This window comes from Crinia signifera, chromosome 2 (genome assembly GCF_055691185.1).
Source record: "Crinia signifera chromosome 2, ASM5569118v1, whole genome shotgun sequence".
NCBI classification, from domain to species: Eukaryota; Metazoa; Chordata; class Amphibia; order Anura; family Myobatrachidae; genus Crinia; species Crinia signifera.
In genome coordinates this window covers 17,567,477-17,681,842 of record NC_139218.1, presented here as the reverse complement: position 1 = coordinate 17,681,842, position 114,366 = coordinate 17,567,477, and the positions used below count along the sequence as shown (strand labels likewise).

Here is a 114,366-nt window from a genome sequence, read left to right as displayed (position 1 = left end):
AAACACATGCAGATGTGAGCGTTTATAATGTAGTGTGCTCAAAAAAGTATCAGTGCCAGAGACAGCAATAAGCTGTGTGGCCACTGCAATACCAGGATGGTGCTTAAGTGAGCTGTAATTTCAGTGCTCTGAGTCCGGTCTGTGAGCCGGGACAGCAGGATTCACAGCGTGTAATTGAGAAGCGCTGCGCCCGCTCTCGTCACTTCGGCTGAGAATGACACAGCCGGCTCGCACTGTACTGCACGTAGGGATCTGAGTCAGTCTGTGGGACTGTCAGCCGGTGTGCTGGGCATCAGAACTGCGGTGCGCACCGCGTCTGCCTGCCGTGTAAGTGCTTGGATGCACGCCGCTGTGGATACCGCTAAATGGAGAGAAACAGATCAAAATGCATTCATGGGGGGAGAGGGAAGTGGGAGCACACTGCGGAGTGTACGGTCGGCGTACGCTTCGCCAGTAAGCTTCGTCAGGACCACCTGAGTGTTTGTCTGGAAGCCCTTTAAATACCTGCCCTATCATGCATATTCATGAGCCTCATTATCGTTAATTCTGTCACCTGGGAGTCAATTGAATAGGTGTGAGTACTATCGCTTTTACAGCTGATCAGTGTTGTAGTATGGAGCTTATGTATTATCTTATTAAATTTATTTAAAATTCATTTTAAAGGGAGCAGGCTTTTTTTCCTGTCCTCTTTTTAAGAGAGTTTGTATATATTTGTATACATTTTCAGTAATCAAAGGTTATGTTTATGTAATTTGATTACGTGGTACTTGGGTTCAAGGTGTGGTTTATATTTGGTCTAGTGCTTCAATGTTTGTTTCAACCACAATTCAAGTGGCAGAGAGTATGATGATTCCAACATAATCGTACTGTGTCGTAATAAGACACCGTGTCGACTGTGGTTTGACAGTGATACATTATTAAGTTTTTGGATTTCAGTAGCAGAGGTTGTTGGGATAATACTGTGTGCGCTATATAAGAAACTGTTAATAAATAAATAAATAATACACATAATAGTTCCTGAAATAGATCATTTCAAACAGTTAGCGCTTTGTTCATTACAGTAAGTATTATGGGATATAGTATTTTATATTATATATGCAGAAAGGTCTACATATTTTATTTTATATGCTTATCAAGTATTCCAAAGGACTGCACTTATGATGCCAGTATTGTATTGTAGCAACTTCATAGTAACCTGTCCACTGGCTCCGTGTCTTTACTAGTCGACATGTCGACTTGTGAAGGTTTAATTACGACACCTGGACCAGGTGGGTCTGATGATGTTAGAGCATTTGCTTCTTTCGTCCATAATTCAAGTTGCAAAGAGCATGGTAATTCCGACGTGGTTGTCCTGTGTCGTAAGCATGCACCGTGTCGACTGTGATTTGACAGTGATGCGTTTTAAGTTTATAGGGTTCAGTAACAGAGGTGGTTGGGATAATATGGATAATAGTTCATGAAATGGATCATTTCAAACAGTTACCGCTTCATTCATTACAGTAAGAGTTATGGGATATAATATTTAATATTCTATATGCAGAAAGGTCTACATATTTTATATACGCTTATCAGGTATTTCAAAGGATTGCACTTATGATGCCAGTGGTGTAATGTGGCAACTTCATAGTATCCTGTCCATTGGTCCCGCGTCTTAACTGGTCGACGTGTCGACTTGTGGAGGTTTGGTTACAAAATAAGAACCAGGTAGGTCTAGTGATGTTGGATCTGGCTTTGACATGATTTTAATTTTAGGTTTGGGTTAGAAACTCGTGTTTCACATTTATCGTATTGGTTCCAACGGCATTTGTGGATGCCCACTTTTCATCTATTGCTAGGGAAGAGGAGTGGTTGTAATTGGCTGACATAAAAATAGCTTTAGATACGAATTCATGTAGCTTTAAGATAGGTCAAATTTAAGTGTAAATTAATATATGCCGCGGTTTTATTGTTACCCTGTCAGATGGTGAAGGCCATTCCTTGATAACGTAATAAATCTATGCGTATGCATCTTCTTAATGTGGTATCACATGTGGGTGTTATTGGGTGGTCCCTGTGTGAAGTTATATGAACTAGATATAGTCTATATAGGGTGGCGACATTCTTGGTGAAATACAGTTAAAATTCATAAAGTAAAATTTTTTTATAATGATAGTAATGTGCAAAAGATATTATCTTGCAAATGTGTGGTATGAGAAATTAGGTGTTAGTAAGAAATTTCAATGTGTATTGCTGTTTGAGAAAGACATAGTCTGCCCACACTAGAGTGCATCTCGGGGCATGTGTGATATATTTAGACACACATCCCTTTGATGTGACACAGTGGGGGCGGACCATGCGTGGCTCTAAACCTTGTATTGATGTGTGCATTACGGGAGGCTGTGTTCACAGCCAGTTATGTTTCAAATGTGACTTGTCTAATTTAAGAGTGTCATAAGAATGAGTGTGGAAGTGGAACTGGGTTTTATGTGGGAGGGGACAAGTTCCCACAATGAAAAGCATGTTAATTGTGAATTTTTTTTTTTTTAAATATAATAGGACGGTGTCTTGAATGGATATCCACATATGTGTGTGGAGTGAAAAGAGTGATAATAAATGTGAAAAAAACGTTTTAAAAAAAGAAAAGAAATGTGAAAAAATAGTGAAAACAGAATCAATTGGAAGAAATCATTTCACACTTTCTATAAGTGCTAGATGGTGTGTCCCTGAGGGGGACACTATTTCAAAGGTCATAATCAGAATGAAGTGTAAGTAATGATGAATCACGGATGTCACAGAAAGACAGTGTAGTTGTTCTCTTCATTAAGGCCTGCTGGGGACATTGATCCCATCAGGAAGATTAATCTGGTTTCATGTCTCAGGAGCTCCCTATCCCAGTCTCCCTTACGGATGTTCATCACGATTTTTTCCATCCCATAGATTTTGAGGCCAATTGGGCTGCCATGGTGGTAATTCAGGAAATGTTTGGCTACTGGGGTCAAGGTTTTGAATTGCTGTTTATCCCTTTCTGCATTTTTGATACTGAGTAGATGCTCATATATCCTCTTTTTAAGTGGCCTTCGCGTTTTGCCAATGTAATGTTTACCACAAGGGCACTCCAGATTATATATCACACCTGCCGTGTTGCAGGTGATGTATTCCTGTATTTTCCAGAGCTTACCGAATTTATCAGTGTACATCTCATGTGGTACCATGTAAGCGCAGACTCTACAAGTACCACATTTGAATGAGCCCTTTTTGTTGATCTTGGGTGTGACGGTTTTTTTCAAGGTGGCTGTGGACCAAAATGTCCCTTAAGTTGTTACTACGCCTCCAGCTAATATCTGTCCGGTCTCCCAAGATTTCCTTCAGGTCATCATCGGTCTTAAGGATGTCAAGATGTTTGTTGAGTGCTCCTTGTATTTCACGCCACTCTTTGCAAAAGGTACCTATGAAGCGTATCTTCTCTGTCTGCTCTGATGGTTTGTCTCTGGGAATGAGAAGTTGTTCTCTCTTAAGCTTTTCTGCTTCTTTTCTGGCTTTGTTAACCGATCTTTTACTGTACCCCCTGTTGATGAGTCTGGTGTCCAGTTCGTCTGCTCTTTCATTATATGTTCGGTCTAGAGAGCAGTTGCGTCTGGTTCGCAGATATTCCCCTTTAGGGAGTCCCTTAATGACAGGTGGAAAATGGGCACTTTCTTTGTGTAGAAGAGAGTTGGTCGAGGTTTTCTTACGGAACATATCTGTTATGATTGATCCGTCCGGTGCAATGATGATGCGGAGATCCAGATACTCCACCTCCTTCTGGCTCATATGGTAGGTGAGGGTAAGATTTAAATCATTCTTATTAAGCATGTCTATAAATTTCTGAAATAGACAGATGTCGCCCTCCCAAATAATGAGTAAATCGTCTGGGTTTATCTTTCTCCATGCTGACTATATCTAGTTCATATAACTTCAAACAGGGACCACCCAATAACACCCACATGTGATACCACATTAAGAAGATGCATACGCATAGATTTATTCCCTTATCAAGGAATGGCCTTCACCATCTGACAGGGTAACAAATAAAACCGCGGCATATATTAATTTACACTTAAATTTGACCTATCTTAAAGCTACATGAATTCGTATCTAAAGCTATTTTTATGTCAGCCAATTACAACCACTCCTCTTCCCTAGCAATAGATGAAAAGTGGGCATCCACAAATGCCGTTGGAACCAATACGATAAATGTGAAACACGAGTTTCTAACCCAAACCTAAAATTAAAATCATGTCAAAGCCAGATCCAACATCACTAGACCTACCTGGTTCTTATTTTGTAACCAAACCTCCACAAGTCGACACGTCGACCAGTTAAGACGCGGGACCAATGGACAGGATACTATGAAGTTGCCACATTACACCACTGGCATCATAAGTGCAATCCTTTGAAATACCTGATAAGCGTATATAAAATATGTAGACCTTTCTGCATATAGAATATTAAATATTATATCCCATAACTCTTACTGTAATGAACGAAGCGGTAACTGTTTGAAATGATCCATTTCATGAACTATTATGAATATTATCCCAACCACCTCTGTTACTGAACCCTATAAACTTAAAATGCATCACTGTCAAATCACAGTCGACACGGTGCATGCTTACGACACAGGACGACCACGTCGGAATTACCATGCTCTTTGCAACTTGAATTATGGACGAAAGAAGCAAATGCTCTAACATCATCAGACCCACCTGGTCCAGGTGTCGTAATTAAACCTTCACAAGTCGACATGTCGACTAGTAAAGACACGGAGCCAGTGGACAGGTTACTATGAAGTTGCTACAATACAATACTGGCATCATAAGTGCAGTCCTTTGGAATACTTGATAAGCATATAAAATAAAATATGTAGACCTTTCTGCATATATAATATAAAATACTATATCCCATAATACTTACTGTAATGAACAAAGCGCTAACTGTTTGAAATGATCTATTTCAGGAACTATTATGTGTATTATTTATTTATTTATTAACAGTTTCTTATATAGCGCACACAGTATTATCCCAACAACCTCTGCTACTGAAATCCAAAAACTTAATAATGTATCACTGTCAAACCACAGTCGACACGGTGTCTTATTACGACACAGTACGATTATGTTGGAATCATCATACTCTCTGCCACTTGAATTGTGGTTGAAACAAACATTGAAGCACTAGACCAAATATAAACCACACCTTGAACCCAAGTACCACGTAATCAAATTACATAAACATAACCTTTGATTACTGAAAATGTATACAAATATATACAAACTCTCTTAAAAAGAGGACAGGAAAAAAAGCCTGCTCCCTTTAAAATGAATTTTAAATAAATTTAATAAGATAATACATAAGCTCCATACTACAACACTGATCAGCTGTAAAAGCGATAGTACTCACACCTATTCAATTGACTCCCAGGTGACAGAATTAACGATAATGAGGCTCATGAATATGCATGATAGGGCAGGTATTTAAAGGGCTTCCAGACAAACACTCAGGTGGTCCTGACGAAGCTTACTGGCGAAGCGTACGCCGACCGTACACTCCGCAGTGTGCTCCCACTTCCCTCTCCCCCCATGAATGCATTTTGATCTGTTTCTCTCCATTTAGCGGTATCCACAGCGGCGTGCATCCAAGCACTTACACGGCAGGCAGACGCGGTGCGCACCGCAGTTCTGATGCCCAGCACACCGGCTGACAGTCCCACAGACTGACTCAGATCCCTACGTGCAGTACAGTGCGAGCCGGCTGTGTCATTCTCAGCCGAAGTGACGAGAGCGGGCGCAGCGCTTCTCAATTACACGCTGTGAATCCTGCTGTCCCGGCTCACAGACCGGACTCAGAGCACTGAAATTACAGCTCACTTAAGCACCATCCTGGTATTGCAGTGGCCACACAGCTTATTGCTGTCTCTGGCACTGATACTTTTTTGAGCACACTACATTATAAACGCTCACATCTGCATGTGTTTTAATTATACCAGCCTGCTGGGTGAGACCATAAATCTTTGGTTACCCTTACACCACCGACAAAATTGGTATACAGGCACTCCTGAACCTAATAGGTGCTTAAAGTGATACCGCTATTTAGTACTTGAAAACTGGGAAAATATATATCAACCAGTTCCTATTCTGGAAACAGTGAATGCACTAAACACATATTAAAGTGTTGACATTTATACGTATAAAAACATTGTGAAGTGGGACCCCACGGAGTCAAGGATATCTTCATCCTTTTTTACTTGTCTATGTTTAATGTGTGTATTGTGTCTTTTATATTTTTGCCAAAAGTTTTTAAAAAATTATAAATAAAGGTTACTTATTAAATTTTCTCTCTCTCGGTGCATCACAAAGTGACATCCTTTTCTTTTCTTGCTTTACAAGAATTTGTCTTTTGTGTGTGTGGTTAGTGTTATAGGCTGCAGGATGTGTGTGTGGTTAGTGTTATAGGCTGCAGGATGTGTGTGTGGTTAGTGTTATAGGCTGCAGGGGGGTGTGGTTAGTGTTATAGGCTGTGTGTGTGTGTATGGTGTTTAGTGTTATAGGCTGCAGGGGGGGTTAGTGTTATAGGGAGCACAGGCGCCGCTATGGCGCTGACGCGGCATAAGGGGGAGGGGCAGGCCGTGCGGCCGGCGACCCGGCACAACAGGGGGGGGGGTCGGGCTGGTGTCCCCGTCCCCTTTTTCACACCTGGGGAACAAAGGGCAGCCAGTAGGGCACCTGAGGGGAGGTGCGGCCAGGAGGGGGTTAAAAGACCAGGCAGGGGAGCAGGCCGGGCACACAGCGTCCCGGAGCACGATAGGAGAGGAGATCCACAAGCACCCAGCATACTCCAGCACAGCAGCAGCAGCACGTGGGAGCACGCAACCTCCTACCTTGTGGAGCAGTAATCGGGTCCCCCTCCAGGCAGCAGCGATCATCATCAACATCGTGGGTACATCCAGCCGAAGCAGCACATCGCAGGGCAGCTGGTATGGCCAGTCCTGGAGGCCAACCAACAATGCAGGTCGGCGGGGAAGTCCTAACCTCCCGCCCCCGCAGGCTGAGAACGGTGCCCAGGAGATTGGTGGAGGAGGAGGGGGGCGGCAAGGAGCGTGGAGCCAGAAGAAGCAGGAAGCAGCAGCAGCACGTGGGAGCTCGGCCGGAGGGCGCTCCCCCTGGTGGCCGGACAGCAGCATTGCGGCCACTGGGGAACAAAAGGGGAAATAAAAAACTGGCAGCATATAACCGGTTAAAAAAGCAACAGCGGAGCAAGGACCAGCCCCAGACAGCATGCGAGGCCACACCAGCAGCCACCAATGTGGAGGCCCAGGAGCACGGGGCAGAGGACCATGGGCCGCACGGGGTCACAGGTGCAGTGGCAGCCAGGGGACCACAAGTCCCACAAGCTACCCAGGAGCCGGGGGCAGCAGTCGACCAGAGCTCGCCAGCGGAGGTTCCGCTGGCATGGGCGCAGCTGATGGCGACACAATTGTTCAAGGAGCTAACGCAGCTGCAAGCATCAGCATCACGGGAGAGCGAGAAGAGGGAGGCAGCATATCGCAGGAGGGATGAGAGTCGTCACGGAAGGAATACAGCAAGGGGGCCCAGCAGGCAGCATCGGTCCCCACGGGACACATCTGCACGAAGAGGGAGCAGCAGTTATGCAAGCTCACGCAGGGAGCGTACCAGCGACCACCAGGCCTCACCAGGGAGGTCATACCGCAGGGAGCAGCGTGACGCCAGGGGCCCCAGTCGGAGTGGGCGGTCAAGGAGTCGGGAGCGGGCTGGCTCCAGGGAAGCTCAAGCGCATCGCAGAGAGTACCCAGACGCAGGGGGTCAACCCCGTAGTCCGCTGAGGCATGAGGGCAGTCGGCAGCGCATTACGCCAAGCAGGACACCACAGAGGAGCAGCGTCAGCTGCAATCGGCAGTACAGCACACCAGCAAGGGATCAGGCATGTGCCGGGGATCTCAGGCAAAGAGACAGGAGCAGTACGGGCTACGCTATGTACGGCGATGCCTCACCAGCGTCATCATTCAGGGCTGATTGCAGCCGGGCACCAGGGACACATCCTTGCGCTATGAACGGCACAGGAGCAGCTCTACCTGGGCAGTTCGCTGCAGAGGTCGGCACAAGCATCGACAGGGCGACACATGGGATGGGTAAGAACAATGTAATAAGTGAGGGGGTGCAGGATGCATTGAATGTTAGCAATGATGTTTGCAATACGGGCGAAATGTTAGAGAATAACGTGCCTAGCATTGTGGGAGGGCCAGATATTGCACAAGAGGTGCGCAACGGGGTGAGGGCAGGGGAAGTATCAGCGATAGCACCTAGTCCAGGGGACGGTGGGCAGCAGCGGTCAGAGTTAGGGTTAGGCCCAATAGAGTCGGATGAGGATGATGCATGCAGGGTGCTCAGGGAACAGTGGCTAGCAGCAGTAGCGAAATGGAGAAATAAGAAGGGTAGTATTCCGGGAGCGGATGCGTCCAGGAACCAGATGGGGGTGGTACGACAGGACAAAGTAGCAGCATTCGGCCCAGCGAGCAGCGCAGGGGGGCAGCCTTTTAGTTCCGTGGCAGCCCGCTTGCCAACATTAACAAGGAAGGAGATTGAAAAAGGGGCGTTTATAGATATATGCTCCCTAACGGAGGCAGGGCTGAGGGACAAGGAAAAGGCCAAACCTAAAGGGGAGAGGCAGTCGGATAGCTATAAGACAATAGAGCACTGGATGAGCGGGATGTTCGCTTATACGGCGTGCTACACTGAGGCCTACCCTGAGGCAGCCGCAGGCCTGCTCAGATACACGGATTTCATTTACTCAGCGTATAAAGAACAGGGGGGAAGTGTATGGAGGAAATACGATGAGGATTTTAGGACGAAAGCGGCGGGCGGAATGCCCATCGATTTCGGTGTTAGGGACGTTGACCTGTGGCTCAACGCACAGTCAGCCGGGATAGTGGAGAGGATCTCTGCACAGCAAAAGTACATGGGGGCAGGGAGGCCCAGCACTGCGGGTGCAGGGAGGCCTGGCACGCAGAAGGCAGAACAGAAATGCTGGGCGTTTAATGACTCCTTGTGCAATCGGGCCCAGTGCAAGTTCAAGCACGCATGCTCGAACTGCGGTGCCAACCATGCCGCCAAGGACTGCACTAGGCAGCGAGGAAATTACCAGAGTAAGGTACCCGCAGCAGCGGGACCTGGGAAAAGCAGTTAGTCCCGTAGATGTAGGCAGGATCCGGGGATGGCTAGCCAGATACCCCAAGAGGCAGGAAGCCAATTTGTTGCTAACAGGGTTCAGGGATGGCTTTAGAATACCTATAACCAGGGACGTGACACCCTTCGGCAGCTCAAAAAACCTGAAATCAGTCGGGGAGCAGCCAGGGGTGGTTAGGGACAAAATCAGCAAAGAGCTGGCATTGGGCAGGATGGCAGGGCCATTCACAACCCCCCCGGTGGCGGGATTGGTTATATCACCATTGGGGCTGGTTCCCAAAAAGGCGCCAGGTAAATTCAGGTTAATTCAGCATTTGTCTTATCCGGAAGGGGCATCGGTAAACGATGCCTTGGACAGGGACGAGTGCTCAGTGCAATACCAATCATTTGACTCGGCCGTCAAGATGGTCCGAGTGCAGGGCAAGGGGGCGCTTATGGCAAAGTTGGACATCGAGTCAGCCTTTAGGCTCCTCCCCCTTCACCCCGAGAGTTTTTATCTCATGGGACTAAGTTTCGACGGGTGCATTTTTATAGACAAATGTCTTCCGATGGGATGCGCCATATCTTGCGCATTTTTTGAAGCATTTAGCTCATTCCTGCAGTGGTGCTGGGAAGAGCGAACTGGGTCGGCAGCAATTGCGCACTACCTGGATGATTTCTTGGTGGCAGGGCCGCCCAATTCGGCACAGTGCAACCTCTTGCTGGGCGAGCTGCAGGGCATGCTGAAGGAGTTCAGCGTGCCCATTGCTCCAGAAAAAACGGAAGGGCCCAAGGCAGTTCTGTCTTACTTGGGGATAGAGATCGATTCTGTGAAGCAGGAATGCAGATTGCCAGAGGATAAAGTGGGAAAGCTGGTTAGGGAGGTCAGACACTGCGCCGGAGCAAAAAAGGTGACGCTGGGGCAGCTCCAATCATTATTGGGCAGCCTCAATTTCGCCTGCAGGGTGATCCCAATGGGCAGGATATTTTAAGCGACGGCTGGAGCAAGCCACAACGGGCATAGCAAAGAAAAATCATTTTCTGCGCATCAACAAGGAATTGCGGGAGGACTTGCTAGTATGGGAGGAATTCCTCCAACACTTCAATGGGGTGCGTATGTGGCCAGAGCCTATGCGGCCCAATCACGCAATGCATTTATTTACGGATGCCGCAGGAGCCACAGGCTTCGGGGCATACTGGCAGGGAGAATGGTGTGCCCATTTGTGGCCGCCGGCGTGGGAAAAGGCGGGTCTCACCAGGAACCTGGCAGCCCTGGAGCTATTCCCGATAGTGGTAGCCGTGACAATCTGGGGAGAGAGGCTAGCCAACAAGCAAATTCAGTTCTGGTGCGACAACCTGGGGGTAGTGCAGGCAGTGAACAGCCAGCGGGCATCGTCGCCGCCAGTGGTCAGGCTGATTAGGAGGTTGGTCGTGGAATGCCTGCGCCACAATATTACATTCAGGGCAAAGCATGTGCCAGGGGTAAAGAACGTGATAAAGGACGCGCTGTCACGGCAGAACTGGGAAGCGTTCAGGGCAGCAGCTCCAAATGCAAGCGCATCAGGCCTAACATGCCCCCCATGTCTCTGGCAGATAGTCAAGCCGAGTTAGCCAGCCTGGTGGAGCGGTCGCTGGCGCCAAGGACATGGAAGGCATACAAGGCGGCATGGAATTGCTGGAAGGATTTCCAGGTCACGGCAGGCACCGAGAGGCTCAGCGCGCAGCAGCAGCTGTTGGCTTTCCTGGCCAAGCTCAGGCGGGAGCAGGCATCAAAAGCCAGGGTAGGCGCTTTGCTGGCAGGCATCTCGTTTTTTGACAAACTCAATGGCAGGGTCGATGAGACGAAGTCTTTCGCAGTACGCACGATCATGAGGGGCTGGGCCAGGATGGAGGCAAAAAAGCCAGACGCGAGGCAACCCATCACAATAGAAAGGTTGCGGATTTTGTTGGACCAGATTCCAACGGTCTGCCGGGATCAGAGGGAGGCAGCCCTGTTCAGGGCGGCATTTGCAATGGCCTTTAGTGGCGCATTCAGAATCAGTGAGTTAGTGGCAGGAAAAAAGTCATCAGCAGAGGAGGGCCTGCAGCACAGCAACGTAGCAGTAACGTAGCATTCAGTGCTGTGCAAGATTCACAGGTCAAAGACAGATCAGGAAGGCAAGGGTAGATGGGTCCAGCTAAACCGCCACGCGGACACTGCAACGTGCCCAGTAGCGGCGGTTAGGGACTTCATGGGCATGGGAACAGCGGGCAAAGGGAACTTCCTGGTGCACGCGGACAGGTCACCGCTAACAAAATACCAGTTCTCAGCTATCCTGAGGAAGGGCGCAGTGGCGAGCGGATGGCCAGCAGGAAGGTTTAGCTCGCATTCATTTAGGATTGGGGCGGCCACTTCAGCGGCTAGCGAGGGCCGCGCAGGCGCTGAAATCAGAGCGCTGGGCAGGTGGAAATCGGATCGTTATAAGATATACGTCAGGCCAGTCACCGACAAGCCAACAGAAAATTAACTCTTCCACCCCCCCCCTCCGCAGGGAATACAAACACAAAACGGATATGGATTGTCGGCCACTCCTACGTTCACTGGGCCGAAGTCAGGGCCGCGGCCAGGCCCTACGGCAGACAGCTAGGGCTGGCAAGGAGCGAAGGGCGAGTGTTTTGGTTTGGGCGGAGGGGGATGAAGTGGAGCGGACTCAGGGAAGCGTTGGTGAGGGGGGAGGGGATGGCCGGCACCCCAGGCACGATAATTATTCACCTGGGAGGTAATGACTTGGGGGATGCCAGATCCCTGGACCTGGTAAGAATGATTGGCGCCGACTTAGAGTGGGTGAAAGCCCGATGGCATGGGGTTAGGGTGCTGTGGTCCAGCATCATCCCCAGGTTGGTATGGCGCGGGGCAAAGAAAGGAGGAGCCATTGAAAGGACCAGGAAAAAAGTAAATGTGGCGGTAGCCAAGCGGGTGTTGGAAATGGGGTGGGGGGTTATCCGCCACGCGGATATCAACCAGAAGATCAATGGCATGTATCGGACAGATGGAGTGCATTTGTCGGACATTGGCATTGACTTGTTCAACAATGCGCTCCAGGAAGCGCTGGGGGCATGAGAGAAGGGGCATTGTGCAGGGTGGGGGTCTTTTCGGTACCCGGCCAATACACCCGGGAACCTCAGTGGCGGGAAGAGGCGGTGCGCAAGGCAGGCGGAGGAGGGGAACCAGCCGAGGTGGCAGATTCACCTTCGGTGCGGGGCCGCACGCCAGGCTCCAGCTTTCGACGGCGGGCCATCGGCTGCGCGCCAAGCGAGAGTGATCTGCAGGGGCTGGCTCCCAGAACGGGAGGGGGCGTTGCCGAGGGCCTACCGCGTAGGTATGTGGCACGCCCCAGCGCGAAATCAATGATCGGCATTGATAGGCTCTTGCACCTTGCCCACCGCTCTCTGTCCTCACCCTGCAAACGCTGGTTAAGGATTTTGAATAAAACTGTGGCCAATGATTTAATCCCAAAACGTGTCTCGGAGTATGATTTCAAGGGGAGGGATAATTGGGACGGTTTAGCAGGAGCACAGCAGGCCGCCCTCTCTCCTTTAAGGGAGCACAGGCGCTGCTATGGCGCTGACGCGGCATAAGGGGGAGGGGCAGGCCGTGCGGCCGGCGACCCGGCACAACAGGGGGGGGGGGTCGGGCTGGTGTCCCCGTCCCCTTTTTCACACCTGGGGAACAAAGGGCAGCCAGTAGGGCACCTGGGGGGAGGTGCGGCCAGGAGGGGGTTAAAAGACCAGGCAGGGGAGCAGGCCGGGCACACAGCGTCCCGGAGCACGATCCCACCCACCCCCTTTTTCGTTATAGCACAAGTGCATGAGGAGGTTATTCAGGGCAAGTCGATGTTGTAACGTTGTTTTGCTTTTGTTTTCTTTGGTGTTTGGCAAGTTATGTGCTATTGTCAAAGATTTACAGGGATGTACGGTAATGATATTTGGTATGTGTTACCTATTTTGTCACAGGATTGCATTGATGTATGTGGCAGGGCGGGAAGAGGCGGTGCGCAAGGCAGGCGGAGGAGGGGAACCAGCCGAGGTGGCAGATTCACCCTCGGTGCGGGGCCGCACGCCAGGCTCCAGCTTTCGACGGCGGGCCATCGGCTGCGCGCCAAGCGAGAGTGATCTGCAGGGGCTGGCTCCCAGAACGGGAGGGGGCGTTGCCGAGGGCCTACCGCGTAGGTATGTGGCACGCCCCAGTGCAAAATCAATGATCGGCATTGATAGGCTCTTGCACCTTGCCCACCGCTCTCTGTCCTCACCCTGCAAACGCTGGTTAAGGATTTTGAATAAAACTGTGGCCAATGATTTAATCCCAAAACGTGTCTCGGAGTATGATTTCAAGGGGAGGGATAATTGGGACGGTTTAGCAGGAGCACAGCAGGCCACCCTCTCTCCTTTAAGGCTAGCTAGAGGATGTGTGTGTAATTAGTGTTATAGGCTGCGGGTGTGTGTGTGTATAGTGGTTAGTGTTATAGGCTGCGGGGGGTGTATGGTTAGTGGTATAGGCCGCAGGGGGGGGGGGGGTGATTAGTGTTATAGGCTGCAGGATGTGTGTGTGGTTAGTGTTATAGGCTGCGGGTGTGTGTGTATGGTGGTTAGTGTTATAGGCTGCGGGGGGGTGTATGGTTAGTGGAATAGGCTGCAGGGGGGTGTGGTTAGTAGTATAGGCTGCAGGATGTGTGTGGTTAGTGTTATAGTCTGGGGGTGGGGGGGAGTATGGTTAATGTTATAGGCTGCAGGGGGGTGTGGTTAGTGTTATAGGCGGCATGGGGTGTGTGGTTAGTGGTATAGGCTGCAGGGGGGGTGTGGTTAGTGTTATAGTCTGGGGGGGGTGTATGGTTAATGTTATAGGCTGCAGGGGGGGTGTGGTTAGTGCTATAGGTTGCAGGATGTGGTGTGTGGTTAGTGTTATAGTCTGCGGGGGGGTGTATGGTTAATGTTATAGGCTGCAGGGGGGGGTGTGGTTAATGTTATAGGCTGCAGGGGGGGTGTATGGTGGTTAGTGGTATAGTCTGCGGGGGGGGGTGTATGGTTAATGTTATAGGCTGCAGGGGGTGTGTGGTTAATGTTATAGGCTGTGGGGGGGGTGTATGGTGGTTAGTGGTATTGGCTGTGGGGGGGGGTGTATGGTTAATGTTGTAGGCTGCAGGGGGGGGGGTTAGTGTTATAGGCTGCGGGTGTGTGTGTGGTTAGTGTCATAGGCTGCGGGTGTGTGTGTATGGTGGTTAGTGGCATAGGCTGCAGGATGTGTGTGTGGTTAGTGTTATAGGCTGCGGGTGTGTGTGTATGGTGGTTAGTGTTATAGGCTGCGGGGGTGTATGGTTAGTGGCATAGGCTGCAGGATGTGTGTGTGGTTAGTGTTATAGGCTGCGGGTGTGTGTGTGTGTATGGTGGTTAGTGTTATAGGCTGCAGGGGGTGTATGGTTAGTGGTATAGGCTGCAGGATGTGTATGGTGGTTAGTGTTATAGGCTGCGGGTGTGTGTGTATGGTGGTTAGTTTTATAGGCTGCGGGGGGTGTATGGTTAGTGGTATAGGCTGCAGGATGTGTGTGTGTGGTTAGTGTTATAGGCTGCGGGTGTGTGTGTATGGTGGTTAGTGTTATAGGCTGTGGGTCTGCTGGAAGATTACACACGGCGGTTGCTTGTACCAGCGCCGCCAGCAGATTTATCTCTACATTGGGAGTTACTGACACGGTATTTGAAAAAGGCACCGCAGCGTGCCGAAACGCGTCATCAAGTGTCTCATTTTTATGAAAAACTCAGCTTGGGGATTTTAATCCTAATATATATCGTGCCATTTCTGTCCATACCCGGGTCACATCCAGTTTGGTATTCGATTTATCTTGGAAATCCCTGTGAGCTGTTGTTCCGTTTTAATAAAGTTGTTTTTATTGGAATTGGAGTATTGTGACATCTTAGTGAAAAGATACCTTTATGGGAGTCCACACAGCCTAATGAATGTAAGCTTAGATGTAAGCATCATTTCATATCCGCACGTTTGAGGTGGTCCATTAGAACCTCGGGGACGTTTGGAACTTTTGTTGGCATGCACCATTTCCATATGCCCTGCACGGTTTAAAGGAGAATTTACCATCATTTATCTTGTGGGATATTAATACATTGTTCTTTCTTCTCCCCTCCATATAATATCGAGTGTGAGAGAAGAATTGGACACATCAAAGGAGCCTTTTGGAACCATCCTTATAGCGCAAGTGGGACTATTCTTGTATTTTTGTGTATGGTTAATGTTATAGGCTGCAGGGGGGGGTGTGGTTAATGTTATAGGCTGCAGGGGGGGTGTATGGTGGTTAGTGGTATAGTCTGCGGGGGGGGGGGGGGTGTATGGTTAATGTTATAGGCTGCAGGGGGTGTGTGGTTAATGTTATAGGCTGTGGGGGTGTGTATGGTGGTTACATAGGCGAATCTAGAATTATGGTAATGGGTGGTCCCAGAACTAGATACATTAGTAGGGGGACCTTTGCGCGGCGCAGCCGCGTGGCCCCATGGAAAGGAGGCGTGGCATCACAAAAAGGGGTGTGGTTTTACACTTTAGACCATACACGGTAATGCCCATTACACATTTTAGCAAACTCCGTAATACCCATTACACATAATGCCACAAGCCGTAATGCCAATTACACATTAGGCCACATACCATAATGCCCATTACACATTGTGCCACACATCATGATGCCCATTACATACTATATAACAAACCGTAATGCCCATTACATATTTGCCACGTAAGTTCTGTTACCTACGTGCTCATTGCTAGGGGGTTCTTGCTTGATGGCACCATAGTACCCATTACACATGATGCCGCACACCATAGTACCCATTACACATGATGCCGCACACCATAGTACCCATTACACATGATTCCGCGCACCATACAACCCATTACACATGATGCCGTGCACCATAGTACCCATTACACATGATGCTGCACACATAATGTCCATTACACATGATGCTGCACACATAATGCCGCTTACACATGATGCTGCACACCGTAATGCCCCTTACACATTAAGCCACACATTATGCGTAATGCCCCCACATACTGCCACTTGTAGCGTCCCTTAAGCAATGCCCCCAAAAGTGCCACTTACTGTAAATTTTTATATGAGCCTTCACTGCTGCTGCAGGGAGAGATGGAGAGCGGTGCAGCTGCTTCTATGGGGAGAGGAGCAGAGCGCAGCGCAGAGCACGATCCCACTCCCCTCCTGGTGTCCCCTCTAGCCGAGTGGACATTTGAAATATTATGCTCGCTGTTGTGCGTGACGTCGGGGGAGCACACCGGGCGCCGGCACCACATGATTAAAGGGGGGCGGGCTAAGGTGAAAGCGGGGATAAGAATTGGAGCGGAAGCTGCAGGGGTGACAGTCATTGACAGCTGGGCAGAGAGCAGGGGGCTGCACGGCTGTATTCAGAGCACTGCAGGTCACGGCTGTTTGAAATAATACCCCTTTCACAACAGAAAATGCAAGGATTTACCCAGGAATGTGGTACCATGATCATGCAGGGACATTCCCAGGCTGACCCCTTATACACCAGCCTCGTCCCTGCATTTTCTGGTGTGAGGGGGAGAGACAAACACTCCCCTCTCCCTACACCCCTTTAAACCAACAAGCTATATCTTCGGAACCAACTGACCCATTTACATGAGACCAGTATCATATTGAAGAACTTTTGAGTTGGCTTCGAATGATTTTTGGTCCCGTGAAACTGGGCTGTTTGGTTCCAGAGAAATCTGCCCTCAAAGAACATAAACAGTCATGAAATTACATTTAAGAAAAAAAAAAAAAAAAACGTTTAACCTCAATATCCCTGGAACCAATTAACCCATATGGATAAAGCCTGGTATCCGATTGAAGGCCCAGCGATTTGGGTTTGACTGACATCCACCTTGAGCTTCAGTGATGCAGAAGGGGGAACTGGCAGCTGTTGAACTGGATGCGGGTCGGAATTAGCGGGTCCCATGTTATCCTATAGGGAAAACGTTCCAGCTTTGCCTGGCAGTATCTTCGGTTCCCAGGGGGCTAGAGACATGGGGCTGGGCTCGTTGGAAAGCCCCATCCCTCAGCTACAAAATGGGCTAATGGGTGGTCCTGTGCACCCCCGGACCACCCCCTAGATTCGCCTATGGGTGGTTAGTGGTATTGGCTGTGGGGGGTGTATGGTTAATGTTGTAGGCTGCAGGGGGGGGGTTAGTGTTATAGGCTGCGGGTGTGTGTGTGGTTAGTGTTATAGGCTGCGGGTGTGTGTGTGGTTAGTGATATAGGCTGCGGGTGTGTGTGTGTGTGTATGGTGGTTAGTGTTATAGGCTGCAGGATGTGTGTGTGGTTAGTGTTATAGGCTGCGGGTGTGTGTATATGGTGGTTAGTGTTATAGGCTGTGGGGGGTGTATGGTTAGTGGTATAGGCTGCAGGATGTGTGTGTGGTTAGTGGTATAGGCTGCGTGTGTGTGTGGTGGTTAGTGTTATAGGCTGCGGGTGTGTGTGTATGGTGGTTAGTGTTTTAGGCTGCGGGGGTGTATGGTTAGTGGCATAGGCTGCAGGATGTGTGTGTGGTTAGTGTTATAGGCTGCGGGTGTGTGTATATGGTGGTTAGTGTTATAGGCTGTGGGGGGTGTATGGTTAGTGGTATAGGCTGCAGGGGGGGGGTGATTAGTGTTATAGGCTGCAGGATGTGTGTGTGGTTAGTGTTATAGGCTGCGGGTGTGTGTGTATGGTGGTTAGTGTTATAGGCTGGGGTGGGGGTGTATGGTTAGTGGAATAGGCTGCAGGGGGGGTGTGGTTAGTGGTATAGTCTGGGGGTGGGGGGGTGTATGGTTAATGCTATAGGCTGCAGGGGGGTGTGTGGTTAGTGGTATAGGCTGCAGGGGGGTATGGTTAGTGTTATAGGCTGCAGGATGTGTGTGGTTAGTGTTATAGTCTGGGGGGGGTGTATGGTTAATGTTATAGGCTGCAGGGGGGGGGTGTGTGGTTAGTGTTACAGATTGCAGGATGTGGTGTGTGGTTAGTGTTATAGTCTGCGGGGGGGTGTATGGTTAATGTTATAGGCTGCAGGGGGTGTGTGGTTAATGTTATAGGCTGTGGGGGTGTGTATGGTGGTTAGTGGTATTGGCTGTGGGGGGTGTATGGTTAATGTTGTAGGCTGCAGGGGGGGGGTTAGTGTTATAGGCTGCGGGTGTGTGTGTGGTTAGTGTTATAGGCTGCGGGTGTGTGTGTGGTTAGTGATATAGGCTGCGGGTGTGTGTGTGTATGGTGGTTAGTGTTATAGGCTGCAGGATGTGTGTGTGGTTAGTGTTATAGGCTGCGGGTGTGTGTATATGGTGGTTAGTGTTATAGGCTGTGGGGGGTGTATGGTTAGTGGTATAGGCTGCAGGATGTGTGTGTGGTTAGTGGTATAGGCTGCGTGTGTGTGTGGTGGTTAGTGTTATAGGCTGCGGGTGTGTGTGTATGGTGGTTAGTGTTTTAGGCTGCGGGGGTGTATGGTTAGTGGCATAGGCTGCAGGATGTGTGTGTGGTTAGTGTTATAGGCTGCGGGTGTGTGTATATGGTGGTTAGTGTTATAGGCTGTGGGGGGTGTATGGTTAGTGGTATAGGCTGCAGGGGGGGGGTGATTAGTGTTATAGGCTGCAGGATGTGTGTGTGGTTAGTGTTATAGGCTGCGGGTGTGTGTGTATGGTGGTTAGTGTTATAGGCTGGGGTGGGGGTGTATGGTTAGTGGAATAGGCTGCAGGGGGGTGTGGTTAGTGGTATAGGCTGCAGGATGTGTGTGGTTAGTGTTATAGTCTGGGGGTGGGGGGGTGTATGGTTAATGCTATAGGCTGCAGGGGGGTGTGTGGTTAGTGGTATAGGCTGCAGGGGGGTATGGTTAGTGTTATAGGCTGCAGGATGTGTGTGGTTAGTGTTATAGTCTGGGGGGGGTGTATGGTTAATGTTATAGGCTGCAGGGGGGGGTGTGTGGTTAGTGTTACAGATTGCAGGATGTGGTGTGTGGTTAGTGTTATAGTCTGCGGGGGGGTGTATGGTTAATGTTATAGGCTGCAGGGGGTGTGTGGTTAATGTTATAGGCTGTGGGGGGGGTGTGGTGGTTAGTGGTATTGGCTGTGGGGGGGGGGTGTATGGTTAATGTTATAGGCTGCAGGGGTTGTGGTTAATGTTATAGGCTGTGGGGGGGGGGTGTATGGTGGTTAGTGGTATAGGCTGGCGGGGGGGGTGTATGGTTAATGTTATAGGCTGCAGGGGGTGTGTGGTTAGTGCTATAGGTTGCAGGATGTGGTGTGTGGTTAGTGTTATAGTCTGCGGGGTGGGTGTATGGTTAATGTTATAGGCTGTGGGGGGGGGGTGTATGGTGGTTAGTGGTATTGGCTGTGGGGGGGTGTATGGTTAATGTTATAGGCTGCAGGGGGGGTGTGGTCAATGTTATAGGCTGTGGGGGGGGTGTATGGTGGTTAGTGTATAGGCTGGCGGGGGGGGTGTATGGTTAATGTTATAGGATGCAGGTGGGTGGCGTTAGGCTGCAGGTGGGTGGTCAATGGTAGGGCTTTGGGGGGGGGGGGGTAGATGTGGTTAGTCTATGGGCAGGGCCGGCGCCACCACTAGGCAAATCTAGGCATTTGCCTAGGGCGCCACTTCGCCCCTCGCATGGAGGCTGCAGGGGTGAGATTCAGCCAATCAGCGTGCGCCAAGTTTTCAAACCCATCAGCACTTCCCACACCGCCGCCCTGCTGCCGGATAGCGAGCATCACTGCAGGGACCCCGCCGCCGGATCACACATTGCCGCAGGTACCCCCCCCCCCCCCGTAGGCACCGGGGTGCCCCCCCCCCCCCCTCGCCTGGGGCGCTCCGGTGCCTTGCACCGACCCTGTCTATGGGGGATGTATAGCTAGGGTTAGCCTACAGTGGGGTGTATAAATAATGTTAGGCTATGGGGGAGGGGGTGTATAGTTAGAATTAAGGTGAATGGGAGGGGGAAGTATATGATTAGTGTAACGTTGGTGGAGGGGGGGGGGGGGGCTTCAGGGGGTGTGAAATAGCTACTGACCTGGAACATTCCCAAGAGGCTGCTTTTGTAGAGGAAGCCGCTGCGTCCCAGACTGCTTCCTGTAGGCCGTCCAGCGCCGGGTCCTGCAGCAGAGGCTGCCACAATGGGCGGTATTCAATGAGCCTGATTCGCCATGTTTTTATAGCGAATTTGTGCTGTTTGGCGAATTTTTTACTAAAACGGTGAATCACCCTATTCAATGACCACATGGCGAATACATTTGAAGGTTTTTTTCGCCATGATTCACTGAGTAGCAATCGCTATCTTTTGATGGAGAAGTGGAATGTGAACTTTTAAAATAAAGTGTTTTGTTTTTTACATTTGATGTCAAAAAATCAGGAATTTTATTCTGAGGAGGGGCATGCTACTTTTATTCATGTGCTGTAAGCACATGAATATATATTTAATTATTTTTTTTTTTTTTACACAGCAGCCAGCAGGGGGCGCCGGAGCCAAGCCGCTCATTAGATATTCATATATTCACTACACCCGATCGTTACGATTGGGTGTAGTGAATATACGCGGTCCCCTGCTGGCACCCCCGGGGAAGCAGCCTGTGCTGCCTGGCACCCAGGGAGACCACCTCCACCCCACATACGCTCTGGGGCAGGCAGAGAGACTTCCATCTCTCTGTCTGCCACCGTCCTCAGGCTCCCTGCGGCGTTCGCCGCAGGAGCTCATATTCGCCAGTCAGGGGCAGCGAGCCCCTGACTCGTTGAATACCGGAGCCGGCGAGGCTCCGGAACGTGGCGAATGTGCAGCGAATCCTAAAAAGGATTCGCTGCACCTCGCAGGTATACACATTGAATACCGCCCAATGTGTCACTGCCGGCTCTAGCAGCAGTAGGGGCGGCAGGGGCACAGCCGGGTATGTCATCAATTATTTCAGGCATCCTCCACGCTGCCCGACTGCAGGTCCCACAAGAGAAGCAGCCTAAGTGACAGGGTGACCCGCGGAGGTAGGGGAGAGGGAAAGTGGATCCATATCATTAGGATCTCCATAGGCCAGAGCCGCGTGTCTGACTGCTCCCTTCTGCCGGCGCCAGGATCTTCCCATTCCAGCGGCTGGCTGCTACTCCATGCTGCTCCCTCCAGGCTCCAGCAGCCCCCCAGCCCCAGTTGACCTGTCTCTCTGACCAGCGGCGGCGTGGGTGTGCGGACCGCGGACGGGAGGTAGCAGCTCTGGCTGACAGGATGCATTATCCCCTGCAGCATCCTGTCACCCAGAGCTGCGTACCTCCCGTCCGCGGTCCGCACACCCACGCCGCCGCTGGTATGCAACCACTTAAAGATTTTTTAAAGAAACGGCAGCGGCTGCGGTCGCCATGATTTCACCGGTGTGCACTGTAGCGGGATAGTGTCACCCCTGCTTGCGATGCTGCCTGTATCCCTGCAACGTATCCCTGCAGCAGCTCATCGTCCTATATATTTGGCTACATGTGTGTATTACAGTATGGGCGGTATTCAATGTGAATACCTGCGAGGTGCAGCGAATCCTTTTTAGGATTCGCTGCACATTCGCCACGTTCCAGAGCCTCGCCGGCTCCGGTATTCAATGAGTCAGGGGCTCGCTGCCCCTGACCGGCGAATATGAGCTCCTGCGGCGAACGCCGCAGGGAGCCTGAGGACGGTGGCAGGCAGAGAGATGGAAGTCTCCCTGCCTGCCCCAGAGCGTATGTGGGGGGGAGGTGGGCTCCCCGGGTGCCAGGCAGCACAGGCTGCCCCCCGGGGGTGCCAGCAGGGGACCGCATATATTCACTACACCCAATCGTAACGATCGGGTGCAGTGAATATATGAATATGTAATGAGCAGCTCGGCTCCGGCCCCCTGCTGGCTGTTGTGTAAAAAAAAAAAAATGTTTAATTTTATATATATTCATGTGCTTACAGCACATGAATAAAAGTAGCATGCCCCTCCTCAGAATAAAATTCCTGATTTTTTTACACCAAATGTAAAAAACAAAACACTTTATTTTAAAAGTTCACATTCCACTTCTCCATCAAAAGATAGCGATTGCTACTCGGTGAATCATGGCGAAAAAAACCTTCAAATGTATTCGCCATGTGGTCATTGAATAGGGTGATTCACCGTTTTAGTCAAAAATTTGCCAAACAGCACAAATTCGCCATAGAAACATGGCGAATCAGGCTCATTGAATACCGCCCTATGTGTCATGGTGTGCGTGTATAAGGCTGGGCGGGGAGTTGAGTTTCATGTGTGTCCCCGCCCATAGCGTTATAGACACACTCTCAGGATGATTGACACATGCAGCCAAATATATAAGAGATTGCACGTCATTGTGGCAATAAAGAACCTTTATGTTCAGGTGCTGAATGCAATTGATAATTAATTGAGCCTTTTTTAAACAAACCTTGGAGAGAGATGACCCCCTAAAAGGTTTATTAGAATAATTAGCCGCTCGGGCAGTGCGGTGTATAGCCCATAGGCTACAATGGGCTATCGCCATCTCAGAATGGCAATAGCCCAGGGGTGCGAAGCCGGGCTGCCGATGTTAATATATTGGGCTGGTTTACATCCCCCATAGAAATCTGTGTGGATGCATCCAGCGGTGGTGAAGGGGGATCGCAGCAGGGATCGGAGATTTCTGCTGCGGTCCCCCTTTGGTACATTCAGGAGATACTTAATATTTGCAGCTAACCCCCGAAAATGGGTGTTTTTTGGGGATTTAGCTGCAAATATTCTTTGATAAATGTGGCCCTATGTATTATCCAGAGGAATGAAGAACAGAGGAACTGTACGAGAGTGGAGTGACTAGGTGGGGGACATGCCCAACCATTGATGTTTTTGAACCAGTGGTAGTTTTTACCATTCAATGGCGGCATGCTGATGTTTCCCATGCCTAAAAAAAAAAAATAAGACGGAATCCATAGCTTTTGCTTCCTTCTTATTAACACAATAACCTCAAATTTTGATATGAGGTTATTAGCTGCCCGGATCCCGGGAGGCTTGCCTGCCTTTCCAGGGGGTTGGGACCCTCCTGGCCATCCCGGGAGGGTAGGCAACCCTACTATACAGTAACACAGTGACAGCGCTGCTAATCCTATTATACAGTATTTATACTGAAGTTTATTTTATGAGAATGAATAGATAAACACTCTGTGCACATTGTAATCTGCATTATGGCAATATCCGATTCCTGGGAATGACGGGCTGAACACCCCGGTTACTATATAAAGTGTCTCTGCTATACTCCTGTGGGAAACAAGACTTTCCACGTAACAAAGTCTATAAGGCGCCCATAACTTATTGTGCCAAACCTGTACATTAACTTTAGCTAGCTTGACTTAAAATAACATCTGTCATTGTAGATTTTGGGTATGTCTGCTGTTTTTAGATGCGGTTAACCATTGGCAGTCGACCAAGTCCCTGTAGATCTGGACATTGTTAAGCCGTCCCCCTCATCCGGCTGTCCATATTTAGCCTCTGGTACACTCCACAGCCAAATACGAAATACAAATGCATTTTACTTGCCGTGCGATTCCATCACGATTCGATCTGGACCGCATCATGATGGAATAGCAAGACAATCGATCCCCTCAAGACTGGACAAAAAATGTTGACGTTTTAAATAATTTACCTCTTAGTGCTTTCACATTCGTTCAATGGTGTACTATTATTATTATTATTATTATTGTTATTGTTTATTTATATGGCGCCACAAGGGTTCCGCAGCGCCTGACAATACAGAGATGAGCAAAAGAACAAAACAAGGAAATAGTGATTTACAGCACAAATGCCAATTAGGACAAGTACATGGTAAATCAAAGGCAGCTGCAGCAGCGGACACTGACGCAATTATAACAGAGGCAGAGAGATATACACAGCTGGGATAGACGTGAGCATTAACAGGGGGATAGGATGAGGGATGGTTGGATTTAATAAAGAAGTGGGGTCTTGAGAGCCCATTTAAAATTTTGTAGGGAGGTGGCGAGTCTGATAGGGAGAGGTAGAGAATTCCAGAGATATGGAGCACAGCGGCCAAATTCCTGGAGGTGGGAATGGGAGGAAGTAACCTGTTTTCAGGAGAGGCGGCATGCAGGGCTGCCGACAGGGGGGTGCCCTGGGTACAGCTGTCCCGGGCCCCGTGCTCTGGAGGGGGGTGCCCTGGGTACAGCTGCCCACAGCCCCCCCCCCCCACACCCGCACACAGCCTCCCCCCGTGCTGGCAGCAGTGCCAGGCACGCACAATACACAGTTCAGCCTGCAGAGCGCCGAGCCTAGAACACAGAGGGGCTTGGCGCTCTGCAGGCTGCACGGTGCATTGTGCGCTCAGGACCGTTGAGGCTGAAGGATCCGGAGGACGTTGCCGCGGGTGATGGTAAGTAATCGTAATGGTTACGGGGTAGGGGGAGGCAGGGTGAGGGAAGGCGGGGGCAGGTGCGGGGGGGAGGGGGTTGGCAGAGATATGGCGCTGTGCTGCTGGGGGCCCGGGCTGTAGGTCAGTCCCAGGCCCCAAAATTTCTAGTGGCGGCCCTGGCGGGATGCATTTTGGAGCGGAGAGGGCGGGTGGGAGTGTAAAGAGAGACAAGGTCAGATATGTAGGTGGGAGAGGAATGGGTGATGTAAACTTGTCGATTCCGATATCAGCGGCCGCAGGGACCTGGCAGAGTTCTAGCATCTGCGACCAATGACAGCGTGGGCCATGAATCATGAATCATGACCTTCATTACAATATAGTAGAAATAGACTGCAAAGTCTATTTCTATAAGCGATACCGACCGCTCGGTGCCACGCAGGGGTATCGCATCAGTATCATATGAGGCTGAACACTGTGTGATGTTGAGTAACTCGCTATGCGATTTTGAATCGCACCGTGTGTACACACCTTTACATTTGCTTGTTTCTACTGTATAGATAGAACATTTACGAATTTGATTATGCTGCCACCTTGTGGTGTTTAATGATATATCTCTATTCTCCAACTATACCTGTGACATGTACTCGTTGTTTTTGCAGTGCTATCGATTGTTTTGTTTTTCTTGTAATACATCCCAGCATTTCTTTCTTAATGTTATAAAACCTTATATTTATCTGTTTAACCCTTAGGGGAGTGCACTTTTTTCTATTCAGGCATGCTCATAACCCAACTGTCCCGCTTTTTGCGGGAATGTCCCGTTTTTTTGTGACGTTCCCCATCCCGCCCAGGGCTAGCAGTGTCACGTGGTGGTGGAGGGGGGGGCAGTTGGGAGTCCCCCGCTGTCCCCCGTGAATAGCAGCCTGATGGGCTCCGGCTTCCCCCGGCCTTGCAAGTTATTAAGTGAATGCACCCCTACAAGCCCTTGCCCTAATCAATATGAAATAAAAGAGCATAAAAGCCCATATATATATATAATATAATATAAAACTGACATTGGCTCAATGGTGCGGCAGCATATTGCAGTGCGCACTGCAGAGCAAGCTGACAGTCGGGGCAAAGATATCGATATACAGGGCCCCTCCCCCTATGAAAGATATCGATATACAGGGCCCCTCCCCCTATGAAAGATATCAATATACAGGGCCCCTCCTCCTATGAAAGATATCGATATACAGGGCCCCTCCCCCTATGAAAGATATCGATATACAGGGCCCCTCCCCTATGAAAGATATCGATATACAGGGCCCCTCCCCTATGAAAGATATCGATATACAGGGCCCCTCCCCTATGAAAGATATCGATATACAGGGCCCCTCCCCTATGAAAGATATCGATATACAGGGCCCCTCCCCTATGAAAGATATCGATATACAGGGCCCCTCCCCTATGAAAGATATCGATATACAGGGCATTCTGTTGCTACCATACAGTCCAGTAACGATTCATTTTAAGCACAAAATTCTCTAAATTCCCTAAATTCTAAATCCTCAGCGCTGCAAAGGTTAGTAACCACTATTTGTATACCTTAATACCAGCACATTTTGAATCCGTGCAGCGCTTACAGATTATCGGAGAACTACCTGTTGTGATAGCGATCCGACACACAAGTGTAATATTGGACGTTACGGCAGCATATGACTGCCAATGTAAGCATAAATATTGCAGCACTTAACAGCAGTTATAACACAATACTACATAATAAAGGTAATGCATATTATTGGACATACTTAGCAGCACAGTGTGCACCATTTGATAGCTCAGCAATATAAAACAGCAATTGTTAATACCTCTAATGCAGTGGTTCCCAAAGCCTAGGCACCCTAGGGTGCCTCAGAACACTTGCAGGGGTGCCCCTGGTTGGTGGGTTAGAACTAATTCCAATTATTTATGGCCAATATAACACACCAAACCAGTGCTGGTGGCTGCCAAGCATAAAATGTGTATAAACAGAAGCAAATTGTGTCTGTCACCAAGGGCCTTATTTTGGTTCATTCTTTCTGACAAAATCCTTCTTAGATGGGCAAAACCATGTGCACTGCAGGTGGGGCAGATGTAACATGTGCAGAGAGAATTAGATTTGGGTGGGGTTTTACTTCAAAGTGAGATCTATATTGCAGTGTAAAAATAAAGCAGTCAGTATTTTTCCTGCACAAAAACAAAATTACTCACCCAAATCTAATTCTATCTGCACATGTTACATCTGCCCCCCCTGCAGTGCACATGGTTTTGTCCATCTAAGAAGGATTTTGCCAGAAAGAATGAACCAAAATAAGGCCCCATATAACTGACCATAAGGATGAAATATAAACACAATTTACTTAATTGAATATTTGTTTCAGAATTTCTTAATAAGAAATGTTCGGCCTAGGGGTGCCTTGACAAAATGTTGATGCTCTATGGTGCCGTGATTGAAAAATGTTTGGGAACCACTGCTCTAATGTATCTAACGGAATCTGCTGCGCTATATAATAAACTGTAAATAAATAAATACAATTGGAAGTAGCTACATTGTATATCAGTGTTATAAAACAGTGTCAACTATCAAGAAATACTGTTTAACTTTGGAGTACATTTAATCTAATACTAGCAAAATTTGAAAAACAGGGTCATTAAGAAAATTCTGTTGTGAACCGACGGTACCCTGTCTCAAAGATAGAAAACTTCCTATCTGGCTATCGAGCAAATTCCATTGAGATTACATAATGTATAAATCGAGGTCAATTGACAGAAAACAAAAACACAGTGCATATAATTTTTACCACCTTTTTTTCACTTCTTTTTAATTTTGCATAATATTTGTTTGTTTATACTTCGCTGGCTTTCAGCAATTTTAAAGGCAACATTAATAAAAGTTACATTTTAAATGAATAATTTTTGGCGGTGGACACTCTCCATAGGATAAATTATACAAATAGTACAGCGAGGGCCCCGAATCAGGAATACCTTTTTCTTCTTTTGAATTTATACTTGTAGTAATATTCCTGGGAGCACCTTCAAAAAACGAATATATGAACTAATTGATAAATATTACGGTAAATTTGGAATGGACTAATATGATATTTAATTAATAATAAAGGTTTGTGCGGATGTATCTAACTCCCGTGTTATAAAATATATACAGTGTCTAGGTAGACAGTGAACAGGTCAACACCACATCATCGCCGTGCATTAGGACAACATGTACAAAATGTTGACAGATAAAGGGTCAACAGAGGTTAAGGTTGACATTGGTATACCACTATGAAGTATCAACCATGGGGGTGTGGATCGAATTGTCGACCAGACTTAGGTCGACACCGTTAGGTCAACAGGCAGCAAGGTCGACAGGGGTCTAGGTCAACATGGGTGAAGGCCGACAGGTGTCTAGGTCGACATGGGACAAGGTCGACATGGGTTTAGGTCAACAAATGCATTAGGGTTAGGTCGACAGGTCGTGAGGTCGACATGGGTTTTTTCAATGTTTTTTTTTACCCGAATGTCGACACTGCGCTTGGCAAACTATTTTATTCTCACAACACGCCCTAGTGGATGGTAGGGCATAAAATACCGCCTGTCGGCACATGTTGGCTCAAAAAACAGTGAAAAAACCTATGTCGGCCTTGCGACCTGTCGACCTAACCCATGTTGACCTAACGCATTTGTCGACCAAAAATACTGTGCCCAGGGGCTCGTCATCATGGTTTTAGATGATGATCTGCCACCAGGCTCATCACACATTAGGCATTGCATCGGCTTATCCCTTGCATGCTGCTAGGGTATGTCCCCTACACACCCCTAACCATAGGGCCATGCCCCTTTATTAATGGGGCATGACTTCACAGGGGGAGAGGGAAGCTTCTGTACTCTCTCGTGTCAGGCCCGGTGGGGCACGTGGCTATAGGGAACCAAGAATTTCTCTCATGCCTCTTGATCTCCATGACAGTTGACACTATTATTATTATTATTATTATTATTATTATTTTTACCAGTTTGTTATATAGTGCAGCAAATTCTGTTGCACTAATAGTGAGTACACATAGTAAGATTTGGCTTCCGATGTTCCCGAAATAATGAACATCGGAAGCCATATCGCATGCAAATCTCATGCTTTATTAGGGCTTCCGAGCCCGATGCGCTGCCGATGCGCGCTCCCGTGTGAGCGCAAATCGGCAGCCAGATAGAGAGGGCAGGCATGACTATATAGTGCAGATCTGCACTATATAGTCTAAATTGTGCCCCTCTAGTATGCTGTGTGATGCGAGTCCCGATGCGATCTGATCGCGGCATCGGGACTCGCATCTCACGGCAGGATCTGCCGTGTGTACACACCTTTACACTCTATAGTGAAATAGGCATTGGTACATAAGGGTAGGTGTACTCTATTGCATAATGGTCCACCAGAGTGCAAAGGTCCTTGGTGTGCTGTATCATACGGTGACCCAGCAATGTTGGCCAGGGGTCAGGAGGACGGGATCAGGAGAGAGAACATAAGTGAGGCTATGTTTGGGCTGTACAGTACAGTGACTAGGAAAGGTGTATGAAGGTGATGTGAGCGGTTCTGGAATCTGATAAGCTGCATGAAGTGCTGAGATTTCAGGGAACGCTGGAAGGATTGGAGACTGGAGAACACTTGTTATTGTGCTTGGGAGGGAATTCCACAGACTGGGTGCAGCCTGAAGAAAGTCCTGCAATTGTGCAGAGCAAAGAGATCAGGATGGGAGATATTTTGAAATAAGAGAACAGATGTATGTTGGTGTAGTTTGGTTTATGATCTTGTGTAATGAATACAGTAGAATATGGTTAAACAATAGAGGAACAGTGAAAGTCTGAGCCGCGGGGCTTAAAGTTGTCCTGGGGAGGTGGTGGAACTTAATTCCCTCTGCCATCTAATTACCCCCACCCTCCTTCATCCCCTTTAGGCAGAGCCAGGGCCAGTGGTAGTGTTATTGGTACCCCCTGCAGACTATAATACTTTTATGTTAGTATTACTGTGCCGGGCTAAGGTGGAGGATGACCTAGTTCTACAGATGGAGTGCCTCTCATTGAGCGCCAGCGCTCGCCAGATCCCCCCCGCTGGCGGATAGGCGCTCGTCGGTGGGGAGCGGAATGCCTGCCTGTCTCCGCTTCATGGAGATGCTCACGGTTGGGGGGGATGCGGGCGGCTGGGGAGTAGCGGGGAGGCGGCGGAGGATAGTGGTGGGCTCCAATGGAATGGGGCACCCGAGCATCTCATGTGAGCACACCCCTTCCGTCTTATGGCGGGTCCTGGCGATTGGCGATAAAATCATCAGGACCCAGCCAACTGAGAGGCGCGCCATCTGTACCTCACAATTAGAGATGGTAGAACTCCGTTCCACCCCTTTCCACCCCACTTTAACTCCTGCTGTTTTCAGGATGGGTTATAGTGGTGAGAGTCTGGTTCCGGGAAGACCAGTCATACCCCTTTCAGACTTGCAAAAATATCCCGGATTTTTGCACATGAACGCGCATCAACCCAGGATTTAGTGCAGTGTGAAAGGGTCTTGGTCAAATATCCCGTGTTCAGTATTCCGGGATCTCTACCCAGGTCCTGATCTGGGTAGAACCCGGAATCGACACAGGATGCGGTCAGTGTGAATGGGCATTCCGGGTCAGCGTGACCCAAATCCCGTTCACTGCAGTGAAAATGCGCCGCTGGGAGGTGCTGACACCTCCCAGCGCCGCCCCGGCCAAGCCTCCAGATGAAGCCACCCGCCCGACTTCATTCCGGGTCGGGTGGCCAGTATGAATTGGTACATTCCCGGGTAGTGTCTCGGGTTGCACCTGGGAACACAGTCCCGGGTATGACCCGGGACTGTGAATGTTAAAGGAGTATCAGAAGATTACTGAGGATCTGACCACAATCACTCTATAGAATAAGGAATCCTGAAAGCAGTAATACACATGCACGCTCTGTATCCTCACTGCCATGATTTTGTAATGATGACATAGAAGTATAATCAAAATCATCTACTGATAAGCAAGTTGCTTTTCTTGTACTGCAAACTGTGGGTATAGAGTCAAGGTCTAGGCAGCCCTTTATACTGCTGGGTGTTGATGGCATTGTGTAACTGTACGTACAAAACACAGATTATTACCAATTAACTATACATTTATTATGTGCTGTAAAGTCAGGACACAAATGAACCCACCCTCAGTTAATGTTTCCTAGACTACATCAACAGCGCAGTCCCTATATATATATATAACAGAACTCTGGGTCCAATCTTATATTTGGAGCAGAGAGTCGAAATGGGGCCCAAAATATTGGTCCTGCTGTCAGTCGTCCTTCTTCTGGGGCAACAGAGCTTGGCGAAGGGTGACAAGAAGGAAAGCAACGGTCCCAGCAGTAGCAACAGTCCCATCAGCAACCGCAACAACAGTCTCATTATCAACCGCAACAACAGTCTCATCAGCCGCATAAGTGAGTATAAATGAGTAGTGTTTCTCTTATACCCAAAAACGTGTATGTTCAGAGGACAGTGCATATGTATCGTGCCCATTTCTCCTAAAGGAGCTCCGGCGCAGGATCATAAAATGTGACAGCAGATATGAACCACTTGGCCCATCTAGTCGGCCCCTTTTATAACCATATGGTTACCTCAACCCTATTTGATCCTTATTTATTTGTAAGGATCCCCATACCTATCACTAATCTCTTAGGGCCAGATGTATCAAGTCTTGAAAAGTGATAAGGCTTGATACATCTGACCCTTAGCCTCTATCACTACTGACGGGAGGCTATTCCACTTGTCCAGTACACTTTTTGTGAAGTAATTTTTCCTTAAATTTCCCCGAAGCCTCCCCCTCCTCCAGTGTTAGTGCATGTCCTTGTGCTCTAATACTTCTCTTCCATTAAGAAATGTTTCCCTCCTGGACCTTGGTAATACCCCTAATATATATGACAGTCTCTATAATTTCCCTTCTCTGCTCCAAACTGTACATATTAAGATTATTTAGTATTTCTGAGTATGTTTTGTGGTCTAGGTTACAACCAAAAAAAGAGACAGTGGAGCTGCGCTTTGCAAATCATGTACAATTTATTAAAAAATAAAACACAATAAATTTCATGCAATTTCAATTTAGTGGCCACTGTGACAGACAAGACAAACACACATATAACAATGCTCTGTTTAGAATTGTTAGTGGAATATTATGAACGGTGTTCAACTTGTTAGTCCATAACATTAGTAAAAAACCGGTTAGTATTACTTTAAAACCTCCCAATTGTTAGGAGTAACTGTCCCCCACTCATGTGCACATGTTAGTGGAATAAACTCACTTATTCTTGAGGATTTTGTCCTTTCAAAAAAGGTGGGGATCCGGCTCTTGGTACTTAGGAGTTGATATGACCAGTTGATTTTAGCAGTTCACTGCGGTCACTGAGTGTATCACTCCCATAAATTGTATCCAGTCTCCACAAAGCTGTCCCGTCGCCCTCTACGCGTTTCTCCGCCTTCTCGTATCAGCGGCTTCCTCAGGAGGTGATTGCAGCTTCCCCCATATTGCTGCCCTTTTATACCGCTCACTTCCGGTCCGCGTCTACGCGCGGTTTACTGGTTCAGGCCTCGTTTCCGCATTGTACATCCGCATTCGTCATGCGTGTCATTTGACAGTCTCGCGTTGTTAGTGAGGGATTGCTTGTGCGCAGTGTACATCCGTACCATTATGCGCGTCACACTTCTGTTGTTACCTCATCTCGCGAGATTTCTAGAGATCTTACTCATAGATGGATGTCAGAATATTGGATTTTTGCGTTCCAAAGAATAGGAAGTTCAATTCGTCCCGATTGTAATGCGTTTTTCTATATGGGTGATACTTAGAGCTGCATATCGAAGTAACTAGTGCTTTCATTGTATGTATATTTTATATTGAGCATATTCAGAGCACTTAGTATACACATATGGGACTGATTAGGTTACAACCATTTAAGTTGGCTTTCTTTGTACCATCTCTTATGTATTTATATACCTTATGGAGATATGACCTATACAGAACTGGGCACAGTATCTAGATGAGGCTGGATTAGTTATCTATACAAAACTGGACACAGTATCTAGATAAGGCTACACTAGTGACCATTACAGAACTGGATACTGTATCTAAATGAGGCGTACTAATGACCTATACAGAACAGGACACAGTATCTAGAAGAGGCCGCACCAGTGACCTATACAGAACTGGACACAGTATCTAGATGAGGCAGTACCAGTGACCTATACAGAACTGGATACAGTTCTAGATGAGGCCGTACCAATGACCTATACAGAACTGGACACAGTATCTAGATGAGGCAGTACCAGTGACCTATACAGAACTGGATACAGTTCTAGATGAGGCCGTACCAATGACCTATACAGAACTGGACACAGTATCTAGATGAGGCCGTACCAGTGACCTATACAGAACTGGATACAGTTCTAGATGAGGCCGTACCAATGACCTATACAGAACTGGACACAGTATCTAGAAGAGGCCGCTCCAGTGACCTATATAGAACTGGACACTGTATTATAGATGAGGCCGTACCAATGTCCTATACAAAACTGGACACAGTATTCTAGAAGTGGCCATACCAATGACCTATACAGAACAGGACACAGTATTCTAGAAGTGGCCATACCAGTGACCTATACAGAACCCCCTCCCCTTGAACTATTTTTTTGTCATGGTGTCAAAAATTTGTTTGACATGATCTCCTACAAGTAAATCTATGTGATTTGGGATCCTGTAAGTAGTTTGATTTAAGATATTCTACAATTTTCTTTCCCTTATTATTATTATTTCCCTAATACTGATGTAAGATTACTGGTCTGTTACGCACTTCTTCCTTGCTTCCACTTTTGTGCAGTGGTACTATGTTTGCACTTTTCCAGTCCACCTGGAAGTACACCTGTATCTAGTGCCTGGCTTAGTAATACTGATAATGGTGCTACCAGCATATCTTTAAGCCAGGGTTGCCTACCTGACCCTTTCCTTCAGGGAGAAAATGCTCTGTTCCTGGACCTCCCTGGTAAGGTCAACATGGGAAAAGGTCGACATGGATCTAGGTCGACATCGGAAAAGGTTGGCATGGTTATAGGGCAAAAGGTCATTAGTTCGATAGGTCGTTAGTTCGACAGGTCATTAGTTCGACAATGTCTAGGTCGACACAGGGCCGTCTTAACATTAGGAAGGGCCCCTGGGCAACCTAGTTCACTGGACCCCCCCCCCCAAATTAGTTTGCCCAGGAGCCAACAGTCACCTCCCCAACCCTCACCTCTCTGGCTCCGTGCGGCAGCCAGTCAGCTTCCGGCGGCCGGGGATCCGATCATCTTCGCTGGGGGATCCGGGCAGCGGGATCAGGGCAGCGGCGGTAGCTAGGAGCCTGCCCTGAAGTGGCAAAGCGCTATTAACTGGCGGGGCGGGAAGCGCTGTTGCATTTGAAAAGACTGGCCAGACGCTGATTGGCTGAATTCAGCCAATCAGCGTTCGGCCAGTCTTTTCAAATGCAGCATCGCTTCCCGCCCCACCGGCAAATAGCGCTAATGGGAAAGATGGTGGCCGGGTGGCGGGGATCCGACCATACTCGCTGGGGAAGGGGATCAGGGCGGCGGTGGCGGTAGCAAGGAGCACGAAGCGGCGAAGCACTATTTGTCGGCGGGGGCGGGAAGCGCTGTTGAATTTGAAAAGACTGGCCGGATGCTGATTGGCTGAATTCAGCCAATCAGCATTCAGCCAGTCATTTTAAATGCAGCAGCGCTTCTCGCCCCCCCTGCCGGCAAATAGCGCTTCGCCGCTTCGGGCTCCTAGCTACCGCCACCGATGCCCTGATCCCCCTGCCGGATCACCCAGTGAGGGTGATCAGAACCCCGGCACACGGACCCCCGAAATTAAATTCACTGCTAGCTAGGAGGTGAAGCGCTATTTGCCGGCGGGGTGGGAAGCGCTGTTGCCTTTTCAAAGACTGGCCGGATGCTGATTTTCTGAATTCAGCCAATCAGCGTCCGGCCAGTCTATTCAAATGCAAGAGCGCTTCCCGCCCCGCCGGCAAATAGAGCTTCGCTTCTAGCTACCGCCACCGCCCTGATCCCCCTGCCCGGATCCCCCAGCGAGGGTGAGCGGATTCCCGGACCCCGGCCACCATCTTTCCCATTGGGCTGGGCCGGGGGCTCCTAGGTCCTAGGGCCCCCGGGCAACTGCCCATCGTGCCCAATGGGAAAGACGGCACTGGGTTGACATTCAAAAGGTCTGAATGGGGTTTTTTACATTTGTTTTACCTGAATGTCCACATGGACACAGTTTAAAGTGCACCGAATCCCCTCGCATAGCTCGCTGCGCTCGCCATGCTTCGTGGACGGTAGGGCATGAAATACTGCCTGTCAGAACATGTTGGCTCAAAACAGTGCAAAACCCCATGTCGACCTTTTGACTGTCGACCTAGACACTGTCGAACTAACGACCTGTTGAACTAATGACTTTTCAACCTAAAACCATGTCGACCTTTTCCCATGTCGACCTAGACCCATGTTGACCGTTTCCCATGTCAGCCTAATGGTGTCGACCTAACGACTGTCGACCATCGTGCTGTAGACCAAATGACCGCATCCCTTTATTATTAGACTGCATATACAATGCGATCAGGGCGGCATTTACAACCCAGGATCGCATGCGATCCTTTCGGATGAATGTATAATCCTGCAAATGCAAGGACAGGGGTTCAGAGAGGACTGCATCCCTGCGCACTGCTTCGCTGGGTGCCGGGGGTCTGCGCAAACTTGTTTAGTTCTGACCCCCAGCTGACCTCGCTGACCGCACTGCCCCGCTGCAGACCCACTGCGATGCTGCCTGATGTTGATACATCGGGCAGAATCGCCGGGCAGCAACGCATCCGCCAGAGTAACCTATGAGGAATGCGGCTGCCACATGAGTAGGAGGGATCGGAGATTCCTGCTGTGGCCCCTCCTAGATAAATTCGGGGGATATTTAATATTTGTGGCAAACCCCTAAAAACGGTTGTTTTCAGGGAAGTGGCCACAATTATGATATGACAAATGGGCCCCTAATCTACATGCATTTTATGAGTGGGTTCCCTAACCAATTTCTTGAGGGATGCTCCCTGTAAGGAATTTTGACCCTCATTCTAGTTGACTCGCAAAGCTTGGATTTCGCAGCTTTTGGTTGCCTAGAGACTCCTGGCTGCAAGGTGGCCAATAGCAGTGTTCGGGAGGAGGAGCCGCAGGATGTAAACAAACACATCCTGCGGCTCTCTTCTCAGTTCGTGGGTGTCGCGTTGGTCGGTTTATTATTTTGCCAAGACTGTGGATGCTACATGGACAGAATAGGATGCAATCTACGCCGGAGGACCCCCATAACTATGGTTTCCTTCCACAGGTACCCTAATTGGATTTCGTTAGGATGGACGGTGATCTACCTACGTGTCAAGATAGGTAAGTATCTGTATGAATGGGCTCTGAATGTAATAAAGTTTAAATTTTCTGGTGTGTGTATTTAACTATTGGTTATGCTGTGGAACTAAGAGTCCCAGAAAGCCCTTTAATGGGCTGCATGCTGGGACTTTTGGTTCTCCAAGTCCCACTATGCGGCCCAGGCTTGCTGGGACTCAAAGTTCCACAGCAGAACCCAATAGTTTATTTCTATTTTTACACATTTATCAACCCGGTGGCCACCGCCCCAGGGCCACCAGGGACAGCCCCAGGCTTCAGCCAGGTAAATTCTGGAGTGAGGGACCCCTTCATAGGGGGGGTCCCCACTTCCCCAGGACCCCTGCCCAAGCTGACCAGTCAGGGGGCAATGCTTTGGCCGTGAGACTTTATATAATGAGTGTCCCCTGGCTGTGGCATTACACTGCTGGCTGGTTGGGCCTGGTGCTGGTTGACAAAATATGGGCGTATTTTGGGAACCAGGACTGGCCCTTGGGCCTGGTGCTGGTTTTAAAAATTACGGGAAACCCCTATTTAAATTGTTCCCTGATTTTATAATCAGGGAACAGCAGTGCCCCCTGGTGGTGGAAGACCCTTTTGTCACTGGCTGAACATGCCCATGTACACAATATTTAATCATGGAGACAAAGAGGCTGAGGCCTTGGCTCACAGAACGTTGGCCTTACCTCTAGGCTCATGCGACAGGGGGGGTCAAAGGGGACAGCTGACCTGGGCCTGGTGATTTAAGGGGCCCCAGAGCCATCCCCCCGCTCATCCCTCCGATAGCTTAGATCCCCGCAGCAGGCCACCGTGGGGGATGGGGGGTTGCCAGGGTGTGCCGGGTAATGCGGCCGCCGGTGCCGCTAAGTGTGCCGGGTGATGCCGCCGCATCATTCCATGGGGAGGGGGGGGGGGCACTAAGTAACTCCAGGGGTGGATCAGGTGATGCCGCCGGTGCCTCTCACCTCCATCTGGGGGGGGGGGGACCTGCTGCAAACTGCCACCCTCCAGTGGCCGGCAAATGCCTAGAGCTGCCTAGTGGTGCCGCCGGCCCTGGGCGTTACTCATAAACTCAGAAGTTCTGTGATCCCAAAGGACAGATCTTATCGGAAGAGCCATCCTTTGTGATTCTAGCTGCAATTCTAGGTACATACCGGGATTATGGCCTCACCGATAAGAAGCTGATATATCCAGCACTTACAGCAGATAAGATAAGAAGCGGATATATATGGTTATGTAGCCACTGTAGATGGGATGTATAATGTGCATCATGCCACATATCACTTGCATAACAGCACTCGTGTGCATGATCACAGCTCCAGGGCCGTAACTAGGGGGGCTGGGGGGTCACACGCCCTGGGCTCTGCATGGATGGGGGGGGGGGCAGTCAGGTCTGTGCAGCGGGGGTCCGGGGACAGGCAGCGGGGGTCCGGGGACGGGCGTAGCAGTAGCTGGAAGCAAGCTATGCTATTTGCTGGGCGGGAAGCAGATTTTGAAAAGACTTGCCGGACGCTGATTGGCTGAATTCTCGCAGCCAATCAGTGTCCGGCAAGTCTTTTCAAAATCAGCAGCGCTTCCCGCCACCAGGCAAATAACGTAGCTTGCTACAAGTGAAAGCCGCTGCGGCACTGCCCGTCCCCCCGCTGCCCGGACCGGAACCCTGCTGCCCTTCCACGAACCCCGCTGCACATAGGTATGTGGGTGCGGGGGGTCGCTCAGCCTCCGGCACCATGGGCAAGGCAGTCATTTGGTCCCCCGACCAAATGACTGCCTTGCTCCGGGCGCCGGAAACCCTAGTTCCGGCCCTGACAGCTCAGACCATAAGTGCTGTCCCATGCAAAGGTATGACTTCCGGGTTTATGGCAGTCAGCCACCAGCACATTCAGGGAAAAGGAAGGATCTGAAGGATCCCTTTCCAGAGATTTTTACAATAAGAAGCTTCTATAGCGAACATTATGTATACCACTTATCTATAGATGACATTGCTTATCAGGCACAACATTGTGGAGCTTTATGGATACAAGAAATGGGGTCAAAACTCTAAAACCAGTAATACCAGCATTGCACAGCGGGGGGGGGGGGGGCAGGGGAGGGGTGGCCAATCACAATGACCACACCATCACTCGCGGCTCCTTTGCTGAGTCCCGCCTCCAATACCGCCCCCTTCAGCCCATCTACCTACCTCCTGGAGCTGGCTGTCTAACAGTCAGCAAGCCTGCAGTTACCTTGATGAGGCAGGGCACGGAGGACATGCTGCCTGGTGTTTGCAGACTAGAGCGGCCAGGGAGAGGGACAGGATCCCATCTGTTGCTGCTCTTACATATCAAAAGCTGGGTACACACTGGCAGATTATGATATATCCATAGTCAAATGCAGGGGGTTTTCGAATTGCCCAGAAACCCCCATGCTCTGGGCCAGTGGTTCAAATTATGACAATAGCAATGGTATGTAATATGATTACTGGAGTTGTCACCACATCATGCCATGTAAGGGATACAGCGGATCTGCTGCACATGCCCAGTGGTAGAAACTTCTTCTGCCAAGCTTGCTGTGTCCTCACTGGACCAGAGAGCAGCTGCCAGTAAGAAGAGACAGGAGCCTTACCATGAGGTGGGAGAATGTGAGCTTTGAAAGTGCAGTACTGGTTCTATTATGTCCTGACAACTTATTTATATTATTCAAAAGTTTGATACATCCTGAACTTGTTTAGACCTATATAGTGTGAAATATTAGTACTGTATTCCATACAGTATCCAGTATAAAACGACATGTGTGTACATGTAATGTCAAGGGTCGTTACTAGGTTCTATTAGCACTCCCCTAGACTCCCGCTCTTGTTCCAATGTTCCAGTGGAAAATGTGTGGACTGCATTTGGAAACACCCTGTAAAAATCCTGCGTTCGCCACTGATATCTGACAATCAATTGATATGCAGACGGATCGGGCAGTGGTGCCCTGCATGCCCAATGTCTGGTCAGTTGTAACGAGGGGTGGTTATCGACCATTGATGATTCATAATCATAATGGTTTAACGTCGTTCCCTCCATCAATAGGCAAACCATCAATGGTCATACACCAACTAGTATGCAAACATCGATAACCGCTTGCACTATCGCCATTGATGGCAACCACAAATGACGGTCACACAGATTGCCATCCCTAGTTGTAACAAACCGACTGGACGGGTATTTAGTTGCACTGTCAGTCACTACCGGCTCGTGCAGTGAGTGTATATGCAGTTGGTGGTTCGATCTGAACTTTTAGCGGCCCCGTATCCCGGTGTCCCAGGAAATGCCCTCAGCACTGGTGGCTTGGCCTGTGCAGGAGATGTGCACCCTCAGCCAAGAAGTTAAAGTCAATTATGAATCATTGATGGTCCATGGCCATCCCTAGGGATGTATTTGCAGTATTGGCAGTTATACATTAGGTACTGACAAGGGTCAGAGTCAGTGGCGTAACTAAAGGGCCGCAGCCCCCGCGGTGGCGGGAAAGCGCCGGGGGTCTGCGGGCGCTGTTGTTTCTTCGCCAGCTCCCCACTGCTTGTGGGTGCAGCGGGGAGCTGGCAAGGGGGTCCGTGCGGCGCGGGGGTACCTGTGGTCAGGGACTCGGGAGAGCCTACGGCGCTGATTATGAGTTGCCGGGGTCCCTGCAGCGAAGTGGAAATACTGCGCTACTGCCGTGCGGCGGCGCGGGAAGCGCTTCTAACTTTGAAAACACTGGCCGCGGCCGCACACTGATTGGCTGAGATTCAGCCAATCAGCATGCGCCCAGTGTTTTCAGAGTCAGAAGTGCTTCCCGCACCGCCGCACGGTGGTAGCGCAGTATTTCCACTTCGCTGCAGGGACCCCTGCAACTCATAATCAGCGCCGCAGGGACCTCCAGGCTCTCCCGAGTCCCTGACCACAGGTACCCCCGCACGGACCCCCCTGCAAGCTCCCGGGGGGGGGGGGGGGGCAACGATATTGTCCCGGCGGGGGGGAGCAAAATTTTCTGTTACGCCACTGGTGAGAGTCCTTACAGTAGATCTCCCACCTGTCCTGTCCTGCACTGTAATATATACAGTTGTCCTGATGCTCTATGCTCTGCTCCATCCAGATAAACAGCAATGTAGTGTGGCCACCACAGAGCGGGAGGACTGCGGCTATCCCGGGATAAGTGCTAAGGAATGCTACTCCAGAGGCTGCTGCTTTAACTCAAGTGTTCCTGAGGTGAAGTGGTGCTTTTACCCCCAAAAACCAGGTATAGTATACAATGCAGTGGTGGGAACCCATATGTAGTGCATAATTGTGAACACATATGAATGAGACCCTTAGCCTTATAGTTATGTTTGTGTATCCCTTATTCTTAGACAATAGCTGATTTTCTCGCATCTCCCTTCTCAGTGATTGGTGGCTGATGTCACAGTGAGGTGGGATTTAACCCCGCAGCAGAGGAAGGTGGAGCTTAATTCCAGTACTAATAGTGATCAGCGTAGCTTAAGGACTGCATCTGCTGCAGCCGGTAGAAGCCAGATAGGACTGACAGTGGTTTCCTATGGAAAGTGCTTTCTCTGCCACACTGGCTCTCAGGCCACACTAGCAATCCCAGATGGAGATAACTCCTCCCCCTGGGGCTCCCTGTCTGGTTGTGATTAGTAGGGAGTGCTTCCAATGGGAAGTCACTGCCACTGCTAGGCAGTTCCAGCAAGTGGCAGATCCAGTGGCGCTGGGGGGGGACTCTTTACATGGACCCAAGTCTGTTATGTGTAACTTGGACTCTCAGCACATAATTCTAAGTGGGGTGTAAAGTAAAAAAGTAACAAGTAACTTTACATCTTAGTAAAAAGATGCTGCACTGCAGGTAGGGCAGACAGAACATGTGCAGAGAGAGTTAGATTTGGGAGGGTTGTGTCCTAACTCACATCTAATTTGCAGTGTAAACCCCTTCATGTGCACTAACCTGTGGGACATTGCTAGGGTCTCCTAGTCACACTAGTGCCAGGAGTGTATTGCTCTGTCGGCTAGAGAGGTGGGCTTAGACCCTTGATGGCTAACATATGACAGGCACTTTGATTGACACACCGGTGTGCGGAGAGTGAAAACCTGGAAGTTCACAAGGATAAGCCAGCACAGCGCGTCGCCTGTCTGCTGGATTGTTTGTACTTGTATTATATGTTCTGAAAGGGACAGGGGGACAGAAAGGACAAGGTGCGATGGAAACAGTGTGGAGCTGTTATAAAGGGGGCACAGTGTGGGGCTGTAGCAATGGGGGGACAGTGTGGGGCTGTTATGATGTTGGGACAGTGTGGGGCTGCTGTGATGGGGGGACAGTGTGGGGCTGTTGTGATGGGGGACAGTGTGGGGCTGTAGTGATGGGGGGACAGTGTGGGGCTGTTATGATGTTGGGACAGTGTGGGGCTGCTGTGATGGGGGGACAGTGTGGGGCTGTTGTGATGGGGGACAGTGTGGGGCTGTAGTGATGGGGGGACAGTGTGGGGCTGTTATGATGTTGGGACAGTGTGGGGCTGCTGTGATGGGGGGACAGTGTGGGGCTGCTGTGATGGGGGGACAGTGTGGGGCTCTTATGATGGTGGGCCAGTGTGGGGCTGCTGTGATGGGGGACACTACAGTGTGGGGCTGGTTGGTGGGGACACTACAATGTGGGGTTGGTGTGATGGGGGATATTGAAAATATAACTCTTTATTATGGCTGATCTTTATCATGGCTGAAATATCACCAAATTATTGATTATTTCTTGAAGTGACGCGTGGCTCGAGGAAGGCTACACCTTTTTTCCGATTTCCGACACTCCAAGCTGAATAGGTTAGCCATCACTGACTTAGAAGGACACTGGAGATGGGCCTCCTCCTCTCTTGTTGCGCCCGTGTGTCCTGCATTTGTGGGCTACATGTAGAAGCAGCCAGTAGTTACCCTACATGCAAAATAATACATGTAACACAACCCATGCAGTATAGAAGGGTTTGTTCCAGATACAACATTAGTACATTTTTTGCTTTGTTCCCATCTCACAGTCATCTCCTTAGGAATAAATTTACTACAGTGTGAATTTTAAGAAGTGAGAGTAGCCCATAGCAACCAAACAGATTATGGGCCAGATTCTCTAAGCTTCAAAAGTGATAAAATGGAGAGTGATAAACAGCCAGCCAATCAGCTCCTACCTGACATTTTTCAAACACAGTCTGTGACACGGTAGGTAGGAGCTGATTGGCTGGCTGTTTATCACTCTCCATTTTATCACTTTTGAAGCTTAGTGCATCTGGCCCTCTATATTTTATCCTTTAGTAGGTGCTAGATGAATAATAAGTAGAAAATGATTGGTTGCTAGGGGTAACACATTGTTGGCCACTTTTTTTTTTCCCCTCTCTCTCACTTCTTAAATCTCACACTTAGTACATTTACCCCTGGGTCTATTTATTGCCTACAATATGTGGCCCTGTCCCGTAAAAGTTTTACTAAAGTCATTTAAATTACTAAAACTTCTGTAAAAGGAAACATTAAGCTGCGGTAACTTCCGGATGTTTCCTTCCTGCCCCACCAGCAAGTGACAAGACTCAATGTAGCGTGGAACCGTACAGCAGACGGGATTGCGGATATCCCACAATAAGTGCTGAGGAATGTGCGCAGAGGAAATGTTGCTTTGACTCCAGCATTTCCGGTGTTAACTGGTGTTTCTTCTCCAGGTTACAAGGTACGGAGCAGCTGTATAGATACACACAAACCATTATAGTTACATGGCCGTACACCACACTGTAGTGGCTGCATGCTGAGATCTTTACCATTGTTTCTGAGAAGGCTTCTTATCCATTCACTGGGAACTAGAGACAGTAATACGGTATATGCCATACACTGTGTCCTGTCTCATAATACTACATGGCGCTCGCACCTCTAGTAACACACCATAGATAAGTTACAGGAGCCATCAGGCGCCCGGTGCATCGGTAATAAAGCCTTCCAGCTACATAGGTCCATCAGTATCTGTCATTTTTATGCTGGGTACACACCAGGACGACTAGGGCCCGAACCCCTCAATCTAGATCCAATTCCGACCAATTGGATGTAGATTGTGTGCTGATTGGGCCCTTTTCTGTCCTGGTGTGGACCGATACCGATCCGATGCGCGGTCCCGCGGGTCGGTCGGTCGTTATTGAGATCCTACCTGCTGCAGGTAGGATCTCAATGATGACCATACAGCCGGGTGCGGGTCGCCATCGGATCGGACCCGCTCACGGTGCACATCGTGAGCGTGTCGTGCCTCCCCGCGTCACCGTGAGCGGGTCGGACGAGCCACTGACGACCCGCTCACGATGTGCATCGTGAGCGGGTCGTCCTGGTGTGTACCCTACATTACTCTTTCTTGTATGACATCGCACAAGTGGGCGGGCAGAAAGAGAGCAAGCACCGACCACCTGTGTATAGTTGCCAACTGATGCTATTTTCCAGGGGAAGTCTCAGGTATAAAGATTAGTCCCTGGAAATTGTTGCTCCTCCCATTGTCCCTATTTTTCTAAAATTGACCAACTACACATTTCCCTTTTCTCTAAATGCAGAGTGTAATTCTAACAGGGTTTTTTTCTTAACCTGTGTGGAAATATTTTTAGAAAATAAGTATTTATATTTAAAAAAAACACATTCAGTAAACTTAGCACATTGTTCTCTATGTACCGGGGACATATTTGCAGAGTTGGCAGTTATACATTAGGCACTGACAAGGAGATCTCCCACCTGTCCTGTCCTGCACTGTAATACTACCAGTTATCCTGATGCTCTGTGCTCTGCTCCATCCAGATAAGCTGCAATGTAGTGTGGCCACCACAGAGCGGGAGGACTGCGGCTATCCCGGGATAAGTGCTAAGGAATGCTACTCCAGAGGCTGCTGCTTTAACTCAAGTGTTCCTGAGGTGAAGTGGTGCTTTTACCCCAAAAAACCAGGTAGGTGCAGTGGTGTAATCTGTGCATGTAGCCACTGTGAATAAATCTACCTACAATACTGTAAGTGGCCTTATTCTATGGCTGTTATGATTATTTCAGTCATTTAAGCTGCTGAATCCGCTGTAAAAGGAAAAATTAATCTGTGGTAACTTCCGGATGTTTCCTTCCTGCTCCACCAGCAAGTGACAAGACTCAATGTAGCGTGGAACCGTACAGCAGACGGGATTGCGGATATCCCACAATAAGTGCTGAGGAATGTGCGCAGAGGAAATGTTGCTTTGACTCCAGCATTCCCGGTGTTAACTGGTGTTTCTTCTCCAGGTTACAAGGTACGGAGCAGCTGTATAGATACACACAAACCATTATAGTTACATGGCCGTACACCACACTGTAGTGGCTGCATGCTGAGATCTTAAGGCGCCCAAGGGATTATATTGGTTACCCTTTGTTGTTACCCTTACATAACCTCCTAGAAATAATTCACGCGGACACCTTATCTAAAAATAAGACTCAGACAACCATGGCATAAGTTTAAAATGGTCAAGTTATTTATTTAGGTGGTATGACCCTTGTTAGTCTATCAAAGGGATGGCCAAGACAGCACTTGAGACCAGCACCAGTCAGAGGTGTATGTCAATGGCAGCGACTGCCTCGCTCCAATCTAACAAACACACCCCTTACGTAAGGTACAGCCTGCACCGTGACGGCTCCCCGCCCCCTCTAAGGTAGGGCGCGGACACCTCAAGGAAGTGCCCACCGTCCCCGCTCATTTCGGGACTCGCCCACCGTCCTGGCAAGGGGGGGTAATACCGCACGGTGACCACCTGACGCCTCACCCGACTGCTGGTCGAGAGCGCCTTCTCGCCGATTCTTAAACTAAATTAAATTTAACCGAATATTTTGGACAGCCCGAAGGCAATGAGCACCAGAGAGAGGAAAGAAAAGAAGGGATGGGAGGGTGGGAATCCGGATTCCAAGAGGAAGTTCCTCCCCCAAGCTGGACCCTATATACCCCACTTAAGCTACCTCCCCTCTAGGTGCTGATTGGCCCCTATGCCCCACATGCTAACCTGCCTAAGAATTACACACTGCTCTGTACTGCATGTGCATCTGCGTTTAACCCCTAAATCCCCGGGCTCTTAACTGCACTCTGGCCTATGCATCCCTCGTTTTGCCTAAGGCGCCCAAGGGATTATATTGGTTACCCTTTGTTGTTACCCTTACATAACCTCCTAGAAATAATTCACGCGGACACCTTATCTAAAAATAAGACTCAGACAACCATGGCATAAGTTTAAAATGGTCAAGTTATTTATTTAGGTGGTATGACCCTTGTTAGTCTATCAAAGGGATGGCCAAGACAGCACTTGAGACCAGCACCAGTCAGAGGTGTATGTCAATGGCAGCGACTGCCTCGCTCCAATCTAACAAACACACCCCTTACGTAAGGTACAGCCTGCACCGTGACGGCTCCCCGCCCCCTCTAAGGTAGGGCGCGGACACCTCAAGGAAGTGCCCACCGTCCCCGCTCATTTCGGGACTCGCCCACCGTCCTGGCAAGGGGGGGGTAATACCGCACGGTGACCACCTGACACCTCACCCGACTGCTGGTCGAGAGCGCCTTCTCGCCACTGCCAAGGCTCCCCAGACCTAACACAAGGTCGCCCGGGACCAGGCCCGCCACCCCTCAACTAGACCTAATGCCTTCCTATTGCCGAGTTACACCAGAAAAGATGTCGCCCAGGAAAACTTCCATGCCCGCGTCAGACAGGTGGACCCCGTCTGACCTATAGAGGTGAGCCGACTCCCTAACTATCGTGGGGTGCCGCACTGCCCTACCCCCCATGGCGCTTACCCTTCTGGAAACCGCGTGGTTCACCTTCCGCCTTGCCCTGTCTATGGCAACTGCATTCCTGGGGACAATATCAGACCACACTAACCGCACCCCTGGCCAAAGGGCCGCAATGCGCTCCAGGTCAGCCGTTATGCTACACATGAGGGAGAGCCTCGTATTTTTGACCAGGTCGTTGCCCCCTAGATGTATTATCAACGTGTCGGGGGGACCTGAACTGCGGGCCTTGGAAACTAGTAGGCTATAAAGCCCACCCCACTGAAGTCCCCTAACCCCGAACCACTGCACTGAGTCGGCTCGTAGCAGGCCTAAAGCCCTGGAGGCCATGGGATGCCTGGCCGCCCAAAAAATATATGAGTGGTCCACTACCCAAACTGTCCCCTGATGTGGTGAGGAAAGGGAAAAGGCTGAAAGAGAAAAAACCTAACGTTAACATTATTATAATATACACTGTAACACAACCAGAATACAGTAAACAGCCCAAGTGAAGGTGAAAAACTTAAAAAACCTCCGGTGAACTGTTGGTGACAGCCGAATTGAATTAGTTCTATCTCGGAGGAAAAAGTAAAAAATTCACTCCACACCGTCGATTCCGGAACGCTAGCCGTTCCAGAACCGATTGTAAACTTACGTTTTTGGGCTGGCGCAACAGGCGCATTCTACAACTTATCTACCTTATCTATCTTATCTAATCTTATATACTTCTTATAAGCCGATGACTTCCACCTCCCTACCCTCTGTATGGCAGAGGGTGGAAGCCCCGCCGCCGCTGCGCATGTTGCGGCCCCTATGCGAAAGGAGTGCGTACAATAATCCTGAGCCTTCAGGCCTATGCCGGTCAAGCACCGTCTAAACATAGCCCCGAACTGAAACCGGGTGAGGGGCACACCATCTGTGTGCACCAAAAACTGCAAGGCTCCAACCAGCCTATGAGACATGTAGTCCCTGCACAATGCTACAGGACAAATGGCTTGGTTCACACTGGATCGCAGGGTGGCCCAACTTCCCTTCCCCAGCTGGTCTGTTTTGGATCTCTGTATCCTACACAGGACGTGGTCCTCATGGAGAACCACGTCCTCCGACCTAAGACCAGACTGGGCCATCTTGCTTGCAGCTACCAGCTCCCCAATCCTGAATGCCCCGAAGAAGGCGAATGAAAAGGCCACCTTCAGGAGCGCAGCCTCAAAGGGGCTATCGGCCACCCTATCCAGACTTGCTACTAGCTCGCCTAGCATGCGCTCATCTATAGGCCGCCGAGTGTCAGGAGGCACCGGCCGCTGCTTAGCCCAGCCCCTCAAAGCCTTGCTCAATACAAAAGAGGCTGTGGGATCCTGCTCCCCTCTCAGCCTGCTGTGGAATGCTATACCTGCCAAAGCCGCCGTCATAGCCGACTTTGATCTGCCTCTTACATAATGGCCCCATACGAATGCGAGTAACCGGTCCTCGACCGACTTACCGCTAGCGTCAGGCGCAGACTGAAACTCCTCCCAGTCCCCCCAGGCCGCCTCGTAAGCCCTGCGGGTTGAGGGCGCCAGTGACAGCAGCGCCAAACCCTTCATGCCGATTCTATGATCTGCCATACAAGATTTGGACACCTAAGCCCCAGGGGTGACGCTTCAGGAGCAAGCTCCCGAAACTTTGCAAACTGAAACCTAGACAGGGCGTCAGCGATAGTGTTCTCTATGCCTGGGACATGTCTAGCCTTAAAATGTATATTGTTCTTCAGACAATGAAGAAAAAGGTAACGCAGTAACCTGAGGGCCTCTGGGGAAGCCGCCCTCTGATTGTTAATTGCGTGTACCACCCCCAGGTTGTCGCACCAGAACACTATGTTCCGATTTGCCAATTCCGCTGCCCACAGCTGCACTGATACGATGATAGGGAACAGTTCCAGCAGCAGAAGATTGACCGTGAAACCCCTGTCAATCCAAGACTGTGGCCACCGTGAGACGCACCATTCCCCTTGGAAATAAGCCCCAAATCCCGTGGAGCCAGCAGCATCTGTGAAGAGCTGCAGTTCCTTGCTGGATTCGGGCTCTGTGGGCCATATAAGCTCTCTATTAAATTGCCCCAGGAATGCGGACCACACTTCCATGTCGTCTCGCATTTCCCGGGACAGCCTGACCGTGTGGTGGGGGTCCCGAACCCCCGCCGTGGCCCTCTCCAGCTTGCGGCAAAATACCCTCCCCATGGGAATGATGCGGCAAGCAAAATTAAAGGACCCCAGCAGGGACTGCAATAGTCTCAGCTGTATCCTCTTTTTCTGCAAGCACTCAACTATTAACCCCTGAAGCTTTGTCACCTTATCCTCAGGCAAACGGCAGCACCCCGCAGCCGAGTCAATTTCTATACCCAGGTAAGATAGGAACCCTAGTGGGTCCCTCCGTCTTATCCGCAGCTATAGGGACCCCCAGCTCCTCCAGCAGGGAAACCGCCCTGGACAATATATGGGCGCATGTGCCGTCATCTCCTGGTCCCACAAAGAGAAAGTCATCCAGGTAATGGGCTACGCCCGCACAGCCTGTACTGCTCTGTATGCACCAGTGCAAGAACGTGCTGAATTTCTCGAAGTAGGAGCAGGAGACAGAACAGCCCATCGGTAAGCACTTGTCTATGTAAGAACCCCCATCTAGCCTGAAGCCCATGAACCTGAAGGACTTAGGGTGCAATGGGAGGAGCCTAAACGCGGATTCAATATCCAGCTTGGCCATAAGTGCTCCTCGGCCGAAACCCCGGACTATGTCCAGTACCTCGTCAAATAGCTGGTACTGCACACTACAGAACTCATCCAGGATGGCGTCGTTTATAGATGCGCCATGGGGGTGTGACAGGTGCTGTATCAACCTGTACTTGCCCGGGGTCTTCTTAGGGACCACCCCGAGAGGGGAAAAACACATGTCGGGGAGGGGGTCCCCTTGGAAGGGGCCCGCCATTCTGCCCAGGGCCACTTCAGCCTGGACCTTCTGGCGGACCACCTCCGGAAAATCCCTGGCTGACTTGAGGTTCCTAATGCAGGAAACTCTGATTTCGCCAGGGATGGGGAGGGGAAAACCAAAACTAAACCCGTCTAACAAAAACCGTGCGTCAGCCCTGTTAGGGTACGCCATTAACCTACGGGCCAGGGCGTCTACCATAATTGGGGAAGGGGCCTTACTTTCCGCCAGTGCCGGCGTCCCCGTGATCCCCGCCTTTGGCCGCTGACCTACAGGATTTGGAGGGATGCCCCGCCCCCCGCAGCTACTGCAGTCGTGACGGAAGCGGCACTTGGCCCCCCTGTCACATTTGCCATCGTTGTATGCAAAGCACTTCCCTTTGCCGCCGGCTTTGGAACCGGGTTTGGCCGCAGGAAATGGCTTCCTGCCCCCTGTGTCTGAGCTATGCTGCCCTTTGCCTATGACCTCGAGCCATATCTCCACGTGCTTGCAGCCCATGGGCATGACCCTTGACCCGGCGTGAGCGAGGCGGAACTTCTCATCGTAGTTCCGCCACGCCTGCCCCTTATAATCCGTGTACGTCTCGTTCACAAGGAACAGGTAGCGTAAGACGTTCACATGCTCCCCAGGCCTTGTGCTCAGGTAACAAGAGGAGAAGATTAGAAAGCCCTTCAGCCAATTGTGGAAGCCTTTAAAGGCCGCCTCACTACCACTTCCCGCCTTCTTGGCTGCCTCAAAATCTTTTTTCATGTCGACTGTCAGTGTAAAGAAGTCAACAAACTTTCCCCTTTTTATCTTATCCTTTATCCCCTTACGCAGGCCCCTGCCATGGCGGTGTTGGTGCAATGGACCATATCCCCTGCCGTGGTAGCTACTTCTGGCTCCGCCTCTTTCCTAGCCCTCTTAGTGCCGCCCACCTTTTTCGCAACCGCGCGCGCAACCATCTTCGCAAACTTGCGCGGGCGCTTGGGGGACCCAGACTCGTCACTACTAGCCGAGGAATGGGAGGAAGAGGATGCACACTCTGATGTATTATCATTCTCACCATCTCCAGAGGCTTCGCCTTGGACCACGGGATCCACCCGTGCCGTGGCCCCCGTCCCTGCGGAAGTGGATGCTTCTGCCCTTGACGTGGACGCCGGGGTCTCAGTCGTCCTGGGAGCTGGTGCCGGGACCCTGGGTGTGGCTGGAGCCGCCACCGGTGTTGCTGGCCTGGATTCCGTAACCCTCCTGGACCCTTCTGCGTCCTCTTCCTGGGACGATCCCCCGAAAATGCCACTCCTGCCACCGACAGAGGATACCTCAGGAGAGAAAGGTGCAGTGTTAGGACCATATCCTGAGCCCGTCACCCTCACTGACCCTCCCGCTACTGTACCAGAGCTCCCCAGGCCCCCAGTCGCATAAACCTGGTTGACCTGTTGAGCCTGGGCATACATGTTGGGGTGAGTGTAAGCCGCCCCCTGAAAAGCCTGCTGCGGCCCCCCCGGGCCCTGCGGTTGTGGTGCACCAGCACCCTGCCATGCTCCCCCGAGATACCCCCCGGGAAACCCTCCACCTGCCCCCGCTGTTTGGGGGAAGTACGGGAAAGGGGCATGTTGAGTCCCTGGGTAGGGCCCGTAATGCGGGCTGGGCATGGGGTACCCTGGGTACCCCCCCCGCATTCGGACCGGGAAAAGCCCACTGCTGTTGCTGCTGTACGGGGGGTTGCATGTACGCCTGCTGACCCGCACCAAAACCCGCGTGGCCAAAACCCTGGTGTCCCCCCTGCCCCGCCGGGGCCCCGGCGAAGCCCTGAGGGGCCGCAGGGAATGGCTGCTGGCCCTGATGCCATTGCTGCTGCGGGGCCTGCCAACCCTGTAAGGGGGGGGCACCGCCATCCATCCGGCCGCCGACGAAAGCGTCCCCACGGCCACCGTCCCAGCCCAGGGGGATGAGCGACCCCCTTCCCGGGGCCAAGATGTTTGCCAGGGAAGCCAAGGGGCCCTGACCTGCCCCGCGCTGCTCACCTGCATTCATCCGCAGAGGGCTCCATGTGGGGCCCCCTGTTATGACTTGCAGGGGACTCCCTGGACCCTGCGCTAATGGGGTGCTAGTCCTGGGGGGCACCCCCCGTCTCCCCCGCTAAGTGAAACCCCCCCACCGCTCACCCCGCTGCCTGAGGCGCGCGGGGTGTCCCTGGGGGTCTGCATAACCTGCGCTGGCGTAGAAACGCCAGCGGATGGCGCCAAAGCGCTGTCCCCAGCAGCGCTACTCGATGCTGGGTGCCCACCATGTGCTGATGGCGCAGCGCGCTCCCCGCTCATAGCAGAGCCCTGCTGAGCCGGGGAGACGCTTCCCTGCGCTGGGGAAACCTGTCCCCCAGAGAAAGACTGTGCAGAAGACGGCGCGCGCACCCGCGGTGACGCGGTCGCGGCCGTCCTGCTGCCTCCCCTGCCTCCGCCGCGCGCTGGTACAGTCACCAGCGGGCGGGCTGCGTCTGCTAACCACCGTGGTGGTGGTGCAGATCTCTTGGGGCGGCCGGACATGATTGCAGCTGCGCGATGATACAGGCCTAAAATACAAAGTAAAAGGTACTTAGCTTCGCGTGCTGCACTGTGTAAATCCGGATTCCAAGAGGAAGTTCCTCCCCCAAGCTGGACCCTATATACCCCACTTAAGCTACCTCCCCTCTAGGTGCTGATTGGCCCCTATGCCCCACATGCTAACCTGCCTAAGAATTACACACTGCTCTGTGCTGCATGTGCATCTGCGTTTAACCCCTAAATCCCCGGGCTCTTAACTGCACTCTGGCCTATGCAGCCCTCGTTTTGCCTTACCATTGTTTCTGAGAAGGCTTCTTATCCATTCACTGGGAACTATAGACAGTAATACGGTATATGCCATACACTGTGTCCTGTCTCATAATACTACATGGCGCTCGCACCTCTAGTAACACACCATAGATAAGTTACAGGAGCCATCAGGCATCCGGTGCATCGGTAATAAAGCCTTCCAGCTAAATAGGTCCATCAGTATCTGTCATTTTTATGCTGGGTACACACCAGGACGACTAGGGCCCGATCCCCTCAATCTAGATCCAATTCCGACCAATTGGATGTAGATTGTGTGCTGATTGGGCCCTTTTCTGTCCTGGTGTGGACCGATACCGATCCGATGCGCGGTCCCGCGGGTCGGTCGGTCGTTATTGAGATCCTACCTGCTGCAGGTAGGATCTCAATGATGACCATACATCCGGGTGCGGGTCGCCATCGGATCGGACCCGCTCACGGTGCACATCGTGAGCGTGTCGTGCCCCCCCCGCGTCACCGTGAGCGGGTCGGACGAGCCACTGACGACCCGCTCACGATGTGCATCGTGAGCGGGTCGTCCTGGTGTGTACCCTACATTACTCTTTCTTGTATGACATCGCACAAGTGGGCGGGCAGAAAGAGAGCAAGCACCGACCACCTGTGTATAGTTGCCAACTGATGCTATTTTCCAGGGGAAGTCTCAGGTATAAAGATTAGTCCCTGGAAATTGTTGATCCTCCCATTGTCCCTATTTTTCTAAAATTGACCAACTACACATTTCCCTTTTCTCTAAATGCAGAGTGTAATTCTAACAGGGTTTTTTTCTTAACCTGTGTGGAAATATTTTTAGAAAATAAGTATTTATATTTAAAAAAAACACATTCAGTAAACGTAGCACATTGTTCTCTATGTACCGGGGACATATTTGCAGAGTTGGCAGTTATACATTAGGCACTGACAAGGGTGAGAGTCCTTACAGTAGATCCCCCACCTGTCCTGTCCTGCACTGTAATACTCCCAGTTATCCTGATGCTCTGTGCTCTGCTCCATCCAGATAAGCTGCAATGTAGTGTGGCCACCACAGAGCGGGAGGACTGCGGCTATCCCGGGATAAGTGCTAAGGAATGCTACTCCAGAGGCTGCTGCTTTAACTCAAGTGTTCCTGAGGTGAAGTGGTGCTTTTACCCCAAAAAACCAGGTAGGTGCAGTGGTGTAATCTGTGCATGTAGCCACTGTAAATAAATCTACCTACAATACTGTAAGTGGCCTTATTCTATGGCTGTTATGATTATTTCAGTCATTTAAGCTGCTGAATCCTCTGTAAAAGGAAAAATTAATCTGTGGTAACTTCCGGATGTTTCCTTCCTGCCCCACCAGCAAGTGACAAGACTCAATGTAGCGTGGAACCGTACAGCAGACGGGATTGCGGATATCCCACAATAAGTGCTGAGGAATGTGCGCAGAGGAAATGTTGCTTTGACTCCAGCATTCCCGGTGTTAACTGGTGTTTCTTCTCCAGGTTACAAGGTACGGAGCAGCTGTATAGATACACACAAACCATTATAGTTACATGGCCGTACACCACACTGTAGTGGCTGCATGCTGAGATCTTTACCATTGTTTCTGAGAAGGCTTCTTATCCATTCACTGGGAACTATAGACAGTAATACGGTATATGCCATACACTGTGTCCTGTCTCATAATACTACATGGCGCTCGCACCTCTAGTAACACACCATAGATAAGTTACAGGAGCCATCAGGCATCCGGTGCATCGGTAATAAAGCCTTCCAGCTACATAGGTCCATCAGTATCTGTCATTTTTATGCTGGGTACACACCAGGACGACTAGGGCCCGATCCCCTCAATCTAGATCCAATTCCGACCAATTGGATGTAGATTGTGTGCTGATTGGGCCCTTTTCTGTCCTGGTGTGGACCGATACCGATCCGATGCGCGGTCCCGCGGGTCGGTCGGTCGTTATTGAGATCCTACCTGCTGCAGGTAGGATCTCAATGATGACCATACAGCCGGGTGCGGGTCGCCATCGGATCGGACCCGCTCACGGTGCACATCGTGAGCGTGTCGTGCCCCCCCGCATCACCGTGAGCGGGTCGGACGAGCCACTGACGACCCGCTCACGATGTGCATCGTGAGCAGGTCGTCCTGGTGTGTACCCTACATTACTCTTTCTTGTATGACATCGGACAAGTGGGCGGGCAGAAAGAGAGCAAGCACCGACCACCTGTGTATAGTTGCCAACTGATGCTATTTTCCAGGGGAAGTCTCAGGTATAAAGATTAGTCCCTGGAAATTGTTGCTCCTCCCATTGTCCCTATTTTTCTAAAATTGACCAACTACACATTTCCCTTTTCTCTAAATGCAGAGTGTAATTCTAACAGGGTTTTTTTCTTAACCTGTGTGGAAATATTTTTAGAAAATAAGTATTTATATTAAAAAAAAAACACATTCAGTAAACGTAGCACATTGTTCTCTATGTACCGGGGACATATTTGCAGAGTTGGCAGTTATACATTAGGCACTGACAAGGGTGAGAGTCCTTACAGTAGATCCCCCACCTGTCCTGTCCTGCACTGTAATACTCCCAGTTATCCTGATGCTCTGTGCTCTGCTCCATCCAGATAAGCTGCAATGTAGTGTGGCCACCACAGAGCGGGAGGACTGCGGCTATCCCGGGATAAGTGCTAAGGAATGCTACTCCAGAGGCTGCTGCTTTAACTCAAGTGTTCCTGAGGTGAACCGGGTTTGGCCGCAGGAAATGGCTTCCTGCCCCCTGTGTCTAAACTATGCTGCCCTTTGCCTATGACCTCGAGCCATATCTCCACGAGCTTGCAGCCCATGGGCATGACCCTTGACCCGGCGTGAGCGACGCGGAACTTCTCATCGTAGTTCCGCCACGCCTGCCCCTTATAATCCGTGTACGTCTCGTTCACAAGGAACAGGTAGCGTAAGACGTTCACATGCTCCCCAGGCCTTGTGCTCAGGTAACAAGAGGAGAAGATTAGAAAGCCCTTCAGCCAATTGTGGAAGCCTTTAAAGGCCGCCTCACTACCACTTCCCGCCTTCTTGGCTGCCTCAAAATCTTTTTTCATGTTGACTGTCAGTGTAAAGAAGTCAACAAACTTTCCCCTTTTTATCTTATCCTTTATCCCCTTACGCAGGCCCCTGCCATGGCGGTGTTGGTGCAATGGACCATATCCCCTGCCGTGGTAGCTACTTCTGGCTCCGCCTCTTTCCTAGCCCTCTTAGTGCCGCCCACCTTTTTCGCAATCGCGCGCGCAACCATCTTCGCAAACTTGCGCGGGCGCTTGGGGGACCCAGACTCGTCACTACTAGCCGAGGAATGGGAGGAAGAGGATGCACACTCTGATGTATTATCATTCTCACCATCTCCAGAGGCTTCGCCTTGGACCACGGGATCCACCCGTGCCGTGGCCCCCGTCCCTGCGGAAGTGGATGCTTCTGCCCTTGACGTGGACGCCGGGGTCTCAGTCGTCCTGGGAGCTGGTGCCGGGACCCTGGGTGTGGCTGGAGCCGCCACCGGTGTTGCTGGCCTGGATTCCGTAACCCTCCTGGACCCTTCTGCGTCCTCTTCCTGGGACGATCCCCCGAAAATGCCACTCCTGCCACCGACAGAGGATACCTCAGGAGAGAAAGGTGCAGTGTTAGGACCATATCCTGAGCCCGTCACCCTCACTGACCCTCCCGCTACTGTACCAGAGCTCCCCAGGCCCCCAGTCGCATAAACCTGGTTGACCTGTTGAGCCTGGGCATACATGTTGGGGTGAGTGTAAGCCGCCCCCTGAAAAGCCTGCTGCGGCCCCCCCGGGCCCTGCGGTTGTGGTGCACCAGCACCCTGCCATGCTCCCCCGAGATACCCCCCGGGAAACCCTCCACCTGCCCCCGCTGTTTGGGGGAAGTACGGGAAAGGGGCCTGTTGAGTCCCTGGGTAGGGCCCGTAATGCGGGCTGGGCATGGGGTACCCTGGGTACCCCCCCCGCATTCGGACCGGGAAAAGCCCACTGCTGTTGCTGCTGTACGGGGGGTTGCATGTACGCCTGCTGACCCGCACCAAAACCCGCGTGGCCAAAACCCTGGTGTCCCCCCTGCCCCGCCGGGGCCCCGGCGAAGCCCTGAGGGGCCGCAGGGAATGGCTGCTGGCCCTGATGCCATTGCTGCTGCGGGGCCTGCCAACCCTGTAAGGGGGGGGCACCGCCATCCATCCGGCCGCCGACGAAAGCGTCCCCACGGCCACCGTCCCAGCCCAGGGGGATGAGCGACCCCCTTCCCGGGGCCAAGATGTTTGCCAGGGAAGCCAAGGGGCCCTGACCTGCCCCGCGCTGCCCACCTGCATTCATCCGCAGAGGGCTCCATGTGGGGCCCCCTGTTATGACTTGCAGGGGACTCCCTGGACCCTGCGCTAATGGGGTGCTAGTCCTGGGGGGCACCCCCCGTCTCCCCCGCTAAGTGAAACCCCCCCACCGCTCACCCCGCTGCCTGAGGCGCGCGGGGTGTCCCTGGGGGTCTGCATAACCTGCGCTGGCGTAGAAACGCCAGCGGATGGCGCCAAAGCGCTGTCCCCAGCAGCGCTACTCGATGCTGGGTGCCCACCATGTGCTGATGGCGCAGCGCGCTCCCCGCTCATAGCAGAGCCCTGCTGAGCCGGGGAGACGCTTCCCTGCGCTGGGGAAACCTGTCCCCCAGAGAAAGACTGTGCAGAAGACGGCGCGCGCACCCGCGGTGACGCGGTCGCGGCCGTCCTGCTGCCTCCCCTGCCTCCGCCGCGCGCTGGTACAGTCACCAGCGGGCGGGCTGCGTCTGCTAACCACCGTGGTGGTGGTGCAGATCTCTTTGGGCGGCCGGACATGATTGCAGCTGCGCGATGATACAGGCCTAAAATACAAAGTAAAAGGTACTTAGCTTCGCGTGCTGCACTGTGTAAATCCGGATTCCAAGAGGAAGTTCCTCCCCCAAGCTGGACCCTATATACCCCACTTAAGCTACCTCCCCTCTAGGTGCTGATTGGCCCCTATGCCCCACATGCTAACCTGCCTAAGAATTACACACTGCTCTGTGCTGCATGTGCATCTGCGTTTAACCCCTAAATCCCAGGGCTCTTAACTGCACTCTGGCCTATGCAGCCCTCGTTTTGCCTTACCATTGTTTCTGAGAAGGCTTCTTATCCATTCACTGGGAACTATAGACAGTAATACGGTATATGCCATACACTGTGTCCTGTCTCATAATACTACATGGCGCTCGCACCTCTAGTAACACACCATAGATAAGTTACAGGAGCCATCAGGCATCCGGTGCATCGGTAATAAAGCCTTCCAGCTAAATAGGTCCATCAGTATCTGTCATTTTTATGCTGGGTACACACCAGGACGACTAGGGCCCGATCCCCTCAATCTAGATCCAATTCCGACCAATTGGATGTAGATTGTGTGCTGATTGGGCCCTTTTCTGTCCTGGTGTGGACCGATACCGATCCGATGCGCGGTCCCGCGGGTCGGTCGGTCGTTATTGAGATCCTACCTGCTGCAGGTAGGATCTCAATGATGACCATACAGCCGGGTGCGGGTCGCCATCGGATCGGACGCGCTCACGGTGCACATCGTGAGCGTGTCGTGCCCCCCCCGCGTCACCGTGAGCGGGTCGGACGAGCCACTGACGACCCGCTCACGATGTGCATCGTGAGCGGGTCGTCCTGGTGTGTACCCTACATTACTCTTTCTTGTATGACATCGCACAAGTGGGCGGGCAGAAAGAGAGCAAGCACCGACCACCTGTGTATAGTTGCCAACTGATGCTATTTTCCAGGGGAAGTCTCAGGTATAAAGATTAGTCCCTGGAAATTGTTTATCCTCCCATTGTCCCTATTTTTCTAAAATTGACCAACTACACATTTCCCTTTTCTCTAAATGCAGAGTGTAATTCTAACAGGGTTTTTTTCTTAACCTGTGTGGAAATATTTTTAGAAAATAAGTATTTATATTTAAAAAAAACACATTCAGTAAACGTAGCACATTGTTCTCTATGTACCGGGGACATATTTGCAGAGTTGGCAGTTATACATTAGGCACTGACAAGGGTGAGAGTCCTTACAGTAGATCCCCCACCTGTCCTGTCCTGCACTGTAATACTCCCAGTTATCCTGATGCTCTGTGCTCTGCTCCATCCAGATAAGCTGCAATGTAGTGTGGCCACCACAGAGCGGGAGGACTGCGGCTATCCCGGGATAAGTGCTAAGGAATGCTACTCCAGAGGCTGCTGCTTTAACTCAAGTGTTCCTGAGGTGAAGTGGTGCTTTTACCCCAAAAAACCAGGTAGGTGCAGTGGTGTAATCTGTGCATGTAGCCACTGTAAATAAATCTACCTACAATACTGTAAGTGGCCTTATTCTATGGCTGTTATGATTATTTCAGTCATTTAAGCTGCTGAATCCTCTGTAAAAGGAAAAATTAATCTGTGGTAACTTCCGGATGTTTCCTTCCTGCCCCACCAGCAAGTGACAAGACTCAATGTAGCGTGGAACCGTACAGCAGACGGGATTGCGGATATCCCACAATAAGTGCTGAGGAATGTGCGCAGAGGAAATGTTGCTTTGACTCCAGCATTTCCGGTGTTAACTGGTGTTTCTTCTCCAGGTTACAAGGTACGGAGCAGCTGTATAGATACACACAAACCATTATAGTTACATGGCCGTACACCACACTGTAGTGGCTGCATGCTGAGATCTTTACCATTGTTTCTGAGAAGGCTTCTTATCCATTCACTGGGAACTATAGACAGTAATACGGTATATGCCATACACTGTGTCCTGTCTCATAATACTACATGGCGCTCGCACCTCTAGTAACACACCATAGATAAGTTACAGGAGCCATCAGGCATCCGGTGCATCGGTAATAAAGCCTTCCAGCTACATAGGTCCATCAGTATCTGTCATTTTTATGCTGGGTACACACCAGGACGACTAGGGCCCGATCCCCTCAATCTAGATCCAATTCCGACCAATTGGATGTAGATTGTGTGCTGATTGGGCCCTTTTCTGACCTGGTGTGGACCGATACCGATCCGATGCGCGGTCCCGCGGGTCGGTCGGTCGTTATTGAGATCCTACCTGCTGCAGGTAGGATCTCAATGATGACCATACAGCCGGGTGCGGGTCGCCATCGGATCGGACCCGCTCACGGTGCACATCGTGAGCGTGTCGTGCCCCCCCGCATCACCGTGAGCGGGTCGGACGAGCCACTGACGACCCGCTCACGATGTGCATCGTGAGCGGGTCGTCCTGGTGTGTACCCTACATTACTCTTTCTTGTATGACATCGCACAAGTGGGCGGGCAGAAAGAGAGCAAGCACCGACCACCTGTGTATAGTTGCCAACTGATGCTATTTTCCAGGGGAAGTCTCAGGTATAAAGATTAGTCCCTGGAAATTGTTGCTCCTCCCATTGTCCCTATTTTTCTAAAATTGACCAACTACACATTTCCCTTTTCTCTAAATGCAGAGTGTAATTCTAACAGGGTTTTTTTCTTAACCTGTGTGGAAATATTTTTAGAAAATAAGTATTTATATTAAAAAAAAAACACATTCAGTAAACGTAGCACATTGTTCTCTATGTACCGGGGACATATTTGCAGAGTTGGCAGTTATACATTAGGCACTGACAAGGGTGAGAGTCCTTACAGTAGATCCCCCACCTGTCCTGTCCTGCACTGTAATACTCCCAGTTATCCTGATGCTCTGTGCTCTGCTCCATCCAGATAAGCTGCAATGTAGTGTGGCCACCACAGAGCGGGAGGACTGCGGCTATCCCGGGATAAGTGCTAAGGAATGCTACTCCAGAGGCTGCTGCTTTAACTCAAGTGTTCCTGAGGTGAAGTGGTGCTTTTACCCCAAAAAAACAGGTAGGTGCAGTGGTGTAATCTGTGCATGTAGCCACTGTGAATAAATCTACCTACAATACTGTAAGTGGCCTTATTCTATGGCTGTTATGATTATTTCAGTCATTTAAGCTGCTGAATCCTCTGTAAAAGGAAAAATTAATCTGTGGTAACTTCCGGATGTTTCCTTCCTGCCCCACCAGCAAGTGACAAGACTCAATGTAGCGTGGAACCGTACAGCAGACGGGATTGCGGATATCCCACAATAAGTGCTGAGGAATGTGCGCAGAGGAAATGTTGCTTTGACTCCAGCATTCCCGGTGTTAACTGGTGTTTCTTCTCCAGGTTACAAGGTACGGAGCAGCTGTATAGATACACACAAACCATTATAGTTACATGGCCGTACACCACACTGTAGTGGCTGCATGCTGAGATCTTAAGTAGCCCATAACTTAAATACCTGTACATTGTTTATTAAGAAAACCCTTATCTAAAATAAATGAGACGACACCAAATAACTCACACGGACAAGAAATAACCACACGGACTCCAAGAGTTAAGTTAAAAGGTCAAACGGGATATTTATTGAAGACCTTGTAAGCTAAACTAGTAAATTTGGAATTTAAATTTGGATATTGAGTCCCTAACTTTAAGCTAAAGGTTGGAGGATGGCAAAGACTAAGCCGCTACCAACACGCCAGCCCAGTCAACTTGATGCACGTAAAACAGAACTTTAGGAGGGGTTCACCACCGCCTCCTAACGGCACAACCTGCATCGTGCGGGTCCCACCACCCCCTAACCTGGCTGAGCCCTTAGCGGACGGTCCCGCAGGGGAACGCCCCCTGTCCACCCGCATGGGAAGGACCACCCGCCGTCCTACGAAAGGGGTGGTGCCCCACGATGACCGCTTGTGCCCCTCTTTGACCGCTGGCTGGTAGCGACTTCCCGCCATACTGGCTGGAAAGCCACAAAAATAAAATTTTGCAAAGACCACCTCTGCAAAAACCGCTAAGCCACTCATAGGGATAACCATCCCACCAGTTGGCCTGATAATAGGGTGGGAGGGAGGGCTTCAAAATGGTAAAAGAGAAGGAAGAGGTCACATGAACACCTGACTTATATAACCTATCCCTGGCTACTCCCCTTAACCCTCTGATAGGTCCCTGCCTGATCACCAGCTTGTATCCAGGCAGAACAGTCTAGCTTAAGTTTTTTCTATGCTGAACTTTCTATGACCCTAAGTCAGGGCGCTTATATGGCCTCTGGCTTATGCAGCCCTCAGCCACTCTAAGTAGCCCATAACCTAAATACCTGTACATTGTTTATTAAGAAAACCCTTATCTAAAATAAATGAGACGACACCAAATAACTCACACGGACAAGAAATAACCACACGGACTCCAAGAGTTAAGTTAAAAGGTCAAACGGGATATTTATTGAAGACCTTGTAAGCTAAACTAGTAAATTTGGAATTTAAATTTGGATATTGAGTCCCTAACTTTAAGCTAAAGGTTGGAGGATGGCAAAGACTAAGCCGCTACCAACACGCCAGCCCAGTCAACTTGATGCACGTAAAACAGAACTGTAGGAGGGGTTCACCACCGCCTCCTAACGGCACAACCTGCATCGTGCGGGTCCCACCACCCCCTAACCTGGCTGAGCCCTTAGCGGACGGTCCCGCAGGGGAACGCCCCCTGTCCACCCGCATGGGAAGGACCACCCGCCGTCCTACGAAAGGGGTGGTGCCCCACGATGACCGCTTGTGCCCCTCTTTGACCGCTGGCTGGTAGCGACTTCCCGCCACACCAAGGTTAACAAACCGCCGCCGCCATCCCCAAAGAAAAATATAACTATCTGGGAAAGAACACCCCAACTACTCAAGCCCACAAACGGAAGATGTCCTCAAGAAAATGCAGTTTCCCGCAGGGGAAAAATGCAACCTTTTTCCCTGCCTTCTCAATAGCTGAGGTCCGGACAGCACCTCGCCAATGGAAACGAGGAATAATTTCGGACCAAACTATCCTCACATCGGGCCAATGAGCCCGCACAGCCACCAAATCCGACTTGATACTCAAAATCAAGTCTATGCCCTTGACCATCCCCCTGTCGTTGCCACCCAGGTGGATGACCAACCACTGGGGACGACCCCAATTCCTCTCATGCCTGAAGAGCTCACTCAAAAACTCTCACCAGCGCATGCCTCTTACACCTATCTACTTAACTGTCCTATGTCCTGAATAGTCATGTGACCTCCTCCCCATCGGGTGCCTCCCTGCCCAGTAAATAAAAGAATGGCCAATGAGCCATATCTGTCCCGAGGATTCCATTGAAACTGAAAAGAAGAATCCCTACCGACAGTAACTTAATAAACACAGAAACTTAAATATTCAACCCATGTGAAGGAGAAAACTTAAAAAACCTCCCGTGGACCTTGTTTTGCCAATTGAATTTAGGCCCCCGTGGAGGAAAAAGTAAAAGCAACCTTCACACCCACGATTCCTGAACGCTTTCGTTCAAAAACCGGGAGTAAACTTCGTTTTAGGGTTGGCGCAACAAGCGCAACTACAATTTATCCAATCTTAACATAACTAGTTTTAGGGTTGGCGCAACAGGCGCAACTACAATTTATCTAATCTAACATAACTTCATACGAATCAGACCTTCACCGGCCTAGCGCCTGGATCGCCCCTGGGGACAACCCAGCTGCCGCCGCCTGTGTAGCCGAACCAATCCGAAAGGAATGGGTACCATACTCTTGGGGTGGGAGCCCCAATGCACTCAAACAATGCTTTAACCCAGCTGCAAATTGAAACTTATAAAGCGCTGACTTATCTTCATACGACAAAAACTGACCCCCAACTCCCGCTGGGCGAATCTCCAAATAAGCCTGCGCCAGTTGGAGTGGGCAAATCGCCGTTTCGCTCTGACCTTGCAAAGCAACCCATCTACCCTTTCCTACATGATCTGTTTTGTACCTAGCTATCTTGCAAAGCGCACTGCCGCTGCGCAACTGAACATTACTGAAAAACAAACCAGACTTACATCCTTCTTGCTCTTGGCCACTAGCTCGCTGACCCGAAAAGCCCCCAAAGAATGCCACAACAAGAGCCGTGTGAAACAGCAAGACTTCAAATTGGACTCACAGACTTCCCCCAAGACCTTGACTAACTCCCTTACTAAAGGTAGCTCTATAGGCCGCCGTGAATCCTTACCAACTGGAACCGCCTGCGCCCCTCTCTTCATTGCCTTTTTTTTTTTTTTTAAACTAAGGACCGGGTGGGGTCTTCCTGACCTCTCATACGTGAATGAAAAGCAATGCCCGCAAGGGCAGCAGACAAAACCTACATAGAAAGGCCTGCCAATCCCTCCAAGGCGCATCATAAGCCTTCTGCGTAGAAGGAGCCAAAGCGCTCCTACCCAAACCCACTATACCGGCTCGATAATCTGCCAGATATAAGGTGGGAAGGGAAACCTACAGGCGCTGCCGCCGGCACCAACTCCCGAAACCCAACCCACTGAAAAATCTTGTTATCAATGCCAGGAACGTGACAAGCTGAGAAAACCACATTAAAACGCAAAACACTGCAAGACCAAATGCCTAAGTAACCGCAAGGCTAGTGGGCAAGAAGTCCTCTGATTGTTGATGGTGTGCACAACACCCATGTTATCACACCTAAAAACCACCTACTTGTCTGCTAGCTCATGAGTCCACAACTCCAGGGCCACCACAATCGGGAACAACTCCAGAAGCAGCAAGTTCCTAGTGAAACTCCTGTCAACCCATGAGGCAGGCCACCCCTCAGCACACCATTCCAGACCAAAAAATGCCCCACAACCCATGCTGCCAGAAGCGTCGGTGAAATGCTGTAATGCACTGTTAAAGCATGGAGGAGCTGGCCACAACAAGACCCTGTTAAATTATTCCAAAAATGAAGACCAAGTTCGCAAATCATCCCTGATCTCCCTGGATAGGTGCACTGAATGATGCTGCCTGGCAACCCCAGCGGTAGCCTGTTCCAGCTTCCTGCAAAAGGCTCGCCCAATTGGCGTTACCCTACATGCAAAATTGAAACACCCAAGCAAAGACTGAACTTGCTTTAACCGCACTTTCCTTTTGTCCAAACAATCATCTATAAGGCCCAACCACTTATGCACCTTAACAGCTGGTAAACGGCCGCAACCTGCCTCCGTATCAATTTCAATACCAGGATAACACAGGCAATGCGTGAGGCCCTCGGTCTTACCCTCTGCAACTGAACTTCTCAAAATAAGCGCAGGACTCTGCACAGCCCATGGGCAAACACCTATCAACGGAGAACTCCCCGCCTAATTTAAAACCCAGAACCGCAAAGAATCAGGGTGAATCGGGAGCAACCTAAAAGCTGATTCGATATCCACTTTACCATTAATGCATTCCGCCCACAATCCTGAACCAAACAAAGAGCCCCCTCAAACAGCTGATACCTCACCCTGCAAAGCTCCTCCGGTATTGCATCATTAACTGAGCCACCATGGGGGTGAGAAAGATGCTGTATTAATCTAAATTTTCCCGGGGTGCTCTTGGGAACCACCCCCACCGGGGAAATACACCATCCCTGAATGGGAGGACCACTGTAAGGGCCACCCATACGCCCCAAGCTGATTTCCGCATAAACTTTCTCCCTAACAATTTGAGGGAAACCCCTAGCGGACTTAAATTCCTTGAAGCCACAACATAAACCATGCCCTTAATGGGCAACCACAAACCTGAACTGAAACCTCCAAATGAAAAACGAGCCACTGCGGCATCAGGGTACCCCTTGAGCCACTTACCAAGCTCGGAAACCACCACCGGCGAAAACGCCTTACTAGTGACTTCCCCCCAGCCTCCCAGGCATCGGCTGTTTTGCCAACTGGAGCTGCGGTGCAGTCCTTTGCTGGGTGATTGGCCCCACAGACTCTGCAGGAGTGACGAAAACGACAATTCGCCCCCTTATTACACTTGCCGTCATTAACTGCAAAGCATTTACCCTTCCCAGCTACCTTGGTGGCTGGAGACGCTGCCACAACCGCTTTCTCCACCGTACCCTCACCTGGGGGCTTGGTCTGCTGCGTGACCTCCAACCAGACCTCTACGTCCTTAAACCCCATGGGCGAAACAGCATTACCATCCTGCTTACGGCGAAACTTTTCATAGTAACCCCTCCAGGAATAACCCTTTGTCTTTAGGTACATTTCATGCACCAAAACAAATATTTCACCACGTAAGGATACTCCCTCAACCACTGATGAAAATTCCTGAATGCATTTTCCCCAATTCCATCAGCCTTTTTTATCAAAGGCCTATCTCATGACCTCAGTAAGGGTGAACATGTCAATAAATTTCCCCTTCCTAATCCTCTCCCTCATCCTCTTCAGGAGACCCCCAGTCACCGCGGTATCAGCGCAATGCACCATTTCAGTAACAAAGGGGGGGGGGGGCTCCGGAGGAGGTGGAGCGGAACCAGCGACCTTGTCCTTAAATGTTGCCTTCGCTACGTGACTTGCAATGAGCCTAGCCAGCTTACGCGGGCGGCGCGGGGAATCCGACCCCACGCTAGTGCTATCGCTATCAGACGAATCACAGGAGGAATAAGGAAATGTACACTCACCAGCACCAGACGTCCCCGGGGCTTCGTCGGCCGCAACGGCCGACCCGGAACCAGCTGACGATATCCCTCTGACCTCACGACTCCTCCTGGAAATCACAGCCGATGCCTGGATGCTCGTATCCTGTGAACAAACAACGGGAGGGGGGGGGGGAGAAGACAACAAACTACCCCCACCTTGTGACCCCACCGTAGAGGCCGAAGGTGGGGGAGGTGGTACTGACACCGTGGCACTGGGTGGGGGGGCCCCTAGGCAGAGGAGGAACCCCCAATGGGGAAGACATTTTGTGATCCCAGAGCACTACCCCCAACCCTGGACACCAACACCCCTGACAACCTTTGACCCTGCCAGGTACCCGAAGGGCCCAAACCCTGCTCCCAACCGTGCCCACCGGAGCTATGAGGGCCATAACCCTGCACCCCCGTGGACCACAACAAAGGCTGACTTGTGGGGACACCCTGGAACCTGCAGAATAATGTGGTGACTCCCCCAAAACCCCCCGTTGTCTCCAAGGTGTAACCTGCGGCCATGCCCCATAACCTTCCCCCTGCAGGCGACTGGAAATAAGGGGAACCAGGGGGTGCCCACTGCCCCGGGAAACCCATGAAGGAGGGGGAGCCCTGGGCTGATGAAACTAAAAGGGGGGGGGGGGGGCACCTGCCATGATGGTGTTGACAAACCTCCTCCCCAGAATGCCATATGATGTGCCCTGAGATGGGGACCCTGCATGTGAACTGTCGTTGCTCCTGGAATACACCATCTGCCCCAGCCCCACAGAGCCAGCAGGCTGTGCTGCTGTGTAACCCACTGGATTCCATAATGGATTAAACACCAATCCTCTATCAGTGGTGCCTGTAGGAAAAAACCTGGCTACCTATGGGATTAACCCCTAAGGCTGGGGGAAGCTGGCTGACCCAACTAAAACCCACACTAACCGGGGGCCTGGGATCCCCTTAACCCAAACCAGCCTGAGCAGCTGCTGCAGATACCCTTGGGGCACTCGGCAAAATCCCCCATGACACTCCAGTTCCCTGAGGGTGAGGGGTCCCTAGGCCACCAACTGCTGCACTCATCCCCCCTCCCCCGCCTCCTAGAGAGGCACTAAAAATCAACCCACCTTTCACAGGCGGCGCAGGCTCGTTCCCCGCAGGGGGAAAAGCCCCCACCACACTACTAACTGATGCACTCACAGGCCGCCCGTCCTCTGACGCCAGGGCCTGATTCCGAGATGCCAGCCGCCGGGAAGTCTCCTCCCTGCACTGCTGACGCAGGCCCCGCGCCAGCCGGCGCCGTGGCCTGCGCCAGTACCAGCGTCTCACCTCCGGTCTGCCCCGCCGCCACAGACCCCGCGCCAGCCGGCGTCAAGGCCTGCGAAGCGGCTAGCAGCCCGCCCTCCGCCCACCCTGGAGTCACAGACCCTGCGCCAGCCGGCGCCGAGGCCTGTGACATCACCGAAGCCCCGCCCTCCGCCAGAGCGACAGAGGAAGGCTCCGGCGCCAGGCCGGAGTCCTCAGGCCGCGCGCCTATGACCGGCGCAGCCTGAGGTAACATCACTGACCCTACACCCGCCGAGGGACCCGGCGAGGACCCCACCACCGCGCCGACAACCGCGGTAAGCACACCCACACAGGAGGCCACCCAACTGCTCTCCGGTGAAGCGCTGACCACGCTCACCGGAGGCAATGAACTGGGAGCAGAAAAAACTAAGCCCCACCACCGAGCTCCCTATAGGGGACCCGGAGGGGGCAGTAGCCTCCCGCACCCCTATCACTCTAACCCGTGGATGCCGCAAATAACGGCCGGCTGCGTCCACTAGGCGGCAAAGGGGGGGGGGGCAGCGCGTCTTGGACGAGGCATAGCAATGAATATGGAATAACTGACAGCAAAAAGGGGATCTTACCAGATCTGCGCAGGAGCTCCAGCACTTCAAAATGGTAAAAGAGAAGGAAGAGGTCACATGAACACCTGACTTATATAACCTATCCCTGGCTACTCCCCTTAACCCTCTGATAGGTCCCTGCCTGATCACCAGCTTGTATCCAGGCAGAACAGTCTAGCTTAATTTTTTTCTATGCTGAACTTTCTATGACCCTAAGTCAGGGCTCTTATATGGCCTCTGGCTTATGCAGCCCTCAGCCACTCTAAGTAGCCCATAACCTAAATACCTGTACATTGTTTATTAAGAAAACCCTTATCTAAAATAAATGAGACGACACCAAATAACTCACACGGACAAGAAATAACCACACGGACTCCAAGAGTTAAGTTAAAAGGTCAAACGGGATATTTATTGAAGACCTTGTAAGCTAAACTAGTAAATTTGGAATTTAAATTTGGATATTGAGTCCCTAACTTTAAGCTAAAGGTTGGAGGATGGCAAAGACTAAGCCGCTACCAACACGCCAGCCCAGTCAACTTGATGCACGTAAAACAGAACTGTAGGAGGGGTTCACCACCGCCTCCTAACGACACAACCTGCATCGTGCGGGTCCCACCACCCCCTAACCTGGCTGAGCCCTTAGCGGACGGTCCCGCAGGGGAATGCCCCCTGTCCACCCGCATGGGAAGGACCACCCGCCGTCCTACGAAAGGGGTGGTGCCCCACGATGACCGCTTGTGCCCCTCTTTGACCGCTGGCTGGTAGCGACTTCCCGCCATACTGGCTGGAAAGCCACAAAAATAAAATTTTGCAAAGACCACCTCTGCAAAAACCGCTAAGCCACTCATAGGGATAACCATCCCACCAGTTGGCCTGATAATAGGGTGGGAGGGAGGGCTTCAAAATGGTAAAAGAGAAGGAAGAGGTCACATGAACACCTGACTTATATAACCTATCCCTGGCTACTCCCCTTAACCCTCTGATAGGTCCCTGCCTGATCACCAGCTTGTATCCAGGCAGAACAGTCTAGCTTAAGTTTTTTCTATGCTGAACTTTCTATGACCCTAAGTCAGGGCTCTTATATGGCCTCTGGCTTATGCAGCCCTCAGCCACTCTTACCATTGTTTCTGAGAAGGCTTCTTATCCATTCACTGGGAACTATAGACAGTAATACGGTATATGCCATACACTGTGTCCTGTCTCATAGTACTACATGGCGCTCGCACCTCTAGTAACACACCATAGATAAGTTACAGGAGCCATCAGGCGCCCGGTGCATCGGTAATAAAGCCTTCCAGCTACATAGGTCCATCAGTATCTGTCATTTTTATGCTGGGTACACACCAGGACGACTAGGGCCCGATCCCCTCAATCTAGATCCAATTCCAACCAATTGGATGTAGATTGTGTGCTGATTGGGCCCTTTTCTGTCCTGGTGTGGACCGATACCGATCCGATGCGCGGTCCCGCGGGTCGGTCGGTCGTTATTGATATCATACCTGCTGCAGGTAGGATCTCAATGATGACCATACAGCCGGGTGCGGGTCGCCATCGGATCGGACCCGCTCACGGTGCACATCGTGAGCGTGTCGTGCCCCCCCGCGTCACCGTGAGCGGGTCGGACGAGCCACTGACGACCCGCTCACGATGTGCATCGTGAGCGGGTCGTCCTGGTGTGTACCCTACATTACTCTTTCTTGTATGACATCGCACAAGTGGGCGGGCAGAAAGAGAGCAAGCACCGACCACCTGTGTATAGTTGCCAACTGATGCTATTTTCCAGGGGAAGTCTCAGGTATAAAGATTAGTCCCTGGAAATTGTTGCTCCTCCCATTGTCCCTATTTTTCTAAAATTGACCAACTACACATTTCCCTTTTCTCTAAATGCAGAGTGTAATTCTAACAGGGTTTTTTTCTTAACCTGTGTGGAAATATTTTTAGAAAATAAGTATTTATATTTAAAAAAAACACATTCAGTAAACGTAGCACATTGTTCTCTATGTACCGGGGACATATTTGCAGAGTTGGCAGTTATACATTAGGCACTGACAAGGGTGAGAGTCCTTACAGTAGATCCCCCACCTGTCATGTCCTGCACTGTAATACTCCCAGTTATCCTGATGCTCTGTGCTCTGCTCCATCCAGATAAGCTGCAATGTAGTGTGGCCACCACAGAGCGGGAGGACTGCGGCTATCCCGGGATAAGTGCTAAGGAATGCTACTCCAGAGGCTGCTGCTTTAACTCAAGTGTTCCTGAGGTGAAGTGGTGCTTTTACCCCAAAAAACCAGGTAGGTGCAGTGGTGTAATCTGTGCATGTAGCCACTGTGAATAAATCTACCTACAATACTGTAAGTGGCCTTATTCTATGGCTGTTATGATTATTTCAGTCATTTAAGCTGCTGAATCCTCTGTAAAAGGAAAAATTAATCTGTGGTAACTTCCGGATGTTTCCTTCCTGCCCAAACAGTAATTGACAAGAACCAATGTAGCGTGGAACCGTACAGCAGACGGGATTGCGGCTACCCCACTATAAGTGCCCAGGAATGTGCCAAGAGGAAATGTTGCTTTGACTCCAGCATTCCCGGGGTTAACTGGTGTTTCTTCTCCAGGTTACAAGGTACGGAGCTGCTGTATAGTGACACACAAACCATTATAGTTACATGGCCGTACACCGTAGTGGCAGTTTCTTTTCCATTCACTGGGAACTATAGACAGTAATACGGTATATGCCATACACCGTGTCCTGTCTCATTATACTACATGACGCTCGCACCTCTAGTAACACACCATAGATAAGTTACAGGAGCCATCAGGTATCCGGTGCATCGGTAATAAAGCCTTCCAGCTACATAGGTCCATCAGTATCTGTCAGTTCTGCCATTTGTGGCATAATGTCACACCATAATTATATATATTCCAGTACCCTCCTTTAGAAGGGGGCAGCACAGTAGGCAGATAGAGCGCATGGCCAGGGAGCAAGGTGGGCTGACTGGGGTTCTGTCTCCATAATCAAGTCATCATTGCTCCACCACCCACTTTACAGTGATAAAACCAGGCACTGTATAGCAAGGGCAAGGCTGTGATGACACAATTCTGCAATTGTACTCTGTTGTGGGTAGCTGAGGGGACATCAGTGGGTTGACTGGAAAGTGGGATACTTGATTACCTTTCTGGGGGGCCGGCAGTGCCTCCTTATTTATAGAAGCCACGGGCCTGTCCCATCAGGGTAGGCAAGTTTGTGTAACACAAGTGGGCGGGCAGATAGAGATTAAGCACCGCCCACCAATGTATAGTTAACAACTGATGTTATTTTCCAGGGGGAAGTCTCAGGTACAAAGATTAGTCCATAAACATTTTTGCTTCTCCCACTTTCCATATTTGAAAAAATTCTCTACATTTCCTCTTTCTCTGAATATTTGGGTAATTCTTGCAGTGGTTTCCTTATCCTCTGTGATCATAGGCAAATCTAGAAATATGGTAATGGGCGGTCCCAGATCTTAATACTCAAGTAGGTGGGACCCTTGAGCAGCAAAGCTGTGCGGAGAAAAAGGGGGTGTGGCCTCATGGAAATGAGGCGTGCCATCACAAAAAGGGGCGTGGTATTACACATTAGACGACACACCGTAATACCCATTGTGCATAAAGCCACACGCCGTAATGCCCATTACACATTGTGCCACACATTATGGTGCCCATTATATACTATATAACAAACTGTAATGCCATTACATATTTGACAAATAAGTGCCGTTTACCTACATGCTCATTGTAAGGGGGTTCTTGCTTGGTGCCAGGGGCTTCAAGTTCGATGTCAGGGGCTTGATGCCAAGGGGGCTTCATGCTCATTGCCAAGGGGGAATACATGCTTGTTGCCAAGAGGGAGTGAATTGCTCATTGCCAAGGGGGAGTAAAATGCTCATTGCAAAGGGGAGTGAAATTGCTCATTGCCAAGGACGAGGGGGGGGGGGGGGGGGATTGCTCATTACCAAGGGGGAAGGAATTGCTCGTTGCCAAGGGGAAGTGAGACCGACAGTCGCTGGACACACACAATTTAAAGAAATGACAGCCAGGCAAAGAGAGCTGTGCACTGTCAGGCTCACAGGAGCTCGCAGTCCGGCAGCCAATCAGGATCGGCATTGGTGGCCGCTCCTGATTGGCTGTCAGACTGCGAGTGTCTAGTGGCTTGCGGTTCAGCGGGAGAATTGAAAGTATCGACAGACCTGCTTAGACCATACATTGTATGCAGCCAGCGGTCTAATGGGTGATCCGGATCACCCCTTAGATTCACCTATGTCTGTGATAAGATTAACTGAAAAGTATTCCCATGTTAAAAACTAATTTAAGTCAGATTCTGTTCTCTATGTACCGGGGACATATTTTCAATGTTGGCAGTTATACATTAGGTACTGACAAGGGTGAGAGTCCTTACAGTAGATCCGCCACCTGTCCTGTCCTGCACTGTAATATATACAGTTGTCCTGATGCTCTGTGCTCTGCTCCATCCAGATAAGCTGCAATGTAGTGTGGCCACCACAGAGCGGGAGGACTGCGGATATCCCGGGATAAGCGCTAAGGAATGCTACTCCAGAGGCTGCTGCTTTAACTCAAGTGTTCCTGAGGTGAAGTGGTGCTTTTACCCAAAAAACAAAGGTAGAGTACAGTATATAATGCAGAGGTAGCATGGGAACATGTAATGCAATTCAGTATGGGTATAATTGCAAGTCGTTTCGCTCAAAGCCAAAATAACAAATTTTTGTGTCAAATACACCATGAACCACAAATTGCTTTTTTTTTCTCTCTCTCCATGGTATTCACTCTAAAGGCCCATACACACTGGGCGACTTTGAGCTGAAATCCGCTCAAAACAGTCTGTTTGAGCGGCTTTTAGCTCAAAGCCGCCCAGTGTGTATGGCCCGGCGATGAGCGGTGAGCGCTGCTGCGCGCTCCCGCAACATCGCCAGGAAAGCCGTTCATCTGCTGCTATTACCAGCAGATGAGCGGCTTTGAGGACGGCTTTCCATAGCTCTGCGCTATGCAGCGCTGTCCTCCCCCCTCCGTCGGCGCCAGGCAGGGGGAAAGCCGCTCAATGTGTATGCACAGATCTGTGCACAGTGGGTGGAAGAGGAGTGGCCAGCAAGTGACCAGGAATCGAAAATCGCATTTAGAAAAATTGAATGCAACAGAATTCAACCGCATGTACAATTTGATAAATATTATGTGCAAGGCTGATTATAGCCTTGGGGGGTGGGGAGGGTGCCGTTTTAAATTATTTATTTATTACATTCTTTACCAAATACGAGTGTCTACGAACAGCTATGAAATCGAAAAATATAAATGAGAATATGACAGCTTAGTAAATTGGGCTTATTTTCTTTCATTATTTGTGAGTCGTATACGGCCAATCCCTTACTTATCCGTGGGGTGTAATCTGTGCATGTAGCCACTAAGGATAAATCCACCTACAATATGTGGCCTTATCACGTGGCCGTTATGATTATTTCAGTCATTTAAGCTGCTGAATCCTCTGTAAAAGGAAACATTAAGCTGCGGTAACTTCCGGATGTTTCCTTCCTGCCCCAGCAGCAAGTGACAAGACTCAATGTAGCGTGGAACCGTACAGCAGACGGGATTGCGGATATCCCACAATAAGTGCTGAGGAATGTGCGCAGAGGAAATGTTGCTTTGACTCCAGCATTCCCGGTGTTAACTGGTGTTTCTTCTCCAGGTTACAAGGTACGGAGCAGCTGTATAGATACACACAAGCCATTATAGTTACATGGCCGTGCACACCATAGGGACAGCATGCTGAGATATGCATCACTATTTCGAAGAAGTCTTCACTGGGAACTAGAGACAGTAATACGGTATATGCCATACACCTGTCCTGTCTCATTACACTACATGGCGCTCGCACCTCTAGTAACACACCATAGATAAGTTATAGGAGCCATCAGGCATCCGGTGCATCGGTAATAAAGCCTTCCTGGCTGATTCATTAGTGATCGGTCCCCAGCTTATTCGCGCCGGAGGCTGATGGTGCAGTTCTGCCCATGCGCATATTTGCACATGTGCAGGGCCACTGTACAAACAGCATCAGCGACTGAGGCGTTAGCATGGGTAGGGGAGGGAAGGGGGCAGGCAGGGGTCAGAGGGAAGGGCAACAACCACAGTTTCATGGGCATCCCCTGGGAACAGAGGTGGGCCGATGCCTGCCGTCTTTGTCGATGTGCGGAGGAAATAAAAGTCAGTCGGTTCAGACTGATTTTTATTTCCAATGTCAGGAGAAATCCTTTGATGGCCGAGGCGAGGGGATGTGTTAGCGGGTGGATGTTCTGTTGGGTGGCGGGAGGCTTTTCAGCGGATTTCGCTGCTACCGAGACAACCTAAAGTAGGCCCATAGATCCATCAATAACTGACAGTTCTGCTCTTTCTGGTATGACATCACACAAGTGGGTGGGCAGATAGAGCATAAGCACCGCCCACTCATGTATAGATGGCAACGGATGTTAATTTCCACAGGGCGGTCTCAGGTATAAAAATCAGTCCTTGGGAATATTTGCTCCTCCCATTGTCACTATTTCCCATAAGTCCATAGTATTTCCTCTTGTTCTGTGTTGAGTGTAATTCTTACAGTGTCTTCTTATCTGTGGTAAGAGTTATAGAAAAGAAGAATTTACATGTTACAAGGTGTCCTATAAGTCAGACTCAGCAACCGTAACGCAGTCATTTCTGTGCACCTGGGACATATTTGAAACATTGGCAGTAGGTCGACATACATTGGGTCAACACCCTTAGGTTGACAGGCCATAGGACGACACCTATAAAAGGTCAATGTGGCTTAGGTCAACAAGGAATATAGGTCGACAAGGACTTTATGTCGACATGACAATGGTCGACATGGTGCTGTTGTTTTTTTTTTGGGTGTCTGTGTCGCCTCATTACACTTGGCACACTATTTTATTCTCCCTGCGCCCCCTAGTGGATAGTAGGATATGAAGAACCGCCTTTCTTTGAAAAAAAAAAGCCTTTTCAAAACCATGACCTCCTTTGTCATGTCAACCTCAAGTCCCTGTCTTCCTTTCATAGGTGTCGACCTATCGAACGAAGGGTGTCGACCTAAAGTATGTCGACTGAATATAGCTTGACCCAACGACCGTATCCCCTGACAAGGGTGAGAGTCCTTACAGTAGATCCCCCAACTGTCCTGTCCTGCGCTGTAATATATACAGTTGTCCTGATGCTCTGTGCTCTGCTCCATCCAGATAAGCTGCAATGTAGTGTGGCCACCACAGAGCGGGAGGACTGCGGATATCCCGGGATAAGCGCTAAGGAATGCTACTCCAGAGGCTGCTGCTTTAACTCAAGTGTTCCTGAGGTGAAGTGGTGCTTTTACCCAAAAAAAACAGGTAGGTGCAGTGGTGGAGTGGGAGTCAGTAGTGCTGGTCATTATAGGTTTTGGTTGCATGCAAATATGAATTAGACCCATAGTACTAACAGGTTTGCTTGTGTATCCCTGATTCTTATCAGCCATGGTCAGACAGTACATAAGAAAATGTCACCACACATTGCTCCTTATTCACATAACACCATAAAACCACATAAATATTTTTTCATAATACACCACACCATACTGCATCTTATTCCCATTACACCACACTGCATTTTCCTTATTAACATTACAACACATCATATTGCTCCTAATTTACATTTTGCTTGCCCGTACTGCTCCTTATCCACATTGCACTACCCCGTACTGCTCCTTATTCACATTACACCACTCCATACTTCGCCTTATTCACATCACTTGACATCTTAATGCTTCTTATTCACATTACCTACCACTGTATTGCTCTTTTTCACATTACAGCATACCGTAATGACCCTTATTTACATTAAAAGTTTGGTAGGTGAACACCACATTCACAATACACCACTTCGTATTGCTCTTATTCACATTATACCAAACTGTACTGCTCCCGATTCATATTGCACAAAACTGTACTGCTCCTTCACATTACACCACTTCATATTGTGCCTAATTCACATTACACCACACCATACTTTCCTTATTCATATTCATTAAACTATACTGCTCATTTTTTGCAATAATCCACACCGTACTGCTCCTTATTCACATCACAACACACCATATTATTCCTTATTCAAATTACACCACCCCATACTGCTCCTTTTTTAAATTGCACTACCACCTTACTGCTCCTTATTCATATAACACCAGGATATACTGCTTCTTTTTCACATTTCACAACACCACATTCACCTTATTCACATTTCACCAGCTCCTGTTGCTTCTTTTTCAGATTACAACACATTGTATTGTTCCTAATTGACATTCCGCTAGCCCATACTGCTCCTTATTCATATTATGCCACAACAAAATTGACCCTTTTCTCATTATACAACACCATATAGCTCCTTATTCCCATTACACCACACCATATTGTTCTTTTTTTACAATACACCACTTCATATTGCTCTTATTCACATTATACCAAACTGCACTGCTCCTGATTCATATTACACCAAACTGTACTGCTCCTTTACATAACACCACACTGCTCCTTATTCACATTACACCACTCCATATTGTGCCTAATTCAAATTACACCACACCATACTTTCTTTGTTCATGTTCACAAAACTGTACTGCTCATTTTTTGCAATAAACCACACTGAACTGCTCCTTATTCACATCACACCATATTATTCCTTATTCACATTACACCACCCCATACTGCTCCTTATATAAATTGCACCACCACCTTACTGCTCCTTATTTATTCATTTAAAGTTTCTGATATAGTGCAGCAGATTCCGTTGCACTTTACAATAGTAGACAGTGATAAAACAAACTGGGTAACAACAGACAGACTTATTCATATAACACTACGACATACTGCTTATTTTTCCCATTTCACCACACCACATTCACCTTATTCACATTTCACCAGCCCCTGTTGCTTCTTTTTCAGATTATGACACATCGTATTGCTCCTAAGTTACATTCCGCTAGCCCATACTGCTCCTTATTCATATTATGCCACAACACACTGTGCCCTATTCACAATATACCACACCATATTGCTCCTTATTCCCATTACACCACACGTATTGCTCCTTATTTAAATTACACCACACCACACTGCTCCTTATTCACATTACACCACATGAGCTCCCATGATCTAGGGGCCTATACCTCACACCCTGCACCCATTTTTTTTATATTTGCCATCCAGAGACATCCATCAGTGGCAGCAGTGCTGCATATGTGATGGAAAAATGCCACCACACCATTATTCCAAAGATCTGCACATGTGCACTAGACTCTGAGACAGTGCTTGGGTGTCCTAGTGTCTGTGTCTGTTACTCTAATGGCTAGAGAGGAAGGGGCCTGGATCAAGACTGCAGATGGACCTCCTCCTCTCTTGATGTGCTCCTCTGTCCAGCATTTGTGGGCTACTTGCAAAACGTGCCAGTATTTATACTGCATGCAAAATAATACATTTACAGTATGTACACCCCATGCAGTGCAGCATGGTTTATTTCACATACAAAGTTAGACCAAAGTGAGACTGCACAATAAACTGGGAGTCTCCCCCAGGATCAGGGGCGGGCTGGGCCGGGGGGCAGGATGCCACATGCCCCCCGGGCCGGTATGTAGTGGCTGGGTCTGGGCCGGCTGTGTGCACTCACATTGCCGCAGTCGTCGTCGTCGTGTCCTGCTGCCGCACACAGGACTCCAATGGCGACGACCCCTCCAAAAATGGCCGCTGCCTAGGAGGAGACAGACACTAGAGGTACTGCTGTACCTCTAGTGTCTGTCAGAGGATGACAGCGAGCTGCGGCCAGCGCTACCCGGAAGTGCAGCTTCAGGTAGCGCTGGCGCGCTGTTTAAAAGGAACCCCTAGGCAACGAGCATAATACCTAGGGCTGCCGAGAGGAGGAGGGGAGCAGGTTACAGTTTACCTGCGGAGGCTGCCGGCGGGAGCGTGGGTGGCCCTGCACCAGGCAGGTACAAGGAATGGTACTGTTCATGCTGCATGCAGTGAGGGGGCCCTGGAGGAACTCATGGAGGCTGAGCTCAAGCTGACCCTTCTAGGAAAAACTGTCTGTACTGTAAGTACATTGTTCTGCCTAGACTTTTACATGGTGTGTATGTGTATATATATATATATATATATATATATATATATAATCTATCTATCGGTAATGAACAAACAGTGGGCATTACGGTGTGTGGCATTATGTGTAATGGACATTACGGTGTGTGGCAATATGTGTAATGGGCATTACGTTGTTGGCATTATGTGTAATGGGCATTACGGTGTTGGCATTATGTGTAATGGGCATTATGGTGTGTGGCATTATGTGTAATGAGCATTGATTAATTGGCATTATGCTTAATGGGCATTGCGGTGTTGTCTTTATGTGGAATGGGCATTACGGTGTTGGGCATTAGGGTGTGTGGCATTATGTGTAATGGGCATTACATTGTTGGCATTATGTGTAATGGGCATTACGGTGTGTGTCAATATGTGTAAAGGGCATTGCGGTGTTGGCATTATGTGTAATGGGCATTGTTTAATTGGCATTACGGTGTGTGGCAATATGTGTAATGGGCATATCAGTGTTGGCATTATGTGTAATGGGCATTGTTTAATTGGCATTATGTTTAATGGGCATTGCGGTTTTGGCTTTATGTGGAATGGGCATTACGGTGTGTGGCATTATGTGTAATGGGCATTACAGTGTAAAATTTTGCAGTGCGCCTCCGCCGCACACTTTTCCTTTTTTCGTGTGTGTGTGTGTGTAGGGGAATGATTGTTTAATAATTGCTGCATACTACATAGAGGGGAGAGGGTAGGGTGGTGTAACGATGGTGATGGTGGTGGGCCACTTGCTTGTGTTGCCCCCCAGGCTGAAAGTTGCCAGCCAGCCCCTGCCCAGGATGAGGAAGGGAAGGCAACTATGAATTTAAATTACATAAACTTCTGTAAAAGGAAACATTAAGCTGCAGTAATTTCCGGATGTTTCCTTCCTGCCCCAACAGCAAGTGACAAGAACCAATGTAGCGTGGAACCGTACAGCAGACGGGATTGCGGATACCCCACAATAAGTGCTGAGGAATGTGCGCAGAGGAAATGTTGCTTTGACTCCAGCATTCCCGGTGTTAACTGGTGTTTCTTCTCCAGGTTACAAGGTACGGAGCTGCTGTATAGCTACACACAAACCATTATAGTTACATTGCCGTACACCCCATAGTGGCTGCATGCTGATCTTCATCACTATTTTTGAGAAAGTTTCTTGTCCATTCACTGGGAACTAGATACATTAATACGGTACCATAATACCATAAATAAGTTATAGGAGCCATCAGGCATGAGGTGCATTGGTAATAAATAGGCATGAGCGCGTTCAGACCTCCGAGAAACGCCAGCTCGTTCCAAGGCAGGCTACGCTGTGTATCACCGGTGTCACTAAGAGGCACAACGCCGACAACCTCATAGAGAAACTGAGGGAAATCATAGCACAGTGGCTTACCCCACTTAGACTCTCCTGGGATTTGTGGTATTGGACAATGCCACCAATATTGTGCGGGCATTACATCTGGGCAAATTCCAGCATGTTCCATGTTTTGCTCACACCATAAATTTGGTGGTGCAGAATTTCTTGAAAAATAACAGGGGCGTACAGGAGATGCTTGCGGTGGCCTGCAAAATTGCGGGCCACTTTTGCCATTCTGCGACTGCCTGACGAAGATTGGAGCACCAGCAAACCCTCCTGAACCTGCCCTGCAATCACCTTAAACAAGAGGTAGTGACACTGCAAATCTCTACCCTCTATATGCTGCACAGGATGGAGGAGCAGCAAAAGGCAAATTAAGCCCACACAGCACCTATGACATAGGCCCTGGGGATGCACCTGACTCAAGTGCAGTGGAGGATGGTTTCCATGTTGTGCAAGGTTCTCCAGCCCTTTGAACTTTCCACATATCAAGTCAGTTCAGACACAGCCAGCTTGAGTCAGGTCATTCCCCTCATCAGGCTCTCGCAGAAGCAGCTGGAGAAAATGAAAGACAAGCTTAAATGGAGAGTTCTGCTAAGTATTTGGGACTTGTGAAAGAAGACCTTCATTTGCTTTGCCAGGATTCGAGGGTGGTCAGTCTATTAAAATCAGACCACTACATTTTGGCCACCTCAATTTGAAGCCTATGTTGTGTCTGTTTCTGGTGGATACAAGTCTGCAGCGGTGCAAAAGACCTGCTGGTTAGGAAATTGTCATCTGAAGCGGAGCGGGACAGGGCAACAGCTCCTCCTTCATTTTCTCCCGCAACTGGGTCATGCGAGAAAACAATTAAGATTTTCTAACCAACCCGCTGGCAGTGATGCAGGGCAGGCAGGAGAGAATTTGGACATCTGGTCCGGACTGAAGGACCTGCCAACAATTGCTGACATGTCTACTGTCACTGCATACGAAAAAATAGTGGAGGATTACATTGGTGACAGCACCCAAGTAGACATTTCAGACAGTCCGTACCTGTACTGGCAGGAAAAAGAGGCAATTTAAAGGCCCCTGTACAAACTGTTACCTGAGTTGCCCCCACTCCAGTGTGGAATCCAAGAGAGTTTCTAGTGCAGCCGGGAACTTGGTCAGTGAGCGTCGTAGGAGGTTGCATCCACAAAATGTGGAGATGATGTTCATCAAACTGCCATCCTCTACCGCTCTAGTGCCACACCTAGATGGGCCACGTGTTTGTGCCGCCCATTTGTGTGGCTTAGCATAGTCATCCAGCTACCTCGGTGCAACCTATTGGCCTAGAAACAATATTGTGAGGTGTGAGGTGTTCAGAATAGACTGGAAATGAGTGGAAATTATTGAGGTCGATAATAGTGTAAGAACAAAAAAACCCACCAAAATTCTGCGATTTTAGCTGTTTTTATTTATTTATTTAAAAATTCAGATCCAAAACACGATGGGAGGTCCAAAACCAAAACACAATATCCGAAAAGTGCCCAGTGCACACCGTTGTTGCCTACCCCCCCCCCCCCCCCCCCCCAAACTGCTGCTGGAAGTCTCCTCTCCGGGCTTCTCCCGGGAGAGGAGACAGAAAAAGTCATCAACCCTGGTGCACACCCATAGTAATAAAGCCTTCCAGGTACATAGCTACACCAGTAACTGTCAGCTCTGCCATTTCTGGTATGATGTCACACAAATGGGCGGGTACATAGAGCGCAAGCAACGCCCATCAGTTACCAACTGATGTTAATCTCCAGGGGGCAGTCTCTGGTATAAAATAACTGTCCCAGGAAATTGTTGCTTCTCCCATTGCCCCTATTTAAAGAAAAGAAAAATGTACATGTTAAAAGGTGTCATTTTAGTGAGATTCATTCTCTATGTACCGGGGACATACAGTATATGCAGTGTTGGCAGTTATGCATTAGGCACTGACAAGGGTGAGAGTCCTTACAGTAGATCGACCAACAGTCCTGTCATGTAATATATACAGCATACTTGCCTACTTTTGAAAACTAGTTTCAGGGAGATTATAGTTGATAACAGAATTTTGCACAGAGCCCCATTGAGAGAGCGTGTCACGCTCCACCCAAAAGGGCGTGTCTAATTCCATATATGGAGAGATTGTGTAAAGAGATTGTGAATGTGGCACCTAGAAGTGTGGGTGTGTACTGCTACATCTGAAAGGAATCTTGTAAAATAACTGTTATGCAAATGTAGAAGATCCCCAAAGCAGTTAGTAAGAGTTACTATACTTGGTAAAGTGCTGGGAAATGGCGCTGATGACTCAATGTAAAAGTATCTGTCTCTCATTCCTTTTTTCCCCAAATATGTAACAGTGTAATGTGGGCTAGGTGACATGAGGGAGATTGCTAGACTAATGAGGGAGAGAGGGAGATTGCGGCTATGTCAGGGAGTCTCCTGCAGAATGCAGGAGGGTAGGCAACTATGATGTAACAGTGTAATGTGGGCTAGGTGACATGAGGGAGATTGCTAGACTAATGAGGGAGATTGCTGCTATTTCAGGGAGTCTCCTGCAGAATGCAGGAGGGGAGGTAACTATGATGTAACAGTGTAATGTGGGCTAGGTGACATGAGGGAGATTGCTAGACTAATGAGGGAGAGAGGGAGATTGCTGCTATTTCAGGGAGTCTCCTGCAGAATGCAGGAGGGTAGGCAACTATGATGTAACAGTGTAATGTGGGCTAGGTGACATGAGGGAGATTGCTAGACTAATGAGGGAGAGAGGGAGATTGCTGCTATTTCAGGGAGTCTCCTGCAGAATGCAGGAGGGGAGGTAACTATGATGTAACAGTGTAATGTGGGTTAGGTGACATGAGGGAGATTGCTAGACTAATGAGGGAGAGAGGGAGATTGCTGCTATGTCAGGGAGTCTCCAGCAGAATGCAGGAGGGGAGGTAACTATGATGTAACAGTGTAACATGGGCTAGGTGACATGAGGGAGATTGCTAGACTAATGAGGGAGAGAGGGAGATTGCTGCTATTTCAGGGAGTCTCCTGCAGAATTCAGGAGGGGAGGTAACTATGATGTAACAGTGTAACGTGGGCTAGGTGACATGAGGGAGATTGCTAGAATAATGAGGGAGAGAGGGAGATTGCTGCTATGTCAGGGAGTCTCCTGCAGAATGCAGGAGGGGAGGTAACTATGATGTAACAGTGTAATGTGGGCTAGGTGACATGAGGGAGATTGCTAGAATAATGAGGGAGAGAGGAAGATTGCTGCTATGTCAGGGAGTGTCCTGCAGAATGCAGGAGGGGAGGTAACTATGATGTAACAGTTGTCCTGATGCTGTGTATTCTGCTCCATCCAGATAAACAGCAATGCAGTGTGGCCACCACAGAGCGGGAGGACTGCGGCTATTTTGGTATAACCGCTAAGGAATGCTACTCCAGAGGCTGCTGCTTTAACTCAAGTGTTCCTGAGTCTAAGTGGTGCTTTTACCCCAAATACACAGGTAGAGTATATAATGCAGTGGTGGGAGCCTGTAGTGCTAATCATTATGGGTTTTGGGCCTTATTCCGTCTCATTTGTACTTTTGTAAATATTCACAAAAGACTGCAGGGGGGGGGGGGGGGGGTCACCCGGCTTAGGACAAGGCCGCTCTGCCCACAGGAGCCCACCCACAATGTGCCCACAAAGATTTGCAGGCAGATTTCTAAAGTGGGAACGCTTCGCTTCACAGCAAAACACTCACATATGACCGGCAGCAGCCTGACTGCGCAGAATAGGGGGCAGAGGATGGCAGTGGGATATGTTTGAGGCACTGTCTAGTAGGAGAGGCAGAGGGTGACTAGGGAGAGGAAGACAGCGACAGTGGGAGGCAGATGGTAACAAGAGGAGGCAGGGGGAGATAGGGGAGGGCAGAGGGTGACTAAGGAGATGAAGTGGGTGATAAGAGAGAGGAAGACAGTGACAGCTGGAGGCAGACAATGACAGGAGGAGGAAGGTGGCAATAGGGAATGGCAGAGGGACAGGGTGGCAGAGGGTGACTAGGGAGAGGAAGTTGGTGATGGGAGTGGCAGAGGATGACATTTGACAGGTGTGATGGCATAGAGAGGCAGAGGGTGACTAGGGAGAGGCGGTAGGTGATAGGGAGATGCAGAAGGAGGCACAGGAACATGAGAAGAAGCAGAGGGTAGCATGGGGAAATAGTGGGTGATGCGGCTGGCAGAGGTGGATGGAGTGGCAGTGGGTGGAAGGGAGATGCAGAGGGTGGCAGTAGGATAGAGGTTGAGGCACTGGCTGGCAGTGTATGACTAAGGCGAGGCAGTGGGTGACAGTGGGAGGCAGACGATGACAGAGGATGGCATGGAGTTGCGACCCCATACTGACATGGTCGCAACCCACTTTGAGGTCAGGACCCACAGTTTGCGAACCCCTGCCTTACTGAGTGACACTGGGGGCCAGATACTATTTGGAGCTGAGCGTATGCAGAGATCCAGGTGATCTCACACTGATCTCTTGCACCAAGAATTGGGCTAGGGATAGTGATATCTACTGTCACAAGCAAGATCACACACATGATTAGCTCTGGACCATGTCCCAAAGCAGCTGTAAAAAGTGGGTGTGGTCTCATAGAGTGGGGGTGTGGCCTCATGGCCCAATACCCTGTTTACTTTACTTCAGAGGGCCAGCGCTGCTGGGCTGACCCCGCGGACCAGTCAGTCTGCAGTACCTGCTTCTACCCAGTGATACTGTAGGTGACAGTTTTAGTATTACTGAACATGAGACAACTCTGTGGTGTCACCCTTCGCCGTGTGAGACCTAGATGTGGCCTGCACCCCTCAGTGACACCACTGGGTGTCAGTATTATTGGGTAGAGAGAGCTCAGACCCTCTGCAGCCATCTATGGCCCTTATTCAGATCGGTGCGGATATTCCCGCATTCTTACGGAGCGGTCCGCACGCCACGGTGTTTTGCCGCGTGCGGCCATCGTCCGTAGAAACGCCCACGTGTCCTCCGCATTCGGACGGACACACTCTTTAAGAACAGGGCGTGTTTACGGACGACATACAAACCATGCGTGTGCGGGAGAAACACTCCGATTCTGCACGGTATTACTGAGTATTACAGAGTATGCTCGGAAATACCGCATCCGAACGGGAGCCAAGCGGTGCTACCGCCCGTAAGCGGAGTATTTACGCCAAACAACCCACTATTATGTCAATTCTGCAATACATCACATGACCCACTTATTCAATTACCTATCCTCATAAAAAACAGCTTATTTGGAATTGGAATCAATTAGATGCCAATATATCCTTCCAAGCATGCCTAACACATCCATTGCACACATTAACCCTTACAGCAATGTAAGTGCAATGGTTTGTATTACACCCTGTGTAAAAGATTATAAACAATCTACACATATACTGTTTCAAGTGCAAATAAAACCAACAACTGTGAACTTGCATAAAGAATTTATTTAAAATCACCATTAACATAAAAAATAAAATATAACATATAATAAATTAAAGCAGCAGATCGCGGATGTCCTGCAGGTCTGCTAGAAGGAGCCTTAAATGTTGCTCCGCTCGCAGGACGGCCCCACGCACCCCCTCATCTGCCGGTGTGGTGTCATCTGTGGGCATGTCAAAGGGGCAAAAATTAGTCATGTTATTCATGCATACATTTCACATACTGCGACATAAATTGCACAAATGCTAGGTGACATGTGTGTATATATATATATATCTATCTATGTAGAGAGATAGAGACACACATAGATAAATAGATATGACACATACATATATACATACATGCTAACTTATTTACTACATACTGTCTTTTTTGGCCTCTACCCTTTACTCTGCAGAAGACATAACAGTCATATTGTTTCTTCTCAGTCACAACCCACCCATGACTAACCAATGACAAGCATGTCATGGCCTCCGTCAATAAGAACTTGTCACAATCTGCTCAGTCTAAGTTCAGTGATGGTTCGTGGCATGGGAGTTATGCAAATGTCAGGAATGCACAGTACACATCCTCAAAATCATAATTCTGTCTAAACCAACCTACAATTCTGTGAGGGCAAAAAAACAATCTGAACTACAGGGGGTGTTTAGGTAGAGGAGGCTCCTGGGACACTGGCAACTTGTGACTCCATTCCAAGGTAGGCCGGCCCATACTCCATTTATAGCATACATCCTATAGTTTAGAAATAACATTCACCAACAATATAGATTCCACTATTTGATGGGTCATAATCAACACTTGCAGCAGGTGAATTTAATCCACAAATGATCCACTCATCCCTTTACTCCAGGATCCTGTTTAACTACAACGGTTATGTGGCAGTCAAAATGGAGCTCCAACCCATCCCACAAACCTGTGTAATTCAGAGGTGTCCTGGATGAAAGGGATGCCTTGGACACCCCATCTAAGCCGTACCTGTATCTGTAGCTACCCACTTTGGGGTCTATATGAATAGTATGGGCCAAAAATTTTTTATCACCAGTGCTACATAACAAATACCAGTACAACTACTTCATTAATGATGCATTATGTTAACATACCGATCTGCTGGTACTCCGGGGCCTGGCACGCCTCCTCCCCCTCGTCATCAGACTCCTCCGGGGCAACCGTGGCCTCCTCAGCCCCCTCCTCCGGCAGCTCCTCTGCCACAATAACCTCCTCCTCCAACTCCTCCTCCACCTCCTCCTCCTCCACCTCCTCCTCCTCCTCCTCCTCCACCACCACCACCACCTCCTCCTCCACCTCCTCCTCCGCCACCAACACCTCCTCCTCCGCAACCAACTCCGCTTCCACATCCTCCTCCACCACCTCCTCACGCACCTCCTCCTCCTCCACCACCATCTCCTCCTCCTCCACTTCCTCCTCCTCCACCCTTGCCGCCACCTCCTCCTCCGGGTCTTGGGCCTCCTCCTGGCCCAGGGCTGCCTCCGCCTCTTCACGGGCCTGTCGGGCTTGGGCTCGTGCTGTGTGGTAGAAAAAAACATCATGGTCAATGTCGGGTCATTGGGGCACATGTATTAATCCATAACAAGACATACATGGAAGGGTGATAATGATGGCAAACGATGCAGGAAAGTAGCTCCTTACTGTTAATGGATTCCAAATTGTGACATGTAAATTATTATGTGATTGTTAGTAATTTGTTCACACATTACAACCCAGGCATTTATCAATGTGTAACACATATTAGATCTGGCACATTGTATGCATCAGAATCCTCAATGCTATGGCATTACATATAAAAGCCACATGACTGCATGTTAACCAGGAAGAAGCACACATAACAGTCTATGGACTTTTAAACCCATGGACACCCACTTATCATGAAACACATTTTATTGTTTATATATGCTATGTTGTAAGTGCGAAATTTCATAGCTAAAATACTCACAATCAGCAATTTCGCTCCTGAGTTGCTGGAGCAGCTGGGGCTGGCGCCTGCGGAGGTCCGACCACCGCCTCTCAAGCTGCCCGAGGGACCTTCGCACCCGAGTGCGGGCGTAAATTCGGCGCCCTGCCGCAGCATAGGCCCTCCGCTTATGGCGGTTTGTGATAAACGGCCCCGCACGGCCCAGCCTTGTCTCCATGACGGAGACAAGAACCCTCAGCTCCGCATGTGTGAAGGGTTCTGCCCTTCGTGTCTCCGCCATGTTGACAATGGCATCTATCAACCAATCAGGTGGTGGCATTGGTTGATCACAGTTATTTGTGTTAATAACTTTATTGTTCATCTTTACATGAACAGCGTCTCTGCGCCAACACAAATGGTGACAAATTCGCATGCCTTCAAAACAGTAGTGTTGATGTATGGCAATGAACAAATCTGATATATATAAAACACAGTGTGTATGCACTTAGCAAATCCAATGACGCCTCGCTCCGCCAAGCAACGCGTGCTATAGCTTAGCAACGCCTAGCTGTACTTAGCATTATTTACTCTATGCATCTATGTGTATGCGTACATTTATGTGTAAAAGACACATACACACACTTGCAGGTATCCTGAGACCAGCATTATACACCAGCCCTGCCTGCCTGCCTGCCTGCCTGCCTGGCTGCCTGCTCCTTGAAATGTTGAAACATGTGAATAAATTCTAATATCATATATATAGATATATATATATATATATATATATATATATATCTGCAAACAAATCAGACATCAACACATGAAAAAATCCCAAACACATTACAGAATAAATCAATGTACTCACCAGTCATCAGGGATAGTATCAACTACAATAATGAAGATATAACAAACACATAAGATCCCTTGATCAAGGTATAATAATTAGCACCTATATTTAACTTCCCCCAAAACTAAGCACATATGATAAATATCTCCTATTTCTTTGCCATTAGGAGGGCAGGCTGGCTAATTTTCGTGTTGTAACACTGACAACTAACACACTGTACTTATTTGAAGAGGTGATTTTTACAATAATTGGTGTGTTCTGTCAACTCGATAACATGTACCTGAAGTATCTTTGCGCCACAGAGTCCCGCAGCTGGTATCCCCTCCGGCATTCAGGGGCGCGGGATGGGCGCATGGGCGGATCTTGCGGCTCAGATGGTACCTCCCACTCATCAAAGGGTATCTCACGCCGCACAGCAATGTTGTGGAAAAATATACACAGGCCCACGATCCTCGACACCATTTCAGGCGCATATTGTAAGTCACCACCAGTGCGGTGGAGCACTCTAAATCGACCTTTTAAAAGGCCAATTGAGCGCTCCACCACTTGCCTGGTGGCAACATGCGCCCGATTGAATGCCTCCTGTGGGCCCGGTGCTGGGTAGCTGTACGGCGTAAGTAGCCAGGGCGTACATGGGTAACCGGAGTCACCCAGAACCCACGCATCACGGCCTTCCAGCTCTTGGAGTCTTTGCCATATCCCGGTTTGTCGGATGACATGAGAGTCATGGGCACTTCCGGGAAACTTCGAGTTGAAGGCGAGAATCTCCATGGATGGGCCACATACCACCATCACGTTCAGTGAGTGGAACAATTTGCGGTTCCTATATATCTTCTCACTTCGAGATGGAGGCACAAATGGTACATGGGTGCCATCCACAGCCCCTATCACATTAGGGAAGCCAGCAATTTGATGGAAGGCCTGCTGGCTTCTGCGCAGGGTCTCGGTGGCAAATGTCATGGCCATGAAGTGCCCCTTGCGCCTGAACATGGCCGACGTCACACGCCTCAGGATTCGGCAGAAGGCCGGCTGAGATATTCCAGCAAGTACTGCCACTACTTGTTGGAATGATCCTGAGGCGCAGAAATGCAACACCGCCAGCAGCTGTGTGTGAGGCGGAATTGCTGTCGTGATCCCGTGTAGAGGTTCCAGATCGCTCTGAATTAAGGTGAGCAGATCCAGAATTACATGTGGCGGTAACCGGTACCTAGTAAGTACCTCATCATCGGGCATAGCAAACAGAGTCACCCGTGTGCGATAGATTCTAGCACGTCCTGGCCTCCTTGGCCGACGAGTGGGGAGAGCCGCAAGTGCCCTTAGCCTCCTCTCCATGTAGCGCATAATAGCTTCAGCAACCTATAAAGAAATGAACATAAATACTGATGCACCTATGCACATAATGGGCATATCCCACTACAAATAGATTTGTAGCCTTCAATACGTACAATAGATGGCCGCCCCGTGAAATCCCGCAGATCCATTTGACTCTCTAATGATGACACAATAATATGAACTCAATACACACCGTCCAAAACACACAGATAAAGGTGTCAGCATTTTTTGCCGACATCATGTACTATGACACATTTCATCTATTGCTGGGACATGTTGTCCTGCAATAGATGAACCCACACAGGTTTAAGACCTGTGAGTGAAATAGTGAACATGTGACATGTTGCAATAATGATACACCCACTTTGCTGGCCCAACAATCTGTAGTCAGTGAGGCAATGGTGCATACATTCATACACTTACATTGTTAATGGATATCATATCTACAAGGAGCATGGAAGAGCTTACCTTAGACCCTGACAAGTCCAGATCTGGAGACAAATGATTCTAGCAGGAAGTCACTATTTATAGGGCTCTCACATGTGTGGTCTATAACAGTAGAGATGAGTATTGCATGACTTGTGGCCTGGATTCTCTAAGGGATTGGGCTACTTTTAGCTTGCACTAAAACGCCACAATACCACAGTAGTCATGAATCAAATGTCATGTCATGCTAGCAAATAGCATGTGTATTGTGCAATAGTCACAGGTGTATCAGAAGATTCTATGCAATGTTAGCATTGGTGACCAGTATTTCATGTAGAACTTTCGCCAGGTTTTACACAATGGAATTTCCGCCACCGTATGCGGCGCGAAAAAACAGCGACGTACGCACAAGCACGGAACGCAGCTGCCGCTGATGTCCGCCAAACAGGATACACAAACAGTATATAAAGGTGTATTAGAAGGTGACAATGTTGTTGCTAACATGTCTGGATCACAACCAGAGGTGGACCCAGTGCTGCAGCAACTATTTGACCAGATGGACTCCAGCACCACCTATGTGCCACTGCACATGCGGCCAGTGGGTAATGAGGAGGCTGCTGGCCCTTCTACAGCAGGGGAACCTGCACCTGACCATTCTACAGCAGGGCAACCTACACCTGGCCCTTCTGCAGCAGGCCAACCTGCAGCTGGCTCATATGCACCATCAGCAGAATTGTTTGGAACACAACCGGGGACTTCACAAGGTAGTACCATGGCCAGCACTTCAAGTGCAGCGACACGTGACAGGGGGCGTGGCCAAGGACGTGGCAAGGGGAAAGCCAGGGCAACAGAGGAACCAACTACAAGAAATAAGGCATATGAAGCACAGGAGCTTGCCATCCTGGTTCCCCGAGCACGTGATTGGATTGAGTGTCCATCGGAGAAGCTGACACACACACGCAGATGGAAGATTTGGGAACAGATAACGGCAGAGATTAATGAAGTAGCGCCACAAGTTCGTGAGACGGACCATGTGAAGAAGAGGCAAGTTGTTTTGTGATACATGTGGCCAGTAATAGCCAAGTAATGATTGAATTGATGCTTAGATGCATTTAGCAAATGGGCCGTGAGGTTGTTACGATACACATACATTATTGCCATGTTATTTCGTTGAGAGTTAGAGTAGGGTGATTGTGAATGTGTATTGTAACGGTTGATATCATAGTTGCATGTAATATTATATATGGGACATTAATCACATGTTGTAATATGTAGCACAGAGCAATGGCTGCAACAGCTAACATTGGGAGTGACATGTATTAATATGTCAACTTACATTGCAGGTGGCAGGACTTCAAAACCAACCTGAAGAGGAAGATGACCAAGCGGTGGGAACACAGCCAGACATCTGGGGCCGGGCCCATGCCATCAGGGCTAGAGCTCACCCCCCTGGAGGTGATGGCCGAGAGCTGTATATCAGTTGAGGAGATCAGGGGGGTGAGCACGATGGATAGTGAGGCCCCAGCTGAAGTGTTTGCGTCTTTTCTGGAAGGTAAATATTGGTCATGCCATAAACTTGTGCAAGTAATTATCGTAGAATGTCTCCTAATTGGGTTTATCTTTTCCCACAGACACCCCACCGCTTGGTGACGACTCTGCTCAGGAGGTGGAGGAGTCCGTGCCACCTGGCCCCAGAGGTAGGCCTGTGCAGCAGCAGGCATCGGCCCAAGCCGATTTGGCCGCCTTGGCCCAGGTGCTTGGGGACATCAACCAGCAGGGAGACTTGGCATCAGAACGGGTGCGTAGGACCGAGGAGATCCTGGCGAGCTTGGTCAGCACCCAGCAGTCCATGGCTGCGAGCATGCAGGCCATGGCTGCAAGTGCTCAGGTGCTGGCCGAGCAAGCCACCCGCCAAAATGATCTCCTCCTCCACCATAATGAGCTTATGGTGGAGCTGGTTACCAGCAACAGGGTCCTAATGTCATCCGTTTCTGGTGCATTACCACCGGCAACACTCCCTGCTGGCAGGAGGGGTAGACCAGCCAACCCCTCCACATCATCTGCTCCACCTGCCCCAGCATCTGGCCGTCCACGAAGAGCTGCTGCACAGGCCAAGGAGCCTACCAAGGCCAAACGTGGTCGGAAATGAACTTGTGGCTGCATTAATCTCCGCCGTTATGTGTTCCCAAATCTTCCATTGTGCTGTGTGTGTCAGCTTCTTGTGTCCAATCACGTGCTGAGGGTAACCAGGTGAGCCCTTGCTTCATATGTCCTTTGTGGTTCCCCTGTTGCCCTCTTTTGCCTGCCATTACTGTCAGCTGTACTTGAAGTGATGGCCATGGTACTATCTTGTGAAGTCCCCGGTTGTGTTCCAAATGATTCTGCTGATGGTGCATATGAGCCAGCTGCAGGTTGGCCTGCTGCAGAAGGGCCAGGTGTAGGGTGCCCTGCTGTTGAATGGTCAGGTGCAGCTTGCCCTGCTGTAGAAGGGCCAGCAGCCTCCTCATTTCCCACTGGCTGCATGTGCAGTGGCACATAGGAGGTGCTGGAGTCCATCTGTGTGCAATTATATTTGTTTTGTATTATTATTTATTTTGCTGCATTCCTGCCATGTTGTTTATTGTTTGTATGTATTATTTTATGGTCATTGCATCACACTGGCATTGACTGTGACATGAATATAAATAAATGTGTTTACTTTACCCTAAATGTGTGGTTTCATGAGTACATGTCAAATACACATGTGTATTGATAGTATTAATATTCTGTCATGTCCATTGTTAGCAGTTTGAAAGTGTCTGACAAGTACAGCATATGTGGGGGACTAGTAAGGTTTCCTTGAAGCAGCAATGGTTTCAATTAAAGCACTGACAAGCGGCCTATTAGTGAGTAATGAGTAAAGGAGTAGATTCTATTGGGTTCAGGTGTTAATGGTTGTAGTCATTAGGCGTACGTTCGCCTACCGCATGAACGAGTGGTGTCCGCAAAGCAATAGTACACTTGTGGACACCGCACATTTCTGCCCTTTTTGATCGCGTGCATTCGGAGTGGTTTCCGAATGTACGCCCCCCAACATAAGTGTACTCCCCCGTGTCCGCCCATGTTTCCGCCCCGTTTTGCCCACTTTGAAACTACGCCCATGTGTCATTCCGCATGACGCCCATAATACGCCCCTATTTCCCGAATGATAGCGGTGAACAGTTCTGGACGGGATTTGGCCGAACTGGTACCGAGTCAAGGCGTGGCACATGCGCGTTGCGTTCTCCACGCATGCGCAGACGCCGTAAAGACGCGATCCGAAAGTATGCGGTAAAGTCCGCGTCAATCAGAATAAGGGCCCATGTGTGTAGCGCTGTGTTAGATTCCTCGCTGATGACATTGTTGTATCGTGTGCAGGATGCTCTGTGAGCCACAAGCTGAGGAGAGACTGTGGGTACCTCAACATCACCCCCAAGGACTGTTATTCTAGAGGCTGCTGTTACGACTCCAGTATTCCCGGGACCATCTGGTGCTTCTACGGGTACAAATAAAATACCAACGGTAATGCGCACAATTTATCACAATCCGCTGCCTCTGGTAGAGACTGTGTTCTTGTGTTTTATAATCAGGTTTTATTAGAATATAAACAGAACTTTATATATGTAACACCCCCTTCTGTAATATGCGGAGTGAGGGTATATATGTACCGAATGATGTAGGTGTATCTCACCTCGGAACTATTGGCAGTGCCTCCACCCGAATTGCGGCTTCTCTTCTGGGGAGTGTTCTGGAAGTACACCAGGGGGAGATTCGGGAAACCCCCTGCCCAGTACTAATACGCTGTGACACACTGTGTGCTGCAGAAGCCAACTTGGCACATTTATTTAACTGGGGCAACTAAATGCAGCTTTTGTAATTTTATATGAAAATCATACATTGGAATGACATGACAGAATGATGGGAACAATACAATAATAGGACATTGGGGATGAAAGCATAACACCAGCTCCTAGCTTATACTGTGGACAATCGGCTAGCACAATAACTCTAAATGATTCCAACTGTCTCTGACATAAACATCACTTGTCATACACTTTTACACTGACTCAGTATCTCAGAGACTAACCTTACAGGTGCTGGCTAATGGAAATAACCACATGTGCTGTATGTAGCATATTTACTTATAACTCTACAATACCTTCCATGCACAATGATACCACACAAAACCACACAAATGGAGCAGTGCACTGCAAGTTGGGGCCCTTCTATATCAGGGTTGCCGACTTTCTTATTCTCCTCTCCGGGAGAAGCCCGGAGAGGAGAGTTTCAGTAGCCGCTCAGGGGGCGAGGCTTAAGCGTGACATCACTAAGCCCCGCCCCCATGCTGGTAAACCAGCGAATTCAGGGATCTCCGTTAAGGGGACGGGGCTAAAATGACGCGATTGTGTCATTTTAGCTCCGCCCCCTCCTCTGAGACCCGAGGATTGCAGCATTTTAATGCAGCGATCCGGGGGTCAGCGGGAGTCCCCCCTGAATCCGGGAGGGTTGCCCACCCTTCCGGGGGGCCGGGAGGGGGACCAGAATTTCGGGAGGGTCGGCAACCCTGTTCTATATTGATGTCAGCATGGCTTGGAAACACTCTCTGTCCAGTTTACAGCTTTGCAGGAGTTGTTAATCCTTTGCAGTAAAGTAGAACAATCCCAGTGTGTACACGTGTATGCAGCAACAAATAGGAATTCCTCAGCATGTGTCCTTGCTTAAGTGTATCCTGAGACTTGTAGTTCCACAGCTTTTATTTATCATCAGGGGAATACCATGGAGTATAAGTTCAAATGCATGATGCTTGATGCATATTTACCTGCCCTCCCATCTATCCCTAACTCTTCAGCCCTTGTGGCCAGACACAGTCCAAACCCCACTTAAATAACAGTTACTTATCTGCAGACATGGGGATCACAAGACTTGAACTTGATTCTCATTCAAGATGGCTGACTTGCAATGTGTCCTTCCTCAGAGGGGCATGCAAGCCTCTCCCTGGTGCTCCTCACTGTCACTTCACAGCACTCCCCCTGGCTCTGGAATCCTTCTTCAAACTGTGAGTTCTGTCTATATCAAGAATATTGTGACTTCTTGTACAGGGTCCCCTCTCCTGGACTTCTCACACAGCACAGTCTCTCTCTGGATACTCTGTGATCTCCTCTCCCTCATGCACTGGGGGATTCCAGTCCTCCCACACACAGATCCGTTTTTAGCTCCTCCCCCTTTTTACAGTGGCCTCCTGGGAGGTGTAGTTTCTCTTCCTGGAATGTTAAGAGACTTTGTCCATCTCTCTCCTTATTTGTGTAGAAGTTATTAGTAGCCTCTGGGTGCTCAAGTCCAACTGCAGCACTCCCAGGGGTTACATATAATATAATTACCATGCAGCAGGATCACATGTGAGATATTGCCTGCAATCCCAGATAGCTGCCCGTGTCAGGTCTGATCTCTAAATCCCATGTGCGTCGGATTGGACACTTCCGATTTTGCAACTTTTCACCCGATTTCTCAGCCCAATTCCTCGGAATGGGGTGAAAAGTTGCCAAATCAGACTAGTGGATGGGCCTTAAAACCAAACTAAAGGCTTGATTGAGCTCTGTTTAACCTTGCAGTTTTCGATGTGGACTGCCCGCATAGAGCTCTCTGTGTATGCAGCCTGCTCCTGCACAGAGATAGGAGACTGGTGCTGCATATGATGCTGCATGTGATGCGCACTTGGCTCCTGTCAATGAGCAGGAGCCAGCAGTTTGGTGTGACCCCTCGGCAGGGTCATTTCCTGGGTGAATCTGCCCTTTATAATTCGATAATGTTTTTGTTTCTTACAGATAGTCAGTACAACAGCTCGTACCAATCCACGGAGTCCCCGCACAGACAGCGCCGTGGATCTGTGTTCTATTTTTCTGATCTGTAATCATTTATTTAAGTAAAGTACAAAGCTGTCCTTTATTATGACTTATACTGATTTAGAATAAAGATTGTGATGATATATATATATATATAAGTGTTATAGCATTATATATAATATCCATGCTTTGTACAGTCCGACATAGGGTGGCCATTCCCGGGATCGGAGGGATCCCGGAATTTGGTCCCCAAAATGATTAAACACTGGACCAGGGACCTACCCAGCCTCAAACCTTTGGAGGCTAGCAGGATGCATGCTTATTCCGGAGGCGCTCTGCAAATATTCCACCTGTGGCCCCATCACTAGGGCTCGGGTAAGGGACACCCCTGTCTTTTTTTAATATATTACTGGCTCAACTGTCAGTGGATTGGATATTTTCATATGTTGTCTATTTCTGTTTGTTCTGTTTGATGCCTTTTACACTAAATAAATAGTTTTAATACATGTGAGCAGCCAGAGCGCCTGTGGTCCTTAAACCATCCATTTGTTCTATAACTTGTCTTTAGTGCAAGGGACACCAAGTAAGGTACCGGGGCATCTCAGCCAAGTGAAGCGCTCAAGGGAAGGTTTCTAAAACCACAAATACCTACACAACATGTGGCTGGTGGCTTGCTTGGTCCAACTTTGTAGGCACGCAGCCTCCTGGTCACCAACCCTTCTTACCTGGGGACCAGCTACCATGTGTGGCCTATTTCATGGGGTTACCGGTGAGGTCACTAACCGATATTGGTAACTATATACTTCAGTGTATAACCCGCATATCATTCATTTTGTGGCACTGCCAATATTGTAAATAATAGCTATCTTTGAAGTAATTTGCTTAAACACTTATTACATTGTCTAGTTAGTATACCACCCCCAACATTTGTGTGAGTTTGGTATAACAGAGGAGTAGTTACGTAAGGGTGGGGCGTATACAAAAATTGGCTTGTTTAGGTGGGATGATATTCCACCAGTATACACACACACACACACACACACACACACAGGGCGAGTTTTACTAAGCCTTGAAAAGTGATAAAATGAAGAGTGATAAACCACCAACCAATCAGCTCCTATCTGTCATTTTTTAAACACAGCCTAGGAGCTGATTGGCTGGTGGTTTATCACTCTCCATTTTATCACTTTTTAAGCTTAGTGCATCTGGCCCAAACACAACAGGGTAATGTACTGGCTGACCTGATTTACACAGTATATAATGACCTTATTCTACCCCCATTATATATTATATTCACTGATTGATATTATACTGATATATGATATCACTGTTATACATTATACACTGTAATATACACACCAACATTGTAATCATTGATCTGCATTATCCTGTATATCTCATACACTGTAATATATACACATAGCAATGTAATCACAGATCTGGATTTTACTACATATTACTATCTCTAGTATAATAAACACACCCATGACAACGTCCTCACAGATCTGTATCATACTGTAAATCTTATCTCTGTTCTACCTCATACCCTGTAATGTACTCATTGATCTGTATTATACTGTGTATTATATCACTGTTATACCTCATACAATGTAATATTCTGGGGGTGGGCAAGCTGTGGCCCATGGGCTCAGCCACAGTCCCCACGCTGATGCCAACCCGCTCTTGCCAGCTGCCATATATATATACAATTCATCCCTGAATGGCAATGTTGTTGCTGGTTCCCTCTATTCTCCTTTTCCACCTTTCCAAAAGGTGAAAATGTGGCAATACTGTGGTATAATGTACATAGGCAACTCTACTGTGGTGTAACTACTGTGGCATAACATGTATAGGCGGCTGTGTTGTAATATGTATAAGGGGCACTACTGTGAATTAATGAATAGTGTCACATGTATTTTGAGTAGGGTTACCACCTTTTTCTTGAGAGATTACCAGACAGTGGCCTACACCCTTGATCCACCCACAGCCCACCACCTGACCTGCCCCCAGCCCCGCCCCTTAACCCACCTTATCACTTTTTTTTATCTTTGCTCCATTCTATTCTTGATTTTGCACACCATAATGCCACTTACACATTTTGCCACAAACTGCAATATCCATTACACATTTTGCCACACACTGCTATACCCATTGCATGTTTTGCCATACACCGTGATGCCCATTACTCGTTATGCCACACACCATAATGCCCATTACACATTATGCCACACATGCCCAATACACGTTACGCCAGGGCTTGGCAAATGTTTTCAAAATGTAGGAGCCAGACAAACTAAAAATAGGAAAAGTGTATGCCAAAGGTATTTTCAAAATAATGCTTATTACACATCACCCACGTATGCCATAATGCTCATTACACATTATACCAAACACCGTAATGCCCATTACACGTTATACCAAAAATGCCCATTACACTTTATACCAAACACCGTAATGCCCATTACATGTTATACCAAACACCGTAATGCCCATTACACGTTATACCAAACACCGTAATGCCCATTACACGTTATACCAAAAATGCCCATTACACTTTATACCAAACACCGTAATGCCTATTACATGTTATACCAAACACCGTAATGCCCATTACACATTATACAAAACACTATAATGCCCATTACACATTATACCAAATACCATAATGCCCATTACACGTTATACCAAACACCGTAATGCCCATTACACATTATACCAAACACCGTAATGGCCATTACACGTTATACCAAACACCGTAATGCCCATTACACATTATACCAAACACCATAATGCCCATTACACGTTATACCAAACACTGTAATGCCCATTACACGTTATACCAAACACTGTAATGCCCATTACACGTTATGCCACACACTGTAATGCCCGTTATATATAATGCCACATGCCGTAAAGCCCATTATATATAATATCACACGCCGTAAAGCCTATTACATATAAGTGCTGCTTACCTACATGCTCGTTGCTACAGGTTACATTCTTGATGCCAAGGATTTCAATATTTCATGCTCGATGTCAGGGATTGCATGCTCTCTGCCAGAGGTTACATGATCTGCCAGGAGTTACATGCTCTTTGCCAGGGGATACATACTATGTACTCTATGCCAGGGGTTACATGCTCGTTGCCAAGCTGAAGCCAGGCAGGGTGAGCGGTGAGGAAGGCAGGATGAGCAGTGTGGCAGGCAGGGTGAGTGGTGAGGCAGGCAGCCGCAGGGGCAAACGCCAGATTTTCAGAAGGGGGTTTCCAGAGGGGCGGAGCAAAGCACGGAGATGGACACTTAGGTGGCCCAGTATATGCCAGGTCGGTTAAAGTATTATAGATAGACCAAATGTATATTAATAATAATAATAATAACAAAAAAAAATATATATATACACACACACACACACACACACATATATATATTATTGCTGGGCACATTAACGCGTTAATAACGCGTTAACGCACCAGCACCTTAACGCAGATTTAATGTTTTAACGCCGTTAATGCTGGGGGGGGCGCCCGGCGGCAGGGGTAGTGGCGTCGCGAAGGTGCAGAGTCTCTGACAGCAATACAGAGACCATGCGCCTATCCAAAAATGGCCACCGCCAGAGAAGAAGACACGCTAGAAGTACTTCTGTACCTCTAGCGGCTGTCTCCTCTGCTGCGGTGGCCATCTTTGGAGGGGCGCTGAGTCTCTACTGTCAGAGGCTAGTGGGGAGGTGCTGGTTGTTTCTGCTGCCGATCAATGCCTAGCACTGCTGCCGTTGGTGGGGAGACACAGATCTGACTGGTGGCGCTGCTCCCCCTCACAATTAAGATTTATCGGTACTCTTTACCTAGCATGGCGCTCACGATGTCCATCGCGGTCATCGGGTGTAAAAAATCGCGGGCATCGCGGGCATCGCATGCACTACAGTAACGGGTGCGACGCGACCGACGCGATGCCCGCGATTTGCCATAGGGATCAATGTTAAATTTTTCAATGGACGCGATTTTTCAGTTCAATGCCTCAATGCCCGCGATTTTGCCATAGGAAACAATGTTAAATGGGCCACAGAGCCCAAATAGGCACCCTTAGCAGTGAAATGTCAACCACAATTGTTAACGACACCCCACGATCCACGCGAACCCGAAGCGTGGCGAGCACACATATATATATACAGGGGCGTCAACAGCAGTGTAGACCCCTGGGCATAGCAATTTATTGGGGCACCTACCGATCCTCCAGGGTGGGGGAAGCTTTGATGTCCCGCGGGTGGTAGGGGGTATTATATCAACGACTCAGCATGTAGGGCCTGGATCAGTAATTTCCATTAATTACCCCTTTACTGCACAGATGGTGGGAGATGGGGTGGGAGAAGGGGGCATTGGGCTGAATGAAGGTGCCCTGATACATAACTTCCAGGGTGGTAGAGGATGTTTAATACGCAGAGGAGGGGTGTATAGTGGAGTGGGCTTATTATTCATAATTTTCTGGTGGGAGAGTCCCAGCATCTCCCCATCAAAGGGGGAGAGTCCCAGCATTTGGAATATACCCTCAGAAAAACTCTAAGTCAGACAGAACCTGACTGGGAAGAGCAATTAACAGGCTTGGATGGGGACCACTGCTTTGAAGTCAGATATCTCCGGTTCCCAAGGGCCGATTTTTAAAATTCTTGTACCCATGGAAAGAGGGGACCCTCTGCTTTCAGCCTAGGGCCCTTAGACTCCTGGGGGGTTCTGGGTACTCAGAAACCCCTCCTGCGTGCGCTACTGAGCCGGGCAGAGAATCAAAGGAAGCACAGCCTGCCTCGGCGTCTGTATTGTTGTTAGAGCAGGTCTTGAATCTCTCACCAGCTCACACGGTCCCGCAGCCAATCAGGAGCCACAGACCTGCTCTTCTATCTTCGTCAGGCCACGCCAGCGGCTATTATCGCTGCCCGACTCTCCCTCCCTGCCCTGTTCCTGGACTATACACCATCTGTCCAGACTTCAGACACCCAACTTAATTACCGGACTTTCCGGAGTAGTCCCAGACAATTGGTGGTAACTCTAATTTTGAGAACCAGCACAGGCCCAACCAGCCAGCAGGGTAATGGCACAGCCAGGCACAATTATTATATAAGGCCCCCCTGCCAAACTATTAACCCTCCAACCAGTCAGCCCAGGCAGGGACCCATGGGGAGTGGGGAACTCCCGAATAAAGGGGTCCCCCTCTCCTTCTTAGTAAATGTGCCCCTACACGTCCAATTCAATGCAGCACAATCTCCCTAAAATGCTTTTTCACAAGTAGGCAAGAGTGGCTATAATGTTCTGCCCTTACCTACTGAAGGAACAAGCAGCAGCAACCCAGCACGGACGGTGTAATGGTTAGCATTACTGCCTCACAGCGCTGAGGTCATGGGTTCTATCCCCACCATGTGTTATATATACGGGGCAGTACGGATGGTGTAATGGTTAGCATTACTGCCTCACAGCACTGAGGTCATGGGTTATATCCCCACCATGTGTTATATATACGGGGCAGTATGGATGGTGTAATGGTTAGCATTACTGCCTCACAGCACTGAGGTCATGGGCTCTATTCCCACCATGTGTTATATATACGGGGCAGTACGGATGGTGTAATGGTTACATTACTGCCTCACAGCGCTGAGGTCATAGGTTTGATTCCCACCATGGCCCTAACTGTGTGAAGTTTGTATATTCTCCCCGTGCTTGCGTGGGTTTCCTCCGGGTACTCTGGTTTCCTCCCACAATCCAAAAATATACTGTTAGGCTAATTAGCTCCTAACAAAATTAACCCTAGAATGTCTGTGTGTGCGTGTGGTAGGGAATATAGATTGTAAGCTCTACTGGGACAGGGACTGATGTGAATGTTCAAAATATTTTCTGTACAGCGCTGCGGAATATGTGTGCACCGTAGCGCACTAGGCGAGTCGGGGCGGGGGCGCCCCGGTGCCGGGGGTGTGGGTGGTGCGTATCTGTTGCACCATCTGGGGAGCGGGCAGGGGGGTCCATGCTGGCGTCTGACAGGAGCCTGCAGTGGTGTCCTTGCCGCGCGGGTACCTGCGGCGCTGTGTATAAATCTGGCGGCGGCGGGGGGTCTCTGCAGTGAATAAGAAATAATTAGCGCTATGCGGCGGCGCGGGAAGCGCTTCTGTTTTGAAAACACTGTGCGGCCAGTGTTTTCCCGTGCCGCCGCATAGCGCTAGTTATTTCTTATTCACTGCAGGGATCCCCCACCGCCGCCAGCTTTATACACAGCGCCGCAGGTACCCGCGCGGCAATGACACCACTGCAGGCTCCTGTCAGAAGCCGGCATGGACCCCCCTGCCCGCTCCCCAGATGGCGCAGCAGGTACCCCCTTTGCATGGGGGGCGAGGGGCGAACTGCCGCCCTCCAGTGGCCGGTGCCCTAGGCAAATGCCTAGATCTGCCTAGTGGTGGCGTCGGCCCTGACGATAAATAAGAAACTGTTAATAAATAAATAAACCCAGTGTGGAATGCACATGAGCTTTTCAGATGACAACAGTTACTATCTCTATGTGTAGTACAGTTTTCTACCACTGGACGGAGCTGCTCACTGAATTATGTGCCTATCGGTAATATTCTTGTACCAAACCAAGCCCACTGCAGGAAGAAAATCTGGGTCGATAAAATCATAGTTGCCATTCAGGTTATAACAAGCAGAATTTGTTTTGTTTTTTATTTGATGATTGCTAGTTGCTTGTTTTGTTTTTGTTTTGGGTACTTGTTTCCTAGCACGGTGCCCCCGATTTACACTGATGCGATTTTTAATTGTACAAGCACCCTGATGGGTCCCTGTAAGGGGAGGGGCAGATGGCTTTTCTCCTTGTGAGCTGTTGTCCCTGTAAGGTGGGGGGCAGATGGCATTTCCCCTTTTGAGCTGTGGTCCCTGTAAGGGGAGGGGCAGATGGCATTTCTCCTTGTGAGCTGTTGTCCCTGTAAGGGTAGGGGCAGATGGCATTTCTCCTTGTAAGCTGTTGTCCCTGTAAGGGGAGGGGCAGATGGCATTTCTCCTTGTGAGCTGTTGTCCCTGTAAGGGGAGGGGCAGATGGCATTTCCCCTTTTGAGCTGTGGTCCCTGTAAGGGGAGGGGCAGATGGGATTTCTCCTTGTGAGCTGTTGTCCCTGTAAGGGGAGGGACAGATGGCATTTCTCCTTGTGAGCTGTTGTCCCTGTAAGGGGAGGGGCAGATGGCATTTCCCCTTGTGAGCTGTGGTCCCTTTTAGGGGAGGGGCAGATGGCATTTTCCCTTGTGAGCTGTGGTCCCTGTAAGGGGAGGGTAGATGGCATCTCCGCTTGTGAGTTGTTGTCCCTGTAAGGGGAGGGGCAGATGGCATTTGCCCTTGTGAGCTGTTGTCCATGTAAGGGGAGGGGCAGATGGCATTTCCCCTTGTAAGTTGTGGTCCCTGTAAGGGGAGGGGCAGATGGCATTTCCCCTTGTGAGCTGTTGTCCCTGTAAGGGGAGGGGCAGATGGCATTTCCCCTTGTGAGCTGTTGTCCCTGTAAGGGGAGGGGCAGATGGCATTTCCCCTTGTGAGCTGTTGTCCCTGTAAGGGGAGGGGCAGATGGCATTTCCCCTTGTGAGCTGTTGTCCCTGTAAGGGGAGGGGCAGATGGCATTTCTCTTTGTGAGCTGTTGTCCCTGTAAGGGGAGGGGCAGATGGCATTTCTCCTTGTGAGCTGTTGTCCCTGTAAGGGGAGGGGCAGATGGCATTTCTCCTTGTGAGCTGTTGTCCCTGTAAGGGGAGGGGCAGATGGCATTTACCCTTTTGAGCTGTGGTCCCTGTAAGGGGAGGGGCAGATGGCATTTCTCCTTGTGAGCTGTTGTCCCTGTAAGGGGAGGGGCAGATGGCATTTCTCCTTGTGAGCTGTTGTCCCTGTAAGGGGAGGGGCAGATGGCATTTCCCCTTGTGAGCTGTGGTCCCTTTTAGGGGAGGGGCAGATGGCATTTTCCCTTGTGAGCTGTGGTCCCTGTAAGGGGAGGGTAGATGGCATCTCCGCTTGTGAGTTGTTGTACCTGTAAGGGGAGGGGCAGATGGCATTTGCCCTTGTGAGCTGTTGTCCCTGTAAGGGGAGGGGCAGATGGCATTTCCCCTTGTGAGTTGTGGTCCCTGTAAGGGGAGGGGCAGATGGCATTTCCCCTTGTGAGCTGTTGTCCCTGTAAGGGGAGGGGCAGATGGCATTTCCCCTTGTGAGCTGTGGTCCCTTTTAGGGGAGGGGCAGATGGCATTTCCCCTTGTGAGCTGTTGTCCCTGTAAGGGGAGGGGCAGATGGCATTTCCCCTTGTGAGCTGTTGTCCCTGTAAGGGGAGGGGCAGATGGCATTTCTCTTTGTGAGCTGTTGTCCCTGTAAGGGGAGGGGCAGATGGCAGTTCCCCTTGTGAGCTGTGGTCCCTGTAAGGGGAGGGGCAGATGGCATTTCCCCTTGTGAGCTGTGGTCCCTGTAAGGGGAGGAGCAGATGGCATTTCCCCTTGTGAGCTGTTGTCCCTGTAAGGGGAGGGGCAGATGGCATTTCCCCTTGTGAGCGGTTGTCCCTGTAAGGGGAGGGGCAGATGGCATTTCTCTTTGTGAGCTGTTGTCCCTGTAAGGGGAGGGGCAGATGGCATTTCCCCTTGTGAGCTGTTGTCCCTGTAAGGGGAGGGGCAGATGGCATTTCCCCTTGTGAGCTGTTGTCCCTGTAAGGGGAGGGGCAGATGGCATTTCCCCTTGTGAGCTGTTGTCCCTGTAAGGGGAGGGGCAGATGGCATTTCCCCTTGTGAGCTGTTGTCCCTGTAAGGGGAGGGGCAGATGGCATTTCTCTTTGTGAGCTGTTGTTCCTGTAAGGGGAGGGGCAGATGGCATTTCTCCTTGTGAGCTGTTGTCCCTGTAAGGGGAGGGGCAGATGGCATTTCTCCTTGTGAGCTGTTGTCCCTGTAAGGGGAGGGGTAGATGGCATTTCCCCTTTTGAGCTGTGGTCCCTGTAAGGGGAGGGGCAGATGGCATTTCTCCTTGTGAGCTGTTGTCCCTGTAAGGGGAGGGGCAGATGGCATTTCCCCTTGTGAGCTGTGGTCCCTGTAAGGGGAGGGGCAGATGGCATTTCCCCTTGTGAGCTGTGGTCCCTGTAAGGGGAGGAGCAGATGGCATTTCCCCTTGTGAGCTGTTGTCCCTGTAAGGGGAGGGGCAGATGGCATTTCCCCTTGTGAGCGGTTGTCCCTGTAAGGGGAGGGGCAGATGGCATTTCTCTTTGTGAGCTGTTGTCCCTGTAAGGGGAGGGGCAGATGGCATTTCCCCTTGTGAGCTGTTGTCCCTGTAAGGGGAGGGGCAGATGGCATTTCCCCTTGTGAGCTGTTGTCCCTGTAAGGGGAGGGGCAGATGGCATTTCCCCTTGTGAGCTGTTGTCCCTGTAAGGGGAGGGGCAGATGGCATTTCCCCTTGTGAGCTGTTGTCCCTGTAAGGGGAGGGGCAGATGGCATTTCTCTTTGTGAGCTGTTGTCCCTGTAAGGGGAGGGGCAGATGGCATTTCTCCTTGTGAGCTGTTGTCCCTGTAAGGGGAGGGGCAGATGGCATTTCTCCTTGTGAGCTGTGGTCCCTGTAAGGGGAGGGGCAGATGGCATTTCCCCTTTTGAGCTGTGGTCCCTGTAAGGGGAGGGGCAGATGGCATTTCTCCTTGTGAGCTGTTGTCCCTGTAAGGGGAGGGGCAGATGGCATTTCCCCTTGTGAGCTGTTGTCCCTGTAAGGGGAGGGGCAGATGGCATTTCCCCTTGTGAGCTGTTGTCCCTGTAAGGGGAGGGGCAGATGGCATTTCCCCTTGTGAGCTGTTGTCCCTGTAAGGGGAGGGGCAGATGGCATTTCTCTTTGTGAGCTGTTGTCCCTGTAAGGGGAGGGGCAGATGGCATTTCTCCTTGTGAGCTGTTGTCCCTGTTAGGGGAGGGGCAGATGGCATTTCTCCTTGTGAGCTGTTGTCCCTGTAAGGGGAGGGGCAGATGGCATTTCCCCTTTTGAGCTGTGGTCCCTGTAAGGGGAGGGGCAGATGGCATTTCTCCTTGTGAGCTGTTGTCCCTGTAAGGGGAGGGGCAGATGGCATTTCTCCTTGTGAGCTGTTGTCCCTGCAAGGGGAGGGGCAGATGGCATTTCCCCTTGTGAGCTGTGGTCCCTTTTAGGGGAGGGGCAGATGGCATTTTCCCTTGTGAGCTGTGGTCCCTGTAAGGGGAGGGTAGATGGCATCTCCGCTTGTGAGTTGTTGTCCCTGTAAGGGGAGGGGCAGATGGCATTTGCCCTTGTGAGCTGTTGTCCCTGTAAGGGGAGGGGCTGATGGCATTTCCCCTTGTGAGCTGTGGTCCCTTTTAGGGGAGGGGCAGATGGCATTTCCCCTTGTGAGCTGTTGTCCCTGTAAGGGGAGGGGCAGATGGCATTTCCCCTTGTGAGCTGTTGTCCCTGTAAGGGGAGGGGCAGATGGCATTTCTCTTTGTGAGCTGTTGTCCCTGTAAGGGGAGGGGCAGATGGCAGTTCCCCTTGTGAGCTGTGGTCCCTGTAAGGGGAGGGGCAGATGGCATTTCCCCTTGTGAGCTGTGGTCCCTGTAAGGGGAGGAGCAGATGGCATTTCCCCTTGTGAGCTGTTGTCCCTGTAAGGGGAGGGGCAGATGGCATTTCCCCTTGTGAGCGGTTGTCCCTGTAAGGGGAGGGGCAGATGGCATTTCTCTTTGTGAGCTGTTGTCCCTGTAAGGGAGGGGCAGATGGCAGTTTCCCTTGTGAGCTGTGGTCCCTGTAAGGGGAGGGGCAGATGGCATTTCCCCTTGTGAGCTGTGGTCCCTGTAAGGGGAGGAGCAGATGGCATTTCCCCTTGTGAGCTGTTGTCCCTGTAAGGGGAGGGGCAGATGGCATTTCCCCTTGTGAGCTGTTGTCCCTGTAAGGGGAGGGGCAGATGGCATTTCCCCTTGTGAGCTGTTGTCCCTGTAAGGTGAGGGGCAGATGGCATTTCCTCTTGTGAGCTGTTGTCCCTGTAAGGGGAGGGGCAGATGGCATTTCTCTTTGTGAGCTGTTGTCCCTGTAAGGGGAGGGGCAGATGGCATTTCCCCTTGTGAGCTGTTGTCCCTGTAAGGGGAGGGGCAGATGGCATTTCCCCTTGTGAGCTGTTGTCCCTGTAAGGGGAGGGGCAGATGGCATTTCCCCTTGTGAACTGTTGTCCCTGTAAGGGGAGGGGCAGATGGCATTTCCCCTTGTGAGCTGTTGTCCCTGTAAGGGGAGGGGCAGATGGCATTTCTCTTTGTGAGCTGTTGTCCCTGTAAGGGGAGGGGCAGATGGCAGTTCCCCTTGTGAGCTGTTGTCCCTGTAAGGGGAGGGGCAGATGGCATTTCTCCTTGTGAGCTGTTGTCCCTGTAAGGGGAGGGGCAGATGGCATTTCCCCTTGTGAGCTGTTGTCCCTGTAAGGGGAGGGGCAGATGGCATTTCCCCTTGTGAGCTGTTGTCCCTGTAAGGGGAGGGGCAGATGGCATTTCTCTTTGTGAGCTGTTGTCCCTGTAAGGGGAGGGGCAGATGGCATTTCCCCTTGTGAGCTGTTGTCCCTGTAAGGGGAGGGGCAGATGGCATTTCCCCTTGTGAGCTGTTGTCCCTGTAAGGGGAGGGGCAGATGGCATTTCCCCTTGTGAACTGTTGTCCCTGTAAGGGGAGGGGCAGATGGCATTTCCCCTTGTGAGCTGTTGTCCCTGTAAGGGGAGGGGCAGATGGCATTTCTCTTTGTGAGCTGTTGTCCCTGTAAGGGGAGGGGCAGATGGCAGTTCCCCTTGTGAGCTGTTGTCCCTGTAAGGGGAGGGGCAGATGGCATTTCTCCTTGTGAGCTGTTGTCCCTGTAAGGGGAGGGGCAGATGGCATTTCCCCTTGTGAGCTGTTGTCCCTGTAAGGGGAGGGGCAGATGGCATTTCTCCTTGTGAGCTGTTGTCCCTGTAAGGGGAGGGGCAGATGGCATTTCTCCTTGTGAGCTGTTGTCCCTGTAAGGGGAGGGGCAGATGGCATTTCCCCTTGTGAGCTGTTGTCCCTGTAAGGGGAGGGGCAGATGGCATTTCCCCTTGTGAGCTGTTGTCCCTGTAAGGGGAGGGGCAGATGGCATTTCTCCTTGTGAGCTGTTGTCCCTGTAAGGGGAGGGGCAGATGGCAGTTCCCCTTGTAAGCTGTGGTCCCTGTAAGGGGAGGGGCAGATGGCATTTCTCCTTGTGAGCTGTGGTCCCTGTAAGGGGAGGGGCAGATGGCATTTCCCCTTGTGAGCTGTGGTCCCTGTAAGGGGAGGGGCAGATGGCATTTCTCCTTGTGAGCTGTTGCCCTGTAAGGGGAGGGGCAGATGGCAGTTCCCCTTGTGAGCTGTTGTCCCTGTAAGGGGAGGGGCAGATGGCATTTCCCCTTGTGAGCTGTTGTCCCTGTAAGGGGAGGGGCAGATGGCATTTCCTCTTGTGAGCTGTTGTCCCTGTAAGGGGAGGGGCAGATGGCATTTCCCCTTGTGAGCTGTTGTCCCTGTAAGGGGAGGGGCAGATGGCAGTTCCCCTTGTGAGCTGTGGTCCCTGTAAGGGGAGGGGCAGATGGCATTTCTCCTTGTGAGCTGTTGTCCCTGTAAGGGGAGGGGCAGATGGCATTTCCCCTTGTGAGCTGTTGTCCCTGTAAGGGGAGGGGCAGATGGCATTTCTCCTTGTGAGCTGTTGTCCCTGTAAGGGGAGGGGCAGATGGCATTTCTCCTTGTGAGCTGTTGTCCCTGTAAGGGGAGGGGCAGATGGCATCTCCCCTTGTGAGTTGTTGTCCCTGTAAAGGGGAGGGGCAGATGGCATTTCTCCTTGTGAGCTGTTGTCCCTGTAAGGGGAGGGGCAGATGGCATTTCCCCTTGTGAGCTGTTGTCCCTGTAAGGGGAGCGGCAGATGGCATTTCCCCTTGTGAGCTGTGGTCCCTGTAAGGGGAGGGGCAGATGGCATTTCTCCTTGTGAGCTGTTGTCCCTGTAAGGGGAGGGGCAGATGGCATTTCTCCTTGTGAGCTGTGGTCCCTGTAAGGGGAGGGGCAGACGGAAGTTCTCCTTGTGAGCTGTTGTCACTGTAAGGGGAGGGGCAGATGGCATTTCTCCTTGTGAGCTGTTGTCCCTGTAAGGGGAGGGGCAGATGGCAGTTCCCCTTGTGAGCTGTTGTCACTGTAAGGGGAGGGGCAATTGGCCTCACTACTATGCTAGCTTTTGTACTGCTTTATGTAACAATACGTGTATAGTATGCTGTACTATTTCCTTTATACTGTCTCCAGCAAAATAAAAGTCTTTCATATCTTTGTTGTGCCGTAGTAGTTCACATTGTTTGCTAAAGTCTCTGCTTTTTCGTCATTGCCGCCTATTCTCTCTGACCGCAGCCTTTCTATGTCCTGGACAGAGTTTTATATTGTCAGTGCCCTTGGATATAACACATTCCTGCTCTTCTTTCATATTCATTGGATACAATTATCTCTGTAGAGCCGTTTGTTACATCTAAATTGTGTGAATTATGTATGTTTTAGAAGTAAGATAGAGGATCTGCCTGGGAATCTTTGCTGACATTGAAACTTGTCAAATCAAACCAAGAACAATATCATTTTTTTGTTCAAATATATATGTGTAGTGTACCTTTATTATATGAGATTCCCTTTATGCAAAGTCATTACCTCACCCAAAAGTATTTATTCTTCAATATAAAGGACTAGAAAAGGACTCAGGGAACTTTTGTACCCCAAAATATATTTGGATACGCCGATGTTACCCTCTTGATTTGAAAGGAAGGAAATCATATAATTGTATTACACACTGTACCCCTAGCCTGGCAGCCATTGATGATGATGACGATGATTACCATGTCTGGCTGTGTGGTCCAAAATCATCATCATCAAGGCTGTGTGTGGTATATAGCGATTGATGATGTGATATCCAGGCAACTATTAGTGTCAGTATAAAATTATGTACTGACGATCTGGGCACATCTTTTCCCCTAGACTAGAGATGGGTATACCTTGACAGTAGCCTATAACCAGGCAAAGAACCTCAGCACCGCAGCGGCAGTACAGATGGTGCAGCAACTAGTCCATTCTACTGAAGAAGCAGGCGGACTTGGAGGCGGGACCTGGGGCATCAAGCAGGGAAGCGCTTTATACACAAGAGCCTGGTGCACCGCACTGCGTCAGGTCCTTGTACACTACAGTACAGTAACACACACAGCCGGGCATACATATAGTTTCAGCAGCGCGACCTTCCATTACCCCCAGGAATTTCATTTTCACCCCATTCAGTTCCCTGACCACTGGACTAGAGTATCAGGCAGGCCCTTAGGGAGGGTTTCTATTGCCCAGTAATAATCTGTGCTATAGGCTGGCAGGCTGATCCTACATGTGGCTGCAACTCATACAGATCCATACCTCCCTGGGCCTAATTCAGGCCTGATCGCAGGGCTCATTTTAGGCCTGATTCAGACCTGTTTTCTAGGCTGCATATATTCGCAGCCTAGGGAACAGGTAAACGCCGCCCCGCTTATTATGAAAATGGAATGTTTGTAAACAAAAATAAACAACAAAAACAAAAGCTGGCCCATTTCCAAATATAAACAGAAGGTAAAAAAAGCAAGAGGTTACCCCCCGGACTCTCTGAAGATTTTAGCAATTACTCCCATTAGCGGTTATATACTTGGACTAAAAAGAAACCAAAGATAGAAAGACAGTCACCAAATTTCATGAAAGTTTAGGAACCAGGTGCCATAATACCAGTGCTTGCTGATTAACCAATAGGATAATTAGACTGCAGCCTAGGGCAGTATGACTGGTGAGTCCCTGAGCGCCCATACACGTGTGTATAGCAGCATTACATGCACATGGGTAGTATGACTGGCGAGTCCCTGAGCGCCCATACACGTGTGTATAGCAGCATTACATGCACATGGGCAGTATGACTGGTGAGCCCCTGAGCGCCCATACACGTGCGTATAACAGCATTACATGCACATGGGCAGTATGACTGGCGAGTCCCTGAGCACCCATACACGTGTGTATAGCAGCATTACATGCACATGGGCAGTATGACTGGCGAGTCCCTGAGTGCCCATACACGTGTGTATAGCAGCATTACATGCACATGGGCAGTATGACTGGCGAGTCCCTGAGCACCCATACACGTGCGTATAGCAACATTACATGCACATGGGCAGTGTGACTGGTGAGTCCCTGAGCGCCCATACACGTGTGTATAGCAGCATTATATGCACATGGGCAGTATGACTGGCGAGTCCCTGAGCACCCATACACGTGTGTATAGCAGCATTACATGCACATGGGCAGTATGACTGGCGAGTCCCTGAGTGCCCATACACGTGTGTATAGCAGCATTACATGCACATTGGCAGTATGACTGGCGAGTCCCTGAGTGCCCATACAGGTGTGTATAGCAGCATTACATGCACATGGGCAGTATGACTGGCGAGTCCCTGAGCGCCCATACACGTGTGTATAGCAGCATTACATGCACATGGGCAGTATGACTGGCGAGTCCCTGAGTGCCCATACACGTGTGTATAGCAGCATTACATGCACATGGGCAGTATGACTGGCGAGTCCCTGAGTGCCCATACACGTGTGTATAGCAGCATTACATGCACATGGGTAGTATGACTGGCGAGTCCCTGAGCGCCCATACACGTGTGTATAGCAGCATTACATGCACATGGGCAGTATGACTGGCGAGTCCCTGAGCGCCCATACACGTGTGTATAACAGCATTACATGCACATGGGCAGTATGACTGGCGAGTCCCTGAGCGCCCATACACGTGTGTATAGCAGCATTACATGCACATGGGCAGTATGACTGGTGAGTACCTGAGCACCCATACACGTGTGTAGCAGCATTACATGCACATGGGCAGTATGACTGGCGGGTCCCTGAGCGCCCATACACGTGTGTATAGCAGCATTACATGCACATGGGCAGTATGACTGGCGAGTCCCTGAGCGCCCATACACGAGTGTATAGCAGCATTATAGGCACATGGGCAGTATGACTGGCGAGTCCCTGAGCGCCCATACACGTGTGTATAACAGCATTACATGCACATGGGCAGTATGACTGGCGAGTCCCTGAGTGCCCATACACGTGTGTATAGCAGCATTACATGCACATGTGCAGTATGACTGGCGAGTCCCTGAGCGCCCATACACGTGTGTATAGCAGCATTATATGCACATGGGCAGTATGACTGGTGAGTCCCTGAGCGCACATACACGTGTGTATAACAGCATTACATGCACATGGGCAGTATGACTGGTGAGTCCCTGAGCGCCCATACACGTGTGTATAGCAGCATTACATGCACATAGGCAGTATGACTGGCGAGTCCCTGAGCGCCCATACATGTGTGTATAACAGCATTACATGCACATGGGCAGTATGACTGGCGAGTCCCTGAGCGCCCATACACGTGTGTATAACAGCATTACATGCACATGGGCAGTATGACTCTATAATACTCTGCCGTTACTTATTGATGGAAGAAGCAAGCAGCAACAATCAAGTGTGGAATACACAGGACCTTTTAAGATGACAATGGTTCCTATACCTACTGTATGTGTAGTACAGTTTTCTACCACAGGAGGGAGCTGCTCACTCAATGATGTGCATATTGGTACTATTGTATTACCAAACCACGCCCATTTCGAGAGAAACGGCCACTTACAGGACGTACACTACTAATAATGGGGCATATGTATTAAGGCCCGGTGAAGAGGTAATGGACCTCAATCTGGTTCACTCACAAAAGCAAATTCTCTCTTTAATGGATAAAACCATGATGTAACATGTGGTGGGGTATGTAAGAGGTGGGGTATGTAAGTCAGTATTTTCCCTGCACATAAACAAAATAACTCCCAAATCTAACTCTCTCTCTCTGCACATGTTACATCTGCCCCGCCTGCAGTGCAGCATGGTTTTGTCCATTAGAGAGAGAATTTGCTTTTGCAAGTGAACCAGAATCAGGCCCAAAGTGGAGAAAAAGTGGAAGGTAATAATAATAATGCACCTGCCAATCAACTCCTAAGTGTCATTTTTTAATCATAGTTGATTGGCTGGTGCATTATCACCTTCCACGTTATCTCTTCACCAGGCTTCATACATCTGCCCCAATATTACATATGGAGCCATTTCAGGGGCAGATGTATCTACAATGTCAAACGTTGAGATGTACTAAGCTTCCAAATGTTAGAATGATAAACCACCAACCAATCAGCTCCTAACTGTCATGCTAAAGGCTGGGTTTCAAAAATGACAATTAGCAGCTGATTGGTTGGTGGTTTATCACTCTCCATTCTATCACTTTTTACAGCTTAGTACATCTCGCCCCTTGTAGGGATAATCACTACAGTCCGCATGTAATATGCGGATGCACAGATGTAGCCGTGTTCACCCATCGTCCATACTCGGTGCGGCTAGTGTGACCGCAAATGGGATACGTGCGCGCAATTCCCTTATATGGAAGAGGTGCAGATGGGGGCTGACTATGACCAGTTCATAATGGGCCCGAAATCATTCCCGACCCCGATGGTTGGGTTACGCATGTATGCGTAAACCCTGGGAGCGAACGGCAAATTTCACACCTGCCGGGCCATTCGCTCCAGGAGGGGCAGGAAGGGGGCAGAAGCAGGGGAATGGCCAGTGTTTTATGGGCGTGTCTATGCTTGGGACGGACGCCTGACATCACATGACGTGAGCCCCTGCCCTGAATTCATCGATTGGGGCCATAATAAAAGTCAGCCTAGACTGACTCATTCGCACCCTGCTATGCCACTGCGCATCTGTCTGGGTTTTAACAGTCGGGATTCCGACGTCGGTGTAATGACGGAATCCCAACAGCCAGTCAGTCATCCGGCACCCGCCTAGCGAACAGGTCTGAATCAGGCCCATAGATGAGTGCAGTTACACCTGTAGTGCGACACGTTTGCCTGAATTTGCATTTAGCAAATACTACATGAATGTATTCAAATTTGCCCACAGGGACAGAGCATGCGGGAATCCCCCCGGCATGATTATCACACACACTCACACACACACACTCACACACACACACTCACACACCTCCTGCCTCCTCTCCTGTCCCCGCTGTACCAGGTATGGAATCAAAGATCTACAGTGTTTAAGTAGACAGTCAATAGGTCGACACTGAGAAAATGTTGAAATGCAATTGGTCGGCTAGGTGAAAAAAGACAAACGGTCGACATGGAAATGGTCAACACACGACAAGACCGAAGTGAGTTTTTTTCATGGTATTTTTTATGCCATGGTTGACACCTGTTGACAGGGACCACCGATAGGTATAGTGCATGGATGGTAAAGTGTGACAAACTCATGGCAACCTTTTTTAGTGTCGACCTTCTGCTTGTGTCCACCTATTTGCTTGTGTCAAGCTTTTGACTGTGTCCACCTATTGCATGTTGACCTTTTGTCTGTGTCGGCCTATTGTAGGGATGACCTTTTGGTGTAGATCTGTCAATTGCTACCCCAGCCCCCCTGTCTCTGTGTGTTACCTTATGAAGGGGGCTGATCGGTGATCTTCTCTCGGACTGGCGGATCAGATGGGACGCAGGGAAAGTGCCAGCCAGAACACCAGCTAACCAGATCATAGAGAGGAGGCCACCGGTCCCTGGGTGCCGGTATGGCCAGAACAGCGTATTGGGGGCGTGTCCTAAATTAAGGCCACGTGACCACGCCTCCTTTCCAAAAAAAAATAGAACTTATGGTACTCTTTGCCTAGAACGGCGCCCAAGATTTGGATCTTGGGCAACGCAAGGTAAAAAAATTGCGTCGGTCGCATCGCATGTGACCAAAAAATCGCATGCGATGCGACCGACGCGATTACCGCGATTTTTCATAGGGAACAATGTTTAATGGGCCAATTGACCCGATTTTACATAGGGAACAATGTTAAATGTCCCACAGAGCCCAAATAGCCACCCTGAAGTGTGAAATGGCCCCCCCAATTGTTAACGCCACCCCACGATCAACGTCAACCCGAAGCGTGGGGCGGCGGTACACGTCCTCCGACCTTTTCATACCCCCACTATCCACGTCGGCGTGGAGATGAGAATAGAAAGTGTGGCGAGCGCAGCGAGCCACCGAGCCCGGGGGGCTCGCTACGCTCGCCACGCTTCGGGCTCGGTGGCTCGCTGCGCTCGCCAGACTTTCTATTCTCAACTCCACGCCGACGTGGATAGTGGGGGTATCCACGTCGGTGTTCGCTCGCCACGCTTCTAGTTCACGTTGATCGTGGGGTGGCGTTAACAATTGGGGGGGGGGCATTTCACACTTGAGGGTGGCTATTTGGGCTCTGTGGGCCATTTCACATTGTTCCCTATGTAAAATCGGGTCAATTGGGCCATTTAACATTGTTCCCTATGAAAAATCGCGGTAATCGCGTCGGTCGCATCGCATGCGATTTTTGGTCGCATGTGATGCGACCGATGCGATTTACATTTTAACATGCCTTTCTATGTGAAATCGCGGGCATCGCATCGGTCGCATCGCATGCCATTATAATGGCATGCGATGTACATGCGATGCCCGCGATGGGCGCCGTTCTAGGTAAAGAGTACCGAATTTATAATTACACATCCACTGGAGTGTATGTATACTGCAGAGATAGGTCAACTCAGCAGCACTGGTGGGCGGGCTTTCGGCTGGGTGGCATTTACCTGCTCGCTAGTCGGTGAATCTACACAGCCTAGTGAGCAGGTCTGAATCAGGCCCAAAGTGCCCCTAAAGGTTTGTCCACACGAGGCCCTCTTCTAGCTTGCAGAAGTCTGACCATCATGTGCTGGAGAGACCACCTGGTGCACTGGGGCAAAACCAAAGCAAATTCAAAGTGCATCAAACGTGTCCTTAATAAAGTGGGTGGGAGAGCGCCCAAGGACAAGTCCATCTTACACCACTTTTCTTTTCATAATGGGCTTTGGGTCTTTAAATTACTAATGTGCAACATGTTTTTAGGTAGAAATTATCTGGTGCCT

General features: G+C 49.8%; 2 protein-coding genes across 2 annotated transcripts; both read left to right on the top strand.

Moving 5' to 3' along the window:
• Positions 1–30,910: 30,910 nt before the first annotated feature.
• On the top strand, positions 30,911–55,171 carry LOC146058373 (uncharacterized). The gene is made up of 11 exons (XM_083170658.1): positions 30,911–31,082; positions 35,785–35,929; positions 36,032–36,087; positions 40,177–40,320; positions 42,619–42,768; positions 43,866–44,009; positions 44,189–44,338; positions 52,638–52,781; positions 52,961–53,110; positions 54,226–54,347; positions 55,001–55,171. Exons 1-11 carry the CDS (start codon positions 30,911–30,913, stop codon positions 55,169–55,171), a joined length of 1,548 nt encoding a protein of 515 aa, XP_083026784.1.
• Positions 55,172–55,218: 47 nt separating this feature from the next.
• Positions 55,219–94,859, top strand: LOC146058372 (uncharacterized). Its single transcript, XM_083170657.1, has 14 exons — positions 55,219–55,261; positions 57,790–57,933; positions 58,113–58,262; positions 59,378–59,521; positions 59,701–59,850; positions 69,151–69,294; positions 69,474–69,623; positions 71,513–71,656; positions 72,590–72,739; positions 74,269–74,412; positions 78,078–78,227; positions 81,874–82,017; positions 91,892–92,035; positions 94,336–94,859. Exons 1-13 carry the CDS (start codon positions 55,219–55,221, stop codon positions 92,023–92,025), a joined length of 1,791 nt encoding a protein of 596 aa, XP_083026783.1. The 3' UTR covers positions 92,026–92,035; positions 94,336–94,859.
• Positions 94,860–114,366: the final 19,507 nt, after the last annotated feature.

Excerpts from the sequence above, each read along its gene's own strand:
- LOC146058373 (XM_083170658.1), top strand. The coding sequence starts at position 30,911 with ATGGGGCCCAAAATATTGGTCCTGCTGTCAGTCGTCCTTCTTCTGGGG. Across the intron at positions 35,930-36,031 it reads TCTCAGTTCGTGGGTGTCGC|GTACCCTAATTGGATTTCGT; the intron begins GTTGGTCGGTTT and ends TTCCTTCCACAG. Across the intron at positions 54,348-55,000 it reads GTGTTCCTGAGGTGAACCGG|AGGCTTCGCCTTGGACCACG; the intron begins GTTTGGCCGCAG and ends CACCATCTCCAG.
- LOC146058372 (XM_083170657.1), top strand. The coding sequence starts at position 55,219 with ATGCCACTCCTGCCACCGACAGAGGATACCTCAGGAGAGAAAG. Across the intron at positions 59,522-59,700 it reads CTTTTACCCCAAAAAAACAG|CAAGTGACAAGACTCAATGT; the intron begins GTAGGTGCAGTG and ends CTGCCCCACCAG. Across the intron at positions 72,740-74,268 it reads TTTCTTCTCCAGGTTACAAG|ATAAGCTGCAATGTAGTGTG; the intron begins GTACGGAGCAGC and ends TGCTCCATCCAG.